The 123,458-nt window shown below is 40.0% G+C and overlaps 1 protein-coding gene, 1 non-coding gene and 4 pseudogenes across 3 annotated transcripts; 3 read left to right on the forward strand and 3 right to left on the reverse strand.

The window, feature by feature from the left end:
- Positions 1-17,609: 17,609 nt before the first annotated feature.
- On the reverse strand, positions 17,610-17,716 carry LOC131241696 (small nucleolar RNA R71). Its single transcript, XR_009169252.1, has one exon. It is a non-coding gene; the product is annotated as a small nucleolar RNA R71 (small nucleolar RNA).
- Positions 17,717-55,293: 37,577 nt separating this feature from the next.
- On the reverse strand, positions 55,294-56,025 carry LOC131239870 (large ribosomal subunit protein uL11m-like; annotated as a pseudogene).
- Positions 56,026-57,531: 1,506 nt separating this feature from the next.
- On the forward strand, positions 57,532-58,894 carry LOC131238873 (putative pentatricopeptide repeat-containing protein At2g01510; annotated as a pseudogene).
- Positions 58,895-58,965: 71 nt separating this feature from the next.
- On the reverse strand, positions 58,966-62,601 carry LOC131239871 (putative pentatricopeptide repeat-containing protein At2g01510). 2 transcript variants are annotated; one of them, XM_058237773.1, is made up of 3 exons: positions 59,794-62,601; positions 59,596-59,654; positions 58,966-59,157 (listed from the first exon to the last, which is right to left on the reverse strand). In XM_058237773.1, exon 1 carries the CDS (start codon positions 62,467-62,469, stop codon positions 59,959-59,961), a length of 2,511 nt encoding a protein of 836 aa, XP_058093756.1. In that variant the 5' UTR covers positions 62,470-62,601; the 3' UTR covers positions 58,966-59,157; positions 59,596-59,654; positions 59,794-59,958. The 2 variants fall into 2 exon arrangements, with proteins under 2 accessions (XP_058093756.1, XP_058093755.1); XM_058237772.1 differs by having other exon boundaries at positions 59,596-62,601.
- A 2,022-nt stretch (positions 62,602-64,623) lies between these two features.
- On the forward strand, positions 64,624-119,917 carry LOC131239875 (large ribosomal subunit protein uL11m-like; annotated as a pseudogene).
- Positions 105,384-109,303, forward strand: LOC131239872 (pentatricopeptide repeat-containing protein At5g61990, mitochondrial-like; annotated as a pseudogene).
- Positions 119,918-123,458: the final 3,541 nt, after the last annotated feature.

Here is a 123,458-nt window from a genome sequence, read left to right on the forward strand (position 1 = left end):
ATGAGAGGTCTAGGATATAAAATAAGTGAATCAAACTCCTTCCCTTCACCACCTGTGTTGATTAAATCAACTACTTCAAAATAGGTCAACTCATTATGCCATTCATGTGGAAAGATGGAGCACTACAAATTTGAATGTCTTACACTACGACAACCTCATTTCACTTCCGAGTTGAGCTATAAAAGTAAAATCAAACCAATTAGAAAAATGATGCAAAAGTCATGGAAAGGAAATTTGAATCAATTGCCTGATGAATTCGAAACACCATGAATAACCACTCTAAGAAAGAAATGAAAAACTCAAGCTCAAAGGAGGTGGTTACTAAGTGGGTGATATAAAACAAATACAATTGCCCTACGAGTAATGGTAAACCTAACTCAGGCACCTGTATCAATTGGTCTGAAGAAACCAACTAGTGATCATGACCCATTTTGGCTATAAACTCTTACATTTGTTAATGGGTAAGTCACTTTAAAAAGGGAACTCCAACAAGTGATTAAGGAACAATCTTGGAGTTTGAAGTAACTAATAATAATGGTTAAAGATTTGAAAATACATTATTTGTGGAGAATTTTGAACCACATATATGATATCTGCCCGAATAATTGGCTATATGATTGTTGAATGACCAACGACACTAATATGAAGGATAATGTAAACCATGCAGTATAGGAAAATCTAGTAAACTACCTTATCTCTCCATTAAGAGTCTCAAATTATTGAAAATCATATTATGCTTTGATTTGAGACTAACAAAATTTTTGAACATACATGTGAGTGTATGTGAATTTGTGTTTCTAGATTGACCAATAGTATATGTACAAATCTTACTTGCTAAGTAAACATATATATATTTGTACATATCCTTGAATCAGAGTATATAAAATACTGGAACATCAGGTCTTTGATAAAACAATCGATGACAATGAAGTTACCCTTGATGACATTAAGGAGATGAATCGTCAGAGGAACATCGATGACATCGAACGCAAATTCAATGTCATCAAATTTTGAATCTCGATGACATCGAAGAATCCCAATAGTATAAATAATGCACGCACAAAAAATCCATTTTTGCTCTATTTTCTTTTGGCCACCTCCTGTTTCCCCTCCTGCTCTTAGGTGGACGTATGGTCGGTGTTTCGAGTCAAAATACTCAAATTAAAGTCTCATATTGGTAAATCCTTCATACTCAATCCTAAGTGTTCACCTCTTTACCCTAGGATTCATCTGCGTGATTTTTTTCATTAAGAAGGAGCTTTAGGAGTAGTTACAATAGTGTCATCATCAATCCTTCTAGATCATCCAGGTCCTATCCGGCCTATTATGACCAAGGACAAAAGGAAGGCTCCCATGCAAGGAGAATCATCCAGACCAGTTAGATAGAAATGGACTATGTCGAGACCACCTCGAGCTAGAGCCTCTGTAGAGTCCTCCACTCCTCCATCTCCTACTACACAGCAAAGAACTCTGGCTCGAGGGACTTCTCAGCCAAACATACCCACCTCAACTATTCCACCACCCAGTGTAAACATTATGAAAAAATATCGAGGTCGGAAAATTATAATGGAACGTCAGGTTTATCTCGACTGCATTCGACCTTATGGGATTGAAAGCATTCTGACCAAAGTTGGGTGGGAGAAAATTTTACATTTTGGAGGTGAGACAAGGACAGAGATGGTCTATCGTTTTCTGGCTTATTGTCATTCCCCTGTTGTCGATCCTCCATCCATGACCATTACAGTTGGGGACACAACCACGATCATCACGCCAGACCGAATAGCAAACTTACTTGGCATTTCATGCTCACCTTTTGGTCTGTGCAACATTAATATTGATTCTCCACCTGTGCACTCGTCGGTTACAAAATTTTTGTGCAAAGGACAGGACATTCCATGGCACGAAGGGAATGCTCTAAAAACTAAACACATGTCATTTAATTTTAGAGTACTTCATGCCATCTTCACTGCGAATGTATATCCTCGGCGTACAAACCGAGTCGATATGACTCCCTTTATGGTCGCTATCGTGTATTCCATTATACGTGGTACCAAGTTGTGTTTCCCATCTCTTATTGTCCATCAGCTAGCTCTTATCATTCATGACACTCAGTCTATATACCTCCCATTCCCACATTTAATATGCCAACTGTCACTAGAATGTGGACTTTTTCTTACAAATGATCTCCCTCGACCTCCTCCTAAGTTCAACAAACACAATATCAATCGGATGAAGTCTGCCCGTTCATAAGATGAAAGCACTCCACATGATGATGATACTGAGGCTGCTGATATTGATGCATCAACTGACATTCCTACAGAGGAGGATGTGCCAGCACCATCTACTATCCCGACGACTCCTAACTCAGCACATTCCCATCGTCATCGTCGACATCAGGATAAGATCGAGACAATTCTTCAAGGGTAGCAGAGCTTAGAAGAATGGATGGGCCTAACTGAATCTTGGCTTTCGGGCTTGGAGCGAATGCTAGAAGTATTACAACTCACTGCTCAACATCTTGTAGACCTTCTAACGTGTCGCCATGATGATGTTGCACCTTGCGATACTGCATCTACACCATTGTCCCTCTCACAGTCATTGCCTACATGTGCTGATACATTAGCCAGGGCATGCATATCTTTTTGCTATCCTGGATTCTATGAGAGCGATGATTTGAGCATTATTGTTTTGATTTTCCTTTTGGATGTTATTATCCCTTGTTGGGATTCATTTTAGATGTTATTGCCCATGCTTGGGGAACATACTTACAGATGATTGAGCCCATAAGGGCTCCTAGCTTATGTTACTACTCATGCTTGGGGTAGCTTCTTTTATGGTTTGAATGATGATATCTTTATATAGCATGTGCGTTATGTAGATTCTTAGACATATTGCTAGGAATTACAAGTTTTACCTCAGATTGATTATGCTTATATGCTAAATGACAAAAATATATGCTTGCATGATTAAAAGAAATGGGAGGTTAAAGAGTTAACAAATGTCACACACACATACTCCCATATCTATTGGACCCTCTATAGTCTTGGAAGCCTTAGAGGTTCCTTTGTGTTCATATCATGATTATTTTTTTCCTATACCTTTTCAAGATATGATTTCCATATTCTATATTCTCCAACTTCAGTTATGTATCTAACATTGATCTTTATAAACTGACCCTTTGCCAATGATTGACAAAAGGGGGGAGAAATATATCCCACCATTATGATTTTATGATCTCTGTTTAAGTAATGGTGATGCAAGATGAGAGGGCAGTAACAAAGTTTTGAGTTATTTTCATTTTAGAATGAAATATTGTAAAATTGTGTAATGTCTATTGTACACATAATTTAGTTAGTTGCTTTAGGTGTTTTGTCACATAATTGACAAAAGGAGAGATTGAAAGTGCCCTAGTTTGTCAATTAATGGGACAAGTGAGTCATAGAGTCCAATGAGCCCCACATGAAGACTACAAGTTGAAGACTTGACAAAATGGATGTATTCAATGGTCTTCAAAGGTAAATGAAAACCTCATCCCAAATCCCCTTTAAAAAGCTCTAATCTATCCTAAAACCATTTAGAAAAACATTTTTAGAAGATTAGAAAATAGGAAACATAGTTATAAGAACAGATGAAAATATACAAAGTTTTTTTGTAACTATCGATGACATCAAACACTGATTCAATGACATCGAAACATATGTACAAAATGTCCAGCAAGCTATAAAGAAAAATCATGATTTATTCGATGACTTTGAACTTCTTTCGATGACATTGAATTTCAAACTTCGATGACATCGAGGAATAATCAATGACATCGAAATTGGGACCAATATGTCTAGAGAGTTTGTGAAGAAAAAATAGGAATTATTCAATGTCATCAAACTCTATTTGATGTCTTCGAAATTCAAACTTCGATGACATCAATGTAGTCTTGATAACATCGATGTTTGAATTTCATAACTCTCCAAGCAAACCTCAAAGTTCTCTTGGTAAGAATTACTCGATGACATCGGAGTCTGATCGAGTCATCAAAGGAAACTTCGATGACATCAAACCACCTAGATGACATTAAATGAAAACAAATTTCTGCCTATTTTCTTACCATTTGAACTTTATTGCCTATTTAAAGAGGCTTTCCTCTTAGGTTCCAATTAGAGAAAAAGAGAGAGATTTAAGAGAGTTATTGTTATAGTTGATTTACCCTTAATCTTAAATCCCTTTTCTCATTAGAGTTCATCCTTCAATCCCCTCTTAAATGCAATCATTAAGAAATCAATATATTAGATTGAAGTATGAACTCTACTATTCAAGGATTTTTTAGCAACATTCTTAATGATAAATTATTAAGCTGAAATCCTTTGAATGGATAATATTCTGAAATCTCTCCTTTACTTAATAACCAACATTTAATAGAGAAGATTCATTAGAATACCCTGACCCAACACCAGAGACCTTTATTAGAGCATCTACAACAGTTGTGGGTCAAGGGAGCTAAAGACACTTCATCAACATGGAAAGTCATCTTCAACATGTACTAACAACGGGGCTCACCTGCTTACAAGTAAGTCATTAGAGTCCAATAACCCTGAAGATCCTTGTGTAGGACTGATATTCAGTGGTTAACATACTAAGACCTTCATAGGCCTCCAACGGGAGAATACGCCAAGTCCTTGTGTAGGACTTGTTAACCCTGTGTAGGCATTGATAGCCTTGTGTAGGCTTCGCCTTCTATAGGGATAGCTCTTGGTTATGTCCTTGTGTAGGACTTATTTGCCTTGTGTAGGCTTCTAAGGTTGTCTTGTATAAACATGTCACATCCTGGATTTTCATTGTTTTGAATTTTCAAAAATCCTTGAAATTTATTTTTAATTAACTTATATTATCACTTACTGACCGTTAGCACTCAACGTTAGCTTATACACGAGTGGTCCAGTTTGCAAAGTCTTTAGTTTTTAAGAGATTCAAATTTGCTACAAATTCATTCATTTATGAAGGTATAGATTCGAAAAATCTAAAATTTTGACAAAACCTCAAGAAAAAAAAAACAGAGAGAAGAAGAAGAAGATTTGAATCCATGGATTCCAGAAATAAACTATTCAGGCCGTCCCAACGGCACTTGCCAAATGCAACCCACCAATGCCAGAATTGGAATCTGGCACTGGTAAATAAAACTACAATTTCAGGCATTTCAGCCATCAAATTTCTTCCAAATTTATGGTAAAGGTCTAATGTATTTGTTTACTCCCACCCACAAAATCTGGGTCCCGATCGTGGCATGGTGACCGTTGATAGCGAATCGGACCCGTGCGACCAAACCCCATAGCCGATCATCTCCAAATTTTGCATGGCCCTTCATCGGGCTATGGAGCACCTATCCTATAAGTTTCATGGCCAGAGGGCCACCAGAACTGCCCCATCAATCAGAATGGACCCCACAAGGTCATTTAGAGACCGGAACCATATGATCAAACCCCATATCCGTTAATCCGTTTGTTTCCAAACTTTGCATGACCCCTCATCGGGCCATGAGTCACCTACTCACCAAATTTGGTGGCTAAGGGGGGTGCTAGGGCCGCTCCAACGCCAATAGGGAGTCTTAGAGGGCCATTGTGGGCATTTTAGGAAACTTGGGGCCAATAGGCCCAATTCTAGGAAATAAACCCTAGCTCTCTCCATCATAACTTCCACCATTCTCTCCCGCATAACTTCCACCATTCTCCAATAACCAAGTTCTCTCCCTACTATTCTCCAACAACCAAGCTCTCTCCCTCATAACTCCCACCATTCTCCAACAACAAAGCTCTCTCCCTCGTAACTTCCACCATTCTCCAACAACCAAGGAGAGTAAAGAGAGAAAGAGAGAGTGAGGGAGAGCAAGGTGGACCTTAGATCGAGGTGGGGCCCAAGAAAATCAAACCCCACAACTCCCTACCTCTTCTCCAAGAAGAAACCCTAATCCACGACCACCCTTTCATTCCGTTGATCTTCTAGGTAAGATCCATCACCCCTCTTTCTTGAAACCCTTGTGATGAGAGGGGATTTACATTGAAATCTAACATACAAATGTTTGCTTTAGGGATTCCGGCCGATCGACCCCGAAATCCGCATTCCTAGGTCATTTTTCAACTCTCCAACGATCCATAGGTGCGGACTATTATCCTTAGGTGGCCTAGCACCAATTATAGTATGAGTCTAATGATTTTGTTTGCTCGGTTGTTGTATTGGAGAATCTAGAGAAACCCTAGGAATTGTAGGTTTGTTGGAATCATATGGAATTGCATAATTAGTTCTCATCTTGATGTTGATCTTGTCTCTCACATGATTTAGTACATGGATGATCATATGCTCTTGTTTGTTGATTTTCTCATATGGTGTTGCTTCATAGTAGATAGGAGTTATTACTCTTGTGCATTGATTCCTTGAGATGTAGGAAGTGCTTAACTTCCTCACTAACCCACACAACTCACATGCACCTTGTTCGTGATAACTTAGCATGCTTGTTAGGAATATTTGCATCGTATGTTGTGATGTATGTAAACATGATACTATTATGCTAGTTGATAATCTTGATGGTTGGCATGTCATGAATCAACATTAAACCCTTGGGATAGTTGGGAACATGAGGAGAGACGGTAGTCCCATCGGTAGGACTATGCTAGGGCTAAACCCGTGGATTTGGGTTGGTGTGTACGGGCGGCAGTAGTTCGACTACACGAGTCCCTTGTACCCGACATCACTCGTTGCATGCTCGCCTGACTCGCGTGGTCTAGCCTACTTACTGACCAACCCCGTTTGTTAACCCTATTTGCTCACATACGTATGGAACCTGGAACACCCTACCACCATTGCAGCCCATCGATAACCACTTGAATGGGACACTGTGTCCGAGCTGTCGTCCTACGCTGGGGCCATGAGCCTCCCCGTAGTGACCGCAGCGATCTCACTTCTCAGAACTCCCCATGTCCTTGAAGTCGGGGATGGGGAACCCAATGGGATCACGGATCGCGGTGCCCTGACCTCGTGCGTTGAGGGGCCCTGGGTATCGTAACCTGTTGAGGGCATTGATACGTGGGGTGTATCAGTTTTCCCAACCTGCTAGATGAATGAAATTAACTAAGAACTCGGATAACATTATCATCGCATCGCATTAGCTAGGTTAGCGACTCGACAGTTGAGGTCGCTCTGAGGGAGTGTTGGTCATACGCGATCGTTAGATGGAGTCGCTCGAGGGAGTGTTGTGGCGGGGCATGCATCATATCATCCATTATGCATACACATTAATAAGATTAGTTTAGTAACTGTGAATGTTTACTTTTCATTAAATTCTTAATATAATTGATGCTTGTTACAACTTAAGATTAATAACACCCACTGAGTTGATCACTCACTCCCACTCTGGGACGGTGTTTTAAAACACCAATTAGACTCTCCCGTAGATGCAAGTGATGTAGAGTACGAGGAGCCTGATAGCGCGAGTCTTGACGAGGAGGATGAGCTGTCTTACTTCCAGCTGATGGGCGGCTCTCCATCGGCTTAATAGGCAGGATTTTGATCGCTAAGCAGTGGGCTCAGCGCTATTCTTTTTGAACATATCATTCTTTTTATGATTTTTGTTGGGCAATGACTTGTGCGACCCATTGATATTATTTCAAACTTGTATATGTTTAACCTCTTTCATTTCAGTAGACTAGTTGTAGTTGTGCTTCATGTTTCAAAAAATTCCATACTGTGCATCTAAACCTGATTAAACGCAAATTAGTAAAAATCAGTTATAAGTGATGTCCTAAGACTCGGGAGTCGAGCGTATGCACGACCCCCAATTTCCAGGGCGTTACAAGACTCCTTAGGTAACATTGTGTAGGTTGTGAAGGTTAATGGTTAACCTGATTTAAAACAATTTGATAGTGAAATCCGGCACACTCCAAGGGGGAGTGCGTCATCCAGGAGTAGAGTAGGCACATAGCCGAACCACTATATATCGTTGTATTTGTGATAATTACTTATACTCACATTTATTGACTAATTGAATGTTTAAATTATGCATAATACAGGTTTGGATATAATGCAGTAGTTAGAGTTTCACTATCTAAGTTGATATCGAGATAACCCTACTTAAATCATGTTAAAATTGGTAGAATTTTCATTTAAGAAGGATTAAAATTTAAAAAAGTCTTATTCACCCCCCACCAGGACATTTGGTCATACATCCATACTTTGATAACAGCGGTCCTACCGCAATTTCAGTAAACAAGCTCATGACTTTCCTTAATGACAAGTTACCATATTATGATCAACCTAACTAAGAATTCATAGATTTGACAATGTTATACCAAAAATGCTGATGATACCTCTATGTAATGTGCTGACAGACTTGGATATGTGAGGTCGGAATATGCCACCGTCAATGGGCATTGGGAGAATTGGAAAAAAGATCAATTTAACAGCTCAAATAAAAATGAATTTAATCATGACATGCATGTTGTGGGGCCATTTATTGTTCACACCCCAAGTATAGAGTTGTGATGTAGTAATAATCTTGGTAAGACCGAGGTCGAATCCACAAGGACTGAGCCTTGTACGTAATCTAAAAGTAACCAGAACTAGAACTAGAAGAAGATGAAATCTAAATCAAGTGAATATGAGGGAATAATGGTGAAATATTAATCTAAAACTTGTAAATTCAAAGGTAGGAAACTAGGGTGCCAAGGATCCACTTGTAGAGATCAGGGAGATCTACGCTTGATTCATGAACTCAACTGGACTTTGAGTCCCATCTTCATCCAGTTGGAAGATATATCACTAAAACTCAATCTGAACTTCCTTTGATCTAGTTTTTAAGAGATGAGAGGTATGAGAATTAAAGTTGATTCCATCACAAAACCATGCCCATCAAAATTAAACCAATCCACAACCAATCAGAAAGATGTATGATTATTAGGAAGGATTTCATCATCCAACCATGTCCAAGGGGCAATGGTGAACAACAAGGCTTCCTAACTTCACAATCAAAATAATGAAAAGAAAATACTCAAAGCCATCGCAGATCTATTGTAATTTCAGTCACAACAAACCATTAAAAACTAGAAGCATTTCTTATAATCAAACTAAAATCAACATCAGTTCAGTCTAAACATGAATCAAAGCCATAGAGTCCTTCCCATCACCCCACAAGCTTCACTTCTTGGCCCTAGCTAAGAGGTTTAGCCTGACATGATTAGTCTAACCCTCCAAAAATTCGTAAGAAAACAGTAAAATTCTAAACTCTCTCTTTCTTTCTCTCTCTCTCTCTTCCCACGTCTAAGGAATGAATCCCTCCACGTCCTTTTCCTTTCACTTTTGTAGAAGTGGTGAGGGTCAGTGGCTGGAGACGCTAGGAGTCGGTTTGGAGTCGGACGACTCTGTTTCGCAGCAGAGTTCGCAAAAAACACAAATACAATTGCGTTTGGCATGGATTGGCCAACCGATTTTGACATCTGACTTCTTGGTGAGGATCGTGGACACCCTATCTCGACTCTGGACGGTCTGGATCATAGATCCAACCATGATCCTGGTCATACAATGCCCCACTGTGGCCAGGTTTCACGGACGTGCGTAAGATCAACGCAGGAGCTGCCCTGATGTGTTCGGTGGGCCCCACAGTGATGTTTTTGATGAAATCCACCCTGTCCATTGAATTCTTGGCGAAAAACCTGTCGTGAAGGGCTTGTTTTGGTCGAGTTTTGGTGCAGTCCACTGATGTTTTGCTTCCGCCATCCATCCTGCATTTACATGCGATCTGCTTGTGTGTGCATGCATTGGAGCAAAAGGAGATCTTGCCTAGGGTCATCCCCACCCTTTGGACCGAATGGGTGGTCCTGATCGTCCATGTGATAAACAGTGTGGGCTCACTACATGTCCCAGCGTCCGGACATGCGAACGCTGGTGATGAAAACAAAATTTTCCATTTTTTTAAAGGAAAGCTCGGTCAGCCCTTTGGTTGACCGGACTCTCCGTTTGGTGTACATCTTATGCACGTGTACCCGATGTACACACAATGTACATGTGGGGTCCATTGTAATGTATCTTGGGAATCCGTTCCGTTCATCCACTTTCCCATCTAATTTAAATGGTTGATTCAAAATTGAGGCATATCCAGAGATCAGGTGGCCTCATATTGATGATTTATGGGCTGAACTATCCGTTGGGACACTTACACAAGGATCCAATGACTGAAATTTGATGTGTACGGTTAATATAGGGTCCTCAGGCCAGAAATAAAGTTTCAAGCCGAACGGATGGTGGGAACCCTGTGATCTTGCATTCTGGATGATTTTCAGGTCTCTTTAGCGTGAATGGCTTGATTTTCTCATATTTCTAGCATGTAAACTCACCTATCTCGATCCCCTGGGGTCCGTCCCTTGCCTTAGTGATTTATGAGCATTAAATCCATGCTTTTAGTACTCTTTTTTCAGTCCAGGCTCCTAAATGCACCTTGCAACACAAACACGATCAAAATGGACGGTTAAAATAGTATCATGTTTATAAAATTAGGTAATTACTGAGGTCTAATATGCAATATTTGACTCTCAACATTTATGTCAAATAATGATGCTCTTGGGAGACAATTTTCTCTTATACAACCTATTTATGGTTTACAAATATCTCCAGTAGTTAACCACGGACTTGCACCTGCGGGCTAAGAAGAAATTATTAATTTGATAAATGAAGTAATTGACTAATGTCACAGTCAACATACTAATCATCTTATTTATCATAAACTATATCTTGGTTGGGTTAATTAGTTTGCTGAAGTACAAAGGGGACAAAAATATCAAAAATTTTATTGCTTTTCAGAGACACAAATCAGTTTATGGTAAAACATATTGGTCGTTTTAGCATACAATTCGGTGAGTTTTTTACGAATGAATATGTGAAATTGAAATGGTTTGTGAATTCACAAATAGACACCACATTTACATGCTATATTAATTTACCTGTGAATTCGATGTAATCTTAGCAAGATATGGAAGAAATGTTTCATGCTTAGTTTTATTGGACTAAACCTAAGTTTTCCTTAGCCGATTTCTCTCAGCTAAGATAATTGTTCGACGAACAAGCCAAAAAATATAACAGTAGGTGGCAATGTTCTTTTGATAATAAATTAGATATCAAAGAAATTGTTTATGTGAAAGATGCCATGAAGATATTCAGTGATAAGCGAAAGAATTTTATCAGCTGAAAAGATAAGTTAATAGGTATGATAAATATAACAATGTTTGAAGGACCTAGGCTGTTCATCCTTTAAACTATAATTTGGGTGCAAAACAACACAAGTTTCAAAGTGGGTATGATGGAAAATGGCTACGAATGGTTAAACCAATGGAAAATACTATTAATAGTTGGATTAGGGCCATTCATTCTAAATTTCCACAATACCAAATGGAAATGACAAGAATGCAGAAATGCCATTAGCAACAGCAATGAGCAGCCCACAGAAACTTGGAATAACAAAATCCTGCACATATTTGACAAAAATGGTCATTTGCACATGGTCAACTAAATAATATTCATAATTGGACATGGACGAATAGTTCAAATAAGAGGCATAAGGTAGAAAAAATCAATATGCATGAAAGTCGATAACAATACAAGATGAATAAAAGCTTGTTAGTAAAAAGCCAAGTGATTTATTTAAAGAAGATTCAAATCAATATCATTCCCAGAGGAAGAACTGTTGATTGAATAATTATTGGCAAATGCGAAGTTTCTAGAAGCATATGTCAATTTTTAACAAGCAACGAATCTAATGAATAATGAAGAAGATGGTGGGTAGAAACCAACGACCATTACATTTGAAACCTTACTTCCAATAAGGATGAATTGCAATATAGTGTTTACACTCCCTCTCAACTTCTTGTCTCAGCCAAACCAGCTGAATAATATCGAATGAGATGTTAAGGAGGCAAGAACAATGCTTATTAAAGAAAAAATAATTAATGACATGAAAGAACGATGCGAAGAGTTGTATTCCATCACTATTGAACCTGGTGTAAATGCTGAGAAAGTAACTTTTGATCAACCTTCATTGGTAATGTCACAGCATCTCAAACCATTAGTTATTTCAGCTCATATGAACGGATGCCCTATTCCCTGTATATGGGTAGATAATGGGGCATCCATGAATATCTTGCAAATAAATATGCTAAGAAATTTGGGAAAACTTATTTTGATCTAATTATAACGAAGTAACAGTCATAAACTTCACTAATAAGGTAACAAATGCAGAAGGAATTTTATTGATTGACTTAATGGTTAGAAGCAAGAGAGCGTTGACGGCTTTTATCATTATGACTTCATCTTCTAATTATAATGCACTCCTCAGTCGTGATTGGATTCATACAAATTTTTGCATCTCTTCATCTCTTTATCAATTCTTAAACTTTTGGAATAAGAGGAAAAATGAAATAGTTCCAACCAACATTAAACCTTTTCAGGCTAGATCTAACATAGTGAATGCATATTTATATGAAGAAGATTTTGGGCCATTGACTTTTGTTGGATGCGATCAATTTGGCAATTCGACCAGAACATCATTATCAAAGAATCTCATGATTAAGGTGAGGGACATTAGTTCATCTACTAAGAAGGAGATAGCTACATCGGGAACAATAGTTGTGTATTGGCTGGGTCAATCTTATATCATTGAAAAGTCCTCATGAATACAGCCTTAACAAAAAATAAAAAGAGGCTGAGGTTGTGGCCTAATTCATCAGAATTAAATGAGCTCAAGATGGAAGAATTGGGTAGCGGCTGTTTAGTTAACATAATCAAATATTTGCTAGAATATGATGAAATTATTGAAAATGGTATAACTTTTGAAGAATTGGGAGCTACTCCTACAAAGCTTGATGATCCGAAAGCAGATGTGCTAGATCTATTAGTTGAAACTAATTAAGAAAATGACCACTCTCATCAATTGACATGCATTAATGATTGTTTGTCTTCAGATGAACATATGGTAAATGTCGAACTTCTCTAAAACTATAAAGATTGTTTTGCATGGGATTATTATGAAATGCTTGGTTTGAGATGGAAGTTGATCGAACATCAAGTGTCGATTAAAGAATGATTTGACTAGTTAAGTAGCCCCACGAAGGATGACTATGGAAGTCACACTCAAAATTAAGGAAGAAGTGGAGAGACTATTGCGAGCTGACTGTATTTAGCCAATCAGGAACGTAGAACGGATCTCAAATATAGTTCCATTAGTGAAAAAGAATGAAAATTTTGAGTGTGCATTGATTTTAGAGTTTTGAATCATGCTACATCGAAAGATGAATACCCGATGACTATTGCTAATCAGTTAATTGCTCTGGTTGCAAGGCATAAGATAATATCATTCATGGATGGTCATTTCGGTTATAACCAAATTTATATTACATAAAATGATATAATGAAAATATCTTTTTGATGCCCAGGACTATTGGCACATTTTGCTGGAAGATGATGCCATTTGGGTAAAAAAATGCCGAGGCAACCTATTAGTGAGCCATGAATGCTATTTTTCATGATATGATTGGTCATATATTGGAAGTACACATACATGATATAGTGGTAAAATCATGTGATTTTATCGATTATGTGAATCATTTGCAGTGAGCATTTGAATGCATGAGATTGCATAAGCTAAAAATGAACCCAATGAAATATGCATTTGGTGTGTCTGTCATGAATTTTCTTGAATTCTTAGTACATCAAAAGAGTATTGAAATAGACCGTAATAAAATATGAGCTATCATAGAGGCTCAGCTGCCAAAGAACAAAAAAGAGTTGTAAAGGTTCTTTGGTTAGGATAATTATCTTCGTTGGTTCATTTTAAAATTGACAGAAAAGACTAACATTTTTTCCCCTTTGATTAAGTTAAAAGTAGAAGAAATGTTTGTATGGAAAGAATGTCATCAACAGGCTTTCGACAAAATAAAGGATTATTTAGCAAAGCCACCTATTTTGATTCCACCTCGAAAAGAAAAGCCCATTCGGCTTTACATATCAGTAGCTGAATAATCTATTGGTGTTTTACTAGCTCAAGAGAACGATGATTGAAAGGAGCAAGCGGTCTATTACTTGAGTAGACGATTGAATGATGCCGAAACCCGATACTCTCTAGTAGAAAAGTTAAGTTTATCATTATATTTTGCAGCTACAAAATTATGGCATTATTTCACATTCAATAATATCCATGTAATTGCATCTATTGATGTTATTAAATATATGCTAACTTGGCTTATCCTGAGAGGCCAAATTGGAAAGTGGATTTTATCTTTGTTGGAATTAATCTGGTTTATGTTCCTCAAAGAGCCATCAGGAGACATGTCGTAGTTGATTTCCTGGCTGACCATCTAGTTAAAAATATAGTAATGTTGCAAGAGATGGTTGAGAAGTACCATGCGGGTATTCCCTCATGGACACTTTGGTTCGATGTATCAAAAATTGACCAGTTAGTAGGGGCAAGAATTATAATTACCACTCCTATTGGTGAAAGGCAATAGTTCACATTCCATTTAGAATTTGATTGCACCAATAACCCATCTGAGTATGGGTATTCATTATTGGTTTGGATGTGCTAAGAGATTTAAGGGCTAGGAAAATTATTGTATTCGGCGATTCCCAATTAGTGGTAAACCAAGTCAATATGGGATACAAATGTGAAAATAAAACATTGATCCCTTACTTGGTTGTAGCCCGAAAGTTGTTGACCAATTTTAATGAAGTTACAGTAGGCTATTACCCGAGAGAGGAGAATGGTGATGCTAACAAAATGGCATAGTTGCCCTCGAATATGAGACTGCTAGATATAATGGTTGAAAGGACTGTGAAAGTTCAAGTTCGATTATTATCGTCTGTAGAAACATGGAAACCGCATTTAGATATCACCAAGGTGAGATTATGCCTGACTGATTGGCTATTACCTATTATTAGATACTTAAAGAATTCAAGCATGAAGGTTGAGCATAGGCTTCGAAGACCGTTATATAGTTCTGTTTTGATTAATGATCAGATGTTCAAAAAAGGGTATGACGCACTTCTTTTAAAATGTTTGATACCACTGAGGTATTACGGGTTACAGTCGAAGTCCACGAAGGTATTTATAGAGCTTATCAGGTTAGAAGAAAGATTAGGATGTTGGTCTAATAGTATGGGTTTTGGCCTAATATGATAAACTTTTGCGTTAAATATGCACAAGGTTGTCAAACATGCCAGCAACATGGTCCGCGCAACATGCTCCAGCGGCGGAACTACATCCAATTGTGAAATTGTGCCCTTTTCAGGGAGTGACTATTGAGTGTCAAATATTACATATTTTCCCTTATTTATATCTTAGTTTTAAGAACATGATAATTCTTAATGGTATATTTTATACATGTTTGTGTTGCAAGGTGAATCTGAGAGCTTGGATTGAAAAGAATGTTAAAAGCAGGCAAAGGAGGGATCTTAGGAGACCAAGAATGAAGAATTCACATGTCAAAGATCCAAGGAAACTAAGTACAAAAGCTGAAGAAAGGACTTGAAAGAATATAGAATCTAGAGCAAAAAATAAGAAGGTTCAGTCCGACCGAACTTGCACAAAACAGACTAGCAACAAACGATGGAATTCAGTGCTAATTCGGTCCAACCAATGGACAATTCGTCCGACTGAAACCCAGTTCGGTCTGATCAAAGGAAGGATTCAGTGCGACTAAAAGTTCACGAATTGCTCTAGCGCTGAAAGGAGGTAATTAGGCTCGACCGAAGATTAATTCGGCTCGACCGACAACTTAAGGTCGGTCCCACCGAAATCGGGAAACTGTTGAAACAGAATCCTTTCTAAATTCAGACTCGACTTTGAATTCGATTTCGGTTCGACTAAAGGTGACTTAGGTCTGACCGAAGCGTAACACGGAAAGGCTGTAGATTGCATAATTTAAGTCGATTTGCGAAAATTCCAAGTCGGTGCATAAGGTGGAGCTTCAAAAGTATAAATAGGAGTCCCTAGGACATTCCTAGGTATCATCCAAGGTTTAATGAGTGGAACAAAAGGGTGGAGAGCCGCCGCCAAGAGTCTTTCTTCTTCTTCCTTATTTGTTTTTATACTTTTCTTAAGAGTTCTTAGTTCAATCACGTTTATGATTGGTTAAACCTCCTAACTAGGTTTAAGAGGTGAAGCTTGTAGCGTTATTGGGATGTTTACTTTGCTTTAATTCATGTTTATGTTGAACTTCATTGATTTCTAGTTGATTTTAAGGAATACTTTCAGTTTTCAATGGTTTGTTGTGACTCAAATTACAGTATAGCCTGTGATAGCTTTGATTATCTTCTTTTCTATTTGAGATTGTGGGATTGGTAAATCCTGTTATTTGTCATCGTCTCCTGTGCATGGTTGGGTGACGGAATCCCTTCCTAATCTTCACAATCCTCTTCCATTAAGGTTATATCAATGACAAGTTCAGAGACTTGACCATCTCTTTCTCTAACTGGATAAGATAGGACTCTGATTCTAATTGGATCTCTTGAATCAAGTAAGGTAGAATCCCAATTACTACAAGTGGATCCTTGGCACCCTAGTTCCCACCTTTAAATTTATAAGTTTCAATTACAATAATCACAATTACTCTCTCTATCAATTCAGATTTAGATTTAGATCTTCTTCTAGTTCTACTTCTAGTTCTTTTCAGAAACATACGAGATTAGTCACAATGGATTCGACCTCAGTCGTACCGAGATTATCACTACATCGTGACCCTACACTTAGGGTTGTGAACAAGTTATTGACATCGTTGCCGGGGACTGTTGTTGCATCTTTCTGAATTTAATTAGTTTTATAATTAGGTTACGATTAGGATTAACTTTCTGTTTTATTTTTAGGTTAGGAATTTTGCTGCTTTGTTTCTAGAAACTAACTTTGTTCTCAGTTTTGTAGGATCCTAACCTAGCATCTCCTATTTGGTAACTTTGTTCTTTCTCTCTCATACTTCTTAATTGTTGTAGTTTTAAATTCTTAGATTTTAAAATAGATTTTGAACTTGAAGGCTGAGAGTGTTTCATGCCCAAGTGGGTTCGTGACAACACTCTATGTCTTTTGAGTGTAGGAGGATTAGTCGAAGGGTTGCCTATCCATCACAGGACTAGACACCACTTGAGATCCTTAGAGTCAATAGAAGTGATAGCTACGAATCAACCTCAACCTCCAGTTGAGGAAGCCCAAGATGAGAATGAGGTGCATCATGTACCCTCGCCTCGTACTTTACAAGACTATTTACAACATGTGAGGGTGAGCACACCTTCCTGTATGTTTTTTTTCAGAAAATACAGGAAATATAGATATCAAGCCAGGAGTGTTCCAACTCCTTCCAAAGTTCCATGGACTTGAATTTGAAAGTCCGTATCTACACCTGAAAGAGTTTAACGAGATAATACCCACTTTATATTTTCCTAATGTGTTTGAGGACATGATCAGAATGAAACTCTGCCCTTTCTCCTTAAAAGAAAAAGCTAAGACGTGGTGGCATTCACTACGTCCATGATCTATTAGTAGATGAAATGACATGACAAGGGTGTTCATAAAGAAAATTTTCACATATCATAAGATGAACACCATCAGAAAGTCAATCATTAACTTTGCTCAAAAGGAAGATGAAACATTCTTCCAATGTTGGGAGCAGTTCAAGGATCTTGTCAGTTCATGCCCACAATATGGTTTTGAAACCTGGCGCATAACAAATTTCTTTCATGAAGGACTGACATCTTCCATACGCCAATTCGTTGAGACAATGTGCAATGGGGAACTCATGAAGAAAGATGTTAATGATGTGTGGGATTACTTTGACAAACTTGTTAAAACCGCACAATTATGAGACATCTCCCCAAGACTTAGCACCACTTCCAAGCCTACTCAATCAAAGGAGAAAGGTGGAATATATTTGTTGAAAGATGAAGATGACATAAATGTTAAAGTGGCTAATCTCATAAGGAAACTCAAGGCCATGGAACTTAAGAAGGATAAGACTAAGGAAGTTGTTTGCGGTATTTGTGCTTGCAATGTTCATACAATTGAAAATTGTCCAACAATACCTGCTTTTCAAGAAATATTGAACGAGCAATCGAATGCCGTAAACAACTACCAAAGGCCTTTCAAAGGACTCACTTTAAACACATACAATTTCAATTGGAGAAATCATCAAAACTTTAATTGGAGGAATAGACAAACTACTACTCCTCAAGGAATCCCTAACCAATTCTTGAATCAAGGAACACATCAAGAGGAATCGGTTCAAAATCTCACACAAACTCAAGAGCTCATCTAGCAAAGTACTCTCTAAGCCTTATAAGAACTTATTAAGGCTATACAAAAGATAGACTCACGTGTTATGGTTATGGAGAAAGGGATCCTTTGTCACGACCCAAATCTGGGGACGGACAGCTTCCGTAATGCCTCGAATCCAGCACTCGACTTCCATACACCAAGTCCCGAGTTCGGCGCACCACAAGGAAGTTTTTTTACTGAATTTATTTATATATATATATATATATATATATATATATATATATATATATATATATATTAATAATACCTAAGCATGATGATCCGTAATCACAATACAAAGCAACAACCTCCATTATAAATCCTGATGGTTACAAGTACAATGTTTTTTCAACAGGTACACAACATCAATATTACTAAATCACAAAATAGATATAATGCATTGAGAAAGCTATGTCCTCTAAGTTACTCCTGCCCTGAAAAATAGGAAGCTTAGGCAAAAAGCCTAGTGAGTACACTCGTTTGTGCGTAGTGTACAAGCATGCAGTAACAATCAAATATCAGAGTACACAAGCTGAAGCATAGTGACCAAGTAATGCTACATAAAGCCAAGAGAACATGATGCAATACAAGAGATGATATGCAAAAGTATGCCAGGAGTATGCAGGCATGAAAATCCTACTCTAAAAGTCCACATCACAATATAGTTATCATCACTGGGAATCACTAGGGCCTGGTATCCAGAACAAGTCTGAAACTTGTTGAATAAAGGCCTCGCATACCTGCCTTGTTAGTGGGGGCCTATGGCCATGCCAATACCCACCTGGCACACCGGTAGTGGACCTATTTCAAAGGCTGGTCAAACCCAACCACATTCGCTTCAACTCTTCAGCTAAGAGTGGTCGAACCTCTTTTCACTCAGCCGCGTCAATGGGAGTCAAGCCTACTATGATCTTCGGCACTAGGTGACCCATGGCATCTGCCCGGTCTTGATGATGAGGCTCGAGGGTACCAGTTGAGGTTTAAGGAATTTCCCCCGGGGGTCTGGGACCCAGTATAAGAAACCCAAATTTCTGGTGTCCATATACGAACCACAATGTCGTTATGACAGTGTCATCAATATAACCATGGTGTTGTTATGGTGTTCAATCCATCTCATAAGGATGTTATGCAAAATGCAATGATAATCCATAAGCACGCTATGCAGTATAATTGCACTTAAGTAATGCTTTGCATGTAAGCCACATATGCATACGAGGCAACCCTAATACCAATCTGGCTCCTCTGCCAACCACATCCGATCTGCAATCCACGCTCATCGTGGAAAGGATATACATGTAATATCAGCATTGGCATAAACATAAATTACAATGTAGTATCAAGTAAGCTTTAGGGACTTTAACCCAGGGACCGTGCTTGATATATTCGCTTTAGAGACTTCAACCCAAGGACCAAGCCCGTGGTCTCTCGGACCAGATACATCCACACATACTCCATCATGTGCACGCCGCACCAATATCCTCTACCACATACTCCATCATTTGCACCCCGCACCAACATCCTCTACCACATGCATATGATCTCTACATGATCAAACTATACACACCATGCACTCCTCATCCATGATACATGTACATGTATATGTGCGTACAGATGCAATATACACAAATATCATAAGACCAGTCAAAAATTATCATAGTACCAACATGGCAAAATAGTGGTATAATGTGCATTCTCACTCATGATCATGGGGCTATGTGAGTGTCCACACTGCCATGTCACAAGTGTGCACCAACCACATAATAGCACAACTAGGATCAATCCATCACTCCGCACCAATCGCACGGCTAAAACCTCACACAGTGGCACCAGAACAAGTTGTATATCAAACACATGCAGGTGATGCACACATACCATAACATGTCTCAATTTCGCATGTAAAGATCCATAGCTATTCGAAAGCTAGTTCATATCACCAACATACTCATTCACAGTTAAGAGTTAAGTGGTTCACCTCATCGGTTCCGTAGGAAGTGGGTGCATAAGTGTCACATCATTATACAGCGCTAGGTGAACTATTTATGACTCAAGGTAATACATACAGTGGTTCACTTAGTCCTTATGTCCAATTGAACACCATCCAAGCATATAAACATAAATTAACATTACCATACAATACAATCATCACATCTAACCGTACACGCATCATTATCACCACAAGTATCACATTACACAATCACCGCTCATGTGTCATCATCACCTGCATAATTAGATTTCAATCCAATGCCTCAACATTTCTAGCTGTCATTTCAAGTGGGCTAAGGCCCAGTTCATTGCCACACTTGAATGAGCCGGTTAGTGGGTTGCTACATCCTAATTTTTAGCTTGTTGGGTGGTCCATTTGATTACCACAGACTGTTCATTCAAGGACTCAATCATAACTCATTTACAAGGCCCAAATGGGACTTGGCATACATACATCACAAGGAGTCTCATGCACTTACTAAGAAGCCCAAACATAGGCCCAATATGCACTTCTCATGGAGTCTTACGTTCTTAGTAAAAGGAAGTAACCTATGGGCCCAATAGGCTTACCGCTAATGGGCCCACAAGGCGTCCACTCAAGGTGGGCTTTAAGCCTAATAGGCCTACTACTCTAATGCCATTGTGAACATATTAGTGGAGTCGACAAATCAAGCCTAATATTATTAATAAGATGGGTTCAACAATCAATCTGACACACGTCCTAAGTTCACATACACAAGGGATTACATCATCGGCATAGTCCACGAGTCTGGAGTGACCACACAATTCTCATATGCCCACATGGTCCTGTGGCCACTCCATTATCAGAAGTCGATATGGTTGAGTGGCCACACAAATGTCACTCTACTTTCCACAATAAAGGATTTTATTTTTATTTTTTTGAACAATGAGAAAACAGCGTCTTCCACAATTCAAATGTCCAACCTATCGAAACAGATTTCTAAAAACTAAAATGCCAATCCAAGAGGACTTTAATCCAAAAACTCTAAAATATTGATGCAAAAGGACTTTAATCCATGAAAAATAACAGAGAGAGATATCTTTCAAGATATAAGCATTTGAGTCATTCTCATTTTCACTCCAACAAATAGACAGCAAGTGTATAGGAGCAGTGAGTCGACTAGTTGAATATGTAATAAATAACTAGGAAGCCAAAGCGTAAGTCCGAAGTGTGATAAGGGAATAGAAGGTTCGTACACCAAGGTATCATGTAACCATCCATCACATTCATGGTTTTAAGATAAATGAGCCTCATGCAACTTGTCCAAGTCGACTCGGACTCGGTAGCACCTGATCCGGTTTGATACCACGAGCCACCCCCAACTCAGGCGATTCAGTCGTAACTCAACTCAGGATCAAACGATTCGGTCCGAGTCATTGAGTCTTTTAACTATGATCACATTCCTAATGACACAAATCATTTAAACAGTGCTAAATATAAAAACAAGATTGTTGATTAAAAAACAAGAAAAGATATTCTAATCATCCATTTAAAAATTGAAAGTTTAAAAAAAAATAAAAATAAAAATAAAAATAAAAATAAAAATCCAAGAACAAAATCAAATATAGACAAATGGCATCTTGTAAAGAACAAGAAACCCATCTCCATGAAATTCTTGTTGAAGAAAGGTTCTACAAACAAGGCAAGGGGAAATCCCTACAAATACCAACAAAAACATACAAATCTGAAAAGAAAACAAAAAAAAAAAAAGCAATTGAGCTACAAAAAAATTTCTAATATTTCTGGGAAGAAAAGAAATCAACAACTCCCAAGCCAAAAGCCATCTTCATATACCAAGAAAAGTTGAAAGAAGATAAGAGACTACTTGAATTTGCACTCACTGTTCTTGTATTCCCTTTGTTTTCCTTAAATAAAATTTTCTCGCCATCCAGAACCAAAAGTTGTGAAGAGGCTCCATTGATGCATATGTTAGCTACTTAGCATGCTTTATTCATGTAAGAAACAGAGAATTTCTAATGAAACAACCAATGTTGAGGTATCTACCAGCTTCTGCTTCTAATGGTATACTAGACATTGAAGTTCTTATTGCCCTCGGATGTGACCTAAACCAACACTAAAAAATTATTATTCCCAAACGCATGTAAAGGTCCGAGATTTATGAATGGTGCTTCATCAAGCAATCCTGAATCATGTATTCTACACCTTCACAAGCAGTCTTTTTCTTTTCTTTTCTTTTCTTTTTCCCTTTTCTTATGCTTCTTTTTTGAAGGGTAATGAGAAATTTATTAAAGGCCTGCTTGCCAAAGCAAAAAAATAGGAAAAAGTACAACGACGAAAAAGCCAAAAAATAGCCCAAAAGGCAACCCTATTACAAGCGATTAGAGCATTGATAACCCACTCAAATACAAATAATTTGATAGCCTCAACAATTACCTTAAAAGGTTTAGAGGAATTCCGGAACCGTCTTCTCTTTCTCTCGCCCCAAACAACCCACCACACGGCCAGTAACGTCAAGAGCCAAGTGGAATGGTCATGCTTCCCTCCATCTCACCCATGCCATGCCCAAAGAAGGTTTCTAACCGAGGAAGGAATAACCCACAGCACATCAAAATCAGCAATAACATGCTCCCACACCTTGAGGGTAGAGGGGCAAAAGATGAAGAGTTGGTCAATAGATTTGGCATCTTGCATGCACATGTAGCACATGTTCGGGATGATCATAGACCACTTCTAAAGGTTGTTTATAGCAAACACCTTCTTCCTACTGACGCAGGGATGAACGTGATGAGGATAACTACTCCGAATCCACGGAGCTTCTCTGGACCCCTCACAGAGACTTCTCGAATCCATGAGGAAAGAAAGCAGAAAATAGAAATAAATTCTAAGAAATTTGAAATTGATTAATTGATGAATAAAAATGAGTTCACAACCCTTTAAATAGGGGTACCAAGCAATGGGAAAGAAATCAAAATCAAACTACAACTCAAACTCCTAGAATCTGCGACTTACTATAAATAGCAAACTTACTATTTATAGATGGTCGTGATGTCTACTAGTGCGCAAGGTTTTCGACCAAAAATAGTAAGTGTCCTATTTGGCTTCACCAAACCGTTCTCCTAGTTATTCTAAGCTCTTTTCACGTTGGGCGCAACTCCTAAAGCCCGACGGATGAAGAGTTATAATCAAACTAAAACTTACTATTTATAGTAAAAACGAAATTAAAACAGAGAAACGACCGTTAATCCAGGGGTTTTTCACAATTTGGGCGGCGTGACCTGGCGAAGCAAGGTTGGTTGGCTTTTGTAGTTCGTTCTACCCCAAAATCATATATTTTATGTCAGGTAATTCATTCCGGATTGCAAGATACGCCCGATTTAAGGTTCGATGGTCTGGATCACTTCTATCGTCGACCGGGCCTTTTCTGATCCATCTTGGCCATGTAACTGTCTGCGACCCGCTCTACATCAGTCTCCTCCATTTCAAAAGAACCCGTCCTCAAGTTCTCATCATGATCTGGTTCATGATACTAGGTCAGGTCCGCAACATTGAAAGTCTGTGAGATTGCCATGTCATATGGAAGATCAACAACATAAGCGTTGTCATTGATCTTTCGGATGATTGGTACCGGTCCAATCTTCTTATTTTTCAACTTATTATACGTCCCAGTTGAAAATCTCTCTTTGCGCAGATGGACCATAACGCGGTCGCCCACCTCGAACACTTTTCGTCACCGATGCTTGTCCGCTTGTTCCTTATACTTCTCGTTCGAGGAATGTAGCTTGGTCTGCACTTCTGCATGGATGCCCATGAGCTTGTCTGCCATATGTTCTGCTGCAATGCTCGTGTCTGGGTGCTTGGGCAGAGGGACCAAGTCAAGTGTGTGGCGAGGCACTCGTCCGTAGATAATCTGAAACGGTGATCTCCCTGTCGAGCGGTTCACCATGTTATTGAATGCAAACTCTGCTTGAGACAGGGCTAAATCTCACTGCTTCAGTTTTTCTCCTGAAATACAGCGAACGAGGTTTCTCAACGTGCAATTCACAACTTCGATCTGCCCATCAGTCTGTGGGTGGTAAGCACTGCTGAATTGAAGTCGTGTATCGAATCGATTTCATAAAGTCCGCCAAAAGTGGTTAATGAACTTCGTGTCACAATCTGAAGTAATGGTCTTGGGGACCCCGTGTAGCCGTACGACCTCCCTGAAAAATAAATTCATCACGTGTGTTGCATCGAGGGTCTTCTTGCATGGGATAAAGTGCGCCATCTTAGAGAAACAATCTACCACCACGAACACCGAATCCATGTCGCGTTGTGTTCGTGGGAGACCAAGCACGAAGTCCATTGATAAATCCTCCCAAAGACCGTTAGGCACAGGTAACGGGGTGTAGAGGCCCGTATTCTGATATTGTCCCTTGGAGGTCTGACAAACATGTTAACGTTGTACGGCTTTTCCCACATCGCGTACTAATTGCGGCCAGTAATACCGCTCTTCTACAAGAGCTCGCGTCTTGTCTCGCCCCAGGTGTCCACCGAGGCCACCTCCATGTAGCTCCTGAATAATCTGCTCCCTCAGAGAACTTTGGGGGATACACAATCGATTCCCTTTGAAGAGAAAATTGTCCTGTATATGAAGGTCACTGGGGTGACCTTCTTGGCACTTCATCCAAGAATCTTTGAAGTCCTCATCTTCGGTATACAGCTCCTTGAGACAGTCGAAGCCGACCACCTCGTTGCTCATCGTAACAAGTAGTGATGCACGACGGCTAAGTGCATCAGCCACCTTGTTCTGCTGCCCTGACTTGTGCTTCAGAACGAACGTGAATTCCTATAAAAATATAACCCATCTATCATGCACACGATTCACGTTAGTCTGACTATTAATAAACTTTAATGCTTGATGGTCAATGTATAAAACAAACTCTCTTTAAATCAGATAATGCCGCCAATGTCGCAGCGCCTGAACAACTGCGTACAACTCAAGCTCATAAGTCGACCACTTCTTTCGGGCTTCGCTGAGCTTCTTGCTGTAAAAGGCTATCGGCCTGCCCTCCTGTGATAATACTCCTCCAATTTCGACGTACGAAGCGTCACACTCAACCTCAAACAATTTGTCGAAATTAGGAAGCACCAAAACCGGTGTTGTAGACAAACGATGCTTGATCTCATGAAAGCTCTTGTCAGCTTTATCAGTCCACTGGAACGGTCCTTTTTTTATGCAATCTGTTATAGGCACGACAATGGTGCTAAAATCTCGCACAAATCGACGATAGAAAGTCGCCAACCCGTGAAAACTCCTCACCTCATGAATATTTATCGGGATCGGCCATTCCCTAATAGCTCGTACCTTTTCATCGTCCACACGAATGCCTGTGGATGTTACAAAAAATCTTAGAAACAACAGGCTATCAGCTAAAAAACTACACTTATTCAAGTTGAGGTACAACTTGTTAATTTGTAAGACCTGCAGCACCTGCCTGAGATGTTTCCTGTGCTCCGCCTCATCCTGGCTATATATCAATATGTCATCAAAATATACTACTATAAATCGGCCAGTGAACGGTTTTAGAACTTGATTCATCAAACGCATAAAAGTACTTGGTGTGTTCGATAGGCCGAAGGGCATGACCAGTCACTCATACAACCCTTGGTCTTGAATGTCGTTTCCCACTCATCACCGAGTCGAATACGAATCTGATGGTACCCGCTCCTTAAATCTAGTTTAGAGAACACCTTGGCCCCTTCTAACATATCGAGCATATCGTCCAACCATGGTATTGGGAACCGATATTTGATGGTAATTTTGTTGATTACCCGACTGTCGACACACATGCGCCAGCTTCCATCTTTTTTTGGCGTTAATAATGCTGGTACGGCACATGGGCTCATGCTCTCTCTCAAGAGACCCTTACGGATCAATTCCTCCACTTGTCCCTAAATTATCTCACACTCCTTCGGACTCATCCGATAATGAGGGCGGTTGGGCAGGCTAGCCCCAGGGACGAGGTCTATGTGATGTTGGATATCCCTCATGGGGGGCAATTCATCAGGTAAATCCTCAGGCCAGACTTCTTTGGATTCATTTAGCAACAATCTTAAACTTGGAGGGATGTTTGAGGGTTCCTCTTCCTCGCCCTTCACCACTACAGCATATAACTCACCGGTTTCCTTGGATTCTTCCATAAAATCCTGAATGGTCAAGAGGAAACTCCCATTCACTTTAGAGGCTTCAGGGTGGTTCTTTGGTGCCATAGGGGCAAGGATTATTTTTCGACTATCCTTGATGAATACATAAATATTATCTCGTCCCCTATGAGTCGCATCACGGTCCGACTGCCAAGGTCGACCGAGTAACATATGACAAGCTTCCATATCGACCACGTCACAAAGTATTTGATCCTTATAATTTTTACCAATTGAAAATGAGATAGTGCATTGTTTAGTTACCTTGGTCTCATTCACCTTCTTTATCCAGCCGATTGAGTACGGGGAAGGATGTTTCATCGTTGGTAGCCGCAACTTGTCCACCATCACTCTCTAGATGATATTCTCGCTACTACCACTGTCTATGATCACATCACAGACCTTCCCGTTGACGGTGCACCGAGTACGAAATATATTGTGTCGTTGTGGATGTAATTCCTTTCGTGGGGCATACAGTAATCACCTCACAACTAGAAATTCGCCACGATCCTCGCTCGTCATTTCATCGCCACCTGCTATTTCTTCAGTGATTTGTTCATGTTCATCAAAGCGATGGTCTTCTTCTACGGCCTTATCTTCAGTGCCCCCTTCGTTTATAGTCAAGTGTGCTGCAAGACGTTGAGGACAAGTGTTTGATAAGTGGCCTGGTTGGCCACAGCGGTAACAATTGTTCGACCTTGGCCGAGCATAAGGATTTGAAATCCTACTCGGACCCGCTATTGTGGGTGTTGCACGTTGAGGTCTGGATGAGCCGCTCCCCATACCACGGTTTGCGGTTGTAGGAAGTTGAGGTACTGGGTCTTTTCCTCGTGGCAGCACTAGATCCTGCATGGGACCCGTCATGGGGGGTCGAGTTGAAGGATATGGACGAGCAGGAGCTCTTACAAGTTGTGTTTCTACCCTACCCGCCAATTGAACTACTTCATCCACAGTCCCGACTGGGTACATCTGAACTTAGTCCTGAATTATCGGTCATAACCCACCTATAAATCGTGCCACCTTCTGTAACTCAGATTCTGACAGATCGTTTCGTATAGCCAGCCGTTGGAATTCTTCACTGTAATCTATGATTGGTTGATTTTCTTATCTACAATTTTGATATTGCTGAAATAATATCTGCTCATAATCACTGGAGAGAAATCGAGATCGAAGAAGACGTCTCATCCGTGGACATGATGAGATGGGCGCCTTGTTTTGGCGGGCTCGTGAGAGTTGTAATTATTCCCACCATGTAGAAGTACCAGATTTTAATTTAAACACTACCAATTTTACCCTTTTATGATCTGGCACATCTATGTAATCAAAATATCTCTCTACTTCGGCTAGCCAATCGAGAAAATCTTTTATACGTAATAAACTGTTAAAACTAGGAAGTTTAGCCTTACCTCGATAGTCTCTTTCAGCACGATCTAGATGATCACCTTCATGGATTGGTCATCGAACAAAACCCTCATTAAGGTCCTCATCGCTAGAACTTAAATCATCTGGTGTAGCCCTACGGTTTGCCACTGGTAGTGCTCTACGAAAATCGGGGTTGCGTAGGACAGCAACAATGAGTGGTGGAGCCACCATGGGTGCGGGAGCAACCAGAGGTGGTGGAGCACCACCTAGGGCTCGGGACAGGATTAGCGCATCCGCAAGACAGTCGAGAGTTGCCTGCAGCCCTTGCATGGTCAACTGACTCTCCCGGTGGAAAGTTTTCATTCTTTCCGAAAGATAACGAAACCCTGGATCACCATCCACAGGATTTTAATTCATACCTTCATTGTTTGCCACCGGCCCGAGGGGAATCCTTGCTTTGATACCAATTGACGCAGGGATGAACGTGATGAGGATAACTACTCCGAATCCACGGAGCTTCTCTGGACTCCTCATAGAGACTTCTCAAATCCACGAGGAAAGAAAGTAAAAAATAGAAATAAATTCTAAGAAATTCGAAATTGATTAATTGATGAATAAAAATGAGTTCACAACCCTTTAAATAGGGGTACCAAGTAATGGGAAAGAAATCAGAATCAAACTACAACTCAAACTCCTAGAATCTGCGACTTACTATAAATAGTAAACTTACTATTTATAGACGGTCGTGATGTCAACTAGTGCATAAGGTTTTCGGCCAAAAATAGTAAGTGTCCTATTTGGCTTCACCAAACCATTCTCCTAATTATTCTAAGCTCTTTTCACGTTGGGCGCAACTCCTAAAGCCCGACGGATGAAGAGTTATAATCAAACTAAAGCTTACTATTTATAGTAAAAACGAAATTAAAACAGAGAAACGACCGTCGATCCAGGGGTTTTTCACAATTTCAGGTTGCGCAACCCGGCATAGCGGGGTTGATTGGCTTCAATACCTTGATCTACCCTAAAATCATATATTTTACGTCAGGTAACTCATTCCGGATTGCAAGATACGCCCGATTTAAGGTTCGATGGTCTGGATCACTTCTATCGTTGACCGGGCCTTTTCTAATCCATCTTGGCCATGTAACTGTCCATGACCCACTCTACATCAGTCTCCTCCACTTCAAAAGAACCCATCCTTGAGTTCTCGTCATGATCTGGTTCATGATACTAGGTCAGGTCCACAACATTGAAAGTCTGTAAGATTGCCATGTCATCTAGAAGATCAACAACATAAGTGTTGTCATTGATCTTTCGGATGATTGGTACCGGTCCAATCTTCTTATTTTTCAACTTGTTGTACGTCCCGGTCAAAAATCTCTCTTTGCGCAGATGGACTATAACGCGGTTGCCCACCTCGAACACTTTTTGTCCCCGATGCTTGTCCGCTTGTTCCTTATAATTCTCGTTCGAGGAATGTAGCTTAGTCTGCACTTCTGCATGGATGCCCATGAGCTTGTCTGCCATATGTTCTGCTGCAATGCTCGTGTCTGGGTGCTTGGGCAGAGGGACCAAGTCAAGTGTGTGGCGAGGCACTCGTCCGTAGATAATCTGGAACGGTGATCTCCCTGTCGAGCGGTTCACCATGTTGTTGAATGCAAACTCTGCTTGAGACAGGGCTAAATCTCACTGCTTCAGTTTTTCTCCTGAAATACAGCGAACGAGGTTTCCCAACGTGCGATTTACAACTTCGATCTGCCCATCAGTCTGTGGGTGGTAAGCACTGCTGAATTGAAGTCGTGTATCGAATCGATTCCATAAAGTCCGCCAAAAGTGGCTAATGAACTTCGAGTCACGATCGGAAGTAATGGTCTTGGGGACCCTGTGTAGCCGTACGACCTCCCTGAAAAATAAATTCGCCACGTGTGTTACATCGAGGGTCTTCTTGCATTGGATAAAGTGCGTCATCTTGGAGAAACGATCTACCACCATGAACACCAAATCCATGTCGCGTTGTGTTTGTAGGAGACCAAGCACGAAGTCCATTGATAAATCCTCCCAAGACCGTTAGGCACAGGTAACGGGGTGTAGAGGCCCGTATTCTGAGATTGCCCCTTGGAGGTCTGACAAACATGTCAACGTTGTACGACTTTTCCCACATTGCGTACTAATTACGGCCAGTAATACCGCTCTTCTACAAGAGCTCGCATCTTGTCTCGCCCCAGGTGTCCACCGAGGCCACCTCCATGTAGCTCCTGAATAATCTGCTCCCTCAGAGAACTTTGGGGGATGCACAATCGATTCCCTTTGAAGAGAAAATTGTCCTGATATGAAGGTCACTGGGGTGACCTTCTTGGCACTTCATCCAAAAATCTTTAAAGTCCTCATCCTCGGCATACAGCTCCTTGAGACAGTCAAAGCCGACCACCTCGTTGCTCATCGTAACAAGTAGTGATGCACGACGGCTAAGTGCATCAGCCACCTTGTTCTGCTGCCCTGACTTGTGCTTAAGAACGAACGTGAATTCCTGTAAAAATGTAACCCATCTAGCATGCACATGATTCACGTTAGTCTGACTATTAATAAACTTTAATGCTTGATGGTCAGTGTACAAAACAAACTCTCTTTGAATCAGATAATGCCACCAATGTCGCAGCGCCTAAACAACTGCGTACAACTCAAGCTCATAAGTCGACCACTTCTTTCGGGCTTCGCTGAGCTTCTTGCTGTAGAAGGCTACCGGCCTGCCCTCCTGTGATAATACTCCTCCAATTCTGACGTACAAAGCGTCACACTCAACCTCAAATAATTTGTCGAAATTAGGAAGCACCAAAACCGGTATTGTAGACAAATGATGCTTGATCTCGTGAAAGCTCTTGTCAGCTTTATCGGTCCACTAGAACGGTCCTTTTTTCATGTAATCTATTATAGGCACGACAATGGTGATAAAATCTCGCACAAATCGACGATAGAAAGCTGCCAACCCATGAAAACTCCTCACCTCATGAATATTTGTCGGGATCGGCCATTCCCTAATAGCTCGTACCTTTTCATCGTCTACACGAATGCCTGTGGACGTTACAACAAATCATAGAAACAACAGGCTGTCAGCTAAAAAACTACACTTCTTCAAGTTGAGGTACAACTTATTAATTTGTAAGACCTTCAGCACCTGCCTGAGATGTTTCCTGTGCTCCGCCTCATCCTGACTATATATCAATATGTCATCAAAATATACTACTACAAATCGGCCAGTGAACGGTTTTAGAACTTGATTCATCAAACGCATAAAAGTACTTGGTGCGTTCGATAGGCCGAAGGGCATGACCAGTCACTCATACAACCCTTCCTTGGTCTTGAATGCCGTTTTTCACTAATCACCGGATCGAATACGAATCTGATGGTACCCGCTCCTTAGATCTAGTTTAGAGAACACCTTGGCCCCTTCTAACATATCGAGCATGTCGTCTAAACATGGTATTGGGAACCGATATTTGATGATAATTTTGTTGATTGTCCGACTGTCGACACACATGCACCAGCTTCCATCTTTTTTTACCGTTAATAATGCAAGTATGCCACATGGGCTCATGGTCTCTCTCAAGAGACCCTTACGGATCAATTCCTCCACTTGTCCCTGAAGTATCTCACACTCCTTCGGACTCATCTGATAATGAGGGCGGTTGGGAAGGCTAGCCCCAGGGACGAGGTCTATGTAATGTTGGATATCCCTCATGGGGGGCAATCCATCAGGTAAATCCTCAGGCCAGAATTCTTTGAATTCGTTTAGCAACAGTCTTAAACTTTGAGGGATGTTTGAGGGTTTCTCTTCCTCGCCCTTCACCACTACAGCGTATAACTCGCTGGTTTTCTTGGATTCTTCCATAAAATCTCGAATAGTCAAGAGGGAACTTCCCTCCACTTTAAAGGCTTCAGGGTGGTTCTTTGGTGCCATAGGGGCAAGGATTATTTTTCGACTATCCTTGACGAATACGTAAACATTATCTCGTCCCCTATAGGTCGCATCACGGTCCGACTGCCAGGGTCGACCGAGTAACATATGACAAGCTTCCATATCGACTACGTCACAAAGTATTTGATCCTCATAATTTTTGCCAATTGAAAATGAGATAGTACATTGTTCAGTTACCTTGGTCTCATTCACCTTCTTTATCCAGCCGATTGAGTATGGGGAAGGATGTTTCATCGTTGGTAGCCGCAACTTATCCACCATCACTCTCGAGACGATATTCTCGCCACTACCACTGTTTATGATCACATCATAGACCTTTCCGTTGACGGTGCACCGAGTACGAAATATATTGTGTCGTTGTGGATGTAATTCCTTTCGTGGGGCATACAGTAATCGCCTCACAACTAGAAATTCGTCACGATCCTCGCCCGTCTTTTCATCGCCACCTGCTATTTCTTCAGTGATTTGTTCATGTTCATCAAAGCGATGGTCTTCTTCTACGGCCTCATCTTCAGTGCCCCCTTCGTTTATAGTCAAGTATGCTGCGGTACGTTGAGGACAAGTGTTTGATAAGTGTCCTGGTTGGCCACAGCGATAACAATTGTTTGACCTTGGCCGAGCATAAGGATTTGGAATCCTACTCGGACCCGCTGTTGTGGGTGCTGCAGTTGAGGTCTGGATGAGCCGCTCCCCGTATCACGGTTTACAGTTGTAGGAAGTTGAGGTACTGGGTCTTTTTCTCGTGGCAGCACTGAATCCTACGTGGGACCAGTCATGGAGGGTCGAGTTAAAGGATATGGACGAGCAGGAGCTGTTGCAAGTTGTGTTTCTGCCCAACCCGCCAATTGAACTGCTTCATCCACAGTCCCGACTGGGTACATTTGAACTCGGTCCTGAATTGTCGGTCGCAACCCACCTATAAATCGTGCCACCTTCTGTGACTCAAATTCTGACAGATCGTTTGGTGTAGCCAGCCGTTGAAATTCTTCAGTGTAATCTGTGACTGTTTGATTTTCTTGTCTATAATTTTGATATTGCTGAAATAATATCTGCTTATAATCACTGGGGAGAAATCGAGATCGAAAAAGACGTCTCATCCGTGGCCATGATGAGATGGACGCCTTGTTTTGGCGGACTCGTGAGAGTTGTAATTGTTCCCACCATGCAGAAGCACCAGATTTTAATTTAAACGCTACCAATTTTACCCTTTTATGATCTGGCACGTCCATGTAATTAAAATATCTCTCTACTTCGGCTAGCCAATCGAGAAAATCTTCTATACGTAATAAACTGTTCAAACTAGAAAGTTCAGCCTTACCTCGATAGTCTCTTTCAGCACGATCTAGGTGATCACCTCCATGGATTGGTCGTCAAGCAAAACCCGCATTAAGGTCCTCGTCGCTAGAACTTGAATCATCTGGTGTAGCCCTACGGTTTGCCACTGGTAGTGCTCTACGAAAATCGGTTTGCGTCGGACAGCAACCATGGGTGGTGGAGCCACCATGGGTGGGAGAGCAACCAGAGGTGGTGGAGCACCACCTAGGGCTCGGGGCGGGAGTAGCGCATCGCAAGATGGTCGAGAGTTGCCTGCAGCCCTTACATGGTCAACTGACCTCCCAGTGGAAAGCTTCCATTCTTTTCGAAAGATAACGAATCCCTGGATCACCGTCCACAAGATTTTGATTCATATATTCATTATTTGCCATCGGCCCGAGGGGAATCCTTGCTTTGATACCAATTGACGCAGGGATGAACGTGATTAGGATAACTACTCCGAATCCACGAAGCTTCTCTGGACTCCTCACAGAGACTTCTCGAATCCACGAGGAAAGAAAGTAGAAAATAGAAATAAATTCTAAGAAATTCGAAATTGATTAATTGATGAATAAAAATGAGTTCACAACCCTTTAAATAGGGGTACCAAGTAATGGGAAAGAAATCAGAATCAAACTACAACTCAAACTCCTAGAATCTACGACTTACTATAAATAGTAAACTTACTATTTATAGACAGTCGTGATGTCTACTAGTGCGCAAGGTTTTCGGCCAAAAATAGTAAGTGTCCTATTTGGCTTCACCAAACCGTTCTCCTAGTTATTCTAAGCTCTTTTCACGTTGGGCGCAACTCCTAAAGCCCGACGGATGAAGAGTTATAATCAAACTAAAACTTACTATTTATAGTAAAAACGAAATTAAAGCAGAGAAACGACTATCAATGTAGGGGTTTTTTGCAATTCCGGGCTACGCAACCCGGCGTAGCAAGGTTGGTTGGCTAAAGTAGCTCGTTCTACCCCAAAATCATATATTTTACATCAAGTAACTCATTCCGGATTGCAAGGTACGCCCAATCTAAGGTTTGATGGTCCGGATCACTTCTATCGTCGACCAGGCCTTTTCTGATCCATCTTGGCCATGTAACTGTCCACGACCCACTCTACATCACCTACCCACCAACCATGTGAAGGCAAACACTTCAGACAGTGCTCCATAGGACCAGAAGTGGTAAGTGTCTTTGGCTCAAGCTTCCTTTAGGACAAAGCAACCTATAGAAGGATTTTACCAAGAAGCGGCCTGACCTATGCGCACGCCATACCCAAGAGCCTTCCCTTCCCATGGTGTGAACAAACTGCAACTAGGCTAAAAGGGGGACAAACTCGTCCACCTCAATATCCCAAAGATTCCTCCTACATCTCGAAGACCAACTCACAAAGGTGCCCATCAAAAAGTAGCAGTCCACCACTCTCAAGCCTTTAGCCGGAGACTAACGAACTATGTTGGGGAACTCATGATGCAAGGCAGATCCTCTTCTTCTTCTTCTTTTTAAGATGCAACTAAAATTTATATTAACAAAATTTTCATTAAAAGAGAAAAACAACACTTAATTATTTATTAATTTATTCACAACAACTTGAGATAGATGACAACCATGCCAAAACACACCTCACAGGACCCTGAATAGTCCCTATTCACACCATGTACATAAGCTGACTCATCAATTATTTGAACCAATGGCTACCAATGGCTTGTGCTAATGAAAAAATTCTTCTCAAATTGTTACATTACATGTAATATATTACTTTATATATATATATATATATATATATATATATATATATATATAATTGATGATTTTATTCAAATTGGCAAAAGTTGTTCAAAGCACTAGATACATACATACAAGGTGGATCTAATATAAAAGCAGTGACCCTCTGGTCACTAAAGGATTAGGGCCCACCTACATCTAAGATTTACATCATAACCTATAATCTAGACAGTTATAAGATCCCCCAGTTACCCGAGAAGGCCAATTTAGAACAACCTAAAATTCTCATTGGCAAGAGCCCAATTAATAATCATGCATTAGATCCTCTTCCAAATATCTTCATCCACGGAGATGTTGTTATAAAAAAATTCTAACATTCCTTTCATTCCACAAACCCCACAAACTCCCAAACAGGCATATGAACCATCGACAGGTAAGGAGATCAGCTCAGTGAGATTCTTTTGTTTGTGGTCCATCTACATTGGACCCTTAATTTAGACATTTTTTTTGGTTTGTGGAAGATGCAGGCCACATGTACAATTTCTAAGGCCTACCATGATGATTGTACTGAATCCAACCCCTCCAGCAGGGTCGTCCCACCATGAAAATGGCTACCCCAAAATATAAATTGATCGATCATCAGCCTCATCTTCAACACGTCCTATTTTCATGGTGGGATACACACCCGATTAATAATGTTTTTAACTATGATATTAAATACCAAGTACCTGTTTGGCAAACGCCGAAAATTGAGTTCATTTCATTTCAGTTAATCTCTAATACATAATTACTGTTAGCATAGACTCATTATTTATTAGAGATCAGCATCTCTAATACACAAGAATTGTTAATTAAATGAGATGAAATCATTTTTAGGGATCTACCAAACAGGCCCTAATATATGATAACATTACACTCCACGCGATGACAGACATTGACATGGATGATGAGGTTGACATGGTGACTGTTTATCTTAACTGTTAAGTTTTTGTTTAAATGCTCTAGGATTTATAGATTGATATTAGCTAATTATTTTAAGGAATTACTATTTTTTACTAGTTTAGTAGGTATTTATCTATAGTGAAAATACTATTTTTCTATTTTTGTTAAATTTATTAGATATTTGACTCTCTTTTTAAAGTTTTACTTAGGATATTAGTTGGATGCCTGATTACCCGACTATCTTACTTGTATCCAACTGAAATCCATATCCAACTCATATCTGACTTCTTTCAATAATATCCAAATCCTTATCTACATCCATATCTGATGTTGGATACGGCCCGAACCATTTACAGCCCTACACATGCACACTAGCACATGTGCTAATTACTTCGGTATGAACTACTTAAGCAATTTTCAACATGAATCCTATGGTTTAACTGAGGATATGGTCATTGATAGATGGGACAGGTTAGCCGATCACAATTTGTTGGGACAGCTATTGACAATGATGATTGTACTAAAGAAAAAAAATCAATGATGGAGAAAATGGATAGAGACAAATACGGTCGTCCAACATGAAATCGATATGCTTCACCTGGAACTAATTTATGAACTTTTCCACTTGTGTCATGTTTGGTTTTCAAGGTTTTCACTTAAAATCTCTCAGGTAGCAGAGACAAAGGGGGGCTACGCTGAAAAGAAAGAAGAGGTGGTGAAGCTGTTAAAGAAATCTTGGCCGAACACACTCACCTCGGTAACCAGAGAAAGAATGTGGTTGGTGTCAGCTATTGAGTCTTTTCTTAGGAAGATAGCGGATGACATTGACATTACTAGAATGGAATGAACTCACCAAGCAAAAAGAATGCAGAAGAAGCTACAACTATCAGAGCTGCTACTGCTATGAACGCTCACCAGGTTAAGGAAAATGTATTGGAAAACAAGATCCTCGACAATGGTTATCGGAATCTTTCCTACATTAACTTTCCAAAGGGCAGACTTAAAGGCAACAATTGCAGAGGAGAGCTGGAATAAGAGCTTTAAGCAATTTCACATTTATGCCTGTTTGGTAGACATCTAAAAATGTGTTCATCTCATTTTAGTTAACAGTAATTACATATTTGAGATTAACCAAAATGAGACGAACTCATTATTAGACGCCTACCAAAGAGGGCCTTAGATGTCGGCAGTATGCAACTCCAATACAACAAACAAGAGGTGTGGCTGACAAGACAATCTTTTTCTCTCTTTTTTTTCCTTTGGGGGGGGTTGTATCTATTGTAATATGCCTGCTAAAAGCTATTGCACATCAAACACATAGCCACCAATCTCTATTTCTTTCTTCAATAGACACTTTGAAAATATGTTTTTATCGCCATCAATGATGAAGATGGAGATGTTGCGAATACTAAGAATCATGCTCGAGCAAGTGAAAGAGAATTCAATAGAACTCAAGAATTACATCAGAAGATTCAAAGATGTGCTTAAAAGTGTTGCGATACATGAGGATACAGATAGGAGTGGGAACAAGGAAATAGTAAAGATTGCTGACCAAACAGTTTTCCAAAATGACCACTTTCGATATCTTGAGTTGATAACTCATGGGAGTGGAGTGAGTGAGAAGATGTTGCCCAAAAAATTCAAGTGGAGTGGAAGAGATGGAGATGTGCCTATGAAGTTCTATGCGATCGTCATGTACTACTCAAACTAAAAGGAAAATTTTATAAGATGGCTATAAGACCAGCCATGCTTTATAGGATAGAATGTTGTCAGTTAAGGAACAACATGCCCATAGGATGAGTTCGTTGAAATAAGGATGTTCAGATAGATGAGTGGGAAGACATTGATAGAATTGGAAATGAATGCAATCGAGGGAATTTACGAGCGGCAACAATAGGTTAACACATGTAATGGAGACCAAGCACTGCGCTAATTAGGAGGGGTGAGTTGGTACAAGTTGAAGGCTCTAGAATAGCAAGGGGAAGGCCGAAATGAAAGTGGGTGGAGGCAATAAGAAAAGACTTGATGACCTATGGTCTAACTGAAGTTATGGCCCTTGATAAAGTAGAATGGCGGAAAGAATTCACGTAGCTGACCCCAATTAGTTGGCGTAAGGCATAAATTGATGATGATGAGTCAAAAAATAAGTCTATCAATGGATTAGCTAAAAAATCATACGAGGTATCAACAATAGGACTGATGGAAAGGGTAACAAAGTTCAACAATCATATCAGCAACTTATCAAGCGATTGCTAAATTTGAGATGGACTAGTTGGTCCTGTTCCAACAAGAATCAGAGCGCATAGATCTAATAATTGTAACGAGGTGGAAGACGTGAAAGCAATGGAGAGCAAGAAAAGACATTACGATCAACGATCTGGCTTTCAAGGCCCCAACAAATCCACTCTTAGAGAAGAAGCAGAAGCTGGCACCCAGGATGTAGAAAATAACCAAGAAGTGAAAGCTAAAGTGGAGTTGTCTACAATGTCGCCTCATACAAGCAACACTGTTAAGACAATTTTGGCCTCCATCAAGAGAGAGAGAGTCAATGGACCAATGAAAATTCAAAAGTCAAGGATGCACTTTTATTTCCCCAACCCAGGGAATCTGATGCAGGCTGCATCAAGGGTCAAACAAACCTCTTGAAACCTGCCTGCACTTGATAACAAATTGTGGGCCAACCCACATCTTCATATGATCCTATGAAACCAAACAGTGGGCCATGTGGACCCATGTAGCTCAACATGTGACCCGTGTACAACTTGGGTGGCATGGGGAGTTCTCTTTTTAGGGTATTCTAAATTTTTTTGGGAGCAATCTTAGAACATCGTTAAATTAAAAAATACTCAAAATTTCTCTCTTACTTCTTGTGGATTCAAGAACTCCCAATGTGGATTCAAGGTCTTATTACTTGAGGAAGATGGTGATCTTCTTCATTTTTTTTACAGGCTCTTCCCTACGCCATTTTTCTCCCTAAAAGAAAGCCCACGAGCATGATGGCCCTTTGCAAAACGAGCATGTCCAGAATGGATCTAAAGGGCCCAGAAATTGGGCCCATCTGGAATATCTCCTTTCTAACAGGCCACAAGACAGGTAACATTTTGGAAAATTTCAAAGGAAAAAAGAATGGTTCAAAGTGAAATAACATGTCTCTAAAAGTTTTATGCCTATTTAACATGGTTTGAAGCCTATCATCAATTTGTGTTGCATGTCCTCCAGACCTATAAATACCCTTCCTAAAGAAAATTATACAAAATAAGGATTTTTGAAGATGGCCGCCTGCCATTTCGGCTATGGACTACAAAACTCAGTCACTTACACTAACAAATAAGGGTGTCAACAAGCCGGGCCAATCTCTGTCCAAGCCCGGCCTGCGTTCTCCGACGTAGGCCCAAGGAGGGGGGGTGGGGGAGTGAGTGATGGTGAGAACGCTCTCCAACTCTAATTGTGAGCAGGCAGAAAGAGAGCGCATGCAGGAAAATTACAAACTCTAAGTAGAGTAATAACGCCAGGACCTACTTGCAGATAATAGTGGGGCCCACATTGATGTTTGTGAGTGGACTTCTCAGGTGTGCCCCACATATTAGGGTCAAACGTTGTTCCATTTTAAATCAAGTAAACGTCAACAAGTTTTCGTTAGGGGGGCTGATTAGGTGTTACCCACGTAACAAGTGATACCCCAACGTGACAATGTTTCATTCGAGTGTAGAAGCTATCAGAGTAGGCCCATCACTTTCACAAGGAGGTTTCAATGGTAGGCATGATCTTATGAACAGTATGGATGGTATACAAACATCACAGTGGACCCCAGCGAGGTTTCAACAACAAGCATTCACCTACCTATGTTTTCTTATCGTACAACCCACTTGAGTTTTAGATTTGCATCATTTTGGGCCTATGTCCTAACATGGTATGGTAAAGTGGATGGACAAGGTAGATTTCCAACAAACATCATGGTGGGCCACACCTAGCTTCCCGTCGCAGGAAGTTCCTATGCAGGGAATTCACATCCATTTCACAAGTTGAGTACGTACTCGACCTCGGTGTTTTCAATAGCGTTGTAGCATAGCGTGTAGTGTACGCAAGTAGCGTAATTCCCTGGTAGCGTAAGCTACATGCATTGTAGCGTACGCTACAATGCATGTAGCGTAGCGTAGTGTGTAGCATGGATAGCGTAAGCTACCTGAAATCTCATTTTTTTTCAAGTGGTTTTTCTATGTTAGTTAAACACCTATTTTAAAATGGTGATGACTTATACCTATGACACATGGCACTACATTAAACTAATCCGGACCCTCCAAATTGTGGTCGATATCGTAGATAGAGCACTTAAATCAATCTGGACCATCCAAATTGTGGTCGATATCATGAATTTGTGATGTTTCAATAAATAATTGTTTTTTTTTTAAGAAGTCATACTTAGATGTCTAAAAGCAAACAGAGAGAGAGGGATTTTGCATGGAAATAAGTGGTTGATGATACAGATTCGTAGTCATGAACTTAGAGAAATTATGCATTTTGTAAAATTTATCATATGTTCTATTCTTTTAATTAAAAATATTAAGGATTGTGTAGCTTACGATATAGAGGGCCAAACACCATGCTATACGCTACATGCTATTTAAAACGCTGCTCGACCCTTCTCTGTCACGCATCTACATGTGCTACACATCGAGGGTAACATCTAATCCACTCCCTTTCATTATGTAGCCCATAAAGGGGTGGCCATGTAGAAAAAAAATTTGTAAAAAAAAAAATATGCATATGCATATGAATGCATGAGCGTGGTTTTTTTTTTTTTTTTTTTTTTTGGGGGGGGGGGGGTGGAAGGCCACAGAGATGGTGTGGCAATATCAACGTGAAATTCAAAGGCTTATACTACACAACCAAACTCAATTAAAAAATAGCAAAATGTACCTCCAAACCTAATGAAAATTTAATTAAATAAGTATATCTAATATTTCTTTGATTCCTATTGGAAATTGAAGAATGGCAAAGGATTCATGATTTTCTTAAACTGCTGGTGTGCCACCCTTTGTAGTTTGTACTTACACGGCACGTTGAGAAGTCATAGAATTGTTTATTGCCACCATCTGCTCGGAAGCAAGTGGTGCACCTTTAGGCAACGGTAGGTTATCTGTCTTTTGACATCGTTAGGAGCATATTTATTTGACATTTTTTGAGAGAAATATGAGCTTGAAGAAGAAGAGAAGAGCACTTAAATAGGAAGATGAGTATTCTAGTAAACGAAGAAGAGGGTTCTAACAAATGAAGGGGAGAGCTCTTCTTCGTTTTCTAAAACACTCCTCTTCCTATTTAAGAGCTCATCTTCTTCTTCAAACTCATCTTCCCATTTTATTTTTTTTATTTTTAAAATGTCAGATAAATCTGCTCCTAGTGATGTCAGAAGAATGGACAACCTGCCTCTTCCTGAAGGTGCACCTCTTGCTTCCGAGCGAATGGTGACAAGAGACAGTTCTGTGACTTCTCAACGTGCATATGCATATGCATGTTTTTTTTTTTTTTTTTAAAGATTTTTCCACATGACCATCCTTTTTGGGCTATGTAACGAAAGAGAGTGGATTAGGTGTTACCCAGTGTTACCCCCGACGTGTTGTGCATGCAGATGCATGGAAAAGAAGGGTCGAGTACGTACTCGACTTGTGAAATGGGCGTAGATTCCCTGCACAGGAACTTCCTATGATGGGAAGCTAGGTGGGGCCCACCGTGATGTTTGTGGGAAATCCACCCCGTTCATTTGTTTTGCCAGACCATGTTAGGACATACCAAAAAATGATGCAAATCTAAAACTCAGGTGGGTCGTACGACAAGAAAACGCATGTAGGTAAATGCCTACTGTTGAAACCTCCCTGGGGTCCACCGTGATGTCTATATGCCATCCATACCATTCATAAGGTCATGCCTACCATTGAAACCTCCCTATGAAAGTAGATGAGCCCACTCTGACAGCTTCCACACGTGAATGAAATGTTGCCACGTCGAAGTATCACCTGTTACCCGGGTAACACCCAATCTGCTCCGCTAACAAAAACATGTTGACTTTAACCTAATTTAAAATGAAACAACATTCAACCCTAATATGTGGGGCTCGCCTGAGAAATCCATCTGATCCATTTGTATTGCCGGCTCATTTTAGGGCATGTGCCAAACAATGAGGCATATCTGTAGGCCCCACAAAGACCTAAGAGGTGTTGGCATTTAATCCCCAATATTTAATGTCATGTGGCCGACCTATGACTTAGATCGACTTCATGTTTTGGCTTATACCCTAAAAGGATATGGTAAAATTGATGAACGGGGTGGATTGAGAGAGCATGAGCAGGAGTGTTAGAGCAGGAGTGGTACCTAATTAGAAGGATCTTGCAACTCAGATTCATAGACATTAGCAGATGAAGAGAGGAATCATTGGAGAAATTCAACTTCTCATCTTAAGAGCTAAAGGAGAGTAAAAACGATCCAAAGCATACTAATGCACGAGCATATGGCTTTGAAGGTTCATTTTGGTTCTTCCTCCCTCCATTTCTTCCCTACATGCCACGCTTGAATCAATGGTGAAGAGCATGCTAATACACGAGCTTATGGCTTTGAAGGTGGCAATATCCCAAGCATGCAAAGGAGCACCCCGGAGATCCACCCACATCGTCCTAGTAGAGCAGCCAAAGACTACATTCCATTGACCTTCCTCAATTATTTGACCCTTGCTCAATATGGGGCTGTAACAGTCGTTAAGTAACAGTAGTGGTGGGACCCACGATACGGGGTTGTAACAGCCATTCTTAAAATGGCCAAAACAGGGCAACAATGGCCAATGCAGGCCCATAGCAATCTAATACAGGGCCATGATGGTCTAATACAAGCCCGTAACAGTCCAATACAGGCCTGTAATCCCATAACAATCCGATCCAGGCTCATAATGTTCCGATATGGGGCAACACAATTTCTTCTTCTTTTTTTGAAAAAAAAAAAAAAAAAAATAGACCATTACGGGCCGCATAAGGCTGGTTGTTGGCCGTTATAGCCAACTTTATTTGTTCAAGACCTTCTCAACCTCCAACAACACAGGTGACATTAGGCGAACAGACTCCTGGTAGTTTTTTTTTTTTTTTTTTTGTAAGGTAATGATTTTATTAAAGGCCGCAAAGAGCAGGAAAAAAAAAATACAAGGAAAAGAAAAGAAAATTACAATCCCAAAAGGGCAATAAAGACGCAAGCATCCAACTCTCCCATCCTGGAGGCCCACTCAGTGACCATAGACAGAACTCAATGGCATATCATATCTTCCAGTACCGATTTGTTTTCAAAACAGCGCCTATTCCTTTCTCCCCAAATAGCCCATAAGTGAGGCCATCGCCGCAAGCCACCAAATCGCCTTGCCCTCCTTACCAACACCTCCATCATGCCAAGAAGCAAAGAGGAAGGAAATGGAAATTTGCATGACCCAAGCAGTGTTAAGAGTTGACAAGTTCCACACCTTCCTCACAAGTTACAATAGGTGAATAAATGGTCGATTGACTCCTCGTCATTTTTGCACATTAAACAAACAAATAAACATTGGGGGAGACCATTCCTCCTCTTTATGAAGGTTGTTCGTAGTAAGCACTCTATTCCTTCCTGGTTGGTCGATTGACTCCCAATAGTTTCTTGACAACGATTGGGAGTATTGTCAACCGTGATTGTCAAACCACTTGGAAATCTCATCCATGCCAACCAAGCAACTCTATAGCACCTCTTCTTTCAATAGCCATCGAGATATTGCAGTATCCGAATCCAACATTGGATAGGGATGTAGATAAGGGTTTTGATATTATTCAAAGAAGTCAGCTATAAGTTGGATATGGATTTTAGTTGGATATTAGTAAAGATAGTCAGGTAATCAGGCATCCAACTAATATCCTAAGTAAAACTTATCTGATAAATTTAACAAAAATACTTAAAAATAGAAAAATAGTATTTTCACTATAGATAAATACCTACTAAACTAGTAAAAAAATAGTAATTACATAAAATAAGTAGCTAATATCAATCCATAAATCCTAGAACATTTAAACAAAATCTTACAGTTAAGATAGACAGTCACCATGTCAACCTCATCGTCCATCTCAATGTCCGTTGACATTGACGCCGTAGAGTTTAATGTTATCATATATTAGGGCCTGTTTGGTAGATCCCTAAAAATGATTTCATCTCATTGAATTAACAGTTCTTGTGTATTAGAGATGTTGATCTCTAATAAATAATGAGTCTATGCTAACAGTAATTATGTATTAGAGATTAACTGAAAGGAAATGAACTCAATTTTTGGAGTCTGCCAAACAGGTCCTTGGTATTTAATATCGTAGTTAAAAACATTATTTATTAGGTGTGTCCCGCCATAAAAATAGGATGTGTTGAAGATAGGGTGATGATCGATCGGCCGTATTTTGGGACAGCCCATTTTCATGGTGGGACGGCCCACTGGAGGGATTGGATTCAGTACAATCATCATGGTGGGCCTTAGAAAAGATAAATTTTGGCAGATTTTCTGGGGCTGTCGGCCTGATTGAGAAGTATAGTAATTTGTTGCATATTCTTTTGCTGATCTGTTAGCGAGATAGGATCATTGCTATATTGATATCCGTACATGTGGCTTTCATGCCAGATCAGGTCCTTTCATCTGTTGGGCCTCTCCATGGATGGACTTTCATGCTGGATCAGGTCCTTTCATCTGTTGAGCCTGTCCATGGATGGGCCTTCATGCCAGATCAGGTCCTTTCATCTGTTGGGCCTCTCCATGGATGGGCTTTCATGCCAGATCAGGTCCTTTCATCTGTTGGGCCTCTCCGTGGATGGGCTTTCATGCCAGATCAGGTCCTGAGCCTCTCCGTGGATGGGCTTTCATGCCAGATCAGGTCCTTTCATCTGTTGGGCCTCTCCATAGATGGGCTTTCATGCCAGATCAGGTCCTTACATCTGTTGGGCCTCTCCATAGATGGGCTTTCATGCCAGATCAGGTCCTTTCATCTGTTGGGCCTCTCCATGGATGGGCTTTCATGCCAGATCAGGTCCTTTCATCTGTTGAGCCTCTCCATGGATGGGCTTTCATGCCAGATCAGGTCCTTTCATCTGTTGGGCCTCTCCATGGGTGAGCTTTCATGCCAGATCAGGTCCTTTCATCTGTTGGGGCTTTCATGCCAGATCAGGTCCTTTCATCTGTTGGGCCTCTCCATGGATGGGCTTTCATCTGTTGGGCCTCACCATGGCTGGATGTACCTCAAAGATCAAATGGATGGATTGTATGTGATTGATGAATCCTCCATATTCTCCGGAGGGAGTTTGATTTGCACATGGTCCAAAAATCACTCAATTGGCAACAAAAGTAAATGGTTCACATTCATCGAAAAAAAAGGCCCATCTATTAGACGGTTAAGATGGTGTGAGTGAAGTAATTTTAATAATCAGTCAATGGTGGAACTTGCAGGATACCTGGAAACAGCCAGCCTGCGACTCCAGTTGAAGTGGATCAGCTCATTATCATGATTGTCATAGCCCCACCTGATGAATGGCCAGAAATCTTGCACATAAATATAGGCGCAAGTATACGGAATCTTTTGAATTGGTACATCTTGGATATCAAAATAGGCATGCCAGGAACGCCACACACGCACATGTGCCAATGGAACGCGTGCGTAGATCTGGACGTTAATCGAGTAGGCCCCAGGGTCTGTGTATCCTGGCGCAAATCAGGCCGTCCGCTCATTGGCTGGGTTGGGCATGCGAATAGAAATGTATGATCACCTGTCCGGATTCGATCTACTTTTTTGTCAACTAGGACCGTCCAAATTGTGGGCCCCATTATTTATTGTGGCGTGGCCCACAATTTTAGTTCTCGCTGTGATGAAACTGACGGTTGATATTCCTGTTGAGTTTTCACCACTGACTCTCTTTCCAACGGTGTCTGACGGTCGACAATGAGACCGCTAGGGAATGTGCCCAGATGGTCCAGATAGATGTGCATGCAGGTAGCATGCATGGGACTGTATTTCGAAAATAAAAATTAAAAAAATCCATAGATTGGAGGAAATATAGGATGCCGGATCAGATGATTGACGGTGTATTTCAGTTCTCAGTTTTTACAAATGGGGCCCACTATTCAACGGTCCAGATCAAATTAGGCCACACCGTGAATAATCCACGGACCATGAAAATCCCTTCCATCAGATCCAGGCCTGTCCTATGCAAGAAATGTCCAATTACGAGGCACAGATCACGGAACCAGCCCACAATCCTAACGGTCGAGTTAAAGCAGCCCAATGGCCCAGCCCAACATATCGAGAATCCTAGCCCGTTTAGAGAAACTTTCCTACTCTGGGGGTGGCAGGTTGATACACAGTCACTGAGAAATTGGTATTATTCATTTGTTGTTGTCATTTTAAAAAAAATGGTATTATTCATTTGTTTCATTTGCATGTAAAAGAAAAATCTTGTATGAGTTTGTCTATGTTTTTGAGATGGGGAAGTAGACGACCGGAGAAATAACAGCCTCACTTCGCCTTTCCCAACTTCTTTTCAATTGGAGAAAACAGCATCTTTTTCTCTCTCTTTTTTATTTTTATTTTTATTTTTTTTAAACAATGAGAAAACAGTGTCTTCCACAATTCAAATGTCCAACCTATCGAAACAGATTTCTAAAAACTAAAATGCCAATCCAAGAGGACTTTAATCCAAAAACTCTAAAATATTGATGCAAAAGGACTTTAATCCATGAAAAATAACAGAGAGAGATATCTTTCAAGATATAAGCATTTGAGTCATTCTCATTTTCACTCCAACAAATAGACAGCAAGTGTATAGGAGCAGTGAGTCGACTAGTTGAATATGTAATAAATAACTAGGAAGCCAGAGCGCAAGTCCGAAGTGTGATAAGTGGAACTAGAAGGTTCGTACACCAAGGTATCATGTAACCATCCATCACATTCATGGTTTTAAGATAAATGAGCCTCATGCAACTTGTCCAAGTCGACTGGGACTCAGTAGCACCTGATCCGGTTTGATACCACGAGCCACCCCCAACTCAAGTGAGTTAGGGCGATTCAGTCGTAACTCAACTCAGGATCAAACGATTCGGTCCGAGTCATTGAGTCTTTTAACTATGATCACATTCCTAGTGACACAAATCATTTAAACAGTGCTAAATAAAAAAGCAAGATTGCTGATTAAAAAACTAAAAAAGATATTCTAATCATCCATTTAAAAATTGAAGTTAAAAAATAAAAAATAAAAATAAAAATCCAAGAACAAAATCAAATATAGACAAATGGCATCTTGTAAAGAACAAGAAACCCATCTCCATGAAATTCTTGTTGAAGAAAGGTTCTGCAAACAAGGCAAGGGGAAATCCCCACAAATACCAACAAAAACATACAAATCTGAAAAGAAAAAAAAAAATCAATTGAGATACAAAAAAATTTCTAATATTTCTGGGAAGAAAAGAAATCAACAACTCCCAAACCAAAAGCCATCTTCATATACCAAGAAAAGTTGAAAGAAGACAAGAGACTACTTGAATTTGCACTCATTGTTCTTGTATTCCCTTTGCTTTCCTTAAAATTTTCTCGACATCCAAAACCAAAAGTTGTGAAGAGGCTCCGTTGATGCATATGTTAGCTACTTGGCATGCTTTGTCCATGTAAGAAACAGAGAATATCTAATGAAACAACCACTGTTGAGGTATCTTCCAGCTTCTGCTTCTAATGTTATATGAGAAATTGAAGTTCTTATTGCCCTCGAATGTGACCTAGACCAACACTTATAAAATTATTATTCCCAAACGCATGTAAAGGTCCAAGATTTATGAATGGTGCTTCATCAAGCAATCCTGAATCATGTATTCTATACCTTCACAAGCAGTCTTTTTCTTTTCTTTTCTTTTTCCCTTTTCTTCCTCTTCTTTTTTGAAGGGTAACGGGAAATTTATTAAAGGCCTGCTTGCTAAAGCAAAAACAGGAAAAAGTACAACGACAAAAAAGCCAAAAAACAGCCCAAAAGGCAACCATATTACAAGCGATTAGAGCATTGATAACCCATTCAGATACAGATAATTTGATAGCCTCAACAATCACCTCAAAAGGTTTAGAGGAATTTCATTATCAGTTTCCAATCACCTAACCTCCATGTATAACACCAAGACCATGTGTTTGACTAAATTGCATGGCTTAGGCCCCATTTAGAAAAGCAAATGGCCATCGGACCTTCTGCATGTATAACACCAAGACCATGTGTTTGACTAAATTGCATGGCTTAGGCCCCATTTAGAAAAGCAAATGGCCATCGGACCTTCATCTTTTTCTTTCTTTTTCCTTCTTTGGAAACTGATAATGAAATTTCATTAAGGAGAAAAACCAAGCCAATGGACAAAAAGCCACAAACATCACAACTAATCCAGATTAAACGAACCGTTTAATTGGGAATGAGCAGGGCAATTATAGCCACCTATAATAGATATATGAAGGCTAAACTTTCCAATTATACTGAGAGTTCTTTGACAAATTTTCTTTGCAACTCGAGGAGATGGAGGCCCATTCAATCATCCTGGCAGATGCAATCAAACAGTCTTGCTACTGAGCACTGCTTATCTGGATATATACACCAATTCCTCTTTTTCATAATTCCCAGCATATAGTTGAGGGAAGGACACACCTCGAACCTATTTAAACAACACCCACCTTGAATTAAAAAGTGCTCCCCAATCCTCAATGAGCAGAATACAGAGATTCCACTAAATCGGCTCGAAATGGCTATTTAGCCCATTTGAAACACGTACGTAACTACCAAACCACCTTTATGCATCTGTCACACATATATATTTGACCTCGAGACCTAACTTCAAACACCAGGAATATTATTTGAGTTTTAACTCAAGTAAATTAAAATAAAAGTAACTATGAAATGCAATGCTGCAGATCAATGTCAATGTTATGTTGCCTCGTTGCTGTTGTGGCAACCATTTAGAAAAGGAGAACTCAAAATAGATGGCAGCAAAATGGATTTGAGAAACCGAAAACATCATTAAGGAACTGCTGGTTTTTCCATTTGTGCTAATATATTATTTGAGTACTGTCATGCAAGAAGGTCCCAGCATACTCTTTGAATGCAAGATGGGTAAAATAATCATAGCTTTTGAGGTCAGTCGGAAGCTTAGAAAAGATCCACGTACAAGTTTTATCAAACCCTCTCTCTTCCCTTGTGAAAGATTTTTACAAGAAACACTTTCTTCTTTGGGAACACCAGATTAAGGCTGCATTTGGATGTACAGATGAATTGAATTGCTGACATTCAGATTAATCAAGCGGAAATGACAACAGAAATTGGTATATCCTAGTATTTGCAATGGACAAGTAGCCCTATAGTTGCAATTGCATTCCTTCAGAGTCAATTTAAGGTAACATAATGGCACAGACCCTCATTGTGAATGCTAAAGAAGAAACTACAATGACTTCTTCATCCAAACACATCATAAAAGTTTGAACAGAACAAAAACCCAACTAATTACTTATGAAGGTTCAACTTCCAATCATTCCATAAACCAAGACCCAAAGCAACATTGACCATATTAATTCAACAATGACCCACAAAAAAGGCCTCAACATCCATTAAAATCTGGAGAAATCAGCAAAAAAACCATATGAAAATCACGACTTCATACATTAAACCACTTAATGCTCATATTATTCATCTTGTTGTGAACCTAACATCATCAACCTACTGAAAGTTAAGTTTTCATCATCATCACCACCACCACCACCACCATCATCTAAGCCTTATCCCAACTAACTGAGGTCGGCTACACAAATCCTTTTCCGCCATTCCACTCGAAAGGAAAGTGAAAAGGGAAAAGAGAAAAAAGGGACCGTAATACTCTCAAATGGTAACTTTGGCGGGACTATTTCTATGGCTCCCCATGGTGGGAAGCAAGGCCCACCACGAGAAGTTATGGGATTAGGTGACCAAAGTTCAACAGCTAGTGAGGGTCATAGTACTCTTAGACTCTCACTTGAGAGTATTTGGGAATATCCCCATTCATCCGTTGAGATCCGCATCTACAAAACGAAAGCTCCAAGTTCTCAACTCCACAATCAATTTTTAGAATAATCAGGTGTTTAAAACATTCATTTTGAATAATTTGAAACCCTTCTTATTGGATGATCATGATACTTCCCAAAGATCACTTGATCAATTAAGGAAAAGTATCACAATTTTTGTTCAATAAGACAGCAAAGTCGATGGTAGAATTGTTCCATGCTAAAAATAATCAAAAATAATCACAGGAATTTCTTTGACGACATTGATTCCTATTTCCCAATGATATCCATGATCGAGAAAATTGGCTGAATTCCATGAAACCATTTCATAGAAGTTCAGTGATATATTAATTTTATAAAGCCAATCACTTCAATTCTTGAATAAACAAACACCTCTTCTAGTTATGTTGTAACAAAAAATTCCTTTTTATGTGGAAACAACTTGTATCAATAATTATGATTGTACACATGACATGGGAAATACCTCAATATCTTGTTCATGCTCAACAAAATATTTTCTTTATCTCCCGGTAAGGACATGCTTTTTGGATAGAGAAACTATTTCAACAATTGGGTGATAGGAATCTAATATATTCATGCCTAAAAATTTTCCACAAGGTGGTGATAGAACGTGTAACTATTAAATGACTACCATTTGCGAGGACTACTAAACTGGGTCTTAAAAGAGGGGGAAAAAAAATCTTTTTCTTACTTATGGAAAACCCTGAACAAACAAAAAGGCCATCCAAACATTTCAAACCTAAGTAGCAAATAAGCAACAAAACCCCAACTGAAAGGCCAAAATTTTCCAGGAGTTTATTTTTTTTGACAGATAACGAATAATTTTATAGATAGAGAAAAAGATAAAAACAAAAGGGGGGGACTGATCGGCTGAGATAGCCGATCAGAAAATCCCAAGAAAAACCAAATTACAGCCCTTTAACTTCTCCACAACAGAAGCCCATTCAACTATAAAGCGAAGAGCCCTATTGATAGTATCCTCTATAGACTTAGAAGTGTCATTGCAGCACCTCCCATTTCTTTCTTCCCACACAGCCCACCAAACTGCAAAACCTAAAATTAAACTGTAATCTCAATTGTTCTCAATCGTACTGTTTAAGCACCAGCCCCCTCATAAAAGGAACTTCAATTTTTTCTTCCAGGAGTTTCAGCCCCCAACAACTGCAAAACCTAGAATTAAACTGTAATCTCGATTGTTCTCAATCATACTGTTTAAGCACCAGCCCCCTCATCAAAGGAACTTCAATTTTTTCTTCCAAAAATCTAATGAATCAACAAAAACTGACCAAAGAAAGCCATATCTAAAAGCATTACTTCTTACCAAAAACAAGGGAAAAATATTTACAAAATCCAACACCACATACAAAACCAATAAGCAAACCAGACCCAAAAGCCTAGAACTTTCAATCTTTCTAATTACACATTCAAGCATAAAAAATGAAAAAAAAAATCATTGGAAACAATAAATGTGTAAACACCATTTCTCACCAGAAAAAAACTCCGCAAAAATCAACCCAACCAACAAAATCCAGCAGCAAAACCAAACCACTCCAAACAGAAATGCCACTCAAAATTGGAAGAAGAAAAAAATGTCTAGACCCTCATTTTGTACTAAGAAGACATCTCAACATGATCCAACATCATACATAATACCTAAAAAACCCAAATGTTCAAAGCCCTACTCTTCTCTCTCCTTCGAACATCAAACCCGAAATCAAGATTTATCTTTTCATAGCAAAGCTAGCACCATTCTCATTATCATCCCCTTCAAAATACAAATCGAGAGACCCACATCCAAATTCATCATTTCTTACCCTAGGATTAAAAAATAACACAAACAAAACATCTTTTTATTTACTCCAAACATCAAAAGTGAAAGAAAAAGCACATCCACATTCGTCGCTTCCAACAATGAAAAGAAGCTTTCACATTTCGCATTCTTCTAACATCAAGGCACAAAAAACCCAAATCCAATACATCATTTCTACAAGAAGAAGATTTAAAATTAAAGATCCACTTCCAAATTCATCATTTCTACAAGAAGAAGATTTTAAAAATAAAATTAAAAAAAAACACTTCTGACTTCTGTCTCCTTCAAACATCAAGGCACAAAAAACCCAAATCCAATTCAAAGAAAGGAACCTCTTCATTTTCTATATCCTTCATGCATCCAAAAGAAACACTCTATCCAAAGTCATCATTTCTTAACAAAGTAAGCAAAATTTTCAGTCTTGCAGCCTTCAAACATCAACGTGCATGTGGGTCCACACACGCACACAAAACATCCAAATTCATCATATTTCTTATCAAAAACTAAAAAGAGTGCATTCTCATTTTACCTTCTGTATGAAAACTCCACATTCAAATTCACCAATGTTTAAGCACCTTTTTCATTTTGATCTCCTCCAAACATCAAATCCCACATCCAAATTCTTCATTTTATAGTTAAAAAGGAAAAAAGAAAAAGAGCACCTGCTTCATCTTTATCTCCTTCAGTCATCAAAATACAAAGACCTGAGACCAAATTCATCATTTCTTACCAAGAAAAAGCACCTTTTTTCACTTGCATTCAAACATCAAAAACCATGTCCCAAATTCATCATTTCTTACCAAAAAAGCACCTTTTCCAATTAACATCTCAAAGATTGAAAGCCAAAACACTGAAAATCCAAATTCATCATTTCCCACCCAAAAAAGGCACCTTTTTTCACTTTCATCTCATTCAAATTTTAAAATCCAAAACACCCAAAATCGGAATTGATCATTAAAAAAAAAAAAAAAAACTCCTCCACTTTCATCCCATTCAAACATCAAAACCCAAAACACCCACATCCCAAATCCATCATTTCCTACCAACAAAGTTCTCACCCTTTTCACTCTCATCTTATTCAAACATCAAAACTCAAAAGTTTGAACTAAAATGAATAATAACAAAAATTCATCCCAATGAAATAGAGATAATAGCAAATCGTTGACATATACACTGAACCCGTCAAACAAAGATCATACATTAAACGAATGAAATGAAAAGGAAACGAAATGCTCATGAAATGGGACAATAATGACACCATCCAATTCACAAAAATACTTTTAGATTCAATTTAAAGTGAAAATTCTAACCTATAGCTTGACACAAATGCTTAGTTGTCATTTACGCTGCATAAACATGGGATACATGGTATAGTGGTCCATGAATCCAAGCCAATCCTGGAAGCCCCTCATGAACGGGCCATGGTACAAAATTCTCACCCAGCTTACAATCTCGACCATTCTAGTGATTGCATACAATTCAACTTTCTTTCTTTCTTTTTCTTTTTCTTTTTTATATTAGCGAAGAAGATTTTATAGAAATAAAGATTAGCGGAATACAAGATTGAAGGCATGCCAATAAGCTCGAGAAGATCTCCTCACTTACAAAGTATTGCCAACATTAAAACCCAAAAAGAACAACAACAACACAAGATGGAATAATCATGACTGACAAGATATGGCTTCTTTGTTTACAAGGAATCCACGATGTGGAAGTAGATATGCATAATGATTACCTTTTACAACACTGTGCATGGATTCCAGAAAGGAGGGGTTGCTTGTTTCGCAAGCAGAAATCCTAAATTTAAGTCACAACAATCACCTTGTATATTGCACCAATGGGATGAGTGTAATTATTACTTTGCAGAACCCACATTTTTCTTTACAATCCAAACAGCCTCTACTTTTGTTTTCTTTTTTTTTCATTATCATCATCATCTAAGCCTTATCCCGATATTGGGGTCGGCTACGTGAATCTTGTTCCACCATTCCACTCTATCAAGAGTGGTACTTTTAGTTAGACTATAGGTCATCAACTCTTTTCTTACTACCTCCATCCACATCCTTCTAAGCCTTCAACTTGTACCAACTCACTCCTTCTAACTGGCACAATTCTCAATCTCCGTTGCACAAAACTAAACCATCTAAGTCTACTTTCCCTCATCTTATTACCTATTGGTGTTACTCCTAGGTTCTCTCAGATGCATTCATTTCCAGTTCCATCCTTACTCGTCTTGCGACTCATCCATCTCAACTTCCTCGTTTCATCTACACTCATCCTATGAACTAATTGTTCCTTAACTACCCAACATTTTGTCTGCAACAAAAGCATCGCTGGTCTTATAACTATTATATTAAAATTCACTTTCTATTTGAGTGCTTCACGATGATCACATGAAACTCCAAAAGCACATCTCCATTTCTTCCCCCCATCTTAATTCCACCATCCTTCTCAATCTTTCCACTCTCATGAATTATTAACCAAAAATATCAAAAGTGGTCATTTTGGGAAACATCTTGGTTAGCAATCTTAACTAATTCCTCGTTTTCACTCGTATTGTTACTAAAATTGCACTCCATATACTATGTTTTAGCCTGAATAATTTTAAATCCTTTATATTATAAAGTACCCCTCCATAAATCTATCTTTGTATCTACGCCCTCCCTTGTCTTACAATCAAAACAGTGTCATTTACAAATAACAAACACCATAGGATCTCTTCTTGCAAATGCCTCCTTAACTCATCCAAAACCAATTTGAAAAGGGATGGGCTCAATGGTAAACCTAGGTGCAATAGTTATTCAGAATTTACTTATCTCTCCACTAGTGGCCCTCACATTTGTTACCACTCCCTCACAAATATCGTTAATCATGTCAATATGTCTTGTTGAAACTCCTTTCTGAACACCGACCAAATTAACTATCTAGGGATCCCATCAAATACTTTCTTTAAGTCAATAAAGACAAACCATGTGGAGATCCTTCCTCATCTCCATATATTTCTCCATCAATTGTCTAAGTAGGAAAATAGCTTCAGCAGTAGACCTCCCTGGCACGAAACCAAACTTATTTTCTAATATATTCATCTCATGAATAAGTCCTTTCTCTTTTTTATTCTCCATTTTTAATTTTTACTCCCCCCTCAAAGGAACTAGATACCAGAAGGATCATCATGTTCTCCCTCTCCCCACAATCAAACGAAGTAGATGCCACAAGGATCATCATGTTGTAGGAAGGATGTGCGACACCTGATCTAGGGGGGTCCACCGTCATTGTGTTATCCACTACATCCATTGTGCCACCTCATATTCATTATACATAACATAATTTAGATCGATACAATAGATAAGTGAGCCACACCACTGGAAAAATGTGAAACCACGACCTTACCCACTAAATTCACCCCCAATAAAATATACCATTCACAATCCCTCGTCCATTCCTAAAACAGAAAAAGGCCCACCAGCTAAACAGATACGACCGTTCGCGCTGAAGTTTTGGAGGTGGCCACATTCAAAGTGGGACCAACCAATGACTGGTCCAGATGACCAAACCATTACCCAAACAAGTCCAGCACTTACAAAAGAAAGCCCACACTCTTAGAACAGTAAACTAAAAATTAGTATTAAAAGACACTATCAAATCATAAACTTAGAATTACTCATCGTTGGCTAAAATTACAGAAAAGAAACAAAAATCACTCTGCTCAAAACCTTGAAATCGACATCACTGTTCATCAATCAATCCCCACCATCAATGCAGCTCCTTCTGGACCTTGATCCCCATCGCGTTCGCGGTCCCAATCACCGACTTGCAGATGGACTCCAGCGGCATGTACTGGCAATAAGGATCGGACTGCTTCACCTTGCGATCTCGTACACATGCTTGAGCGTGATCATGGAAGCGATGGTGTGGCCAGGCCGGCTGCTATCGGACTCGATCCCAGCCACCTTCTTCAGGTACCACGTGACTGATGGGGATTTGATGGTGAATTCGAAGGTGTTGTCTTTGAAGGCGGTGATGGTGACGGACATTGGGGTTTCAGGTTTGTATTTTTGCATCCGGGCGTTGAAGTCTTTGCAGAACGCCATGAGATTGAGTTGGTATTGACCTAGGGCCGGCCCAATCGGAGGAGCCGGGCGGGCCGCCCCGGCCGGCACCGTGAGACGGATCGTCGCGGCGACCGGGCGGCGGGTGAGGATCTCTTTCAAGGTGGCCATATTGAAAAGAGGAAAGGAGAAATGCTCCAGAGTTGCTTCTCGGTTTTTGTTGTACGCGGATTGCCTCATGAGAATATGAGATTAACTACTGAGGGATTGACTAGCGAGACTCGCTACTGAAGTGACGTCACCAAGTTCTGTGGGTGCCACCATGATGGATGTTTTGTATCCATACCGTTCATCCATTTAGAGAGATCATATTAGGGCACGATCCAAAGAATGAGTCAGATCCAAAGCTCGAGTGGACCCCACCACAAAAAACAGTGGGGAGACAAATGGATGGACGGCCTGTCCTTAATGGATGGATGGCGTGTCCTAGAATAGGCATGTTCTAATTACACGGAAATCATTATTCCCACTGTTTCTTATGGTGTGGTTCATTTGAGCATACCTTGATTTTTTATTCAACTCCTAAAATGAGATTGAAATTTGGATGAACAGCATGTTACTCAATACACAATCCGATTTTTGAAACGATGGGAGCGGATTAAGGTGCCCCCTCTACCCAAGTGGGCGGGATAGGGGTTTAGCTTGGTTTGGCACTCGAAAAGCCCTTGGTTAAAGTTGATGAGCGAGTTCAAGGTTATATTTTTAGCTTGAATTTGCATGGACTGACTCGACGAACTACTCTATTGGCGCAATGAAGGTATGTGAAATAAGTACCATCTTTCTTGATTTTACATTTGAAATCCACATGTCTTTGTGAAAATGTTGTAGAGACATTTGGCTCGAACTCAAGAATTACGAGCTTTACTCGAGTGGTCAAACTCGAGGATAGCTCAAAGCGTGGGCTTAACTTGCTTGGACTCGTGCACATACACAATCCGATTTCGAGGGAAAAGTATTAGGTGGGGCTAGAGAAACACTAAGTTTGGTGAGGCCCTCACCTAGTGAGATTGTTGAAAAACACGCCCTTAATATATATGTTTCTGTTGTGTGGTCCACCTAAGATTCGAGTCACATTTTTGGACCATGCCCTAAAACGAGCTTTCAAAATGGTTGGACGGTGTGGATTTAGGCAAACATCATTGTGGGCCCCACCTGGCTGGATCCGGGTCGCATCTAATCCGCTCCCCAAAAGGATCTGTCGAAAATGGATAGACAGCATGTCGACTCAGTGGGACGGATTGGCTACTGCCACCAGCCAATGGCTGATGGTCAGTGCTCTGTTGATGTTTGTTTCATCCATGCCGTTCATCTATTTTCTAGTTCATTATATGTTATGAGACCAAAAATGATTGAATTAGTGTTAACCATTAAAAACCTTTGATATCCAATCATTATTGGTTTCCTGTGGTGTGGTCCACATGAAAATTTTATTGGTTTAATCTTTAAAAATGGATGAACAAAATCGAGCTCGCTTAAGCTCAACTCGACTCAGATCGAACCCCAACTCGAAACCTATGAAACCATTCAGAATCCGACTTTTCCACTCACTTGCTCCTCTGAGTCCAAAAATCTTCCCAAAATGCCTTCGCAATCCCATCATCTTGAAAGACGTAGACACAAAAATGCTCCCAGAATGCCCTCAGAACCCTTCTCTCTTGAAATATGTAGACGCCCAAATGATCAAAACGGGCTTCAATCCCCGGACAAGTCAATCCAATTATCAAATGGATGGAAGATCTCCTCCGAAGAGGAGAATTGTCAAAAGCTCTGCAGCTGTTCGACGCAATGAAGATATGTACATGAAATAAGCACCATTTTTTCTTGATTTTGATGTTGTCTATAAGGATTTTGATGAATTAATTGTAAACAACTACTGTTGTTTTACATTCAGTGAGAAGTAGATGGTGTTTCTTATAATGTGATCATCACGAGCTATGCTTGGAATGGGCAGAACAAAGAATCTCTCGATCTCTTTCGGGCTTTGCAGTTTTCTGGCTTCAATCAGAAGCAATACCTTTTTGCTAACATCTTAAGCGTGGCCGCAGTTCAATCAGATTTTGAAATGGGTCGGCAAATCCATGCTCAGCCAATTTTAACATCAGCTGAATCTGATATTTTGGTGGGCAATTCTCTGATCGACATGTACGCCAAATGCGGTCACATTGATGTTGCCGAGATGATTTTTAAGAATAGAATTGACCGAAACACAGTCTCTTGGACTGCACTGATTTCAGGTTATGTGCAAAAGGGATTCCATGAGGAAGCCTTGGAGTTGTTCTCTGAAATGCGGAGTGCTGATGTGAGCTCAGATCAGGCAACATTTTCCAGCGTTTTATGAGCTTCTGCAAGTTTGGCGTTGCTTGGATTAGAAAAGCAGCTACATTCATATATTATAAGATCAGGGTTCATAGCAAACGTGTTTGTTGGAAGTGCCCTTCTAGACATGTATGCAAAGTGCGGGTGCATTGAAGAGGCAGGTTGGATCTTTGATGAGATGCCGGATCGGAATATAGTCTCATGGAATGCCATGATCACGGCTTACTCTCAAAATGGGCATGGCAAAGCTGCTTTTACAATGTCTACAGACATGCTACAATGTGGTGCTCAACCAGATTCTGTCACCTTCCTGAGTATCTTATCCGCATGCAATCATGGTGGGCTCGTAGAAGAAGGATCTCGGTGCTTCAATTTCATGACTCAGGTCTGTAAGCTTGAGCCCAAGAGAGAACACTATGCTTGCATGGTTGATATTTTGGGTCGGGTTGGACGTTTGGATGAAGCAGAGAAACTTATGGCCCAGATGCCGTTTGCACCTGACATCATCATGTGGTCTTCAATTTTAAATTCTTGCAGGATCCACGGAAACCAAGAATTGGGTCAGCGAGCTGCAGACCAGCTATTCAAGATGGAACTCAAAGATGCAGGACCTTATGTGATCATGTCAAATATTTATGTTGCGGTCGATCGATGGGAAGATGTTTCGAAGGTGAAGAAAGCGATGAAGGACCGAAGGGTTAAAAAGGAACCAGCCTATAGTTGGGTTGAAATCAAACAGAAGATCCATTTTAAAACAAACCTTGTAAGACCGTAATGATGGTGCTTTTAGGATACATTACCAATGTAATTCGCAATCCAAACATGCTATAAAAATTGTCACACAAGTGATTTTGAAGTCAACCTTCACCTTGTTGCTTCAATCTTCATTTTCCTTAACTATTCTATTGTGAACACTCTCAAGTAGATAATGTCATTGGAGTAATGATCAACATCAACATTGGACTTGCGCCCGTTTGGCTATATTTGAAAATTGCCTTTTGGTTCCTAATTTGAATGCATTTGACTTTTCATTTGGAGCTGTGTGGAAAACATAAATCTCGTCGGGCAAATTAGCATTTTACTCCTCTTTCTCACTCCAAATTGAATATAAGGGGTCGTTTGGATGGCTGGCTTAAGTGGTAAATGATTTACAGGTCTAAATTATTTACACCCTGTCCTGTTTGACTGAAAGCTATAAATGATTTACAGGTAAATGATTGTTTGGACAGCCAGTAAATTATTTAAGTCCTATAAATCGAGAGCCAATCTTTCCATTTGTAGCCGTTAGGCTTTAAATGAAGAGCCAGTAAATGAAATCACAGCTTTTTTCCTGTAAATCAAGTGGGGCCACCAGTAAATCATGTACAGACATTTTTCAGCATCCAAACACATTGTAACTCATTTACAGCTAGCCCCATTTACAGGCATCCAAATGACCCCAAGATAAAAGGTACGTATGCCCTGTTCTTATCTTACCTTCTGTTTGGAGAGGCTGCATCCCATCCACCAACGCTTGTGCCGAAACCCAACTGCAACTGCATGGAATAAGCGTAATGTTATCTGCACCCACATGAGAATAGAGCTTCCAATGCAGTGGGTAGCTTCATGGTCACTGGAGGTGGCAAGAATCAGGAGTGAGAATGGTAAGTTGGTAATGAAGGGTGGATATGTGACCTGAGATCGTCCTTGAGATGCTTCCCTTTGACACACAACGAACCTGAAAGTTGGGCCTTGACCATGTTCCTGAAAGTTAAATGTATGGTTCTTTCAGGCCCAACTGTTGTAGAAACTCCGTCTGCCGAAGAAAGCCCCAAGCTTCTTCCTGTTTTCTTCGCAAGCTCACCAATAATCCCCACAAGAGCAAAACCCATCTCTGAAATGATGGAACCTGCTTGAGTCCCTCACTGTAATTTCCCTCCCTACTATCTTGGAAATCACCTTGATAGCCACATGGCAGTCCGTGCATGCTCTTATGTTCTTCATGATCAGTATTGGCGATCCGGGCGGGGTATTGATCAATGCAAAAGCAATTGCCAATCTCTCACTGTGATATCTCAATGACTCCACTTTGATTTCCTCTTCGACATTGTGAAGAGCACAACTAGTATCAGGCTTGTATCCTTCCTTCTCCATCCGCTTTGACAGCGTATCAATCATTTTCCTGATCTCATCTGTTTGCAGGTGGGCCTCGTCATTGGCTGAGAATGAATGGATCTTCTGTTTGATTTCAACCCAACTATAGGCTGGCTCCTTTTTAACCCTTCGGTCCTTCATCGCTTTCTTCACCTTCGAAACATCTTCCCATCGACCAGCAGCAGCATAAATATTTGACATGATCACATAAGGTCCCGCATCTTTGAGTTCCATCTTGAACAGCTGGTCTGCAGCCCGCTGACCCAATTCTTGGTTACAGTGGATCCTGCAAGAATTTAAAATCGAAGACCACATGATGATGTCAGGTTCAAACGGCATCTGGGCCATAAGTTTCTCTGCTTCATCCAAACGTCCAACCCGACCCAAGATATCAACCATGCAAGCATAGTGTTCTCTCTTGGGCTCAAGCTTACAGACCTGAGTCATGAAATTGAAGCACCGAGATCCTTCTTCTACGAGCCCACCATGATTGCATGCAGATAAGATACTCAGGAAGGTGACGGAATCTGGTTGAGCACCACATTGTAGCATGTCTTCAGACAATGTAAGAGCAGCCTTGCCATGCCCATTTTGAGAGTAAGCCGTGATCATGGCATTCCATGAGACTATATTCCGATTCGGCATCTCATCAAAGATCCAACCTGCCTCTTCAATGCACCCGCACTTTGCATACATGTCTAGAAGGGCACTTCCAACAAACACGTTTGCCATGAACCCTGATCTTATAATATATGAATGTAGCTGCTTTCCTAATCCAAGCAACGCCAAACTTGCAGAAGCTCGTAAAACACTGGAAAATGTTGCCTGATCTGAGCTCACATCAGCACTCCGCATTTCAGAGAACAACTCCAAGGCTTCCTCATGGAATCCCTTTTGCACATAACCCGAAATCAGTGCAGTCCAAGAGACCGTGTTTCGGTCAATTCTATTCTTAAAAATCATCTCAGCAACATCAATGTGACCGCATTTGGCGTACATGTCGATCAGAGAATTGCCCACCAAAATATCAGATTCAGCTGATGTTAAAATTGCCTGAGCATGGATTTGCCGACCAATTTCAAAATCTGATTGAACTGCGGCCACGCTTAAGATGCTAGCAAAAGGGTATTGCTTTCGATCGAAGCCAGAAAACTGCAAAGCCCGAAAGAGATCGAGAGATTCTTTGTTCTGCCCATTCCAAGCATAGCTCGTGATGATCACATTATAAGAAACACCATCTACTTCTGGCATCTCGTCAAAGAGTCTCCTTGCATCACCCACACAATCGCATTTCGAGTAGAAATCAAGTAGAGCATTACTCACAAAGACATTCCAACCTAAATGGGTCTTGATAACAAGTCCGTGAATCTGTTGGCCAACCACCAGATCACCCAATCCAGTACTGGCAGATAAAATTGCTGCAAAAGTGAACTCAGAAGGTTTCATACCCATATTTTGCATTTCTATGAAGAGTTTCAATGCTTGCTCAGAACGCCCGTCTTTCGAAAACCCTGTTATCATTGCATTAAATGTCACGCAATCTTTTCGGGGCATTTTGTCAAACATTTTGCACGCATCTCCCATAAGGTGGCATTTCAAGTAGGAATCAACCAAAGTATTGGAAACAATCAGAGCCGATTCATAGCCTAATTTAAGGACACAGGCATGAACTTGAATCACCTGATTCGAGCACTCGCCATTATTGCATGCCGATAGCAGAGAGACAATGGTCACGTGATCAACTTCTGTCCCCGCCCTTTGCATCTCTGAAAAAAGCAAGAATGCTTCTTGGGTTTGCTTGTTCTGAGAGTACCCACCGATCATGATGGTCCACGTGACGGTGTTCCGACCGATCATGCCATCGAACATCTGCCGGGCTTCACAGAGGTTACCGGATTTCACGTATCCTGAAATCAGCGTGTTTGTTGAGATTATGTTTCTGTGAGGCATTTCGTCGAACAGCTGCCGAGCTTCTGACAATTCTCCTCTTCGGAGGAGATCTTCCATCTGATAATTGGATCGACATGTCCGGGGATTGAAGCCCGTTTTGATCATTTGGGCGTCTACATGTTTCAAGAGAGAAGGGTTCTGAGAGCATTCTGGGAGTATTTTTGTATCTACGTCTTTCAAGATGATGGGATTGCGAAGGCATTTTGGGAAGTTTTTGGGAATCAGAGGAGCAAGTGAGTGGAATAATCGGATTCTGAATGGTTTCATAGGAGATAGGTTGCAGGAGCTTCGGTGGGTTTTATCTTCATTTGGAAGACAAACCGGTAATTAAAACGCAGGAACGTTGTCGAAATGAAATGGACAGTACTGGCAAGGAAAACGGATTGGCTACTTCCCGTGCCACCAGCCCGGTGGCTGATGGTCGGTGCCCTGTGGGCCCCACCATGATGTATGTGTTTAATCCATTCCGTTCATCCATTTTTAAAGATCATTTTAGATGTTTATTCCAAAAATGAGAAGGATATAAATCTCATGTGGACCACACCACAGGAAACCAATGGTGATTGGATATCCACCATTAAAATCCTCCTAAGGCCCACTGTACTGTTTATTTGACATCCAATCTGTTTATTAGGTCATACAGGCCCAGATGAAGGGAAAAAAAAAAATCAGCATGATCTAAAACTTTTATGGCCCCCAAAAGGTTTTTAATGGTTGACGCTAATTCAACACTGTTTCTTATAATGTGGTCCATTTGAGATTGGGATATAACTCATTTTTGGTCTAATACCATATAATAAACTAGAAAAATAGATGAACGGCATGGATGAAACAAATACATCATAGTGGGGCCCATAGAGCACCGACCATCAGCCATTGGCTGGTGGCAGGGGAGTAGCCAATCCGTTCCCACTGGCAAGGGATCTGCGGGGCCCACCATGATGTATGTATTTTATCCACGCCGTCTGTCCATTTTCGACAGATCCTTTTGGGGAGCGGATTAGATGAGACCCACTCCGGATACAGCGAGGTGGGTGGGACACCTGACCGTGGGGTTCACAACGATGTATGTGCCTTAAATCCACACCGTCCAACCATTTTGAAAGCTCATTTTAGGGCATGGTCCAAAAAATGAAGCTGACTCGAATCTTAGGTGGACCACACAACAGGAAACATCTGTGATTGAATCCCGCCATTAAAATTTTTATGGATTCCAATGGAATGTTTATTTGCCATCCAACGTATTGATAAAGTTACTAACACCTAGATGGAGAGACCATACAAATATCATCTTGATACAAAGATTCTGTGGCCCACAAGAAGTTTTCAACGGCCAATCACCACTGTTTTTCATGTACCATGGTCTATCTAGGATTTGGAACTTCTTCAAGTTCTGGATAATGCCCTAAAATGAGCTTTCAATAAAGATGGACAGCTTGGATGTAGTCACATACATCACAGTGGCCCCCACAGTTAGTGGTCCCACCTAGGGGTGTCCATCGAGTCCAAGCAAGTTCAGCCCACCTAAGCTCGATTGGGCTCAGCCACTAGCTGACCCAAGCTTGAACTCGGCTTGGCTCGATCCTCGAGTTTGATTGGCCAACTTTACTCGATTTGATAAGTAGCTCGGGTAATTCAAGTTGAGTTCGAGCCAAAATTGAGTCTCTACAACATTTTCACAAAGACATACGGTGCACTTTCAATTTCTCACTGTATATAAAACATTTGTAGCTGTCTACAATTAATTCATCAAAAACCTTACAGGCAACATCAAAATCAAGGAAAGATGGTACTTGTTTCACATACATATCTTCATTGCCACTAGATGACACTTCGTTGAGTCATTTCATCAAACACTTGATGAGCAAGTAGAGTAGTTCGATCTGAGTTTGATTCGAGTTGAGGTTTCATCTGAGTCGAGTCGAGTCGAGCTTAGGCATGCTCGAAGTCGGTTCAAAATTATTTCAAGCTAAAAAATATAACCTTGACTCGCTCAAACTCAACTTTGAACCAAGTCAAATTGAGGTTTTTTTTAGTTAAGCTGAGCGAGCTAACCAAGCTAATTGGGTTCGTGTGCACCCCTAGTCCCGCCCACTTGGGTAGACGGGGGGCCTCACTTAATCCGCTCCCATCGTTTCAAAAATCGGATTGTGTATTGTGCCCACTTTTATCCAACTGAATAAACTCTGTTGGGCGCACCACCACAAATGTATGTGCTTCATCCGCGCCGTCCATCTGTTTTCCCAACTCATTTTAGGGGTTGAGCCTAAAATTGAAGCATATCTAAGGTGTAAATGAACCACACCATAAGAAACAGTGGGGATAATGATTTCCGTGTAATCAGAACATGCCTAGTCTGGGACACGCCGTCCATCCATTAAGGACAGGTCGTCCATCCATTTGTCTCCCCACTGTTTTCTGTGGTAGGGTCCACTCGAGCTTTGGATCTGACTCATTCTTTGGATCGTGCCCTAATATGATCTCTCCAAATGGATGAACGGTATGGATACAAAACATCCATCATGGTGGGGCCCACAGAACTTGGTGATGTCACTTTAGTAGCGAGTCTCGCTACTCAACCCCTCAGTAGCTAATCTCATATTCTCATTAGGCAATCCGCGTACAACAAAAACCGAGAAGCAACTCCGGAGCATTTCTCCTTTCCTCTTTTCAAAATGTCCACCTTGAAAGAGATCCTCACCCGCCGCGACGATACGGCTCACGGTGTCGGCCGGGGCGGCCCGCCCAGCTCCTCCGGTTGGGCCGGCTCTAGGTCAATACCAACTCAATCTCATGGCGTTTTGTAAAGACTTCAACGCCCGGACACAAAAATACAAACCTGAAACCCCAATGTCCGTCACCATCACTGCCTTCAAAGACAACACCTTCGAATTCACCGTCAAATCCCCATCAGTCATGTGGTACCTGAAGAAGGTGGCTGGGATCGAGTCCGATAGTAGTCGGCCCGGCCACACCGTCGCTTCCATGATCACGCTCAAGCATGTGTACGAGATCGCCAAGGTGAAGCAGTCCGATCCTTATTGCCAGTACATGCCGCTGGAGTCCATCTGCAAGTCGGTGATTGGGACCTCGAACGCGATGGGGATCAAGGTCCAGAAGGAGCTGCATTGATGGTGGGGATTGATTGATGAACAGTGATGTCGATTTCAAGGTTTTGAGCATAATGATTATTGTTTCTTTTCTGTAATTTTAGCCAACGATGAGTAATTCTAAGTTTATAATTTTATAGTGTCTTTTAATACTAATTTTTAGTTTACTGTTCTAAGAGTGTGGGCTTTCTTTTGTAAGTGCTGCATAAAAGCAGGACTTGTTTGGGCAATGGTTTGGTCATCCGGACCAGTCATTGGTTGGTCCCACTTTGAATGTGGCCACCTCCAAAACTTCAGCACGAACGGTCGTATCTGTTTAGCTGGTGGGCCTTTTTCTGTTTAAGGAATGGACAAGGGATTGTGAATGGTATATTTTATTGGGGGTGAATTTAGTGGGTTTAGTCATGGTTTCACATTTTTCTAGTGGTGTGACTTGCTTATGTTTCGTATCAATCTAAATTATGTTACGTATAATGAATATGAGGTGGTACAATGGATGTAGTGGATAACACAATGTCGGTGGACCCCCTCTAGATTAGGTGTTGTACACCCTTCCTACAACATGATGATCCTTGTGGCATCTACTTCGTTCGATTATGGGGAGAGGGAGAACATGATGATCCTTCTCGTATCTAGTTCCTTTGAGGGGGGAGTAAAAATTAAAAATGGAGAATAAAAAAGACAAAGGACTTAGTCATGAAATGAATATATTAGAAAATAAGTTTGGTTTCATGACAGGGAGGTTTACTGCTAAAGCTATTTTCCTACTTAGACAATTGATGGAGAAATATATTGGTTTCATGACAGGAAGGATATCCACATGGTCTGTCTTTATTGACTTAGAGAAAGCATTTGATAGGATCCCTATATAATCTGGTTGGTGTTGGGAAAGGAGTTTCAACAAGACATATTGACATGATTAACGATATCTATGAGGGAGTGGTGACAAATTTGAGGGCTACTAGTGGAGAGACAAGTAAATTTTGAATTACTGTTGCACTCGGGGTTAGTATTGAGCCTGTACCTTTTCACATTGGTTTTGGATGAGTTAACGAGGCATTTGCAGGAAGAGATCCTAATGTGTTTGTTATTTGCAAATGACGTAGTTTTGACTGTAAGACAAGGGAGGGCGTAGATACAAAGATAGATTTATGGAGGGGTACTTAAGAATCTAAAGGATTTAAAATTAGTCAGGCTAAACCATAGTATATGGAGTACAATTTTAGTAACAATATCAGTGAAAATGAGGAATTAGTTAAGATTGCTAACCAAGATGTTTCCCAAAATGACCACTTTTGATATTTTTGGTTAATAATTCATGAGAGTGGAAAGATTGAGAAGGATGATGGAATTGAGATGGGTGGAAGAAATGGAGATGTGCTTTCGGAGTTTCATGTGATCATTGTGAACCGCTTAAATAGAAATTGAAATTTTATAGAATAGTTATAACACCATCGATGCTTCTGTCATAGACAAAATGTTGGGCAGTTAAGGAACAATTAGTTCATAGGATGAGTGTAGCTGAAACGAGGAAGTTGAGATGGATGAGTTGTAAGATGAGTAAGGATGGAACTGGAAATGAATGCATCTGAGAGAACTTAGGAGTAGCACCAATAGGTAATAAGATGAGGGAAAGTAGACTTAGATGGTTTAGTTATGTGCAACGGAGACCGAGAACCATGCTGGTTAGAAGGAGTGAGTTGGTACAAGTTGAAGGCTCAAAAGGATGTGGATGGAGGTAGTAAGAAAAGACTTGATGACCTATAGTCTAACTAAAGGTATGACTCTTGATAGAGTGGAATGATGGAACAAGATTTACGTAGCCGACCCCAATATCGGGATAAGGCTTAGACGATGATGACAATGAAAAAAAGATAACAAAAGCAGAGGATGTTTGTATTGTAAAGAAAAATGTGGGCTCCGCAGAGTAATAATTACACTCATCCCATTGGTGCAACATACAAGGTGACTGTTGTGACTTGAATTTGGGATTTCCGCTTGCGAAACAAACAACCCCTTCTTTCCGGAATCCATGCACAGTGTTGTAAAAGGTAATCATTACGCATATCTACTTCCACACGGTAGATTCCTTATAAACAAACAAGCCATATCTTGTCAGTCGTGATTATTACATCTTGTGTTGTTATTGTTCTTTTTGGGTTTTAACGTTGGCAATACTTTGTGAGTGACGAGACATCTCGAACTTATTGGCATCCCTTCAATCTTGTATTCCTCTAATCTTTGTTTCTATAAAATTGTCATCGCTAATATAAAAAAGAAAAAAGAAAAAAAAGAAAGTTGAATCGTCTGCAATCTCTGGAATTGTTGAGATTGTAAGCTGGTGAGAATTTTGTACCATGACCCATTCATGAGGGGCTTCCAGATGATTGGCTTGGATTCATGGACCACTATACCATGTATCCCATGTTTATGCAGTGCAAATGACAACTAAGCATTTGTGTCGAGCTATAGGTTAGAGTTTTCACTTTAATTTGAATCTGAAAGTATTTTTGTGAATTGGATGGTGTCATTATTGTCCCATTTCATGAGCATTTCGTTACCTTTTCATTTCATTTGTTTAATGTATGATCTTTGTTTGATGGGTTCACTGTATATGTCAATGATTTGCTATTATCTCTATTTCATTGGGATGAATTTTTGTTATTAATCATTTTAGTTCAAACTTTTATGATGTATTTGGATGAAGAAGAAGTCATTGTAGTTTCTTCTTTAGCATTCACAATGAGGGTTTGTGCCATTATGTTACCTTAAATTGACTCTGAAGGAATGTAATTGCAACTATAGGGCTACTTGTCCATTGCAAATACTAGGATATACCAATTTCTGTCGTCACTTCCTCTTGATTAATCTGAATGTCAGCCATTCAATTCATTTGTACATCCAAATGCAGCCTTAATCTGGTGTTCCCAAAGATGAGAGTGTTTCTTGTAAAAATCTTTCACAAGGGAACAGAGAGGGTTTGATAAAACTTGTACGTGGATCTTTTCTGAGCTTCCGACTGACCTCAAAAGCTATGATTATTTTACCCATCTTGCATTCAAATAGTATGCTGGGACCTTCTTGCATGATAGTACTCAAATAATATATTAGCACAAATGGAATAACTAGCAGTTCCTTAATGATGTGTTTGGTTTCTCAAATCCATTTTGCTGTCATCTATTTTTAGTTCTCCTTTTCTAAATGGTTGACACAGCAACAATGAGGCAACATAACATTGACATTGATCTGCAGCATTGCCCTTCATAGTTACTTTTATTTTAATTTACTTGAGTTAAAACTCAAATAATATTCCTGGCATTTGAAGTTAAGTCTTGAGGTCAAATATATATATGCATGACGGATGCATAAAGGTGGTTTGGTAGTTACTATTTCAAATGACCATTGTGCTTGTTTCAAATGGGCTAAATAACCAGTTCGAGCCGATTTAGTGGAATCTCTGTATTCTGCTCATTGAGGAATGGGGAGCACTTTTTTAATTCAAGGTGGGTGCTGTTTAAATAGGTTTGAGGTGTGTCCTTCCCTCAACTATGTGCTGGGAATTATGGAAAAAAAAGAAAAAGGAATTGGTGTATACATCCAAATAAGAAGTGCTTAGTAGCAAGGCTGTTTGATTGCATCTGCCAGGATGATTGAATGGGCCTCCATCTCCTTGAGTTGCAAAGAAAATCTGGCAGAGAACTCTCGGTATAAGTGGAAAGTTTAATTAGCCTTCATATATCTATTATAGCTGGCTATGATCGCCCTGCTCATTCCCGATTAAACGGTTCGTTTAATCTGGATAAGTGGGGCCTGATGTCTTTATCTTTTGTGATGTTTGTGGTTTTTTGGCAATTGGCATGGTTTTTCTCCTTAGTAAAATTTCATTATCAGTGTCCAAAGAAGGAAAAAGAAAAAGAAAAAGGAGGTCTGATGGCCATTTGCTTTTCTAAATGGGGCCTAAGTAATGCAATTTAGCCAAACACATGGTCTTGGTGTTATACATGGAGATAAGGTGATTAGACACTGTAACCCTAGAAAAGCCCACAACTTGACATATGCATACAGTTTTTGGTAATATTAAAAGTAGTGATTGGCCTCTTTAGGCTCTGTTTATGGTAATATAGATGCTATACTAAAAAAAAAAAATGTTCTCATTGAATCAGGTGTGGTAGACTCACAAGAGTTACATGAGGTCATGAGTTCGAGTACCTACTGTAGTATAAAAAAGCCACCATGGTGTGAGTGCATGGGTGTGTGAGGGGTGTGAGTGCGTGTGTTAAAAAAAAGGTGTGTAGAAATTATTCATCCATAGAAAGGTATATTGTTCTAATAATGCGTTGTTCCCAAAAATGAAGTTCTCTATTTGCTTTCTCTTCAAATCAAATCAAGTGAAGTTTCTAAGGGCACATGGTCCGCATGAGTGTGAAGTATGGGAAATACAAAGGGGACCTTGCACAGGTTGTGGCTGTTGATGATGCACGGAAGAGGGCCGCCGTAAAGCTGATTCCAAGGATCGATCCCCAAGCCATGGCCCAAAAATATAGTGGAGGAGCAGCTGTCAAGCAAACTTCTGTTCCAGCACCTCGTTTGATCAGCTCTCATGATCTTGAGGTCTTTAGGGCTCATATTCAATGCAGACGTGATCCTGAAAATGGGGAAACATTTGAGATACTTGATGGTTTGATGCTTAAGGATGGTTATTTATACAAAAAGGTGTCCATTGGATCATTATGTTACTGGGACATATAACCATCCCCTGATGAAATCCAGAACTTTAAGATTGCTAGGATGCATCTGAGGATTTAGCCTGGCTTTCAGTACTTTATGGTGATTTGATGGAGGGTGTTGACCTGACGGGTGAAGCATCAGAAAGTAATTTGGAGTCCAAAGCCGGGAATAGTTTCAAACTACATGATCTTGTGTTGCTTGGTCAGAAGGATTTTGGTGTTATCATCGGAGTGAAGAGTGACAGCTTCCGGCTTATAAAAGGTAACTCAGAAAGAGCAGTTATAGCAACTGTTCAGCTACAGGATATAAAGAATTTATGCTTTGATAAAAAGTTCAAGGTATCAGACTTGCACAAGAATATCATTTCCATGGATGATAGTGTCAGGGTCTTGGAAGGCCCGTATAAGGGCCGGCAAAGGATTGTTAGGCATACCTACAAAGGCATGGTCTTTATCTATGAGGGCAATGAATCGGAGAATTGTAGTTTCTTCTGTTCTGAGTATTGTGAGAAATATTCTGAGGATGGGGATGTTGAATCCAAAGATGATGGACTAGGTCCCCAGGTTTTGGAGATTCCATGGCATTACCAACAGTTCCACAGTCCCCTAGAAGAGTATTCAATGGCAGAACTTGTACATTCAACAGTAATTTCCAAGGGGACAGAGATCGAGCCTTCTCTGTCGGGCAAACCTTGAGAATCTGAGTAGGTCCTCTAAAGGGGTACCTCTGTCGTGTTGTGGCCATATATCGCTCTGATGTTACAGTCAAGCTCGATTCTCAATTGAAGGTTATTAGAGTTAATTGTGAGCATCTTTGTGAGGCTGGTGTGAAGGGTTATGTAAACGCCATCAGGGACTCTTTGCATGACTTATCTGCGTCTGGCTTGCCGGTGAAATCCCCTACAACAGACCCTTTTGGAACTGTCGACAGCTTCGCTGATCAGGAAGCAGGCAAAGATGAAGCATTTGACCCCTGGGGGAGCAAAACTACGAAATCCGAAGATCAGACTGCATTACAGAACAAAGCAACCGCCAGAGACCAAGTTTTTGGTGCAATGGCCACTTACGACTGGAGAAATATAAAGCTTCCAATGGTAGACGAGGCAGGCGGTTGGAAAAATACAGGTGACTGGGGTAAAGAAAAACCTGAAAGTGGAAATCAGGAAAATCATTCAAACAACAAGACAGGCTCGTTGGATAAAAGCCTGGTCAGGAACAGGGTCAACCGTTTGGTTGGAACAAGGATCAAGATGACCATTGGAAAGGGGATGGAACTCTTCCTGGGAATGCATCGTCCTGTTGGAATGGAGATCAAGTAGAAGGTTGTGATGGCGGCAAACGCTTCTCTGGAAATCAGACCAGTTGGAAAATTGGAGGCAGTTGGAATACACCCAAAACTTTTGTCGGAAATCAATCTTCTGGCTGGCATCAAACCTCGACTGCAAATGAAGAAGCAGGTGGTAGTGGAGAACAAGCAGCAGGTTGGAACAAAAGAAAAGCTACTGGCTGTGATCAGATGCGTTGTTGGAAGAGTGGAGCGAAAGGTGATGGTAGAGATGGAGAACAAACAGATCATTGGAACAGTGGTAATTCTTTTGGGGGGCGTAAGTCTTCCAGCTGGAGTAAAGGGACAAATTCCAAAGGTGGAGCTGGGGATCCGCCAAATTCATTTGGTGGGGATCAGTCATCTGGTTGGAATAAAGGAATGCATGCAGATAAAGATGGTGGAAGTAGCGATCAAAACGCTACACTACAACAAAAGTAGGATTAGCCAACGATGTGCGTGGCTAATTTACCGGCGCTAATTAAAAAAGGGGCGTCGGTTAGTGATCGATTATAAATACCGTACGTACCAAAAGCTCTAACCCTTATTTCTCCCCTCTCCCGACGCTCTCTCTAAATCTCTCTCCGTCCCAACGCTCTCTGTCTCTCTCTCTCTCTCTCTCTCTCTCTCTCTCTCTCTCTCTCTAGATGCAGCGACAACCATCGCCATCTCCACCTCTACTATCCCTTTCTCAATCGACCCTCTCTCTCTCTCTCTCTCTCTCTCTCTCTCTCTCTCTCTAGATGCAGCGACAACCATCGCCATCTCCACCTCTACTATCCCTTTCTCAATCGAGCCTCTCTCTCTCTCTCTCTAGATGCAGCGACAGCCATCGCCATCTCCACCTTTACTATCCCTTTCTCAATCGACCGTCTCTCTCTCTCTCTATTTCCCCTTTTCCCTCTCTCAACCGACCATCTCTCTTCGTTCCCCTTTCTCAATCCACCTCTACTCATATAGGGTTTCTCTCTCTCTCTCTCTCTCTCTCTCTCTCTCTCTCTCTCTCTCTCTCTCTCTCTCTCTCTCTCTCTTAGGGGTTTTTAATCTCTATCTCTCTTTTAACATGTCTAAGGATGAGATACGAGGATCTCTGCAATCCGATGTATGATATGGACATCAAGGAAGCCTTAGCTACTTGCATCTCAAGCATTCAATGGATCTCTCCATAAAGCACGAATATCTCCCTGAAGATCCACAGGTCATCTCTCTGTATATATCTGTCATCCATCTGTTAGATCGATTTTTTTTTTCCAGATTTTGTCTATGATTATAGGTTATAAAACGAGGTGCAAATGATTGAATCTGTGAAGTTTTCATCAATCTTTTTTTTTAAATTTGGTTATGTTATGCTTTGGCACCTTACATGCTCGATTAAATGCCAAACGGCCCAAACTTGTGGATTGTCCTTTTCCATTCATTTTAGTTCTATTGAAAATGAACAGCTTATCAATTTTCTTATCTAACATTAGTTCTCGTTAGATTCTCATGCAAGAAGGTTCATAGGCAATCAAGTAGTTGAAAGAGGTAGAAAGGTCAGATCGATGGTAGTGAGACAAGATGTATTGTGGTGGGAAATTGACATTTGAGACCCTACTCCATTCAGGAGATTAAAATTGTTAATGATTGTCTAAATCCCAAATGCTATTACTGTGTTAATTTTTTATATGCTTATTGTTATTTGATTTCGTCATTTTGTGCTATCCAGCTCTTGAGCGTAACCATTTCTGTACCTTTTTTTTTTCCCCCGATTTCAGAAAGAGTAAACAGAGCATTTGAGAACTAGTCTTTTTTCTTTTCTGAAAATAGTTGCTATATTTAGCTATGCACTTGGCTTTTTGTCTTTTTTCTTTTATGAAATTAATTGCATATGTAGAGGTTATAGTGCTCCTAGTTACACTGGTTCACTTGGACAGTCCGATTAAGTGACCTGAACTGTTCATTAACTCCTGAACACATTTCATAGACTACCATGCTAAAATTGCACTGATCGGATGAATTATAGTCATCCATTTTTCAAGCCATGGATAGGGGTAAACATTGGGCAGGTCTTAATTTATATTTTTGTTGCTTCATTTATATGCTTTCCTAGAGAAAAAAAAAAATAAAATCACAAGTATGCTTATTAGTTTCAGACAGAGATTAAAGGTGTATTGCCTCAAGCCTTCATCAAGGTTGGGTAAATTCAATTCACAGTAGTGTTTTTCCATCGAAGCTGGTTGAAAGATGGACTCCACTACCTCATGGTTTTTGGAAATCTGGGTGGGTTTGAAGGATGCTGTTAGATATGAAAATGGTTTCATTCATCTTTGCTTTTTTGGGGTAGTGGTGAAGCAATCAACGACAGAAATACTATTTTCAAAGAAAACTAAATTGGTGCTTGTTGTCAAAGGATATTCTTGCAACTTTGTTTCTTGGGTGTTGGGTAGCCCATCTAATCTGGTGCCTTCGAAACTGTTTTTGTCAATTAATGAAATCAAGAACTCTTCAGCAGCCCATTTACTGGGGGCTGATATCTGGTAGGCAGCTGGTCATTGGTGAAACATGATTCACAAAGCTGACCCCAAATAGCTGGGACAAGGATATGATGACGATACCATCTTTTAGCCGTTGCAGTTATTCTAGCTGATGTTGTTATGAGTCTGGTGCTTTCCTATGCTTTTGCAGATTGGGATATTAACTTGATGTGTATTTTCAGGAAGCCACAGCATATTCTCTAACCTGACAGGGGCACTTGCAGAATTTGTTGGGCTTTGCTTGCTCTGTGTACTGTGTGTATAAAATGATTAAGGTATGCATATGAAACCTTAGGCATCTTTTCTTTATTTGTTTTCAAATATTTTCTCTGACCAAATTACGCTCTTGTCCTTTTATCATCTGTTCTTTCTTTACCTGGTTTTACACAGTTAGTTACTATTGAGCGAGGTATGTGACTGTTATCATTGATTTTTGCAGTCTTTGCATAGTGTGGTTTTCAAGGAGGTATTTTTTTTGTAAATTCCTCATGGATCCCTCTTAAATCAAAATTGTTCAACTATTCTCCTGTAAATCTATTCCAAGATATCGGTCTTACATTCCAGTTAGGTTGCATGCACATTTCATGTTTTTTGCATGTTGTAATTTTGTTATTTGCATTGGTTCAAGAAATCATGAAATGATGCAGTTGTCCTTGTTTTGCATCGGGGTTTCGAATATAGGTCATGGTTTTGAGCTTTTACAAGTGTTTTTGCCTTTTTTGTAAGAAAATAGTTCATCACTTAATGGGCCTGTCTTTACAGTTATCCAGCCATTTTGGTGGCGAATTATGGGTATCGTCCCTGATCATTTGGTCTGGTCCAGGTTTTGAAAAGCTTAGCATTCACAATGAGGAAGTAGATTTCAAACTGAGTTGCATACTTTTCAAGTGCAACTTGATGGTAACATGATTTCAATTTAGGCCCTAGTCCTCAATATCAATACTAAGGATGGTAATTGCAATCTGGTTTATCCACTTCATTGAACTAATTACTGGTATTCTGTTTGATAGTGCATCCAAATGCAGCTTTAATGATGATTTTTGGAGTATTTCAGACTACATAAGCAATAGTTTCACATTGTCAAACTACAATAATGGTGTGAACTTAAGATACTTCAATTGAAGACTGACATGCAGATGTTCTTGTAGCTTCTTTGTTAACTTTCTTAGACTTAAGCTAGAATTAAGCTTCAACTTCAATGGGTTCTGCCATTTCGAAATAATAAGAAGACAACTATTTTAGTGCTCTCTTGTTTCTTTCTCATGATTGTCCTTTTTTTTAATTGAAAAATCATTGTTTACTTTTTATCACAGACTAGAAGAAAAACTCTTGGACATGGAGACCGTAGATATTCTAAGGCAGCAACCTTGTTAAAAACACCTATAAAACACATGTCAGGGCATTTGTCAAGTCCAAAAAATGAAGGTGTATATGAGTTTTGGATTAGTTTAAATCTTTATTTCATGGTTCTCCTCAGGATGGTTCTATCTTAGGATTTCTTTACTTGCAGAATTTGGAGAATGGTCACCATGAGAATGAAGAGCCCAAAGGCAAAAATGTAGGTTCAATGATTAAATTATTTTATATTATTATTTGTGTCCAGTTTTACCATTCTATGTTGAGGCCTAAGGAAGAGCGATTTCTATATGTGCCACAAAGTGCAACTCCTGCTACCAAGAATAATGCATTATCCGATAGCAAGTTGAGGGCATCCCAGGTTCAGAGACAGCATGTATGTGCTCACTAGTATTAGCATTTATCTAATCTATGTAATTTATTAGTTTCAAAAAGAAAAGAAAAAAGATTGTGTAATTTATTATGTGCTTCATGCCTTCCCTTTTGAGAGGAGTCTAATTCAATTCAGCCAATGCGATGATCCTCTTTTGTCACAGGAGAGGTTAGATGCTCTTATGAAATGTGTGGTCCAAAATATTGGGTTCAGTTTGATTGGGGTTTTTATTTGTTATTGATTTACTTTTGGTCATAGCCTCATGGAAATTTTCAGAAACAGGTACTAGGTAAGTTTCTTAGTTATTGTTCCATTTTCTATTTTTTAGTTCCTGGTAGGATTTTTTTCTAGTGATTGTTGTCTTGTGTTTTGCACTTGAATGTCTTTTTGTTCTTCAACTTCAGAAACTATCATCAATATTCCAGGTGTATTTTTCTTTTTTCTTTTTCTTTTCTTTCTTTTCTTTTCTTTTTTTTCTTTTTTTTTTTTTTTTTTTTTTCTCTTTTTGTAAGCATGAGTCTTGATAGAATGAAGGAGGTTTTGCATTGGGCTGATCTATATATTGTTTTTTTTTTTCTATATGTAATCATCTTATTTTTTCTCTCTTGATTGTCCATATGTTATTGTTATAATGAAGACTAAATATGTTTACATGATTTCATTATTTCTTTTAGCTTAGAAATACATATATTTGACTTGCAGAATGTTGTCATGTGGTGACTAGACAGGGGTGGTAAATGCAGTCTAGTGTTTGAGGTAGTGTAATTGAACAGGGGTGGTAACTAATATCATGTGAGGAAACTTTGTTTAATTTTTAACGGTAGTTGGAAATGATGTTTTATCAGTGCTGAAAGCATTGCTGCCAAGGCACCCAAAATCCTTGACAGGATATGTAATGAGCCGCCAAGATAATGAAGGTAGTTTTCTGCTGACAAGAGGGTGGATGAGCTGCCCAACATAATCAAGATAGTTATCTGCTCACTCCTGACAACAGGGTGAATGAGCTGCCCGCAATAATCAAGATATTTTTTTACTGATTTTGATTCTTTAAAAGGGACAAATACCTTTGATGAGTTAAAAGGTTTGGACTACAGTTGAACATAGGTGATGAAAATACATAATCTTTTAACTTAGTGATATTTAGCCAGGTAATTTCTAGATTCCAAAACAATGTGACGTCTATCAAGCAATAGTGAGGTGTTGTTATGTGATTTAAATACTGTGGGAAGATTTCCTTTATTGCACATTCTGTGGGAGGATTGGTAGCAAGATATACAACTGGGAGACTATATAGACACCCTAGAAGAGAAAATTCAGAAATTGAATCAGTCGGAGCCCAGGATGAAGATTCAAGAGGTACAATATCTGGTCTGGAGGCAATGAATTTTAATACTCAAAAGGCTTGGTGATAAAAAAGAAAAAAGGAAAAAGAAAAAAGAAAAACTTTCTTAAGAAATAGATAAAACTTCTAAATCTAGCTCATACTGTTTTTGCACTCTCTTTAAGTTTCCCCACATCTGTTGGGACAATATTGCTTAGAGTAGAAAAATCATGTGGGCTGTTTTTCTTGTTGGTTTTGATACAAAATTTCTTTCAGCCTTGAAAACTTAGCATATTGAGTGCATGTGGTGTGGCATACATAAGTGCATTGGCATCTATTGTTAAATGGTGAATGCATTGGCTTGGATTAGCTCTTCCTTGCAGAGCTGATGACCTAAAGAAACCCTGCCTTTTGTTTGATAAATGCCATTTCCTGTATGAGTAGAAACTGCAAACAATCTCTACTGCCACAGATCCATCCTGATTTGTTTTTTATTTTATTTTTTTGCAAAGAAACATTGGTATTTTTCTTGTTGTTCACTAAACTTGTTGCTCACCTCACCTTATACCTTGCTTTCAGGATTATTTGGTATTAGTTATCAATTAACATTAATATTTTTTAGCCAACTCATCAAATTTAAGATGTGTATTTCAGAAACAGTAGATGATGATAGTATTAGCGTGTTGGAAGTACCTAGCTGGTGCATGAAGGCAATATGACGTTAGCAGATTTCCTCACCCCAACTGAGATGAAAGATGGACTCACAAACCTTGCTAGAGTCAAAGATCTAGTTGCTGTTATGCAAAGGCAGAGAAAAAATATTATGAAGAATGTAGGTAATGCATCCAGACAATGGTCAATTGTAGCAAGTACCTTATCAGCGACAGAGAAGAATGGTTGCCTTAATCATTTCCTTCAGTTAGATGGGCATAGGTTTCTCAACCAATGGCTCCAGTAAGCTCCAAAGTGTAGTGGTGGCTCATGGGGTCCTTCCCACTGTTACCTGTGTTGAGGCCCAGTTGAGCTATAAATGTCTTTAAGCACATTCTCTACTTGTCCATCCACCGTGGGGTCCATCCCACTGTTACCTGTGTTGAGGCTCAGTTGAGCTATAAATGTCTGATTTTTTGCTGCAGGGCCTATGATCTAGGAAAGCACCTGATGGACAGAATGGATTTTGCATAGGCAACATGGTGGGCCCACATAGCTTTAGTCATGTCTAATGAAACACAGAAGAATAGAAGAATCCCATAAACACAGTAGAGCTCCATTCAACAACCTATCTTATACAGAAGAATAGAAGAATCCCATGCCACTTGTGCTATGAGTAGACCATATAGAGGATTTGTTTTTATTTATTTATTTATTTGAGACCATTTTTAATTTATTGTAATAAATATTATATTTTTTTATTACGAAGTAATATAAATTTTATTTAATATGCAGTTTTAATTGTATTGCATCATTTTTTATCTTTCAAATATTAAAAATATGCAGGTTTTTCAATTGAATTATATATAATAAATAAATATTATTGGCCTACTGCAGCCTTTGAAATCTACATATGACTTTTAGCGGCGCTTTCTTTGTGATAGAGTATTCACAAACTGTGATTCGACGGCGCTTGTATACACTTTTGCGGCGCTTTGGACACATATACAGGCGCTTCTGTCAGAAAATACTATCAGCCACAAAGCGTCGATTAAGTCAGATGAGCGCCGCAAAAACAAGGGCCGGTTAAAGTATGCTAGCGCCGATATAGCTTTTGCGCCCCCATTTATCGGCGCTTCCGTAGCGCCGCGAAAATAAAACGCCGGCGCTTTTGGTGCGCTTATAAGCGCCGCTAAATGTCCTTCTTTTTGTAGTGCTAGTTGGAACAGACCAAAATCTTTTGGCCATGGACAATCGTCTGGTTGGAACAAAGAAGAGGGCAACGACAAGGAAAAATCTAGATCTTTTATCCATAGGCAATCATCTGGTTGTAACAAAGGAGTGGATTCTACTAAGGAAGCAGATGAAAGTGGGAATCTAGCAGACTCTTGGAACAAACCAAGATCTTTTGGCCGAGGACACTCCTCCAGTTGGAACAAAAGATCAGGAACTGATAAAGATGCAGATGGAAGTGGCAATCCAGCAGACTCTTGGAACAGAACAAGATCATACGGCCGGGAACACCCATCTGGTGGTTTAGCTAGAGCCAGTGGGCCGAGTTGGAACAACACGTCTGTGGCAACCAAAGGCGGGAGTAGAAGTGGATCTCAAGTAGACGGATGGAACCGCGGATGGAAATCTGGTGATGGGGATCAAGCATCTGGTTGGAATAGGGCTAGTACTGGTGGACATCAAGTGGGTGGCTGGGATAAAGCAGCAGGTGGTTCTTGTGGGCAAGGAAATCGCGGGGGCCGCAGAAAGGGCTGGTGGTAATGGTCCAAAGGCATGGGTGGTGTGGTGTGTTCATGAACAATGTGTGCTTGGCTTCCTATGGTATGTAGGTCTGTAAATATTGGGTTAATCCTTTCTGTGATGGTAGATATTTTTCCTCAATGCAGGAAAAAGAAAAATAACAAACAATAGAAACATGTAAGGGGGTTTATGTTTATAACAGCAGAATCTTCACTTGGGTCAAAAAAAACTAAAAAAAACTAAAAAAAAAAACTCATGGGAGTGGAGTGACTGAGAAGATATTGCCCATAAAATTCAAGTGGGGTGGAAGAGATGGAGATGTGCCTCTGAAGTTTCATGCGATTGTCATGTACTGCTCAAACTGAAAGGAAAATTTTATAGGATGGCTATAAGACAGGCCATGCTTTATGGGATAAAATGTTGGCAGTTAAGGAACAACATGCCCATAGGATGAGTTAGTTGAAAAAAGAATGTTCGGATGGATGAGTGGGAAGACACGGATAGAATTAGAAATGTATGCAATTGAGGGAATTTACAAGCGGCAACAATAGGTAACATGTGCAATGGAGACCAAGCACTGCGCTAATTAGGAGGGGTGAGTTGGTACAAGTTGAAGGCTCTAGAACAACAAGGGGAAGACCGAAATGGATGTGGGTGGAGGTAATAAGAAAAGACTTGATGACCTATGGTCTAACTGAAGTTATGGCCCTTGATAAAGTGGAATGGCGGAAAGAATTCACATAGTTGACCCCAATTAGTTGGCGTAAGGCACAGATTGATGATGACAAGCCAAAAAATAAGTCTATTAATGGATTAGCTAAAAAATCAAACGAGGTATCAATAATAGGATTGATGGAAATGGTTACAAAGTCCAACAATCATATCAGCAACTTATCAAGCGATTGCTAAATTTGAGGTGGACTAGTTGGTCCTGTTCCAACAAGAATCAGAGCACATAGATCTAATAATTGTAACGAGATGGAAGACGTAGAAACAATGGAGAGCAAGAAAAGACATTACGATCAACGATCTGGCTTTCAAGGCCCCAACAAATCCACTCTTAGAGAAGAAGCAGAAGCTGGCACCCAGGATGTAGAAAATAACCAAGAAGCGAAAGTTGAAGTGGAGTTGTCTACAATGTCACCTCATACAAGCAACACTGTTAAGACAATTTTGGCCTCCATCGAGAGAGAGAGAGAGAGAGAGAGAGAGAGAGAGAGAGTCAATGGACCAATGAAAATTCAAAAGTCAAGGATGCACTTTTATTTCCCCAACCTAGGGAATCTGATGCAGGCTGCATCACGGGTCAAACAAACCTCTTGAAACCTGCCTGCACTTGATAACAAATTGTGGCCAATCCACATCTTCATATGATCCTATGAAACCAAATAGTGGGCCATGTGGACCCATGTAGCTCGACATGTGACGCGTGTACAACTTAGGTGGCATGGGGAGTTCTCTTTTTGGGGTATTCCAAATTTTTTTCGAAGCAATCTTAGAACATTGTTAAATTAAAAAATACTCAAAATTTCTCTCTTACTTCTTGTGGATTCAGGAACTCCCAATGTGGATTCAAGGTCTTATTACTTGAGGAAGATAGTGATCTTCTTCATTTTATTTTTTTTTACAGGATCTTCCCTGTGCCATTTTATTCCCTAAAAGAAAGCCCACGAGCATGATGGCCCTTCACAAAACGGGCATGTCCAGTATGGATCTTAAGGGCCCAAAAATTGGGCACATCTAGAATATCTCCATTCTAACAGGCCACAAGGCAGGTAACATTTTGAAAATTTTCAAAGGAAAAAGGAAAGGTTCAAAGTGAAATAACATGTCTCTAAAAGTTTTACGCCTATTTAACATGGCTTGAAGCCTATCATCAATTTGTGTTGCATGTCCTCCAGACCTGTAAATACTCTTCCTAAAGAAAATTATACAAAATAGGGATTTTTGAAGATGGCCGCCTGCCATTTCAGCTATGGACTGCAAAACTCAGTCGCTTACACTAACAGATAGGGGTGTCAACAGGCCGGGCAATCTCTGTCCAAGCCCGGCCTGTGTTCTCTGACATAGCCCCAAGGAGAGGGGGTGAGGGATTAAGTGATGGTGAGAACGCTCTCCAACTCTAATTGCGAGCAGGCAGAGAGAGAGCGCATGCAGGAAAATTACAAACTCTAAGTAGAGTAATAACGCCAGGACCTACTTGCAGATAATAGTGGGGCCCACATTGATGTTTTGTGAGTGAATTTCTCAGGTGAGTCCCACGTATTAGGGTCAAACGTTGTTCCATTTTAAATCAAGTTAACGTCAACAAGTTTTCGCTAGGGGGGGCTGATTAGGTGTTAGTCGGGGAACAAGTGGTACCCCAATGTGGCAACGTTTCATTCAAGTGTAGAAGCTATCAGAGTAGGCCCATCACTTTCACGGGGAGGTTTCAACCGTAGGCATGATCTTATGAACGGTATGGATGGCATATAAACATCACGGTGGACCCCAGTGAGGTTTCAACAATAGGCATTCACCTACCAGTGTTTTCTTATCGTACAACCCACTTGAGTTTTAGATTCGCATCATTTTTGGGCCTATGTCCTAACATGGTATGATAAAACGGATAGACAAGGTGGATTTCCAACAAACATCATGGTGGGCCACACCTAGGTTCTCGTCGCAGGAAGTTCCTGTCCATTTCACAAGTACATACTTGACCCCAGTGTCTTCAGTAGCATTGTAGCATAGCATGTAGCATACGCAAGTAGCGTAATTCCCTGGTAGCATAAGCTATAGGGTATGTAGCGTACGCTACAATGCATGTAGCATAGCATAGTGTGTAATGTGGATAGCGCAAGCTGCCTGAAATCTCATTTTTTTCAAGTGTTTTTTCTATGTTAGTTAAACGCCTATTTTAAAATAGTGATGACTTATACCTATGACACATGAGACTACATTAAACTAATCCGGACCATGCAAATTGTGGTCAATATCGTAGATAAAGCACTTAGATCAATCTGAACCATCCAAATTGTGGTATATATCATGAATTTGTGATGTTTCAATATATATATATAGTCATACTTAGATATGTCTAAAAGCAAACAAAGAGAGAGAGAGAGAGAGGATTTTGCATGGAAATAAGTGGTTGATGATCCGGATATGTAGTCAAGAACTCATAGAAATTATGCATTTTGTAAAATTTATCATATGTTCTATTATTTTAATTAAAAATATTAAAGATTGTGTAGCTTACGCTATATGCTACATAGCTTACGCTATAGAGGGCCAAACGCCACGCTATACGCTACATGCTATTTAAAACACTGTTCGACCCTTCTTTGCTAGGCATCTACATGTGCTACACATCGAGGGTAGCACTTCATCCACTTCCTTTCATTACGTAGCCCATAAAGGGGTGGCCATGTAGAAAAAATCTTTTTTAAAAAAAAACATGCATATGCATACGAATGCATGAGCATGGTGTGTGTTTCTTTTTTATTTTGGGGGGGGGGGGGGGGGGGTGGGGGGGTGGATAGTGGAAGGCCACAGAGATGGTGTGGCAATATCAACGTGAAATTCAAAAGCTTATCTTACACAACCAAACTCAATTAAAAAATAGCAAAATTTACCTCCAAACCTAATGAAAATTTAATTAAGTATATCTAATATTTCTTTGATTCCTATTGGAAATTGAAGAAAGGCAAAGGATTCATGATTTTCTTAAACTACCGGTGTGCCGCCCTTTGTAGTTTGTACTTCCACGGCATGTTGAGAAGTCATAGAATTGTTTATTGCCACCATCTGCTCAGAAGCAAGTGGTGCACCTTCAGGCAATGGTAGGTTGTCCATACTTTTGACATCGTTAAAAGCATATTTATCTGACATTTTTTTAACAGAAAGATGAGCTTGAAGAGGAAGAGAAGAGCTCTTAAATAGGAGGTTGAGTATTCTAGTAAACGAAGAAGAGGGTTCTAACAAATGAAGGGGAGAGCTCTTCTTCGTTTTCTAAAACACTCCTCTTCCTATTTAAGAACTCATTTTCTTCTTCAAACTCATCTTCCCCTTTAAAAAAATGTTAGGTAAATTTGCTCCTAGTGATGTCAGAAGATTGGACAACTTGCTGCTTCCTGAAGGAACACCCCTTGCTTCCGAGCAGACGGTGATAAGAGACAGTTCTGTGACTTCTCAACATGCGTATGCATATGTATGCTTCTTTTTTTTTTTTTGTAAAGATTTTTCCACACATGACCATCCCTTTTTGGGCTATGTAACGAAAGAGAGTGGATTAGGTGTTACCCAGTGTTACCCCCGATGTGTTGCGCATATGGAAAAGAAGGGTCAAGTACATACACGACTTGTGAAATGAGTGTAAATTCCCTGCACAAAAACTTCCTATGATGGGAAGCTAGGTGGGGCCCACCGTGATGTTTGTGGAAAATCCACCCCGTTCATTTGTTTTGCCAGACCATGTTAGGACATGTCAAAAAATGTTGCAAATCTAAAACTCAAGTGGGTCGTATGACAAGAAAATGTGGTTAGGTAAATGCCTACCATTGAAACCTCCTTGGGGTCCACCGTGATGTTTATATGCAATCCATACCATTCATAAGGTCATGCCTACCATTGAAACCTCCCTGTGAAAGTAGATGAGCCCACTCTAACAGCTTCCACACATGAATGAAATGTTGCCATGTTGAGGTATCACCTATTACCCGAGTAACACCCAATTTGCTCTGCTAACAAAAACATGTTGACTTTAACCTAATTTAAAATGGAACAGCGTTCAACCTTAATATGTGGGGCTCACCTAAGAAATCCATCCCATCCATATGTATTGCCAGCTCATTTTAGGGCAATTGGCAAAAAATGAGGCATATCTGTAGGCCCCACAAAGACCTTATGATGTGTTGGCATTTAATCCCCAATATTTAATGTCCTGTAGCCGACCTATGATTTAGATCAACTTCATGTTTTGGCTTATACCCTAAAAGGAGATGGTAAAATTGATGAACCGGGTGGATTGAGAGAGCACGAGTAGGACTGGTACCTAATTAGAAGGATATTGCAGCTCAGATTCATAGACGTTAGCAGATGAAGACAGAATCATTGGAGAAATTCAACTTCTCATCTTAAGAGCTAAAGGAGAGTAAAAACGATCCAAAGCATACTAATGCACGAGCATATGGCTTTGAAGGTTCCATCATTTTGGTTCTTCCTACTGTTTGAAATATCGGTGTTGCACCCTTGGGATACAGATACATATCAGTTATCACACGGGATATATCGTTTGTATCGCATAATTTATCGTACTTTTTGGGAAACATTGGGAAAATGGTTGTTTTTTAATGGAACTTTGGGGATTGTTAAAAAAGCCCTTAATACACACTTTAAAAAAAAATATATGCACATGACACTACCAAAAAAGGGATAAAAGAATAGAGTCACGCTAGTTTTTTGTTACGAATATAAACCGTACCTAATATTAATACGGTTTTAATCCGTAGCTAAAATGTTGCTAACCATTAATAATTAACGGTGGTGTAAGGGGCCCTATAGGGCCTAAAAAAATATATATGTTATATCTAAGCCGTCCAGATATTTTGAAATATTATTTTAGTATAGAAAATAAAAACTCAGCTAGATTGAAGTCTCACTTGAACCACGTGGTAGGAAACATGGAGATTAAATCATATTTTCTTCCTATGGTGTGGTCCAATCAAGCGTTCAATGTACTTTAAGTTTTGGGATCATGAATTAAAATAATTTATTAAAATTAATGATCGGAATAACCCAAATACATCATTGTGGGCCCCACGGAGCTCTTGATAGGACCGTCCAGGTCCGTCTCACGAAAGGACGCCCAAAATTGGGCGCGCGCTGAAAACAGAGCCGCGCCCAATACTCTCTCTCTCTCCGTTCCCTAATCCTCTATCCCTCTGTTCCCCTCTCCCTCCCGATCTCTGCTCCATCTTCTCATTCTCCTCCCTCTCTCTCCAATGCATCTCCGCCCTCTCTATCTCTCTCCATTGCAGCAGTTGTGAGCTCCTACCCGAAGAAACCCAAGCCATTCAAAACCCTTCTCATATCTTTGAGGTATCTTTTAAAACCGAATTTTTAACCATTTCTATTCCCCCTAAACTATTTGAAGTGAAAAGGTTTTCTGTTTTCTTTTTCCCAATTTTTAACATTTTCTATTCTCCTAAAATTCCCTGATTTTTGCCACACGTATAATCGAATCACATGTATTGATTGATACACTGTAAATGTATAAAGGCCCTGAGTGTGATATATCACGATACACAAACGATATCTGTGATATTTTCGTGGACACGGGGGATTTTTACGTATCCCCCTGGTTTCATGTCACGCTTGTGCGATATCGATTGTATTCTTTACCATGGCCAACTTACATACAAGCATTTAGCACTTTCCTTTCCCATCTTAGTTCCTCTTGATTGGTTTCCTCATATATATATATATATATATATATATTCCTGTGAGAAAGTTTTGTACATCATCTGGTTATTTTTTATAATGACAATGGCCCAAAAAAGTATTGAACCTCTTTTCCCTTTCCTTTGTACTTTGCAAAACATTCCAGGCAGAGAATACATTTGGAGATATAAGTGGCAAGGTAGTTGTAAGACCCGTGTCCTAGTCCGTACCATTCCGTTGGCTTCCGCGGTCCTTCCGGTCAAATTTCGGCAACCTTCGCACCATATCCGACGTTTGTGCGCGATCTTAAGCCAGGTCCCGCACACCAATGTCGACTCGATCCGAAACCTATGTCTTAGCGACCGCGTCGTCGCCGCGGTTCCAACGCCGTAACTTGCGCACCGAACCGATACCCAGGCTAAAAGATGTCGATATGCGTTTATTCCGAAGAAACGCCGCGTGTTGCGAATATCGAGGGAATCTCTACAATATGTCCAATCAATCAATCAATCAATCAAGGTCAAGTACAAGTCAAGTCACACCTTACCCAAGTACAACAACCCATCTCTCTTTCTCCACAAAGTCAACTCTCTCTCTCTCTCTCTTCACCCATCCCTCTTTTACCCATTTTTCAAACCAACCCATGCTTTATTAATCACCTCGTATCACTCCCATCCTCTCATTTTCTCTCTCATTTCTCAAAATCTCCTAAGCAACTCAAGCATCCCACGTCCAAGCTTCCTCTCTCCCAAACCACAAGTGTGACCCACCCTCTTATCTCTCATCTACACCATCAATCTCCCATCAACCTCCATTAAAAGGGAAGCTAAGGAGCTTAGGAGCCTAAGGGAGCAAGGAGAAGGCCTAAAGGTGGGTGATCTACCGTTATTCTAAATTTTAAGGGCCCCTTGTTGTGGGACCCACTTGATGTATGAGTTGTATCAATGGAGGGCCCATAGTGGCGGGGTCCCTCCTCTCCATCACCGTCTCTCTAGTTTCTCTCTCTCTCTCTCTCTCTCTCTCTCTCCATTGTGATGGTGAAGATCCACACCATCCATTGTTAAAATGGACCCAATGCCCTTCTTATTATATGATATATTTTATATAATATATATATATATATATCATATATAATATAATATTATATATATATATATATTTTATATGTGTATATATGTGTTGGTGAGCCATATTCATGTAGGACCCACCACACCGACGTGCTTTCCCATGCAGCTGGACGTGCTGTGGGCGAACGGTGAAGTGTAAACTGGCATGGGAGTATGCTGTCGAGCTAGCCCAAAAGAGAGAGATGGTGGGCCACTCATGCAGGCCCCACCTTAATGTATGCATATAATTTAAGCCGTCTATCCCGTTGCGCAGATCATTTTAACTGTTGAGCCAAACTTTGGGACTAATCTGATAATCAAGCGGGCCATACCATAGGAAATGGTAATTTTTACCGTTGAAAGCTCACCCGATGATTCTATACGCTGAAAAATACCCAATATTGGGCTTGTTTGGTCAATATTGAGTCGTGAGATGCAATGGTCAGGACAGATTTTTCTGATGAGGTCCCCACCTAAGAAATTCCCTAGAAAAACGGAATTTAAAAAAAAAAAATTTTAAATCAACAGGCAGCAGTGCTGCTGCTGTCAGACGACGCAGGCAGCGCCTGCGGCTGCGTGGGCGGGCGGACGCCTGGCTGGACCTCACGGCTCCAGCCGTGGGCCCCACGTGAAGCGTTCCGGCCATCAACACCGTGCATTTGATGGGTCCCCATGGACCAGCCGTCCACCTCAAAAATCAGCCGTAAACAGAACTCAGGCGGGCCATACCATCTAAAATCATGAGAAGACATGTCTAAAACATATAAAATTATTTGGTGGGGCCTACCTGAGTTTTGGATGTCGCTGAAACTTGGTATGGACCGTCAGTCAGGTGGGACTCGCATAATGGGTGGGCTGGATTTGTGTACCACATTTCGGTGGGCCATCCACCCTAAGGTCTAGTGACCTTATAAACAGGTTGGACACCAAATAAACGTCATGTGGGCTCCTGCCCACGTGACCAGCCAACAGGTTGGCGGCAAATAAATATTTCAGTCGGCCCTTACCCCTGGCCCACATGACCTCATGTACAGGTTGGATGTGAATAAACGTTATGGTGGGCCCTGGCCCACATGGCCTTATGTACAGGTTGGATGTACATAAATATTACACATGGGCCCAGGAGGGTGGAAAATAAATATTACAGTGGGTCCTACCCTAGTCCACATGACCTCATGAACAGTTGGTTGGAAAATAAAACATTGTGTTGGGCCCTATATTGCTTGGAAAATAAACATTACTGTGGGCCCCGGGTTGAATGACCTTATCAATGGGTTGGATGGGAAATAAACATTATGGTAGGCCCCACATGGGACCCACTTATGTATGTATTGAAAACCACACCCTCCATTAGAGCGGGCCCCACCATGATGCATGTGTTTCATCCAACCCGTCCAATCATTTGGAAATTTTTTTAAGACCATGCTATGAGGCCCATTGTAATGTATACAAGGCCCACTGGTGTAGCCCACTTGATGAATGCAAGGCCCATGTGACTAGACCTATCTTGATGCATTTGTGGCCTGTCATTGAGGCCCACCTTGATATGTATATACGAGACCCATGTATGAGGCCCATTTGATGTACTGGAGGCTCACGGGTCAAGGCCCAATAGGACGTACATAAGGCCCAATGTAGTGTTATTCCACCATGGTATGTGTGTTGATTTTGTAATGGGCGACGCCTTGGGAGTAATGCTGGTTTGACGTCCACATTGAATGGATAATGTTGGTTAAATGTCCGCATTATAACTCTCCCTAAGGCCCACTGATAGGCCCATACTTGTGGTAAGTAGGCCGTCTAGGCCCATCTCCGTTATACACAGAGCCCATCTCTTTATATATGTTTAGTATAGATCCATGATTCATGATCATTCGCATCATATGTATGCCTGATGTGAGGAGTGACCAATCATAGCATATGCCTTCGGGCGGACTGTTTATGGGCTCCCTGATAGGCGGAGTTGCCCCATATAAGTGCATGGTACACGCAGGACTGTTGCATGACTGATGGTGTGATTCATGCACTTGCATTTGTGTGATTGTAGTTACTGTATGCCCTAGCGACATCAGGGCCATAGCCTCTACAGACACATCGTGGATGGCAGGATTGGATACCGGAAATATTTGGTTCTAGCATACGGGCGCCATAGATGTCCCTGGGTGAAAGTCCCTAAACCCGATGGTACCAGAGGATGACTCCAATGTCGAGACCGAGTGGATATATGAGCGCACGAGGGCCGAATACCAGGAGGCCGCGTCTCCCACTGTGTCGTGGTCGGTTGGAAAGGAGTGTGGCCTTACTCGCCCCAGGGTAGGGGCCAATACTAGGCTGAGTTTAACCAGCTCGCGAATGGGTCCGCTATCGACGTGCCGGATAGGTATTGGCAGACTATTGGCCAGGCGGATAGTGAGGTTTCTTACGCTCACTTGGACTGTGCGGCTAGGAGAGCGACAGTGCCATTTGGAGTGTATTGAACCTCGGTGATTATCCAGAATGAGAACTGTACTAATATATGATGATGATGAGGTTTGGCATGCCTGAGTTGCATCTCGCATCGCATGGCTGTGTTATGGCCGATAGCATTCATATCTTGCACCGCATAGCCTTGGTACGGCTGATTGCATTCATGTGCTCATCACCATGATTCCGCCTTACTCTGACCTTGCATTTTGAGCACGCTTATATTGCGCACATACTTACACCACCCTCTAAGCTTTCTATAAGCTTATGCACGATTGATGCGTGCAGGTGACGCCAGGACGCAGTCGCAGCCATAGTCTCGCCGTAGTTGGAGGGTGCAGCCGAGCTTCTGGAGTTTTGTTTCTTTTGTTACATTGTATGTTCCCTTTCAGACGCATTGTACTCAAAAGTTTTTGATCGTAGTGGATTTTGTGGTGGTGTTCTTGTGGTTATTGTTCGTGGGTTATGCTTTTGGTTATGCTCGTTATGAATCAGATTAATGATTATAAATCCTCCTTGTACTATCCCAGGATCGGAACCTGGTGAATGGGTGCCGGGATCTGAGAATGAGGTTCTACGGAGGCTGTCGGCGCTGGATTCGGCGATCGGGAATTTTGTGAGCCCGGTTTCCGAGTTCGGGGCGTGACAGTAGTAGCAGACTTTGGTTGTCGTTGTGGTACATTGGGTATTGCAGGTGCTCTTTTGGGTGCCGAGTGAGTACCTTCTCTCCCTCGTTTGGTTAGAATCTTTTTTGTTTTTCAAGTAAATTGCTTACTCTCTGCCGGAGTGTTTTCATTTTAATGCCACCCACTGGTACAAGTTTTGTTATAATCCAAGGTGATTTTGCACATTTTACAAATTTCAACTTTATATGTGAGAGCCAAACAGGATTTTTCAGTATGTAATTTTTGATGAAATTTCCTTTTATGAACTTATTCTAAATTGTTGAGACGTGCTTATATGATGTGACAGACATGTGGTTGGCATTGACATTGATTCTCAATCTTTAGAAATTGCTCCATTAAACGCTGCAGATCTTGAGGTAATATCATGTCCTCCACTTTTGTGTTTTGTCATGATATTGATCAGCTTCATGGAGTCACCATCACCACCACCATCATCCAAACCTTATCCCAATTAATTGGGTTGGCTACTTGGACTCACTATATATTATATTTGATTTTTGCGATGAAGTCATGCTTATTTACATTATTGACCATTCACAAGGATGAAATGTGAAGATATTGTACTTTTTATACATTTCTTTTTCTAAACCACCCGGTTGCTATGTTACATATTTTATGATATCTATGTGCAAGACATATGTGTAGAATAGAGATGTTTCACTGACACATTGCTTCTTGGTTACATATTTGCATGGGCAGTTGGACATAAATCTTATCTGGTGTGACATCAAAATTTTAAAATGGAGAGGTAAACATTTAATCCCTTGTCTTATTCTTTTGTTGAATACTGAGGACAGAAAAAGGGTGCATTTGGAAAAATAAAAAATAAAAAACTATTTGCATTGAACAGAATGGGTTTTGATGGAAATGGTCATTGTGCTCAATTTGCCACTTGCTGCACTTGATGGATTTTTTTAGCAGAATCAGTTTTCCACACTTCCTGAAGAAATGCATATTTCCAAATGCAAGCTGACACCATTTAAATAGCGTCAACTGGGAATTTCCAAATTCAGCTAGTATTGTTGAACCCTTTTTTGGTCTCCTGTTTTAATACGGTTGTGATAATATGCCTTCTCCACAAGAGTATTTGGTGCTGCATGTAAAGATCAACTCATGAATTTTACCCCAATGGGCTGCTCCTATTTTTAGTTATTTGTTTGAGATAAGTTGTTTTAACTGATTCAAGTTTCTCCTCATTAGGCAACTCAACTACCCCTGCAGAAGTAAAAGGCTACAAGCTTCAGTTCACTCTTCTTGGATCTCCTACGTGGTTTGAGAACCTGAAAACTTGACTCGGAGGTCCACTGGGTCGAGTTGACTTGAAGACTCATTTGAAAATTCAAAACACTTGAAAGCAAGTATTCAAGAATTAAGAATTATTTTTAATATAAAATGTATTATAAAAATGCATAAATTAATAAAAATACGAAAGCCCTGGAAAAACTTGACTAAACTTGGTCAATTTTTCAACTCACTCAAAAGGACGATGAGGAGCAGAAAAGAAAAGAAAAAGACTTGAAAAAAAGGTTCTTTATCCAATACATCCTATTTATGTAGGCAAAATAGTGACACTGTTGTAATGAACCCTCCATTCGGGACTCGGAAAAAAGGTTCCGACATGGATTTTCTCTTTACGGCTTTGAATGTGAGAACCAACTATTTGTTCAATGACTTGGGTCATGCTTGTTCTATTTACCTGGTCCTAAGTTCTCTCCTTGCAATTGTCATTTTAGGTTGCCTCTCAAGCAGTCTATTCATTGCATAAGATCACAACAAGAGACGTAAGTAATTTTCTTTACCAGCTTCGGTCAATGCTGTTTTATGATGGAAATTTGCTGGCATTCAACAAAAAAAAAAAAAAAAAGAGATGAAAATTTACTCTCTTCTTCAACTCATAGATAATGGATACACAATGTGGCAACGCCACACACTTGCTCTCTAACATAAAAACAGCAGTCAATGAGAACTTTGAATTGATGATAACTGGATACTTCAAAACAGGCAATGTATCTGCACTGTCCTATTTCTGGAACTTCAATCTTATGTGAAGAATCCATATCTATCCATGTCCATTCCACATCCGTAATATCACATTCACTGTTTATATTTATATGTTATTATTATTTTTTATCAATGATGCATCACACATTATGGTGTCCAAATACTTGTATTTGTTCAAAGTATCCTTGTAGATAAAGTAACGAGTAAGGCATTTTACATGGCTGGATACTTCTCTTTTGTACACCTGCTGTGTTCTCTCAGCCCTATTGTCCATGGTTTTGAATGTCGGTATCGATCAACGTATGGGCCTGACGGAAAAATGATATGATACAGCGTCGCGTATTGGTATCGGGGCTGTATCGGCCCGTATCGGTCATAAAAAAAAATATTTTAAATCAAAAAAATATGGAAAAATGAGGAAAAAAAGATATCCAAGAATCTATTATTATTATTATTATTATTATTTGGTATTTTGATGATGTATTTAAGGGTGTATTTTACCTCTTGGATTTGATAATCATACTCACAGTAGGAGAAAACTCTTCTCTAATAGAAATCCAAAAAGGATATCAGTAGCACAACAAATCCAAACCCAGGCACGTCCCATACAGAACACCAAATCCTACTTACATCGTAGCTCTTTGTTTATTTTCAATCTCATCTATCTAATCTTGTGTATGAGCACTTAAGCACTGTAGCGCGTGTAGTGCATTACTCTCTCTTTCTCTCTGCAAATGTAGGTGACAGGTCTCCATGATTATGTGAGGCCCATCCACGACTACATCATCCACCTAATGAATGGACAAGCCTGATCTCTGTGTGTGTGCATGTGCGCGTGTGTGCAAATATAGTTGATGGGTCTCCATGACTGTGTGATTTTGTGAGGCACATCCACGGCTGCATCATCTACCTGATGAGTGGATCAGCTTGATTTTTGTGCATGCTCATGTTGATGGGGAAGGCCAACTTATGCACTGTTTGATGTCCCACTTGCTCACCACAATGTCATGTATACTTTGTGGGGTAGCTGGGCTAACCCCTATCTATCTGGTTTTTTGAGTGCAGAAATTTATCCGTTCAAGAGTATTATGTCCTTGAGATTCATGTTTTAGTTGGATATTTCTCATGAATGATCTGATCTTGAGATTCAGGTTTAAGGTAGTGAGCAAGGTTTTAAAAACCCTTAACTCAAATGGGACTTGATATGGACCCTATAACAACTCCATATTTGGTTGAGCACTCAATGTGGGCTTTTGTGTTTAAGGAGCCAATTCTCTAGTTGCTTTGTAAGTTTTCTGCATAGTTGAACGTGTGACTGAGTCATTCCTTGTTTATCGATGCAAGAACTTGATTGAGTTTTAAACTCCAGTGCTGAGTTTTAATCATGCTATACAATGTTTCTTTTCTTGTTGTTGCTGCCTTGCGGGGTTTGTAGCATGTGAGACGAGCGGCCTTATGTGATTTCAATGCTAAAAGTGCCGAGGTTTTGTGCGAGGTAAGTGGCAATTACTTGGCTTCAAGTTGTCTTTTTTTTAATCAGTAATTTAAGGCCCTCATCTTCTTTCACCTTAAAAGAGTGAAAATGCGTACTACTTTGATCAGAAAATGGTCAAAACGCTTGGGAATTTGGTGATGCAACCAAGACAAATACCCATGTTTCAAATTAGGCACACCACTTCTTGATGATCAACCACAGAATTTCTCCACAAGTAGAATTTTATGCGTTCTGGAACAAGTAGCATGGGGTTCTTCTCAGTGTCATGAAGGCTTTTTTTCCTTTCTTCTTAATCAATAACCACATTTTATTAAAAACATGAAGAAAAGCTCTTATCAATTTACAAGTGGGTAATATTATGGGTGACAATGAGTGGTACTGGGCTGGGTGTTAGTGTACTTTGGCCACTATTTGCACATGCATGCTTGCTAGGTGACGATGAGGGGTACTGGTCTGGGTGTTGATGCACTTTGGCCACTATTTGCACTTGTATGTTTGCTAAGGTTGTGTGCTTATGCTATGTAGCCAAACCAAAGGGTCCCAGGTTGCACTGATTAGTTTGTGGTGTTCACAGGACGAATCGGAGATCCAAAACAGTCAACCAATTGTTTTCTTGGTTCCATAGGACCCATCGGGTGTGGCCTGTACAGTGGATCAAGTGGTCTGTGGGACCAACGGAACCATTTGTCCAAGTTCGAGTTCCAGCCATGGGTATAGCCATATCATGTAGCTAGGGCTTGTTGGTATGACTGTAAATTTTGTAGGTGGTAAATGATTTGTAGGTGTAAATACAAAACATTTACAGCCTGTCCTGTTTGGCTTTAAGCTGTAATATGTTTACAGGTAAATAATTGTCTATGTTTGGATAGCTTGTAATTGTTTAGAGGGATTTCATTTGCTGCTAAAAGTTCAAAATTGTAGCCGCTAGGCTGTAAATGATTTGCAGGTAAATGAAATTACAGCTTTACAGAGAGATCTCATTTGCAGCTAAAAGCTGTAAATGATTTACAGTCTGAAAATTATTTACAGGCATTTTGCAGCATCCAAACATTGCCTGTAAATCATTTACCTGTATTTCATTTACAGCTAGCCCAATTTACAGGTGTTCAAATGACCTCTTAGGTTGATTTAGTTCTAGGAGTTTCCAGTAAATTGTTTAGCAGCAGGCTTCCTTTATTTGGAAGGATTTTCTTTATTGTTTATATTTGTTTTGAACCTAAATTAAGAAAGTTGGGTCATTGTTATTGCCATTTGTGTTGAACCTAAATTATGAAAGTTGGGTAGTGGTAGGAAAGTAGAAGCTAGCCTGCCTATATAATACAGGCCTTGTGTCTTGAACGGGGGCATGTGCGAATCTCTGCTTCCAGAGATTAGAATATGTGTGATTGATGATTCTTCTACTTTCTTTCAACTGGTTTGATGCCCTAGAAGATTATTGGAGTCTTTCGACATTCTGTATCTAATTGTCTTGATTTCTGCTATTCCGAGGAGTTTCTGTTAAATATCTTGCTTCTGAGATCTGGTGCATGCATACCTTGCCTTTTCCCCTCTTATTTTGGAGCAAAAAAACTCTGTACAACATCAACCTTGGTATCAGAGTTTCAATACTCAGTCCTGCCTCTAGTCCCAACAAAAAATAAATAAATCAATAAAACAAAAACAAAAACTAAAAAAGGCTGTTCTTATTTCTCAATGCCCACTCCCATAAGCTACAGGCCCATGTCCAATCCTGCTCTCTAGCATTTATATACTAGAGATACTGTGCATAACATCAAAAGAGAAGGTTATGGATTTATGGATTTATTCAAAAGAGCAGGATTTATATAGCTCACTTTTGATTTGTACACAAATTCTGCTGTTCTCTTTTTACTAGCATTTATATAGTCATCCTCCGCTGAGTAGTGATGCGCGTGGTCCCGAAGGTAAAGGCTGAGGGAATTGATGTTGGGTGGGCAGCTCACCATGATACTTTTGCCGAGCAAATAATGAAAGTCCACCCTAAAAAGCTGGGACAAGGCTATGATGATATGATTTTTTTCTGGAACAGTTTCGGTAGTATGCTGTTCATCTGATTTTTTTCTGGACTGCATAACACTATATTGAGACCCGGCCACTGCCACTGGAACTACAATTTTCTTTATGTTATATAAAATCCGAGGAGTCATGGCTATCCTTGACTCAAGAGGCTTATATCTTACATAACAACAAGGTAAGATCTCACAACTTCTCCATTTTGTTTTGCTATACAATGATGCCATTGTCTCCTGCTTTGTTCCTGATAGCTTCAATTGCTTGTGTATTCGAATTATATGGCTCTTGGATGTTCTCCTGATTCTGATGGCTGTGGACATGGTTCATGTTGTATTTTCAGATAGTTGAAGAAGCTTGTACTAATCTCCTTTCTAACATTTTGTGTGAATATCTCTATGACTTGTCTGAAGTATTCACAGGTTCTACACCAACTACCAGGTATGATCCATCCATCTCTACCTTCTCCATCTTATATAATCCCGACATTATTTGCAACTGGCATGATTAAATGTCTGTATTTTGCCTCATCCCATGACTTATTCTTTTCATGATGGAATTAAAGAATGAGTCACTTTCAGGTTGCTGCAAGTTTCACATGCCCAAGACGCACCATCCTTGATGAGAGGCTAAAGTGTAGTGAGCATTCAACTGCAACATTAATTGGTACCTTGCTTCATAAAAAATTTCAGTTTTTATGTTCAAAAATTGCCTTTTCTGAGAAACAGGATCTGCATAAATGGTCCCAAATGTCACCGACTTCACAAACCATAGTTAAAAAAAAGGATCTCATCCAATGTGTATCTTTGCTATCTAGATATCTCTCATGTTACCAGAGCTGAGGCTGTGTGTGTCGGTTTGTGCATGGTCCATACTATTGTGGTGCCGGAGCTGACAAGGCTCTGGGACAATCCAGCATTTGGACAATCTTTGCTCTTATTATACTTACAACTGGCGATCTGTTGTATTCTGAAATTTGTTTATTTAGAAATGTGAATGTAGGATGCATTGTATGATTTGATTGCTATTTGTAATATGAATGTATTGTTTTGATTGCTATTTGTAATATGAATGTATCGTTTTCTTTCCTGATTGTATTAATCAATCACAGCAGGTTCTTGCAATGGTAAAATTTTTCAAAAACATTAGCTACGGATATTAGCCGTAGTATTTCTCTAGAAACCGTAGCTATTACTAACTTTAGCAATGTACTACGGATTTCGTCCTACTTAGCTACAAATATTATCCGTGGTGCTATGTACATTTCTCCACAAACAGTATAGCTACGAATTATATCCGTAGATATTGATATCTAGTGCTATGGATTTAATTCGTAGCCATAGCTTTGCCCTTACTACACCACTAATTGCTACGGCCGTGCTACGGACTATAACCATAGCAAATAGTTTGTTGCCACAGTTTTATCCATAGTTTTTCTCCCTTTTTCTGGTAGTGATAATAAGTTTCCTTTATATAGGGTCCTAAGCTATGTGATGTTTAACTGAACTAATGCAATTATATTTAAATTGAATGCATGATACATATAAATATATCATAGTCATGCCTGAAAACAGATCCAATTCATTGAAAAGCAAAAGAAGAACTGAAGAAGTAAAAATTGAGAAATATACATATTAATGATGGGGACTAGTTGTGGTCTAGACCCACATAGAGTTGCGTAGTGGCTCATAATCATTATCTCCATCTCGATGGGGCTGGGCATAGTATTGCTGCTCCACAAATTAACAATATTGTGCCCAAGTCATAGTAGAGTGGTACCAGTTAAGATACTCCCTGACATAATGCTGGTACTCATCTACTCCGAACTGAATCAATACGCCCATCCGTAGGTATTGTGTAATCGTCACAGTCTATAACTGATGTGGAATTGGGAAGGGCACATATGAAGCTCCTTGGTATCGATATTGTTGGCCATATCCATACTGCTGCTCATATCCTTGCCCATATGCAGAAGTGAACTCCTGACCAGGTTTGAAAAATGATGTGCTATAACTGCTGGAGTCACTCGTCGCATATCCACTAGGTCCATATCCATGCCCATACTGTGGCACAGAACTCAAGCTACTCTCCTGTGTTTGTGATCCAGATTCATGTTGTGGCCTACAACTCGAGCTCCCCTCCCTCGTTCGTGATCCAAATCTAGAGCTACCTCGCCTGCCATGAACGCTTATCTCCCTCATGCATTTTGCCAGTAGCTCCTCCTCAAAATTTAAAAGTTGATGAGTCTTTTTTTTCTGTGGTAGCTTTTGACACGTGTATGTCTTATTGTAAACAAGACAGGATCTTGGTTCTCCTGGACGAGAACCATTGTCAGAGTCCTGCATGGAATGATTGAAATTCTCCTCCCTGGTGAAAGGGCTAAGAGGCCTCTTATCCTGACTCCCACCCGCGTCGCCACCATCCCCGTCGCCATCATTATCATCCTTACTGTCCTTAGAGTCATCGTTACCCTTATCGCCTCCATCATCATCACCGGACTCATTCTCCGCATCACTCTTTGACTTAGTCTCAGTGTCAGATAATGTCTACACGTCATGTGTCCCGCGTGATAGTGACTATAGCGGGCTGCCCTCCGGCCTCCTCATTAATGGGTCGAATGCCTCAGTAAGAGACCTCCGCTGCTCCACATGTGCATTAACATCAATCCCTTGTGTCTCTACTTCCACAGCAATATGTGGCTTTGGTCGCCCATCTGAGGTATCCAAGTCATCTGACCTAACCCACTAGTAAACTGGGTCATCCTCCACATCCTCAGCATATGCATGTTGTTCGACCATTATCAGGTTCAGTGGGTCTTCCCGCGCTTTTCTTCTTCCTTCCGTGTGGAGCAGCCTCTCTCGTAACTTCATATTGTAGTGACAATACACTAGCTTCTGAAGCCTCTCATACCATAGTCTATTACGTTTATTTGTGTGGATGAGGGAGAATGTACTCCAATTCCTTCTATAGGTTGCTTTGTCCTGAAGGAAGCTCTAGCCAAGAGGGGCACGCTTAACACTTTTGGTCCTATGGAGTGCTGTCTAAAGTGTTTGCCTTCACATGGTTGGTGGGCAGGAAGAAGGTGTTGACTATAGACAACCTTTAGAAGTGGTATATGATCATCCTGAACATGTGCATGCAAGATGCCAAATCTATTGACCAGCTCTTCATCTTTTGCCCCTTTACCCTCAAGGTGTGGGAGCATGTTATTGCTGATTTTGTTGTGCTGTGGGTTATTCCTTCCTGGGCATGGCATGGGCGAGATGGAGGGAAGCATGACCGTTCTACTTAGCTCTTGACGTTACCGGCCATGTGGTGGGTTGTTTGGGGCGAGAGAAACAGAGGACAGTTCCAGAATTCCTCTAAACTTTTTGAGGCAATTGTCGAGGCTATCAAATTGTCTATATCTGAATGAGTTATCAATTGCTCTAATCACTTGTAATAGGGTTGCCTTTTGGGCTGTTTTTTTGGCTTTTTCGTCGTTGTACTTTTTCCTGTTTTTGCCTTGGCAAGCAGGCCTTTAATAAATTTCCCATTACCCTTCAAAAAAGAAGAAGAAGAAAATACAAAAGAAAAGAAAAAGACTGCTTGTGAAGGAGTAGAATACATGATTCAGGATTGCTTGATGAAGCACCATTCATAAATCTTGGACCTTTACATGTGTTTGGGAATAATAATTTTTTTAGTGTTGGTCTAGGTCTCATCCGAGGGCAATAAGAACTTCAATTTCTCATAAACCATTAGAAGCAGAAGCTGGTAGACACCTCAACAGTGGTTGTTTCATTAGATGCTCTCTGTTTCTTACATGAACAAAGCATGCTGAGTTTCTAACGTATGCATCAATGGAGCCTCTTTACAACTTTTGGTTTTGGATGGCGAGAAAACTTTATTTAAGGAAAACAAAGGGAATACAAGAACAGTGAGTGGCCAAATTCAAGTGGCCCTCTCGTCGCTTTCTCAAGAGCGAGGTTTCTTTACTGCTACTTTTTTAATTCATCTTATTCTAGCTTCATTGAGTAATCACCATCACCAAGTACTTTTAAATTCTCTGTTTAAGACAGTTTGATTCAAATCCCATGGAAAGCGATTGACTTGAATTTCATTGGAGAAGAACCATACATGGGCAGTGTAGGTGCATGTGCAGCTTTGAAGTTAGTTTTTATCTTGTGAGCTAAATGGAGATGAAATGAAATTGCAAGTGGTCATGGTTTACTAGAGCTTCTTACCTATCTAGAGTGTCAAGCTTATGTAAAGGTTTTTCGGCTGGCAGAGGTCTTCTATAAAGCAATCATCTACAGGATCATAGATGGTTCGCACTAGCAGTTCTGGGAGATGCTGGGGGATGATCGAGACTTTTGTCCATGTGTGGCAATGGCATGGAGTTCATTGGGGTAAGAGAAGGATAATTCTGTGCCATTCTCTCACATTTTTTTATTCTATGGAAAAGAGATCTTTCCTTGTTTTTTATTGTATTGGGAAGTGGGGCCTCTTCCACTTGCGTTTTGTGTCTTCCTGCCATAGAATTTCCTCTGCAACATTATATCTTCTACTTGAGTATTCACTTCTTCCGGCTGTGGATTTTGTTCCATGCGACGTTAGATCTCTTCCTTTTGTGAAGTAGTCTCTTTTTTCTTCTTTCAATTTTTCATGGTATATGAAGATGGCTTTTGGCTTGGGAGTTGTGGATTTATTTCCTTCCCAGAAATATTAGATTTTATTTTATTTTTTTCCTTTTCAGATTTGTATGTTTTTGTTGGTATTTGTGGGGATTTCCCCTTGCCTTGTTTGCAGGACCTTTCTTCAACAAGAATTTCATGGAGGCAGGTTTCTTGTTCTTTACAAGATGCCATTTGTCTATATTTGATCTTGGGCTTTTTTTTTTTTTAACTACAATTTTTAAATGGATGATTAGAATATCTTTTTTTGTTTTTTAATCAGCAATCTTGTTTTTATATATGGCACTGCTTAAATGATTCGTGTCACTAGGAATGTGATCATAGTTAAAAGACTCAATGACTTGGACCGAATCGTTTGATCCTGAGTTGAGTTGCGACTGAATCGACCTGACTCGCCTGAGTTGGGGGTGACTCGTGGTATCAAACTGGATTAGGTGCTACTGACTCCGAGTTGACTCGGATAAGTTGCATGAGGCTCATTTGTCTTAAAACCATGAATGTGATGGTTACATGATACCTTGGTGCACGAACCTTCTAGTTCCACCTATCACACTCCGGACTTGCACTTTGGCTTCCTGATTATTTATTACATATTCAACTGGACGATTCCCTGCTCCCATACCTGAACTTGCTGTCTATTTGTTGGAGTGAAAATGAGAATGACTCAAATGCTTATGTCTTGAAAGATATCTTTATCTGTTAATTTTCATGGATTAAAGTCCTCTTGCATCAATGTTTTAGAGTTTCTGGATTAAAGTCCTCTTGGATTGACATTTTAGAGTTTTTAGAAATCTGTTTAGATAGGTTGGACATTTGAATTGTGGAAGACGCTTTTTTCTCATTGTTCAAAAAAAAAAAAAAAAAAAAGAAAGAAAGAAAGGAAAAGAAAAAAAGATGCTGTTTTCTCCATTTGAAAAGAAGTTGGGAAAGGCGAAGTGAGGCTGTTATTTCTCCAGTCGTCTACTTCTCCATCTCAAAAAACTCATACAAGATTTTTCTTTTACATGCAAATGAAACAAATGAATTATACCATTTTCATAAAATGACAACAACATTGATTGGTTGCTTTTTTTTTTATTATTATTATAAGAATTTGAGGAATTATTGATGAAATGAAAATTAAAGTAGATGGGCTAACAGGCCCCATGCAAGTGACTCTCTATCATTTAGAGAAGCAAATAGCCAACCTGAATATGCTTAACAAAGAAGCAACAACATCCTTTCTAGCATTACAGGCCGTCCCATTTTCTGAGTATCTTCTTCATTGAGCATTCCTGAAACCAAAGTCGTCTCTCTCAAGTGCCTAGTTGATTATCGTAAGAAGGATTTTCTTTATTAGCGCTTCTAATGGGGAAGCTGCATCCTCAATTATTGTAGCATTTTTCTCCATGTACCCCCAAAAAATTCCACAGAGACGCATCCTTCATAACATTTCTTTGCAGTTCTTGAGTGCATGGCCCCTTGAATCCTCCATTGTATTTTACATAGAGCCACTTAGGCATCAATCAATCCCAAAACAGGGATTAAAATCCTCTGGCGACTCCACAGTGAAGGAATAAGTGATGAAATCCATTTTATTTTATTTTTTCAAGTATTAAAGTCTTCTTGTGAAGGAAAGAGTCTCGGGTGCCGTCATTAGCACCTAAGAGTATCATTTTCATGTTGCAAATGCTCTTCTTATTTCTCATTTTAACATATGAAAGTAAGATCAAGACAATAAAAATCATAGAAGGTAAGTATGAATATTTTATGTATGAAGCCACTCATTGGCTTAGGTCATGCATGCTTTTAGCTTCATATTCCATTCTTGAACTCCAGTTTGGATTGAGCCGAGTCAGTTTGGGCCAGTTGAGCCAATGAGTCAGGCTTGGTCTTGATGAATTTTAAGCAGGTGGGCTTAGGCTAGATTTTTTGGCCAATGCTTGAACTGCTGTCGCCCCTAAATGCAGCCCAACTAGGGGTGTAAATTATTAAATTGCCAGATGGATTGTTCGACCCAACCGAAAATGGAATGGATGTGGGTCCAAAATATAGACCCATGAAGCATCGTTGGCTCCAAAAATTTGACATGATTGCTGAAGTAATTTGGGTCTTGGACCCCCCATATTTATTTATATGTAGCAAGAAGCCCCAAATCCTTGATTTGTCCAAGAAACACTGCATTTCTTTGGGCTGAGGAAGTGAAGGGAATGAGCTCGGCTGCTTCTCCTCCACAATTTTTTCTTGGTGCCCATTCCTCATGATCTTCACGCACCATTAGCACCTTGCTCTCCTCTTATTCTTCATTGGATGGTTCGGATGGACTTCCCTGTTCTTTGTCAACTAAAATAGACTTGACCCGATTACTGAAGTAATTTGGGTGTTGGACCCCCCAAAATCAACCCGACTCGACCTAACCTTGAGGCTTTTTTTAAATGGATCTATTTTGATCCATCCTGAAATAAACCCGACCAAGGCTTGGACCAGACCTGGACTCGAAAAAGTAGGGTGGCCATGGGTAGGGCTAGCTTCGCCATGAACTTAAGACCCTAGGTTGAAGATCATCCAAGCCTGAGCCTGAAAAAAAATGCTTGGGATTGGATTCGATCTAAACTGACCTAGCCTGGCTTGAAATTTTGATAAAATCCCTATTGCCTACTTGAATGTTCCTAACCCATCTGTTGATCTGTGGACTAGGCCACTCATCCATTAGTCCATGTTCAAAATGGATGGGTGGTCTAGTCGATGATTGGAATTTGCATGTTTGTAGGTTACGACATATTCATATAAGGTTGTGTTGGATGGTGCTTGGGCCAGCTAAAATGACTTGAGCCCAAGCTCAACTTGATAATTAATCAGACAATGCATGTGAGGCTCAAGCCAGCTAAAACCTGGGTCAGACTTGTTGGGTTAGTCGGGCTACCGGTCCCATTGCCACCATTATAGAAATATGGTTAGTTAGAGGGTGGGAAAAGTGAGAGTTGGGAGACTGCCTAATTACTAGGTTTAATTAGAAAAATTAGTAAGTTGGAAATTCTAATTAGTTAATTAGTGGATGGGCTGTGCATGGGTCGCCCCTATAGCTATTCGGGATGTATTAAATAAATGGATTGGCTTACTTTGACTTTACCTAATCTAGATTTTAATGATTTGGGTCTAGTGAAAAATATATAGATATTTACTACTAAATTCCAGAGTAATCTATATTTTACCAAATAATGCTTCCATGATTAAAAATTATGGAGGTGTTTTTTGAGGGATGAAAATATGAAAACAATCTCCTTCAACTTCTTTAAAAGTAGAGAAGCTCAAGACTTATGGGGCTCATATGGTATGTGTATTACATCCAACCTGGGCAGTAAGGTTATCAGATGGGTTACATTTGAACTGGGATGTTTTGAATGGTATATATTATTTTTTCATGGATTGGCACACGGTATGATTAGATCTATTATATTTTTTTTGTTTGTCTAAAAGATTACCCAATGTGTTATATTTGAATTGAAATATTTTGAAAGGTGTACATTTTTTACTAATGCACCTTCTGATCAGGTCAGCCATTTTTTTTTTTTTTGCCTAGAAGATTATCAGGTCGGCTACATTTGAATTGGAATATTTTGATTAGTATACAATTTTTTTTTATTTTTTATTTTTTTTAATGATTGGCTCACCTTATAATTGAATATGTCGTATTTTTGGTTAACCAGGAAGATCAAAAGATAGGCTACATTTGAATTGAGATATTTTGAATAGTGTGTGTTGATGCAGTTTTCTGACAGACCCTCCATAGCGTACCTTCTTGAACTTGCACGAGTAGGCCCCAGTTTGTTTAAGGGACTCTCCGATGCCTAAGTCAGGCTTAAGGTCTTTTTTAAGTAGAGTAGAATCTCCAGAAAAGAGATTAGTCGAATGTTAGGGTTTGTGTGAATGTACCTACCTCAAATGGTGGGAGATGTTTTGCATATTTATAAGGGAGAGAGGATCTTGTAGTATGAGGATTCCTTCCAGATATCTTGGAGATTTGATATGATCCAAGATCTTCCCAAGATTATAGGTTTCCACAATTATCGGGATTTGAATTTATCTTCCGAGAGTCTTACGAGGATTCTGACTCTGTAGTTCTTTTAAGTCGAATTCCAAGGCAGGTGCTGAGTTAGAAATGAATGATACTGTCCTGATCAACAGATCAACATTCACCATTTTCAACCATTAGACAAGCTAGAAGTTTCGTGTTTCCTTTACCTAGGTCTCGAGACCTTTTGGCCTCACCAGGAGTATCGTCGATTTATGGTCAATCGATGATCGAGCTATGGTGGTCTGTGACCGATCTGTGACTGATCTATGACTGGTCTATGGCTGATCTATGACTGATCTGTGACCGAACTATGATCGATCCGTAATCGACATATGGCTAATTTATAGGCGATTCATAACTGTCCATTAGTCGACTTATAAATTAGGTTGGTATTTCAACCACTTGTGTGAGCTAGTAAGTTCTCTGTGTGTTCTTACAATTGCATTGCTTTCCTTGGAGATTGCTCTGTTTCTGAACGTAGAGGCCTTATCAGGCTCGAATTTCCATATGCTCGTGCTGGTTCAATAAAATTGGTCCATTCAATAAGCTGACTTCTAGACTTGTGACTTCTGGACTCTAGATTTTTTTTTCCCAACACTGTATATTATTTTTCAGCTACCCGGAGTTGTGGGACAGACTTAAAGGAAATAAAAGTTAGGCACAGTCACAATAATGTATTGTATCCACACATTTAATCATTTGTCCAAACCATTTTAGATTATTATCCAAATAATGAGTCATACCCAAAGTTCAAGTGTACTACTCAAATAACACTGACGATGATAATTCTCACCGTTAAAAAATTCTAGGGCTGTAATATTTATTTCCCATCCAATCTATTCACGAGCTCACACAGACTTCCATACTGATCAAAGAATTATGTGACCCCAAAAGGGTTTCAATGGTAGATGTTCAATCTCCCACTTCTTTTTGTAGTGTGGTCCATTTGATCTTTGGATAAGTCTTAATTTTTTGGCTCAAGCCTTACGACGAGCTCGCCAAATGGAGGAACGGTTTGGATATAACACATAAGACATGATGGGACCCATAGAACTTGGTGACGTCAACACACCAGCCAGGTCGGTGTGTGCGGTACACCAGCCTATCCACTTCCCCTTGTAGCCGGCGAGAGACGAGAAAGAGCACTCAAAGCTCCCATCATCGTCCCTCTCTCTCTCTCTCTCTGAAAAATGAGAAGAATTCCACATTCATCCAAAACTCTACTTCTCACATCCAAACACCCCTCTCATTTCCTTAACCCCCTTCTTTTCTCCTCTTCTCAACGACTACAGCAGCAGCACCAACAACAACAACTGCAGCAAAACCTCAACGACCAGAACGACAACGATAACCAAATCGCCCTCAAAATCACCTATCTCCTCAACCACCACCCCAACTGGCACCATCTCCTTACCTCCTCCGACACCATCCCCGTTGCCGCCCTAACACCTCAAGTCGTCCGATCCATTCTCCTCCAAGACCATGTATCCGACCCCGAGCGCCTCCTTGAGTTCTTCTACTGGGTCCAATCTCAAATTGCTCTCCCCCAATCCATTGATTCGTTCTCAATCCTTGCCGTCCGCCTCTGCAATTCCGATCTGTTGGGCCCCGCCAATGGCCTTCTCGAAAGAATGATAACAACCCATCTGCACCCTCCGGCCTCGGATGCAAGTATGATATCGGATTCAATTGCCAGTAGCTATCAAAGCTGTAACAGGTCGAATCCGGCTGTTTTCAATGTGCTAATCAATACATGTAGGAAGGTGGGTATGTTGCGAGAGGCTGTTGAAATCTTTTTGGGATTGAAAAACAGAGGAATTACTGTTAGTCTGCAGTGTTTTAATTCTATGCTGAGTGATCTGTTGAAGGTGAATGGGATGGATTTGTTTTGGAAGGTGTATGGGTGCATGTCGGAGGTGGGAATTACACCAGATGTTTATACGTATACATCTTTGGTGGGTGCGCATTGCAAATCTGGGAATGTTGGTGAGGCGAAGCGGGTGTTTGTTGAAATGACCGAGAAGGGTTGTAGGCCAAATGCTGTTACGTATAATGTGCTTATTGCAGGATTGTGTGTAGGCAGTCTTCATGAAGCTTTCCAGCTGAAAAGGGAGATGCGTGAGAATGGTCTGATGGCAGATAGTTTTACATATGCTACACTCGTGAATGGGCTGTGCAAGGAACGGAGGTCAAGAGAGGTGAAATTGTTGGTGGCGGAGATGTGGGAGATGGGATTGAAGCCAAATTTCTTTGCCTACACAGCTTTGATTGATGGGTTGATGAAAGAAGGTGATGTGGATGAGGCTTTTAGAGTGAGGGATGATATGTTTGTTCACGGAATTCAGTTGAATGTCACTGGGTATAATACACTCATTCGCGGTGTAAGGTCGGCAAGATGGAGAAGGCCCACCAGCTCTTGAATGAGATGGTTGGGATGGGGTGGAAGCCAAATGCAATGACATATGGTTCAGTTATTGAGGGTTATTTGAAAGAGAAGGACACCGATAATGCTTTTGAGATGTTTGATGAAATGAAGAGAACTGTATTGCCTACGGTTGTTACATATAGCTTGTTGATTAATGGGCTTTGTTATCATGGAGATTTGCACCGAGCAAACAGTTTATTGGACGAGATGGTTGCGAGGGTTCTCAAGCCGAATGTTGTTATCTATACGGCACTTATAACAGGTTACTGTAGGGAAGGTAGAGTTGAAGATGCATGCAAGGTTTTGAAGAGGATGTTGGAGAGAGGTGTCGTTCCAGATGTGGTTTGCTACAATTCTCTTATAGCTGGATTATTCAAGGCGGGAAAGATGGAAGATGCCAGTATGTACTTGGTGGAAATGAAGGAGAGGGGACCGATTCCAAATGCGTTTACATATGGGGATTTCATATGGGGGCATGGTAAGGCTGGGGAAATGCACAAGGCGGACGGATATTTCAAGGAGATGCTTGGCTGCATTTTGGCGCCGGATGTTGTTTATACTGTTCTTATCGACAGGCATTGCAAAGCAGATAACATAAAAGAAGCCTTCTCAATATTTCATGCTACGCTTGGAAGAGGGGTGCTTCCAGATGTGCAGACTTACAGTGTGCTCATCCACGGACTTTCGAAGGCTGGGAAGTTGGAAGAGGCTATTCGAGTCTTTTCAGAACTTCAAGAGAAGGGTTTGAAACCTGATGCTTTTGCTTACAGTGGTTTAATTTTTGGGTTTTGTAGGCAAGGTGAGATGGAGAAAGCTTTCCGGCTTCTTGATGAGATGTTCAATAAAAAAATAGAGCCAAATATTGTTACGTATAATGCTATGATTGATGGATTATGCAAGATGGGTGACGTCAGGAGGGCGAGAGAATTGTTCAATGTCATCATGGAAAAGGGTTTGGCACCGACTAGTGTGACTTACACTATAATGATCAACGGGTATTGCAAATCGGGAAATGTAACGGCAGCGTTCCGCTTATATGATGAAATGCTGTCGAGGGGACTGTTGCCAGATAGCTTTGTGTATAATACTCTTATTGATGGATGCTGCAAGGAAGGAAACTTGGAGAATGCTCAAGACTTGTTTCACAAAATGGTGCAGGACGGCTTTGCGACAACCCTCTCCTTCAACACTTTAATCGACGGGTTTTGCAAGTCAGGCAAGCTTAAGGAAGCAAACGGATTGTTGGAAGATATGATAGAACAGTGTGTCATGCCCAATGAAGTGACATACACAACACTGATTGATGGGCTCATCAAGGAAGGGAAGTTGGAGGAGGCTACCCAGCTGTTCTTGGAGATGCAGGAAAAGAATCTGGTGCCAAATGCCATCACTTACACCTCGCTCATTGATGGGCAAAGCAGACGAGGAAACACCACAGAAGCATTCGCACTATTCGAAGAGATTGTGGCTAAGGGCATTAATCCAGATGAAGTGACATATGGTGTGATGATCCATACTCATTCTAGAGGGAAACTTGATTGAGGCCTTTCGGTTGAGGAACGAGATCTTGTGGGAAGGCATTTTGATGAGCGGTACTGCATACAATTCACTGATAGATGCCCTTTGCAAGAAGGGTGATTTTCATGAAGCGTTGAAGTTTCTCAACGAAATGGTGGAGCGAGGAATTAGAGCTGATGTTGCAACATGCAGTGCTCTAATCCACGGATTACGGAGTGAATGTAATATCAATAAGGCTAAAGTTCTTCTAGAGAGTATGATAAACAAGGGCTGGGTGCCCAGTAATACTACTTTGAGTGACTTGGTCCCTGGGCGCCAAAAACTGGAGAGTGCAGAGGAAGACAGTGACCTTTAATGCTAGGGCGGCAGAGGGGGTTGTTTTTTGGCATAACAAGCTGCTCAAGAGAAGTACTTCAGCAGCCTGCTCAGGTTTAGAACGTAAATCCGCTGGGCTGAGAAGGGACATCGAGAAGACTAAAATCACTTAAGAGTTTGTTTTTTGGAAGGAGGCTGCCAAGGCTATTCGTGCATCCTACAATCCCGACACTTGCCAGTGTTGCACGTGTTTGATCCCGGGAATTCACATGGCTCAAATATCATGTGGGAGATGCACACGTCGAATTTCGAGAATGGCTTGAGCCTTTTTAACAGTACTTCATACACATGAGGCCCGTCTGATGGCTGGACTGACCTGACTTTTGGGACATGAAACATGCATGGATAGGCCCACCTGATGAATTGCCTGCATCTTGCACACATATTCCACACTGGCATGTGTGAGGAGAGTAGGATACAAAATTCTACTCTTGTAAGCATGTCCCATTGATTCGTTCTTCCTGAAGCTCCCTGCACCTTGGTGAAGTTTTCTCTCGTTGATGCTGATCTTAGATTACCAGAAGATCGGAATGCCGTTCACAAATCCTTCCGTATATCTAGGTGAATGCTTTCTTCTTTTTTGGATGTGGACATAGAAGGCACCAACAATATCATCTGTAGCTTCCTCAAATAATCAGTGAGTACCTCACCCACTGCTTTGCTTCGAATATTAATCGGCTTCCTGCAAAACAACAGGATTAACAGCTGGAAAAGGTTTTGATGACCAACTGTCACGACCCTAAATCAAGTGTTGGTAATTCATGATTACTATACACCAAATTTCGGTTGACAGCCTCCGTAGAACTCCGATTTTGGGACTTCCAACTATCACATACTAAGTCTCATAAGCGGGGCTCCACAAGGAGGATTTCTGTAAGTAAAGACGACAAACACATAACATTTCTCAAAATTTCATCATATTCAACATATATTACTGTGTACAACTGAGCACATAAAGGCAAAACCAAAACATAAACTATGTCATATTTACTATACTTGATATACATATTCAGGGTATTACAAAAAAAAATATACATTGATATGTACAAAACAAAAAGGACAACTGGAGTCTGTAGCATCTACTCCTGTAGCTCCCTACTCTCACCTGAAAAAAAATTAGAAAGGAAAGCTTGAGCTACTAAGCCCAGTGAGTGCGTGTGTGCAGTGAAAATGCATATTTCATGTTATGCTTATATAATGCACAGGAACGCACAGGCTTTCTAAATTGATAACAATAAACTAAAGATACAATGCATTATGCCACTTTTTATGTTCCAAATCATTTTTAATTACAGAGGTGGGACTTCTACCCACTTGTAACATACATACTCTTTCAACGTTTCCACAACTTTCCATATTTCCCAATTGGATCACCAAAGTCTAACACAGAGGTGAGACTCACATATGATTGCTACCCAATTGTATAGACTTTTCCACCGTGGTCAACTACAGAGGTGAGACTACATAGTTCACGGGCCGAACTAGTCTAACCATGGTCAACTACAGAGGTGAGACTACATAGTTCACAGGCCGAACTAGTCTAACCCACTTGTGTTGAACCTCACTATCTGCCTAACAACGAAAAATCGTAAGTCGCCTGGTAAAACGATAGCGGGCAATTTACGAGTTCGTCACACACAATCTATCTTTGCTTGCCCATAAGCAGGTCAGGTCAAACCTCTCAACCAATCGACACGCGTCAGTGGGAGTCGCTGCTTACTTTGGTATTTCGGCATTCCAGCGTTCTGTTCTTCCACCCGGTCTAAGCATTGGTCGTTCCCAATGGTACCAATCGGGGTTTAGGGACTTTCACCCACGGACCCTCTAATCATGTCCTGTCGAATTACACATTTCCGGTGTGGTGTCCAACTCAAGTTATAACAAAGTATGTTTAATCACATTTACAATCACCATATGCATAATAAGTCCACACACAAGCACTATATGTCATGATTTTCAAGGCAAACATAGGACGACCTTTCTCATGTGGTCTCCTCATACATTTAAGTTCCTCATAGGGGTCTCATGTAATACATCATGTATCTAGACGGTTTACATACTCATCATAGACACATCGTGTGTCGCAACACAACCCCATCATAGACACATCGTGTGTCGCAACACAACCCACGATGATCACCATATCACCATACCATGATATGAATCATTCACTCTCAATCATACAATGATACAACGACTATGAATCATGCATATAATATGCACTTGACTTAGCCAATTTAAATCTAATCTGGAATTTATTCTGCTATAAGACTTCATGCCATAAGCATGTTTTTTCTCAAGAATTAACTACATCAAAAGGATGAAGGATATTTCTTTTAAACATTTTGTCAAACAGGTAGCGGGCGAACATTGTAAGGGATAGAGAGAAACCGTTAGAAATACGTATAACTTTAAACAAAACTAAATCATTTTTATCATCTAATCTTCCACTAACAACCTAATCACCTAACTCAGAAAATCCAGCCATACTCATAAGAAAATCCAGCAATAACCTAACGATTTTAAATCAGAAAAGCTAGTATGCGTAAGGCTTTGAAAGAAAATCCAACAACAAATTAACCAACTCCATCAGAAATTCTAACAAGAACCTAACCCTAAATCAGAAATCTCATCTTTTATAGGGCTTTCAAGAAAATTCAGCAATACCTAATTCGAAATCAGAAAATTCAGCAATACCTAACCCTAAAATAGAAAATCCATCAATTATCTAACCATAAAACAGAAATTCCAGCAATCTATTAACCCTAAATGAAAAGTCAGCGAAAACCTAACCCTAAAACAGAAAATCCAACAATTATCTAACCATAAAACAAAAATTTCAGCAATCTATTAACCCTAAATGAAACGCCAGCAACAACCTAACCCTAAAACAGAAAATCCAGCAATTTTCTAACCCTAAATGAAAATCCAGCAAAAAGGGTTTTGAAGGAAACCCCAACGTACACATATGCGTGCTCCTAATCTATGCACTCACCTGTAACTATCAGAGGATTGGCTCCCAACCTCAGCTTCTATTTCCTTTTCTTCTTTTCTTCTTCTCAACTTTACACTCAACAAGAAAGAGTGCTGGAAAATGGAATGTTGCTAAGGATTTTTCATCTGTATGGACTTGAAAATGGTTTGAAATTAGCTTTTGTCTAAAAAGGAAAGTTATGGGATGTTTTGTGATGATTTTTGAAAATTTTAAACTTATAGTAGCAATATAACAATGGTATTTAACTAATTTGAACTAACGTATCCCAATGAGTTTAAAAACATCGAGGTCATTTGAGTATATTTTCTCAAAATATACATGTGCGTCTTTATGCATAACTTACAATTTGGGTGTCCTATTGACATGCCGTTTTTGCTATTAATTCCGTAACTCGACTACGGTTACAACGGTTAGGCTCTCGGACCTAATGGATTTTGAAAACTCGATGGTGGGGCTTCGCCAGATAGAATAAGGACATAATTGTCATTTCTTAGATTGTTTAATTTCAAGTCTGTATCTTAAAATTTGGACATCGGGTTGAAATACAGCTTGCGGCTCGATAATAGAACAACATTATGATCAAGTCAAAACATTCTCGGGGCCAATGGACCTATAGTCAATAACTATCCAGTGTAAAAACCAGATTTCGGGGCCTCGGATCTTACACCAACTCTTGTACATCATCTGTATGTAGGAAGAGCTTCCCTAACTTATTTCGATTGTCTTAGTCATTCATTAGTTGACTCATTCTACCAATTAGCAAATGCTTGGATTTCTATAACATGCCAAAAAACGGAGCTGTCATGTAATCAACTTATGAATTCAGGCCATTATTTAAAGAAAGCCATCATATGTGAGTATTCTTTTTGTAATAGACATGTCATAAAGGGTCATATTGTGCTAAAATTGGCATGAATGGTTGTGATCTTTGGAATTTTCTGTATCTTTCTGTATTTAATTTGGTAGGCTACCATATGTGTATGGTAGATGCTAATGTCCTCACCTTCATGGGGATGCTAGTGACATCCCAAAGCTTTTGAATGATATCCGATATGCCTAATCATCAATCAGACGGTCCATTCAGTGCCACCATGACCAAGCCATGGTTCAAGAATCACGCCGATCACATGACCCTAACCCTTTGAATACCCTTTGAATTGGGCCAATTTGTTACAATAGTCCGTTTTTACAGGCCATAGATTGCATGGTTAAAAGTATCAAACCAGAGTGCTACTGTGACATCATAAGCAATAAAAAGTGGGATCTATTGAATAGATTCTTCTAGGTGATGATTGGACCCATCTTGTTCTCCACTCAATCTTGACGGTCCATTTGCAATGCTACTGATCATATTATTGGTTCGGTTTTTTTTTTTCACCACAGCTTGCCCTAGTTATATGAATAAATGGACAGTAAAAATTGATGATTGGTTGTACCATTTATCATTTACTAGTTTTGGGGATGTTGCTAACATCCCCACCTGCATAGGGACAGTAGCATCCATGCACAAACATGCACACACCTGTCAAAAATACATTATAGGCACTAGCCGAACCATGTTTCCTTCGTTTCTCCATGATGATTTTATTTATTATTATTAATTTTGAAAGATGAATCTCCTAGGAACTGTTCTATAGAGGTTCTCTTAATTCATTAGACCTTTTTCAGAGATTGAAATACCCCATGCCTTGGAGAACTGGAGTAGCAAACGCTTATCATCATCCTTTCTATTTAACTTTCACCTTGCAGCACCCCTGTTAGCCGTGAGCTGTAGAGCTAACTCCTTGAGGATACTAGACTGGTCTTAGATCAAGTTACTACTTTGAGGGCAATTACTACTTCTGGTCACCAATCGCTTCAACAAGGATACTTAACTGTTCCATCTCAATGAATCAAGGGCCTGTTTGGACACACCCTCAAAAGGGGCATTTTACACCTAACCATCATTTCGACCCTAGTTCACATTATGCATTTGGATGCACTTTTGTAAACCGTCTCACCCCCAACTCAGCAAAATTGGAGCTAGAAAGGTGACTTGTTTGTTGAGTTGACTGAAAAAGCAAGAGTGAAACCCCTTTTGCGGAAGTGCATCCAAACGGGCCACACATGAGGTCCCTCTAGTATTCAGGGAGCACAAGCACCCGTCCCAAAGCCAAAGAGACAATAGAAAGCTTAATGGAAACATGAGGAAGATTTGTCATCAAATGTTCTAGCACTCCACTCTCTCCAAATATGCCTACCAGGCTCCAAGAAAGGACCAGTAAGCCAGCTGCGTTAACATAAAAATAGACATCTCGCAGCCCCTCTGAAGAGATGGTACACCGATTCTTCATCTTTCCTACGGACGCAGATTAAGTACGACACATGCCTGTCTTGAGCTCGGCAAGTGCAGGGGCTCTGAAGAGTCACTGTGATATATGGGTTTTATCCATACCGTCCATCCATATTTTCATATCATTTTAGGGTCTAAGCCCAAAAATGAGGCAAGCTCAAGGCTCCAGTGGTCCACACAGTGGGGATTAAACAGCTACCATAGAAAACTTCTTGGGGGCCACAAAAGTTTTGAATCAGGCTGATATTTGTGTTTTCCCTTCGTCTAGGTTTACCATCAAGGTGGGCCCTGGGAAGGTTTCAACGGTGGGTGCCATTATCACCGCTGCTTCCTGTGGTGTGGTCTGCTTGAGCCTTAGATCTGCCTCATTTTTTGGGCTTAGACTCTAAAACCCATGTAGGGAAGTGCGGAAGGTGAGCCCTCAAGATCTAACGGTCTACACGAAGTTTAGAACCCTCACAAAGCAGAAGAACGGTGCTTTAACGGCTCGCCTATCTACTACTGGAGCAGATGGAACTATTCACACCTCTGATCTTACGGTATATAGTGGCCCCGGATTGCGATCTATGGATCAGATCGTCCCAAGGACAAGCTAAAATGGACAGACTATAGCGCACACAATATCTCTCTGTATACTCTCGGTTTATCGTATGACTCCATTCTTTACACAAGAGAAGCGCATTCCTTTTTATAACAGAGGAAAGAGAGTTTGAGTGATATTGGGATAAGGCTAAATAATCCGATCAAATCCCTATCTTCAGTTAAAAATCAAATTCATATTTGAATTTGAAATTTAATTCAAAGGAAGAGACCGGAGAAAACATGAGACGTACCCACTAGTGATTGCTCACAAGTGGGCCCCACTGGCCTACGGCCAATAACCCATACATCACGGTGGCCCCTTAGAGCCCCTGCCTGTGCCAATCTCAGGATGGGCAGGGGTAGTATCCAAACTGCTTCCCTTTCCTACACATAATTCACATATTGTTCATCACCATATTTCTCTTAAGATTGCCGAGAGTTGATGGCAGTCAATACAAAAGCTTGAACCCTTGCGGAGGGATCAGGATTCAATTTTCTTCAGTTGTCCTGTTTGGTCAGCTGATTTGAGCGCCACACCTGGAGTTTTCTATTTGCTTTATCTGTTTTTCTTTCGTTGCTATTTTGAGCGCCACAGGTGATTTGAACTTATTGCCTCTGTCTTGCCTTTCTTATCTCTGTTTCTTGGCGTGTTTAATGAAACGATCTTCTCCAATTTGAATTCTAATGTAGGCAGTTCCAATTTGATCACTTCCTATTCATTGAATTCAATTATCACAATTCAATTTGAAGGAATTGTTTGCTTCTGAGTCCTTACTATCTGCAATAATCTAGAAATATTTAAATTTCTGTGTTGTTTTATTTTGCATGTTTACAATAAATGGTTGTTTCGTTGTATTGCGTTTGGCAGAATATTCAATGATCCTAAATCCTGCTCTTATTCCAACAGAGGTAGTTTCTGTTCTGATTGGATGCAATTGCTGCCAAATGTGATAGATGGATAGCGGAATTACGTTGGTTCTTCCATAATATCTGGGCCACCAAACACACCTGGGGACCACCTCAGTGTATGCATAGTGGATATCCACGCCGTCAAACAGGTGGGCAGAGGATTGTTTCACAGTGTAATTTTTGTTAGTTGCATGTCAAAGATATGGGCCACCTGATGTAAGGTTCGGATTATCTGACCAATCTATCCACGGGCATTGATCTGGCCCTCCAAGTGTGCATGTGACACAGGCAAGTTTCTCCTTCATTTACACGATGATAAGTGCTGTTATGTAACTTGAATTCCATACCTACTGCACGTGAAACAATTTCCTCTCATTGCGACTGGAAGTATTGATCAGGTGGGCCATCATCTAGATGGGCCATAGGGAAAAACTATAGTGAACTGATAACTTCAGACCATCCATCCAGATGTAAGTTTTACCCTGTCCAAATCGACCCATTAGTCAGCTTTGTATCAACGGTCCATCATTATATCTGCTGCACAGATAACTACACAGTCCACCCCTTTGGTTGGTGGCCCTGATCACCACATGTTCAGCTTGGACACTTCGATTCTAACCGTCTATTTTGAAATGGGCAGCGACTGACAAAAAGTTAGAATTGATGAATGATGGGGGCCCCAACTATAAAATTTTCATCTACCCTTCCAATAAAAAAGGCAAAAAAACAAAGAAAGAAGAAACTGCCCTTTTCATAGTATTTCGAGAATCATCTTCCACAATCTGAACCTCACCTAAGGTTTTCATAGTATGGAAATGGATCACACTTTGTTGTTGCCATTTTAAATGCATCTACTGTTTCAGGATGCATACAGACGTACAATCACTGTGGAGCACAATTATTGTTTACAGCAACGTGGAACTGAGCAATTTAAATATTCATCTGAATAGAAACATTAATCCTTTTGTCATCATTGCAATTACTCTTGTTTCATCCAACTTAAAATGAATCTGATCAGAATTTGCAGCTGGTTATTTTCTCCAAATAAAGCCTCACTTGTTGAAACTTAACTAGTGCAATTAACTAGTGCAATCTATGTCAATAATATATCAAAAAGAAGTGATAGAAAGAGAAAAGAAGAAGAAGAAATAAACTTATATATGTGCATAAAATTGTGTATAATCCATACTCCGTTCCAATATTTTAGAATCATAATTGCAATGATGTCCATTGTTTCTAACTAGTTGTATGTGAGCATTCTGTCCTGCAGTGCTAAACTCCTATGTGATTATCAAGATCTGTCATCCCTCTACATGATGAAATTTTCATTTGATGGGACCTAATGGATGGCCTGAGGCTGAGGGACCTCAGTCGAAGGGGCCGAAGAATCAATAGGTAGTTTTTTGTTCGGATTCATTTATGTGTGATCTTTTACATACATATTTATGTTTGTTACATTTCACTAGCCATTATTAAATACTCTTCAAATATTTTCTTGTGCATTTAATAGCCATGCTTAATTTGTTGCTAGCTATGGGTTTTGTGATCCCTTCGTTTTTTGTAGTTCACCATCATTGAATAGTTGGCCCCTAATTTTTTTTTTCAGGTCGAGTCATATTTATGTGTATTTATGTGTTTGACAAACAAAAGAATCCAAGAGCTGACTCTCTTTTGCATGCTGAGATCAATCTAAGGCCATGACAATGCCAAGAACAACCACCTAGTGACTTCTCTATTGCTCAGTTCCGGTTTCTGGAGTGACTACTTGTCGTCCACGGGCACTAGTGCTATAAGAGGATTACCCAAATGGTAAGAACTATAGAATCCCTTCTTTCTCTGCTTTCACTCAACACAAAATTGTATATTTATATGGGTTGCATGGCTAATTCGTACTCGTGGAAACTACATTGCATTCAGATCTGCTATTTCTTTTATAAGAATATTTTATTTTGCAGTTTAAACTTAATACCGGACTTTTTCAAGTTCTTTACCGAACTCACCTTGTTGCTACATTGTTCTCATTTTCGTGAGGGTTTTTGTTCTTTATATTACAAGTGATCAAAGGTAAAGTTGAGGATGTTGAATTTCCTGAGAAAGTAGACATTCTGATTTCTGGGGCTATATGATTTAGAAGGGTGTTGTAAGGAGCACAGATCCATTGCCAAAATATCAGATCTAAGGCAACATGATTTTAGGAAATGAGATCTGGATTTGTACATAACAGATCTGTACACCCCTCTTTTGTTGGAAATCATGCCTATGTATTCTCATTTATAGCATTTTTTTGTTATCTTTGTTTGAATAACTCTGTTTAACATCTTCAGAACTTCTTTTTGGTGTACATTACTTCTTTTGACAGGCATCAAATGAGAAAGGTCAGGGTGGCACAATTGAGGTCATGAGTGCCCAGTAGGCAGAGGACTTGAAAACAAAGGAAAAGAGATGGAGGGAGCGTGAGGTAATTTCATTTTTTTTTCCTCCTGCTCTTGTAATTATTTGTTTGTCTGTTTTAAGTTACTTTCAGCATATGGGTCTTGGTATTCTTTGCTAATTCCCATTAAACAGAAACATATGCCACGAAAGAAATGCCAAAGATTGGAAGTAGCTTGGGAGATGTTGGAAGATGAAGGTCAAACTCGCAATTCAGAGCAGGTCTGTTCAAATGTCTGCACGCATTTGTATAAATACAGAAACATGATACACATTGGCAATTCAGAGCAGGTCTGTTCAAATGTCTGCACGCATTTGTATAAATACAGAAACATGATACACATTGGCAATTCAGAGCAGGTCTGTTCAAATGCCCACGCATTTGTATAAATACAGAAACATGATACACATCTGTTGCAATAACTTGTTGGTGATATTACAATGATTATTATTATTATTATTATTATTATTATTATTTTAAATTGTGTATTTGGCAGGGTTATGATATGAGGTTTGAGTTGAATGAAGTAGAAGCAACGAACGAAACATACCCATCCACAATATCTTTCCTTACCTTATTAAATGCTCTTATTGCAAAAGAAAGGGATGTAAGCAATAGAGGTCGTAGGTATTGAATTAAAGATCTCTTAAAAGATTCTGAGCCTGTATGATATTAAAGATGAGGATATTGATAGTGTTTTTAATCATTCCCAGCCTTTGCTCTTTATAATTTTGATGAATAACAGTTTGTTATCTGTTTTCTCAGGAAACCTCTCTTTACAAATATCATGTGGATGAACTTACTTGTTCAGGCAAGTATCTATTTTCTCTTATACCTCATGAAAACCTCAGAGCATTAAATGATTGTAATTATATGGAGATTGATTGAAACTGAAATGTTCTTAATTATGCTGTAGGCAAACCGTGAGATTACTAGGATGGATATATTTCTCTCTTGTTCAACTTCTACAAGAAACAACAATGGGCGGCATCAGTTCTGGTGGTCAGCCTACTGCTGCTCCCGATGATGGAGTTCCAGTATTTTCCAACTATCAGAAATCTCCCATGCCACTCCCAATCAGCTTAGCAGACAGAATGCAGTAATTTTGGCATGTGGGTCTGGTCTGGAATTATTGTGAGTAGGTGACTCATGAGCACCTACAATGACTGGTATTCCAAATTCCGAACTCAACCTGCTGCAGTCAGCGTTTTGGATATTGTAAGTTCTTTATAACAGACTAGGAATGTACATGAATATTCTTATTACATATTTTCCCTTGAGCATCAAGTAGCCCTGTTCCTTTCCTAGTTAATGATGGATCATTTTCCTTGTAGGCTTAAGATGGATAAATTGACCTCTCTATGTTACCTTTTTACTGATGGTGAAATATCTTACAGGTTGTTAAAGAGAACCAGAAGCTTCACAAAGGCTCCAGGGAAATTGAAGCTGATGAATCTTCTACCTTGGCTAACACGAATATCTTTCCCGGAGATGTCCTCTGGGTCACAGACACAAAGATCTATGAAAATCGTGATATAGCTGGTAATTAAGCATCACTACACTATCCAACCTACACAAAGGCACTGTTGGTTATGAAAGGCTCGCTGAGGTCATTTCTCCCTTGAGATGTGAAACTGCCAAAAGAGAGATCAAGAAAGCGTCTACTCTGAAACAACAGAAAACAGATAATGCACCAGCAGTAGATCAGCTGATTAAAGAAGAGGAGAGAGAAACTGGAGATACAGGTCTGAAGCCATACTTACAATATCTGAATCAGAGCAAGGGATATTTCTCCTTGTCAGGCCTATGCCATCTCATGTTTGTGGCTGGACAGATCACACAAAACTCTTGGATGGCTGCTAACAAATCACACAAACTCAGGAGGAAAATGCCGCTTCTCTTATATTTAAATAGAAGCCTCTAACGTTTCTCTGTTTGTGTTGAGATTTCAAGTCTCTTGGACTGAGGGAGAAAACCAATCTCTGTTTTTCTTCCTTCTTTTTCATTTTTTTCTGTTTTTTCATGTTTTATGGATTGGGATTCCAAGTCTATTTGAATGAGAATTGAAGACTCTTTCTGGGTTTTCTTGGGTTTTATTTGAGAGGAAAAACCCATTAAAATATTGTAGCTAATGTTGTGGATCTGACTGACTATGCACAGGTTTATGAATGGGTTAAAATAAATGATTTAGCCTCTGAGAACTGAGGTTAAAAAGTGAATTTAGCCTCAGTTGATACCAACAAAGGCTAAATCCATCTTTAATCTCAGTTTTGACTCAGTTACCTAAACTGAGACTACAACTCCCGTGGCTAAAGGCTTTACCCTTAGTTGTTGAGAACCGAGGTTAAAAATAGATTTAGCTTCAATCGGAGGCAACTGAGGCTAAAATTTGGATTTAGTCTCAGTTGGAAACAATGGAGGCTAAAATTTTGATTTGGCCTTATTTAGAGAAAACTGAAGCTAAAAAGGTTCTTTTAGCTTTACTTGAAGAACCGAGGCTATAAAAGTCATCTTAGCCTCAGTTGCTAAAACTAAGGCTAAAGCCTTTAGCCACGGGGGTTTCAACATCGGTTTAGATAACTGAGGCTAAAGGCTTTAACCTCTGTTTTTAACCTTTTTAGCCACAGTTTTGAACTAAGGCTAAAGCCCCCTTTTCTTGTAGTGTCAATAGGCTACAAATCTAAAAGATGGAAGAGATTTTTGAGTCCATCCATCTTGGGTTAGATTTTGAAGCCCAAGTGATTAGGGCCTGGGCATAGATTTTGCAAAATTTCATACTATTAATGCCCAATCCAATGATCAGAACAGGCCTATTCTATTTATGTCCTTAATACTTGGGTTTGGGCCCGATTAATGTATGGGCTAGGCCTGATACTGCCTGACTCGGATTTGCGACAGGTCCAAAAAGCCAATGGTCTAGATCAGTGAGTCATGGGCCTAACTTGCACAAGCTGAAACATGGTCATACAGTGGGAATTAAGATGAATTTTATGGATCGTGGTTGATCTTACCGATTTGCGAGAAGTAGATAGAGCTGAGGTGGGCCTTAAACCAGTTGAGCTGGACTTCAAGGGAAACAGACCCAATTTGGTTCACCTCTTGCATATGTGCATATGACCCTCAATGCTCTCAGTGACAGACCCAATTTGGTTCGCCTGTCCCGCCAAAGAAACTAGGTGGGATTCATTTAGCTTCCTTACAAACAGCCTACAACCCAAGACACGAACCAAAAACAGAAAATGTGCATTGACTATTATTGATAGGAACAGTATGATTCCCAATTAGTTGAGATAAGGCTTAGATAATGAGAAGATGAGAATTATAATGCTCCATTAAATAAGATTCCCAAACATGGCGTTCAAACGGGTTATACATGCTAGCTTGCACAAAAGGTCAACTTGAAAGTAGGATCTGTGCATCAGTAGCAAATATAAGAAACCAAACTGGATCGTGGAGCCAATCAAGAATTAACATGGAAACCCTAAGAAAATCTAGGGGATCTTTTCTTGAAATATCTGAGAAAAATATGATTTTTTGTGCAAATACCTCGAGAAGCGCAAACGACAGCGAAATTTGCATCTATCATTGTATTGAAAGCTTAAAAAGTTGCAGAAAAATATTTCTCGGTAACTGACCATAGGATTCTAATATTGCAAGCAAGAAGCCTGAACTCTGAAATTTAGAGCTAATTCTTAACAGCCAACCATTCCCTTGATACCATTCAAAAAGAAAAGAAGATATAACTGCGCCAACCTAAGTGTTCACATGCTAAAAAATCCGTGGTCTATGGTCCATCTATTTTTTTTTCTCATTTGAACCATCCAATAAATATCTACCAATTAGCTATTTACATAATCAATTCCATATAACTTTCGGTCTATGGTCCATCTAAATTATGGCTCACAACTTGAATGGTTTAATTTGATTTACGTGTATGATGCATGTGGTAAATCTTGAACGAAGTCATAGCTGAAACTAGAAAGTAGAGAAAAAGGAACAAATCCTGATTGTAAATTTGCAACAGAAAATGATGGTTAACATTAAGTAGATAAACCAGATGCAGCTGATAACTATTATAGTTTCATTCATATAACCTAGATCACACAATGTTCCTAATATCCAATCTCAATTCCGAATAAAATCTTTGAAACAATTAGTGTAATGCCAGAAAGAATAAACAGAATTTATAATAAAAGCAAAGGATGTATTGTGGGTGTGGGTGTGTGCATTCAAGTGCAATTGATTCTATTTTATTGTTATTCATCCTAATGTTCTATTTGATTCTATCTGAATTGTCCCGTTACAAACTCAAATGCCCAGAAGTTACCTGCTTGCATTCGGTAAAATCCCGATTTGTTGGCGCAGTTTTTGAACTAAGGATTATGCATCTTGACTGACATTAAACTCATTCATGCGACAATGCGAGCTTCTTTGTGTGTTCGCCCACTTGCGATTGTGCGGCGGTGGGTGGGTAAGTGTCACCTACAATTACCTACTTGTATCAAGCACCATACACAACAAGAGTATTAAAGGAAAAGGTAGTAGAAAGTTCCTCGAAGAAGCAAAGAATTTATTCATTTGGCAATTGTAGTTTATGATTCTACTCAAATCGAAAGGAAAATGGAAAAAAATAGAAAAGAAAATAAAGTATAAACAAGGAAGTTCGTGTGTGCGTGTGTGTGTGTGTGTGGCTGAACAAACAGTACTTACACTTTCTGCTTCTTAAAAGAATTCATAACCAAATTCAGGACTATTGGGATCAGTTGGCTGATATGCGATTAGAGAATCAGATGGAATGGGCTTCCTAAAACATAGACAACAACCCTTACCAGGATCAACAGATGATGGTGATCTTCTACTTCTTTATAGCTTCTTGCATTTCCTGAAAGGAAACAGAACCACCAGACCTGTCTTTTTAATCTTCTTCTTATATCCTTTTTGCTTCTTACCAGGATCAGCCACTAACCCGAGACAACTAGTGCAACACCATGTGGCCATGATCATCAAAGAAACTTCAAAGAAATCAAAATCTACTTAGGAGACCCTACTTGCAGCTCATATATAACAAGGCACGCACACAAGAAGTAAGAGGAATATTTGTCAAACATAATTGAAATTTATCTTTTTTCTTAAGATCCTTCTCAAAATTCTTCATTGACACAGATAATCTTCCAAGCTATGCGAGCTAAGAGAAGATAAGAAATCAATTTATATTTTAGGACCAGATAATTCATATTATGTAATAACCTAAAGCATAGAACACCGGTATTCTTCTAAAAAAATAAAAATAAAAAAGGAAAAATAGCAGTAAAAGGAATACCATTCATTTTGGGCCTACCAGATGGACGATCCTCTTCATTACATCACAAAAGTGCACTTTGGAATGAAATGGCTCTACCTGGCTATGATGCATTATTTCCCACTATCAACTACCAGCCCTCAGCATGTAAGTTAATTACCATTTCTAGAATAACTGTCTTTCCAGTTAAACACAAATTTGCATTGCAACCTTTGGAGCAGACTTCATTACATCTATATGTTAGGCATAGGCACATGTTCTCAAAGTATGCATGAGAAGCATGCCACAGATTCAGAACCCTTCAAAAATAGCTAGTAGTAGATGCTGGACA

Source organism: Magnolia sinica, chromosome 3 (assembly GCF_029962835.1).
Source record: "Magnolia sinica isolate HGM2019 chromosome 3, MsV1, whole genome shotgun sequence".
Classification (NCBI taxonomy): Eukaryota; Viridiplantae; Streptophyta; class Magnoliopsida; order Magnoliales; family Magnoliaceae; genus Magnolia; species Magnolia sinica.

Excerpts from the sequence above, each read along its gene's own strand:
- LOC131239871 (XM_058237773.1), bottom strand. The coding sequence starts at position 62,469 with ATGAAACCATTCAGAATCCGATTATTCCACTCACTTGCTCCTCTGATT.